The sequence below is a fragment of the Punica granatum genome, chromosome 8 (genome assembly GCF_007655135.1).
Source record: "Punica granatum isolate Tunisia-2019 chromosome 8, ASM765513v2, whole genome shotgun sequence".
In the NCBI taxonomy this organism is placed as follows: Eukaryota; Viridiplantae; Streptophyta; class Magnoliopsida; order Myrtales; family Lythraceae; genus Punica; species Punica granatum.
The window spans coordinates 4,295,418-4,415,679 of NC_045134.1; the positions used below are offsets into that span (position 1 = coordinate 4,295,418).

Below are 120,262 nucleotides of genomic sequence, written 5' to 3' on the forward strand. Positions count from 1 at the left end.
TCGGATCGGATCGGTCAGCCTATCCGAAGGAGGGAACCGCCCGGAGAGGCGTTGGGCTGGACTGGAGCAACTCGGGCCGAATAAAGGCTTGGGCCGCGAAAGGCGTTGGGCTGTGGATGACGGGCTGGGCTGGCTGGGCTGGACCTGCAATGGGAACGCAATGGGCCGAAGCCCGTTAGTGACAGATTCGTCGGACGATAACACGGGCGGCGCCGAGCGGCTGAGGGCGGCGGTTCTGGCCGTTGGGCGCCGCAACGACGGCGCGAAGAGGAGCGGGTGAGTGTTCTGAGCGCCGCCCTGGGGACGCCGGTTCCGATCTGGGCTTCACCGGTGGCCGGAACGGTCGGAATTGCGGAGATTTCACGGTTTTCCGGCGCGGTTCCAATCGGGCTCCGATTTGCAAAATTCTCCCAATCCGAGAGGAATTTCGCGATTTTTTTTCCTTGGGTTCCGTTGTCTCCCCGCCGAATTAGGTTTTCCCCCCTTTAATTGCCATTTTCGATCGAGATTTCAGCCGATTTGGGGAGGAAATCGCGGAATCCGCGATTTCCTATTCTGGGCGGCCGGCCAGATCGCGGGCAGCCGGTTGCCGCTGCCCGGCCTGCCCGGACTGCCCAGAACAGAATTTTTTTTTTTTTTTTAAATTAGGGCCGGCGGGTCACGGGCAGCCAGTCAACGCTGCCCGGCCTTGCCCGGCCCTGCCCGAGATTTTTTCTTTCCTTTCCTTCTTATTTTTTTTTTTAATTATATATATATATTTTATTATTATTATTAATTAATTAATTAATTTTAATTAAATAGAAAAATAGAAAAATGACAATTTTACCCCCCCTGGAGCCGATGGACCGAAATTGGGTGCTGACAGCTTGCCCCTCTTTGGTTGCGTGCTCGGATAGAGGATGCAGCCAAAGACTATGAGAAGCACCTCGTTTGATCCTAGCAATCGTCTGGTCTGTTGCAAAATAGTAAAAACCATAAATTAGTAAATGTAGACGCATACTTGAAGGACATTAAATGCGGACACGAAGTCTGAAAAGCAGTATATGCGGACACGAAATACGGAAAGCAGTAAATGAGGACACAAAGTCCAAAAAAGCAGTAAATGAGGACACGTAGTGTGGAATGCAGTAGACACGGACACGAAGTCCGGAACGCAATGAATGTGGACACAAAGCCCATAAAGCAGTAAATGAGGACACGAAGTCCGGAATGTAGTAGACACAGACACGAAATCCGGAATGCAATGAATGTGGACACGAAATCCAAAATGCAGTAAGAGGCGGACACGCGAAGTCCGAAAAGCGGTAAAGATGGACACGAAGTCCTGGACGCGAAGTCCGAAAAGCAGTAAATGTGGACACGAAGTCCTGGACATGGAGTCCGAAAAACAGTAAATGTGGACACGGAGTCCGAAAAGCAGTAAATGTGGACACGAAGTCCTGGACGCTAGGTCCGAAAAGCAGTAAATGTGGACACGAAGTCCTGGACGCGAAATCCGAAAAGCGGTAAAGGTGGACACGAAGTCCTGGACGCGAAGTCCGAAAAGCGGTAAAGATGGACACGAAGTCCTGGACGCGAAGTCCGAAAAGCAGTAAATGTGGACACGAAGTCCTGGACGCGAAGTCCGAAAAGCGTTAAAGATGGACACGAAGTCCTGGACGCGAAGTCCAAAAAGCAGTAAATGTGGACACGAAGTCCTGGACGCGAAGTCCGAAGAGCGATAAAGATGGACACGAAGTCCGAGAAGCGTTAAAGATGGACACGAAGTCCGGAAAACAGTAAATAAGGACACGAAGTCCAAAGAACGGTGAATGCTAGAGTAAGAATCACTGTTATGAGGTAGTGTAGGGCTATCTGTTCGGTGTTAAGCCGGTATTGTGCTGAAATAACGCAGTGATAACTGCGCCCTGTCGCTGGTCGTACGCCCATGGGTTTGTCTGGCGGAGTTGACGTGTGCTCCTTTTTGGGTCCTTCATTCGAATAGGGACCGCGGCTTGTCGAACGAGACAGACATACGCCCGCTCGGGGGACACCTCCCAGGATCTGTACACTCAGACCTGTATGCAGGAAAACGATAACCAACGATCGTTGTCAGTCGGGCAAAACTTGCTGAAATTGCGATATGTAAAGAAATCTATGTAATGATATTCCGGGAATTTAGATTCAGTGGCCGTTTGAGGGGTGACCGTGTCCCCGAGTATGACATGTATTTGACTTGAAGGAATGGTCTTTGCAAGACGGGCATGACCCGCAGAGTTTTTGCATGAAGGTAAAAGGAAGGATTTTTAGGAATCCTCTAAGTCAAGGATACGACGACTCGAACTCATTTCGAGGCATGTCTTGAACCCGTAGAGTCGAAGAGAGTTTGCTTGCGCTGAAAACCGCTAAACCACTACTGTCATAGCTCCACACGAGGTGTCGCAGCTCTTTCGTGGTTGAACCGACAATTTTCCCTAATTTTTGCCCAGGCCGCAAAACGCGCAACGACCTGACGGGGTATTTTATTTTGACTTTTCTCTCATGAATGCTCTCCTTTTGCTACGACTGCCCAAGATAGGGTCCGATCGCACCTCTCGGTTCCTTTAACTTTTGCCTAGATCGCCCTTTGTGGGTTTTCAGCCTAGCAAGGATATAACTCATGCTCTCCTTTTGCCACGGCTCCCCTTTGCGGGATTTTAAGTCGTGCCCCTCATTCCCTAATTTTTGCCTAGGCTGCCTCGAGGAGGTTTTCAACCTAGCGGGAAAATTATTCTTTTTCTCTCAGAGATGTTCTTATATGGAAGGATTGGATGGAGATGGCATAAATGCTGATAACAGAAGATGCGCTGAAGTAAAACGGGCGCGAAGCCTGAAGAATACGGAAGAAGGCAAGTGTTGGAAGTGTGAGTTGTAGCTGCGGGGACATGCAATGGCTGTAGAATGACGAAGCACCCAATCAGGGATAGTACTTCTTGAGGGCATCGGCATTGACTGGGAGCGCATTTTCGGTTCCGTCCATGTCGCTTAAAATGATTGCCCCTCCGGAGAAGACTTCCTTGACGACAAAAGGCCCGTCGTACTTGTATGCGAACTTGCCCCGAGAATCAGGTGTAATATGTAAGACTTTCCGCAGAACGAGGTCACCGGGTTTGAACTCGCGGTGGCGGACTCTCGCATTGAAAGCTCGGGCCATTCTCTGTTGGTAGCATTGGCCGTGACAGAGTGCTGTTAGCCGCCTCTCATCAATGAGATTGAGCTGCTCACAACGTTGCTTCGCCCATTCTGCTTCTTCAAGTTCGGTTTCGGCGAGGACCCTCATGGAAGGAATCTCCACTTCGATCGGGAGGACGGCCTCCATCCCGTAGACCAAAGAATACGGGGTTGCCCCGGTTGAAGAGCGGATAGATGTTCGGTACGCCAAGAGCGCGAAAGGAAGCATCTCGTGCCAATCTTTGTAAGTCACCGTCATTTTCTCGATGATCTTCTTAATATTTTTGTTTGCAGCCTCCACTGCACCGTTCATTTGGGGACGGTATGGAGTGGAGTTGCGGTGATGCACTTTGAATCGCTTACAAAGCTCGTCAATGACCCTGTTGTTCAGGTTCTTGGCATTGTCGGTGATGATCGTCTCGGGAACACCGTATCGGGCGATGATGTCACGCTTGAGAAAACGTGCCACGGCATTTGCTGTGACTGAAGCAAGCGTTACGGCCTCGATCCACTTGGTAAAATAGTCTATCGCCACCAAAATGAATTGGTGTCCGTTGGATGCTTTGGGGTTGATAGGACCGATCACGTCGATACCCCAGATTGAAAAGGGCCATGGGGCTGCCATCGGGCGCAACTCGTTAGGCGGTGCTTTGATCTGGTCGGCATACACTTGGCACAAGTGGCAATGCTTGACGTGCTTGAAGCAATCGGCTTCCATGGTGGACCAAAAGTAACCTAAACACATGAGTTTCTTGGCAAGCATAAGCCCGCTCATGTGGGGTCCGCAGCTCCCTTCGTGTATTTCTCCCATGAGAGGTTGTGCCTCGACTTCGTCAACACACCGGAGTAGTGTGGCGTCGAAAGAACGGCGATAGAGAGTTTCTCCACTCAGGAAATAATGTGCTGCGAGTCGCCGAAGTGTTTTTCGATCACGACGGTTAGCGAATGTAGGGTATTGACCGGTTTGCAAGAAATGCTTAATGTCTTCGTACCATGGCTGCTCATCGGTCGCCTCGATTGCGTCGCAGTGAGCAGGGCCTTTGGCGATCTCAATCTCGAGTGGTTCAATGAGGTTTTCTTTCGTGATGCTCACCATGGATGCGAGCGTCGCGAGTGCATCTGCAAATTGATTCTTGTGGCGCGGCGTGTACGTGAATGAGACTTTCTCGAAGTTCTCCGCTAACTCCTCAAGATACTCGTGATATGGCACTAATTTCTCGTCCTTCGTCTTCCATTGCCCCAGAGTCTGGAAGATTGTAAGCATAGAATCTCCGAATACTTCCAATTCCTTCACCTTGAAATCGATCGCCGCTTGCAGGCCAAGGATGCATGCCTCGTATTCGGCCACGTTGTTAGTGCAAGGAAAATCGACTTTTGCTGCAATCGGATAATAACGTCCGTCAGGGGATATCAGCACTGCGCCGATACCAGAACCGGTGGAATTCACTGCGCCGTCGAAATACATCTTCCATGCGAATTTGTTCTCCTCACTATCCACCTGGAGAATCCCTTCGTCCGGAAAATTAGAGTTGATTGGCGTATCGTCTTCGATTGGGAACTCCGCTAAGTGATCTGCAATTGCCTGCCCCTTAACCGATGTACGGGGCACATATTCAATGTCGTATTCTGTCAGCTGACATCGCCACTTTGAAATGTTCTTCATGGAAGATGGACTATCGAGCAAGTACTTCAGGGGATCCGCCTTTGACAATAAGCGGATAGTGTGATAGAGCGTGTATTGTCGAAGTCTCTGCATGACCCACACTAGCGCGCAACATATCTTCTCAATCTCCGGGTAGTTAGACTCCCCTTCGGTAAACTTCTTGCTCAAATAATAAATGGCGTGTTCTGTGCGCGTGGACTCGTCTTCTTGCCCTAACATGCATCCTAGGGATTGCCGGCGCACTGTCAAGTAAAGGATCAACGGACGATCTGATGTCGGCGGAACTAGCACTGGTGGCTGAGCCAAATATGCCTTGATAGTATCGAAGGCCTTCTGACATTCCTCATCCCACTCAATTGTCGCATTTTTACGAAGCAGACGAAAGAGTGGTTGACATTTGTCTGTCAGGTTTGCGATAAATCTTGCAATGTAATTCAGCCGTCCCAAGAAACCTCGTACTTCGCGGGCCGTCGATGGCGGACGTAGCTCCCTGATTGCCTTTACCTTGTCCGGGTCAACCTCAATGCCTCGCTCACTGACCACAAATCCTAACAGTTTCCCTGACTTAGCGCCGAATGTGCACTTCGCCGGGTTGAGTCTGAGCTTGTACCTCTTGAGGCGGTCAAAAAGGCGTTTTAAATTAACCAGGTGGTCCTCTCCTTCTTTGGATTTGGCAATCATGTCGTCAACGTAGACCTCGATTTCTTTGTGCATCATGTCGTGGAATAGCGTGACCATCGCCCTTTGATATGTTGCCCCGGCGTTTTTGAGGCCGAAGGGCATGACTCGGTAACAGAAAGTGCCCCACATTGTGATGAACGTCGTCTTGATCTTGTCCTCTTCGGCCATCCGAATCTGGTTATACCCGGAGAAGCCATCCATGAAGGAAAACAACGTGTGGCGTGCTGTGTTGTCGACTAAGACGTCAATGTGAGGTAGGGGGAAGTTATCTTTGGGGCTGGCTTTGTTGAGGTCTCGGTAGTCGACGCAGACTCTAACTCTTCCATCCTTTTTCTCCACGGGCACAATATTCGCTACCCACTCAGAATAATTGCAAACTTCCAGAAACCCTGCATTGATCTGTTTAATGATCTCCTCTTTGATGCGAAGGAGAAGGCCGACACGTTGCCGCCGTAAGTGCTGTCGCTTGGGTGGAAACCTCTCTGTATCAAGCGGTAGGGAGTGCTTGACTATCGACAGATCTAAGCCCGGCATGTCGGCGTAGGACCAAGCAAAGACCTCTTGGTAGTCGGTTAAAAATTCTATCATCCTGGCTCGTTGTGTAGGGTCGAGACCCGTCCCGATCTTTAAGATGCGAGGTTCTTCTTCGGTACCCACATTGATCTCCTCTGTCGGCTCTACGGAAGTGAGTTGGCGGTTCTCAAGGCGGCACAAACTCTCTTCTATCTCGGGCACTCGACCATCCTCGTCGAGCCCTTCCCCGAAGTATATGGGTCGGGACTCTTCAAGGAGTTCTTCGGATGGGTTCGAATCGACACGTCGAAGACTCAGATTCGAGTGGAGCCTGGCGATTTAAATAAATTGTCTTAGAAAATTTAAAGTGCTGCAAATAAATGAGAGAGAAAGAAAGAAGACAAGAGAATTCTGAAAAATGCATGTAGGGATTTTATTAATGATGAGGGCGGAATGCCATAACAAGAATCCCTCTTCCGTCGCGTGGCTTATGGCTATGCCGACACGCGGGGAATATCAAAACATAGATGGCCTTACACATCGGCGATTACAGCCGAGTAACGCGGGACTGAGGTCCAGTTGTTGAGTTCCTCATTTTCCTGCGCGAGGCGGATGTAAGCCCCTGGAGTTGTCTCCTCGGTGACGGCGCATATGTTTGGCAGGTCAACAGGCTCGTTGTCTGCATCCGAGTGGGGACCGTCAAGAGTACCTCCGACGATGTGTGGAGGCCCAGGAAAGAAGTAGGAGAGCGGCTGAACCGGGATGCCCCTGTTGATCTTCCCATAGCGTGCAGCGAGGCGGTGAAGGTGCTTGCCCCTGCGAGCCTCAATAATCTCGTGACAAGAAGGGCGAAAACCGAGTCCCCTCCTGTTCTTGTACTCTTCGATCTCGATGGGGCGGTTGATCCCCTGCCCATGTGCTCCGAGTCCGGTGCCGGGGATGTAATTGTGGCGCAGCAAAACCTTCCCCACCATGTGGTCAGCGCGGGTTGGACCGACCTCTCCGTAGTCTCGAATGACGGAGATTGTTTCAAATGAATGGAAGGGGAGGTTTTGATCGTCCCCGATACTGATGTAGGGGACAGCTGTCTCCTTGTAAATGGCGTAGTCCTCCTCACCCTTGACCGTGATAAGTCGATCTTCTGCGATGAATTTGATCCTTTGGTGTAGGGACGAAGGAACGGCGCCAGCTGCATGGATCCACGGTCTCCCGAGCAACAAGCTGAAAGCATTCGGAATGTCTAGGACTTGGAACGTAACAGCGAATGAACAGGGACCCACCTCGATCACCAGGTCGATCTCTCCATTTACTTCCCTTCGCGAGCCATCGAAGGCTCGAACTGCAGTCTTGCTCGGACGGATGCGGTTAAAGTCCACGTTCATCTGCTTCAGCGTGGAAACCGGGCAAACATTGAGTGCCGAGCCATTATCGATCATGACCCGACCGATGATAAAGTTATTGCACTTGCAGACAATGTGTAGTGCCCGCGAATGTGCCCACCCTTCTGAGGGAAGTTCATCATCCGAGAATGAAATGTTATTGGAGAAGATCGAACTGATAGTCTCCTCAATCCGCTCCGGAGCCGTCTCTTTGGGGATCTGCGCTGCTGTCAGGACCCTTAGAAGCGCTTCACGATGTGGCTCTGAACCCAAGAGGAGGGCGAGTAGCGAAATATGGGCCGGAGACTTGGCCATTTGCTCTACCACCTTATACTCGCTCGCCTTAATTATCTTCATGAAGGCCTCAGCTTCTTCTTCGGTCACCTTCTTCTGGGGAATGGACGAGGCTTCCGGGGTGACTTCGGGCATTGCCAGGGCTTTCTCTTTGTTTGCGACCTTCGGATTCTCATAGACTCGACCCGAGCGCGTCACGCCCATGACGCTAAATTGACTCTCGAGGTTCCCAACACTTCCTTCGTAGGTCCACGGGACCCTGCTGTCTTGATATGGCTCACGTGCCGGGATTTCTTGCTAGTTCCACGGGGCGCAACGGAAGCGAAAAAGGAACAGAAATTCAAAATTTCCTACCCGTGAAACTAATTCCAAGACCTACTAGAAGAATAAGAGTAAATAAAAACGTACCTGGAATATTTAAAGTTGTCGACCGAGCGTCCCACGCGTGACGCCTCTACTGGAATACACACCGACTTTGTCGACGAGTCTTCGAGATCGGCGGTGCTAGCGACCAACACTCGAAAGAAACACTGGTGCGACTCTCGAAATTTATTAGACTTAATTGGACCTAATGAGTTGAACAATTCAACTCAATTATGCCCATTTATATACATACATGTATATCTTATATATTTGTGTATGTAAACGTACACAAACACATGCATACATATATATCTCATCTATATATATATATATATATATATTCTGTACCCTTTATATAACAAACAGGAAGGGAAGAAAATTCAAATCCCACCGATGTGGGATTAGAATTACATGGGCTCCCTACATGACATGTGTCTAGGTAAATGGTATCATTTAATTAGCCCATGTGTATGTATAAATGTAGACATATGTATGGCCGATGTGTCTAGGTAAATGGCATCATTTAATTAGCCTATGTGTATGTATAAATGTAGACATATGTATGGCCCATGTGTCACCGTATTAATCGTGCATCAATTTGGTCCATTTAATCTAATAAATCGAGTCTAATTAATCGACAAATTTAATCTCATTAAATATCCGATTAATTAGTCGCACCATAAATCATCTAATCTTTATTAGATGATTTTATTGTTTCAAAATATCTCGTCAATTTAGTCGTAGTGTGTGACCCTGTAGGTTCCCAATTACGTTGACAGTAATATCAAAATCTCTATTTCAATATTACAAACAGTGAGTGGCATCTAGCAATGCATCACTGTTACTCAAGTAATCGGAAAGTCAATTTCTCGACAAACCTTGTGACCTCCGTTACCGTGTAATATAATCCCTTTGTCCTCTATATCTCTATTGAGCCCAAGGCATGGTCGATGACATCCTTGTATGGCTCAATATCTCTTTTTCTTGGTTTACCGGGTAAGTCTATCAGAACAAATGAGCTCGATATCATTATATCGACTCATTTGGGTATGCATACACTTTTAGACTTAACCACCAAGTGGCCGTGAGATATCGCTCCCGTTTCGTAGGAGGGACAAATCCTATCTTGATCACTCACATTCCTCTCCATGCTCTGTGGTATACCCAATAACTGTCTTTATAACCATCCTGTTACAGTGGCGTTTGACAGTATCAAAGTATATGACATTACATGTAGGAATCTATGGTGACCTCAAGTCAAAGGACCATTACACTATAGTCACTTTGAGATATGCTAATGACAGTCACGTAACAACCCATGTAGCAATCTCATGGTGGATCAGTCCTATACACGTTACTCTTAATGTATACATGTGGTGTGATTTGATATCTCCATATCCATGACCTATGAGATTTGATCATCAATCAACACTTACACTAATCTAACCGTATTATCGTTGTCCTAATTAACGATAATACTTTGACTATGGACATTTAGGAATAATGTTCAGTAATTATAGGATCTCACAATCAAGTCACACTTGATGCCTATTGAACCTACTATTCCAAGGACATTATTGTGTAAAATCATATTTAGCGCAATTTACACAATAACAGATATGCCTCGTAATATAATGAAATACATGTCATATTACAGAACTGATGATAGATTGCATCTAGGGCATACACCAATTCCCAACAATCTCCCACTTGCACTAGAGCCAATCTGGCATCTGTCTAATGCCAATAGATCTAGTGTGAGCCTCGTGCTTGCGCTGCACAAGAGGCTTCGTAAGTGGATCTGCGAGATTCTCATCTGTTGGTATTCTGCATATCTTCACATCTCCTCTGTCGATGATCTCGCGAATGAGATGGAAGCGCCTGAGTATATGTTTGGATCGTTGGTGAGACCTGGGTTCCTTAGCTTGCGCAATGGCTCCATTGTTGTCACAATAGAGATCCACTGGGTCTACGATGCTAGGAACCACAGCAAGTTCTTTTATGAACTTCTTAATCCAAACGGCCTCTTTTGCAGCGTTAGAGGCAGCAATATACTCGGCCTCTGTGGTAGAGTCGGCTACTGTCTCCTGTTTGGAACTCTTCCAACTCACAGCACCTCCATTCAGGCAGAACACATACCCTGACTGCGATCTACTGTCGTCCTTATCGGTCTGGAAGCTAGCATCGGTGTAACCTCTTACAACGAGCTCTTCTTCGCCTCCATATACCAAAAACATCTCCTTAGTCCTTCGTAAGTACTTAAGGATGTTCTTTACTGCAATCCAGTGTCTTTCACCTGGATCTGATTGGTATCGACTCGTCATACTCAAAGCATACGAGACATCTGATCGAGTGCATAACATAGCATACATGATGGATCCAATAGCTGACGCATATGGAATCCTATTCATGCGGTCCCTCTCCTCTCGAGTAGAAGGACACTGAGCCTTCGAAAGGCTTATGCCATGTAACATAGGCAGCGACCCTTTCTTAGAATCCTGCATGCTAAATCGCCGAAGCACTTTATCTATGTATGCACTCTGACTTAAGCCAAGCAGTCTCCTGGATCTATCTCTATAGATCCTGATACCTAGCACGTAGGTAGCTTCGCCTAAGTCCTTCATAGAGAAACACCTTCCCAACCAAGTCTTCACAGACTGTAAGGAAGGAATGTCATTCCCGATCAGAAGTATGTCATCTACATATAACACCAGGAAGATTACTATGCTCCCACTAACCTTCTTGTAAACACAGGGTTCATCTTCATTCTTGATGAAGCCAAACTCTTTGATTGCATCATCAAAACGAAGATTCCAGCTCCTAGAAGCTTGCTTCAGTCCATAAATAGACCGTTGTAGCTTACAAACCTTTCCGGCACAATGTGGATCGACAAAACCCTCAGGTTGTGTCATAAACACATCCTCGAGGAGCTTCCCGTTCAGGAAAGCAGTTTTGACATCCATTTGCCTGATCTCATAATCATAATAAGCTGCAATTGCAAGTAAGATCCTGATGGATTTAAGCATAGCTACCGGGGAAAAGGTTTCGTCATAGTCAACACCATGAACTTGTCTGAAACCTTTTGCCACAAGTCGGCCCTTAAAGGTAATCACATTACCGTCCATGTCAGTCTTCTTCTTGAAGACCCACTTACACCCAATGGGTTTTGCCCCTTCAGGTGGATCAACCAAAGTCCATACTTGGTTAGTGTACATGGACTCCATCTCAGATCTCATGGCCTCCAGCCATTTCTCAGAGTCTGGGCCTATTACGGCTTCCACATAGGTTGTAGGCTCATCATTATCTATGAGCAATACGTCATTGTCTTGAGTCACGAGAAATCCATATCTCTCGGGCTCATGACGTATCCTACTAGACCTACGAGGCTCCTGTGTCACCTGTGTAGAAGATTGTGCCACAACAACTTGTGATACTTGTTCTGCAACATTGCCCGTCGATTGGTCAATGTCATTTTGTGGTAGAACTTCCCCAAGTTCTAATTTCCTCCCACTAGTTCCTTTGAAGAGAAACTCTTTCTCAAGGAATACCGCAGTTCGAGCGACAAACACTTTGCCCTCGATGGGATTATAGAAATAGTATCCTCGAGTTTCCTTAGGATACCCCACGAAGTAACATTTGTCCGATTTAGGGCCAAGCTTATCCGAAGACAATCTCTTCACATAAGCTTCGCAACCCCATATCTTTAGAAAAGACATCTTGGGACGTTTCCCATACCACATCTCATATGGTGTCCTTTCAACTGATTTCGACGGAGCATTGTTTAATATGAGAGCAGCTGTCTGTAGAGCATATCCCCAGAAGGAGTCAGGTAAGTTTGCATGACTCATCAAAGATCGAACCATATCTAATAAAGTTCGATTCCTCCTCTCAGCTACACCATTCCATTGTGGTGTTCCAGGTGGAGTCAGTTGAGATAAAATCCCACACTGTTTAAGATAGTCAGCGAACTCATAGCTCAAATATTCACCTCCTCGATCTGATCGAAGAACTTTAATGCTCTTACCCAACTGATTCTCCACTTCATTCTTAAATTCTTTGAACTTTTCAAAGAATTCAGATTTGTGTTTCATCAAAAACACATATCCAAATCTACTGAAATCATCAGTAAATGTAATAAAGTAGAGATACCCACCTCTAGCAAGCTTGTTCACTGGTCCACATACATCGGTATGTATGAGAGCCAAAAGATCACTAGCTCGCTCACCTTTTCCGATAAAAGGGGCCTTAGTCATTTTCCCCATTAAGCAAGGATCGCATGTCTCGATCGATTCTAAATCAAACGAGTCCAGTAATCCATCCTTATGGAGTCTAGAGATGCGATTCTCGCTAATATGGCCTAAACGACAATGCCAGAGGTAAGTCGGGTTCGAATCATTAGATTTGAGCCGTTTGGTTTCCACATTATAAATAGGCGTATCTAGATCAAGAACATACAGACCATTACTTAAATGTGCACTGCCATAATATACATCATTCATGTACATAGAACAACACTTGTTCTTTATAGTGAAACAAAATCCCTTCTTGTCCAAACAAGAAACATATATTATGTTTCTACTAATAGCAGGTACATAATAACAGTCGTTAAGATCTAATACAAGCCCAGTAGGCAAAACTAGGTGATAAGTCCCTACAGTTAATGTAGCAACTCTTGCTCCATTTCCAACTCGTAGGTCCACCTCGCCCTTTGTCAACGATCTACTGTCCTTTAGGTCCTGCATATTTCCACAAATATGAGCACCACATCCGGTATCTAATACCCAAGATGTAGAAGTAGTAGATACATTAATCTCTATAACATGGATACCTGAAGTGGAAGTCTCACTTCCCTTCTTCTTCTTCAACTCTTCCAGGTATATCTTACAATTCCGCTTCCAATGTCCAGTGTTGCCACAATGGAAGCAGTAATCATTCTTCGCCACCTTGGCTTTAGGCTTCAACGCACCCAAGTCAAAATTAGATGCACCTTTAGCCTTCTTGCCTTTACTCTTGCTCTTGCCCTTTCTTTTGGTCCCTTGGACCATTAGAACGAACGTCCCCTTGCTGATATCATGCTCAGCTGTTCTCAACATGCTAAGCAGTTCAGGCAATGGTTTATTGTAGTCATTCATATTATAGCTCATAATGAACTGACTATAACTGCTGGGCAGCGACTGTAGGACTAAATCTGTGGCCAACTCTTGACCAAGAGGAAATCCCAGTCTTCCCAGAGTCTCAACGTACCCAATCATCTTGAGTACATGAAGACCCACCGGGCTACCCTCAATCAACCTTGCCTGAAAAAGTGCTTTAGAGATCTCGAATCTCTCATGTCGGGCCTGCTCTTGATAGAGCTGCTTGAGATGCACGATCATATCGTACGCCTTCATGTTCTCGTGTTGCTTCTGAAGCTCCGAGTCCATGGTGACTAACATGAGACATCCGACGTTTACGGCATCATCATGATGCTTACTATAAGCATCTTTCTCAGCTTGGGGGGCATCGTCAGGCGGTGGCGCAAGAAGAGGTTGCTCTAAGACATATAGCTTCTTTTCTTGGGTGAGAACAATTCTCAAGTTTCGATACCAACCAAGGAAATTATTCCCTGACAGTTTGTCCTTATCAAGGACGGATCGCAAACAGAAAGTACTAGAAGTGCTCCCTGCCATGGTAACTACCATAGAAATATACAAAATAAGTATTATGACACAACAATATTTAATGAGGACTTTATAAATATTGCTCCCACTATTTATATCAAATCAATGACCCTCAACATTGATTCAGAGAATATCATTCTCATAGTAGCTCAAGATCCATATCTCACCAAGCTCTGAGTCAGCGAGGGCTGATTCACCCAGAACTGGCTATTTAGGTAAGGAACTCACTTTCCCAATTGCATCACATGCAACTCTTGATTAGTTGGGTGAATAACTCCTTATTCAAATCTATCTTATAGATCGATGCCCAACTACATGCCTCTGAACTCCTAATCCTATTAGGCTTGCTCAGTTAAGTCCGACCCACTGGTAAACACAACGTCTTACTAGGATAGATAAGGGCATCCTGCGAAGGCAAGGTCTACACACTCATCGATCTTGGTCTTGACGAGCGTTACACGGTGGAAGGATATGGACTTAATATTTTGAGGGATTTGATTAACATTTAATCGATCTCACTATACACTATTATGTAACTATTACATAATAGTCCACACGTATAACTATTATACTAACACAACTAGGACATTGTCCATGTCTAATAGTCATGCACCGCAAATATCAAACATAATCACACGAGTACCAAGCATAAAATCATATTTTATGCTATTATCTACTCAGATTCTAACTAGCTAGGCTTTGATACCAATTGCTAGTTCCACGGGGCGCAACGGAAGCGAAAACTGAACAGAAATTCAAAATTTCCTACCCGTGAAACTAATTCCAAGACCTACTAGAAGAATAAGAGTAAATAAAAACGTACCTTGAATATTTAAAGTTGTCGACCGAGCGTCCCACGCGTGACGCCTCTACTGGAATCCACACCGACTTTGTCGACGAGTCTTCGAGATCGGCGGTGCTAGCGACCAACACTCGAAAGAAACACTGGTGCGACTCTCGAAATTTATTAGACTTAATTGGACCTAATGAGTTGAACAATTCAACTCAATTATGCCCATTTATATACATACATGTATATCTTATATATTTGTGTATGTAAACGTACACAAACACATGCATACATATATATCTCATCTATATATATATATATATATATATATATTTTGTACCCTTTATATAACAAACAGGAAGGGAAGAAAATTCAAATCCCACCGATGTGGGATTAGAATTACATGGGCTCCCTACATGACATGTGTCTAGGTAAATGGCATCATTTAATTAGCCCATGTGTATGTATAAATGTAGACATATGTATGGCCCATGTGTCTAGGTAAATGGCATCATTTAATTAGCCTATGTGTATGTATAAATGTAGACATATGTATAGCCCATGTGTCACCGTATTAATCGTGCATCAATTTGGTCCATTTAATCTAATAAATCGAGTCTAATTAATCGACAAATTTAATCTCATTAAATATCCAATTAATTAGTCGCACCATAAATCATCTAATCTTTATTAGATGATTTTATTGTTTCAAAATATCTCGTCAATTTAGTCGTAGTGTGTGACCCTGTAGGTTCCCAATTACGTTGACAGTAATATCAAAATCTCTATTTCAATATTACAAACAGTGAGTGGCATCTAGCAATGCATCACTGTTACTCAAGTAATCGGAAAGTCAATTTCTCGACGAACCTTGTGACCTCCGTTACCGTGTAATATAATCCCTTTGTCCTCTATATCTCTATTGAGCCCAAGGCATGGTCGATGACATCCTTGTATGGCTCAATATCTCTTTTTCTTGGTTTACCGGGTAAGTCTATCAGAACAAATGAGCTCGATATCATTATATCGACTCATTTGGGTATGCATACACTTTTAGACTTAACCACCAAGTGGCCGTGAGATATCGCTCCCGTTTCGTAGGAGGGACAAATCCTATTTTGATCACTCACATTCCTCTCCATGCTCTGTGGTATACCCAATAACTGTCTTTATAACCATCCTGTTACAGTGGCGTTTGACAGTATCAAAGTATATGACATTACATGTAGGAATCTATGGTGACCTCAAGTCAAAGGACCATTACACTATAGTCACTTTGAGATATGCTAATGACAGTCACGTAACAACCCATGTAGCAATCTCATGGCGGATCAGTCCTATACACATTACTCTTAATGTATACATGTGGTGTGATTTGATATCTCCATATCCATGACCTATGAGATTTGATCATCAATCAACACTTACACTAATCTAACCGTATTATCGTTGTCCTAATTAACGATAATACTTTGACTATGGACATTTAGGAATAATGTTCAGTAATTATAGGATCTCACAATCAAGTCACACTTGATGCCTATTGAACCTACTATTCCAAGGACATTATTGTGTAAAATCATATTTAGCGCAATTTACACAATAACAGATATGCCTCGTAATATAATGAAATACATGTCATATTACAGAACTGATGATAGATTGCATCTAGGGCATACACCAATTCCCAACATTTCTATCACGAATGGGGCGGGCGTGGCATCAAACCCTGCGTACCCTACACCAGCTTCTGCAGGAACATATTCGATCACAAACGAGGCCGGTGCCTCCTGTCCGATCTCGTACTCTCCCATAGCGCAAACACCGATCATGTTAACGCTGGGTCCCGAGCTCGACCCATGATCGGGAAGAGGATTTGATTGCACGTTTGGGGGTTTGACGACGTTGAACGTGAGTTGCTTGTCATCAATCAACTGTTGGATCCTCTCCCGTAGTTTCCAACAATTGTCAGTGGTGTGACCGGGTGCGCCCTGATGGTACTCGCAGCGCCGACTCTGATCTTGAATTGTTGGGTCAAAATCAGGGTTAGGTGCTATCGATCGGATCTTGTTACCCGCGAGGAGTTGCCGGTATATGTAGGAGAGCGGAGCCGGCAGAGGCGTGAACTGTTTACGCTGCCGATTTTGCGTTGCGACACCTTGCTGACCTTGTGGGGCTGGGGCCTGTTGTGTTGGCTGAGGAGTTCTCGAAGCCGGAGGCCTGTATTGCGGGGCCTGAGGAGGAGCAGAAGCATGATTATGGGCGTATTGCTGCGGGACCGGCAATGGAAAGGAAGCCGGTGGGGCGGAATAGTAAACTTGCTGCGCTGGGGGTTGTGGTTGATAATGTATCGAAGGTGGAGCATATGCTTGAGCGGCTGGTGGTGCGGGCGTGTAGCTTATAGAATATTGCTGGGGGGTCTGGCGCCCTGAGTTGACAGCATTGACGGACGTGTCTTTCCCTCTCCTGCTTCCCGCTGTCCCAGTGGCGGCCCTCTTCGAGGACTCTCCTTCCTTTTTCTCGACCGGACCTTCTATCTTGCCGAGCTTGATGCCGATGTCGAGCTTCTTTCCGGCGTCGATAAGGTTAGAGAATGAAGACGTGTGGGCCAACAAGTGCAAGTAGTATGCCCCTTTAAGAGTGGAGTGGAATAATTGGATCTGTTGTGCCTCACTGATCGGAGGGACGTGCTTCGCCGCTCTAGCTCGCCACTTCACTGCATAGGCCTCGAAGCCCTGGTCCTCGGTCATCTCCATCGTGCTGAGCTCCAGCAGAGTCGGGGGCGTCTCCGCACAGTACCTGTACTGGTCGATGAATTTGTTTGAGAGGTCTGCCCACGTGGGGATATCTGCAGCTTTCAGTGACATGTACCAATCCAGAGCCGCTCTTGCCAAACTATCCTGGAATGTATGGATGACAAACTCTTCATAGTCCCAGTACTGCAGCATTTTTCCCCGGTAGTGACGGAGATGGTGACGAGGGTCGGTCGTGCCGTAGTACCTCTGGAATTCAGGCACCTTAATCTTTGGGGGTAGCTGCATGCTTGGGAAAAGACTCCAATCGCCGTCGCCGGCATCGAGGCGGGAGCCGCCTGATTGTAGGGCTCGGATATTCTCTTCCAACTTCTTCAATCTCTGCTCCTGTTCAGTCTCCATTTCCGGGAGAAAATTTGTGGGTGGAGCTCTAGGGGCCGCGTGGTTCGGCGTGCCCGGTTCAGAGTAGGCTATATTTAGGGGAGGTGGAGCTTGGTAAGAAAGGCCGATATGGGGTTGTGGAGCTTGGTACGGGGGAGGTTCGGCAGTGTGAGCAGGAGCCTGGGCAGTTGTAGGCAGGAATATGATCGGCGGTGGGACAGCGGAAGTCGGAGCTGGGACCGACGCAGAGACCGGACCCGGGACTGATGTGGAGATCGGTGGAGGTACTAGCATAGGCAGTTCCAACATTGTCGCTGAAGCCGGTGGTGCTGGAAAATTGTTAACCGGATGGGCTGCCGGCACATTCACTATCATTGGGGCAGACGTATCTCCATTATCAGGGATCAAGGTCGGCTGGGCCCATGGGCTTGGATCGACCGCTGGCCCGTACCCAGGAGGTGGGGTGAAGCTCGAAGAAGCACGATTTGGGCCTTTGAGTAGGGCCATGAGCTCGGCCATATTGGTGGCCATGGTGGCAGCCAGTTGATTGACCGTGCTCTCAAGTATTGCAATACGTGCACGATCATCAGCTGCGGAAGATGGCTGTCCTCCTGAATATGCCGGGTGTGGGCCCGAAGATACAGGTGGTGGAAGATGAGTCGGGGAAGCTCCCCGATGTGCTGGTGGCACGCCTATAGGAGACACGTGTGGTGGTGGCGCATGCATAGTCGGCGCTTGAGAATGAATTGGAGTGATAGGCGTATCTTCCTCAAAGACAGCTAATTGATTTTCTTCTGCCATTCTTTGCTGGAAACGAGTAGGATATCGATGAGGTGCCGCCAGTTGTTAACACCTAGATTCCATAAGTGCGTGAGTAAAGATTCTCTTTAAAAAGAATAAGGTATTGAATAAAAGAGGTGATGCATGAAATGCATGAAATTTGAAAACTAATGCTGCCATTTTTATTGACTCCGAACGATCCAAAAATACAATGCAAATTTTTAAAAGAAATAGTCCTAAATCGATCTTTCACCACGCCCGGGAACCAAGTAACCATCGCTGTGGAAAGCCCTAGTTCGAGGGTCTAGCGGGGGTGTCTATCCTAGGGTGTATATGGACCCCCACGGGCCCTTTTCCTAGACCTCTCCAAAGCGGCGTTTACTCGTGTCAATTCCTGATCGCACCTCTGTAGCTCGGCACGGGTCTGGGCGAGTTTTCTCTGTAGTTGGCGCTGATCAACAAGCTGCTCATCCTTCTCTGCGACTTCTCGACGAAGATGATCTCTTTCAGCTCTGAGATGAGTGAGTTCGGTTTGGATGGACATATTTGGAGTGGGAATTGCGCCGGGTGACCTGCCATCTTCGACTCGCGGAGAGTTGACGAGATCCTCGTGTGCTGTTGGACCCCATCGGTAGAAGCGAATGATGTATTCTTCTGTAGCCTGGAAATCCCGCTCATTAAGGGTCGGATGCTCGGGGAAGTATGGACGCTCGGTAATCACAGTTCGCCACGCATCCAGGACCTGTTCAATGTTACTTTGGCGATCTGCGGGTGTCTGATCCTCCCGCCAAGTATGTTCAAATCTAGTTCGCGCCGTATCCTCGGGGACCGTCTGTAAGCCACCGAGCTGCCTCACTACTCGCGCCGGAAAATAAGTGGTGGACCCCGCATGACTCATGAGTGGGACTCCATAAAAATCAGGACACCTAAGGGCCATAGGTCCGAGTGGCATCCACGCGGCACGCCACTTGAAGCCCCTAGGTGCTATTTCACGAAAAATTTTGATCCACTCAGAGACCTTGCGTTCTTCCACACGCAGGAGGGGTAGCAATCGAGAAATAATTGACTCCGAACCATTAAAATACATAATCGAGCGCAACAGACGCAGAGGGTTTGCGTGACTCTGAAGCCAAATTTGTAAAAGTATAGGGGATCCTCTTATCCTTCGGTCGCATGTTCTCAAGACGCGGTCGAGGGACCGGATGGTCTCAGCCACGAGGGCTACCTCATAACCACGCCCTCCGACCACTTGGAGGACAACAATGGCCAAGGCAGCATCGATGAGACTATGCGAGCGAGGGAATAAGAGGGTTCCAAAGATTAGCAATAGAACAGCATGACATAAATCCTTTCGAAGAAAATCCCCCCGGACCCTATGCGCTCGTGACTTAATAAAAAATAGGAGTTTCTCGATTGCAATCTCCGTGCTTCCGGAGTATGCGAGTTCAGCATTCAAACGAGTCGTGGGAACCCCGAGTAGGCGTGAAACTAGGGTTGGTCGGGTGGTGTGGAAGTTGGGCTCTACGATGCCGTGGACAACTGCGGTTCGACCGATGAGTGTCCGGTACTCCTCAATGGTTGGCGTGAGCTCGGTACCCTGTATGTCGAAGACGGCACGACTTGGATTCCAGAATGCGATGGCGGCTTCGAGGAAATTCCAATCAACTTGCCGAGTAGCCAGCAAAGGGATATCCCCTATGAACGCAGAGATGTAACGGTGGTCGACTGGGCGTAATGCTCCCCATATACGAGTAATCTCCTCGAGCGGTGGTGTGACTCTGTCGAGGCGCGGGCAGGAGACCGAGCGTGACATCCCTTACCAAGATGAAAGGAAGATCGATTTAAGACTAGTCAATACAAATGACACCCTAATTTTGAAATTGGATGATGCATGTATGCATAAAATAAAAAATGCCCACGGCTTAATGAATATTATACATCGCACATCTCTCTCAAGAACAGAAAAAAAAATTCAAATTGGCGCGCAGGCCGACTCAAGGACTATTGTTGAAGCCGGGTTGGAGGATGGCGTGGAGCTCCTGCAGAATGCATGGTTTTGGCACTACAGGGACCGTGCTACATAAGGATGTGGGCCCCCGATTCAAGGGTGTCAATTCCTTGAAATCGAGCGGGGATCTTTGGGGGCCTAATCGACGGTCCAACCGTGCGACGTACCCTTACTCGGAACCCCTATCTAACCTGTGTTTCTTAAAATCGGTCGTGGGACGCGACCCGTAGGTACCTAGAAGCTAGTATGATTATGCAATGCGTGTGCGGGAAATAAAAAATGCATAAAGTAGATAAGCGAAAAATTACAGAAAGCGATAAATAAACAAGCAAACAAAGCAAACGGAAACGAGCCCGAACCCTCTAAGTGGTCCCCAGTGGAGTCGCCAAGCTGTGCGCACCCGAATTTCGTCTCGTCGGGGCACGCATGCGCGCGCCTAAATGCAACGCGGCTTGGGAGTATCCACCTTCCCGGGGACGCGCAACGGACGCACGTGAGAAGGAGTCGCCACTTGCCATTTTACGACCCGAAGGTCGAGGGCTGGCAAGTTACCCGGGTCTAGGGGTACGGGGTACACCTAATTGCTAAGGCATATGGTCTGTGAAACCCGAGGTTCCGAATTCGGGGGTTCTGTTACATGCGAGCCTATATCTCGCATGCCCTATCGGTACTCTAACTTGTCTAGGCTTGCCATTTTTATTTAATTACCGCTTAATTAAGTTCCGCTCATCTTACGCGTTTTGACACCGTAAATTCGAAGAAACACTCCGACCGTCTGCTCTTCGACCGGGATTTTTACATTAATAAACATACAACATAAATCCTCACATTGTTCTCTCAAATAAATAAAATACAAATTATAACAATTGGATCCCGGTCGGTTCGCATTTCGGTTATTATCCCACTCATGCTCACCGTGTAGTTTGAAAAGACTGAAATTGAAATTAAAGTGCGCTCTCGGTGTATAAGGGCATTGGGCCCCATGATCGTCGGTTATGGGCGTTGGACCCAATGTGAATCGAGTCCTAAAGGATCGGGCTCGATCCGCAATACAATCAAGTGCAAAAGATGTAACAAGCAAGTTCAAATAAACAATCAATGGGGTTTTATTATCACCAAATTTACGTGGATTAATTGATTATTAACCGAGGAATCTTGGCATACAAATCCTACCCTAAAACAAGTAAAAGGCAAGACGGGAATGGCATGTAGCATTCAGCATCATTTACCGGACCTGACAGACTGTGTGTGTCCGTGATCAAGTCTCGAATGTGTGGGTTGATTTTAAAATGTTATGTATCGTGACACTTTGATTATGATAGGTTATTATAGAATGTGGATTTTGACACGAGAATCCTACAGCCTAGTGCCTAGCCCGCTATCCCCATTCTGTTTTCTATTAGGCCGAATATGCGATTAAGTCAAATGTTGGTATCTTAAACCGTTATTCCCGATCTAACTACCCAAGATCATGCATAGATAACAATAAATTGTAAATACGCCTTTTTTGCCTTTGTATAGAAAATTTATTTTTGAAAGAGAGAGAATACGCAATGCGGGCCACCTCGGCCTGTGACCGGCGCTGACTGATTCCCTGATTCTTCTAGGGTTATGCGAGAACCCCAAAAAGTCAAAGAAACAGTCAATCTATCCGGAAGTGATCTAAAAAGAACTTCCACACCCCGACTTGAATTACCTAAAATTAGGAGGCCTCGAGTCAAAATATGCAAGTTCTTCCCAGACGTCCATGTCACGTCGGATCACGAGTCTCAGATTTTAGTATGAAATTTGCGAATTTTGAAAAGAAGGCGTCAACACGTATTTGCAATTTATCGACGCGTATTCCCGATTAATTACCAATTCATGCAAAATTATTAAGGTCGAGTGAATTAATTAGTCAAATGAACGTCCCGTTTACCCGATTGGTGAAATCATTAAGTTTAATTAAAATCTGCTGAATGCTTTATTTTATTTTTTTGGGTTTCGAGCCGTCGAAACGATCAATAATAGATCGCTCGATAAACTCTAATTTCCAGTCATCTCGAAAAATTTACATAAGGATCGAACAACATAATGTAGAATAATAAAGACTGATGAAGTAACGGAAAAATGTCTCAAGGACTAAACTGAAACAAATCAAAAAATTTGGAGAATGATTTTTCTAAATTCTATAAAATTTGGAGAATGTTCAGGAAAGTATAAAATGGGCTAGGGTTTATTTAAAATTAATTTTTGTGAAATTCAGGGCTGGTTTTAAAATGAATAAATGTTGCAGGGACTAAATTGAAACAAATTGAAAAGTTTACTGGAGCGATTTTAAATTCTAAAAAAAAAATCAGGGAACGTTCTGGAAAGAATGAAATAGCCCGGGACGCGTTTGAAAAGAATTTTGGAGCTCTGGACTGATTTTTTAAAAGGGATATATGTCACAGGGACTGAATTGAAACAAATGGAAAAATTTTTCTGAGGTGGTTTAAAATCCTGAGAAAATTTGGAGGGTGTGCTAGAAATAAAGAAATAGCCCAGAGTATGTTTTAAATGAATTTTGAAATTTAGGGCTGATTTTAAAAAATAATAAATGCTCCAGGGACTGAATTGAAACAAATGTAAAAGTTTGCTGGAGCAGTATTTGATTCTAAAACAAATTATGGACGTGATGGAAATATCGAAAATGTCATGGAACTGGTTTAAAATTGATTTGGGAATTTGGGCAGGATTGAAAATAAAAAGAAAATTCGTTGCAGGACTAGAATGGAACAAATCAGAAAATTAGAATAATCGGATTTGGCATAATTTTGATAATCTATGCAACCAACAAGCAATTATTTCATGTCATCATCATTCAAGCAGGCATGATATTTAATATAAAGCCCTAAACATGCCGTTAAGTTGAGATTTTTACCTAATCCGAAAGTTTGGGGACGTTTCTGTAATATAAGAAAACTGCCGGACGGACGGGTCGGGTCGGATCGGATCGGATCGGTCAGCCTATCCGAAGGAGGGAACCGCCCGGAGAGGCTTTGGGCTGGACTGGAGCAACTCGGGCCGAATAAAGGCTTGGGCCGCGAAAGGCGTTGGGCTGTGGATGACGGGCTGGGCTGGCTGGGCTGGACCTGCAATGGGAACGCAATGGGCCGAAGCCCGTTAGTGACAGATTCGTCGGACGATAACACGGGCGGCGCCGAGCGGCTGAGGGCGGCGGTTCTGGCCGTTGGGCGCCGCAACGACGGCGCGAAGAGGAGCGGGTGAGTGTTCTGAGCGCCGCCCTGGGGACGCCGATTCCGATCTGAACTTCACCGGTGGCCGGAACGGTCGGAATTGCGGAGATTTCACGGTTTTCCGGCGCGGTTCCAATCGGGCTCCGATTTGCAAAATTCTCCCAATCCGAGAGGAATTTCGCGATTTTTTTTCCTTGGGTTCCGTTGTCTCCCCGCCGAATTAGGTTTTCCCCCCTTTAATTGCCATTTTCGGTCGAGATTTCAGCCGATTTGGGGAGGAAATCGCGGAATCCGCGATTTCCTATTCTGGGCGGCCGGCCAGATCGCGGGCAGCCGGTTGCCGCTGCCCGGCCTGCCCGGACTGCCCAGAACAGAATTTTTTTTTTTTTTTTAAATTAGGGCCGGCGGGTCACGGGCAGCCAGTCAACGCTGCCCGGCCTTGCCCGGCCCTGCCCGAGATTTTTTCTTTCCTTTCCTTCTTCTTTTTTTTTATAATTATATATATATATATATATTTTATTATTATTAATTAATTAATTAATTTTAATTAAATAGAAAAATAGAAAAATGACAATTTTACCCCCCTGGAGCCGATGGACCGAAATTGGGTGCTGACATTCTGTAGCATCCAAAATTTTTTTTTCTGGCGTTGAGCTCACTAGCTAATATACGCACACATTCCTTCAACTGGGTGAATCGCTAGTTAAACTACGATCACATCCAAGGATGAGATGAACAGAAGATTGAAAAATTTAGGTTGAGATTAATGCAATGATGACTTATAGTATGCATCTGCATCTCTCTCCTGATCACATCCAAGGAGTACCTGAAGGTCTGCCTGACAACCCAGCCACATCTCCACATGGAAGCCATATTATGATAGAATCCTTCTAGTCTTTGCAGACCTGTTGCTTAAGCTTATCATGCTCAGACTATTTCTAGCCAGTTATATATTGGGAGGATCCCGACAAATGTTGGACCTGAATATAGTATTAGATAGAAAATTGCATCAAATTTGCAAAAACCAAAAGAAGGATGAAGCAAAAAAATTCCTCTATCTGAACATGCCTGATTATGTACCAAAGCTTTGATAAAAAGCATGAATTCCGCCTTTTCTGTGAACTTCGTCGAACACATTGTAGCCTCTAATGCAGAGGTTGAGAATGCTGATTTCTTACGGTGTAACGGCAGCTATGCTGTTGAGCCCCAACCTGCAATGTATAATTGATCAGTCTATCATAGAAATGAGATCAGCCTAGAGAAGCGAATGTCCTTGTGGCTTCTTGGAAATTATAGTTCCACCTAAATTTTTCCGAATCCCTATACAAATATTATCCCTAATACAAGACAGTGATTTTGATGAAAACCAAATTAATGTTCAAGTGTATTGAAAAAGTCTCGGCCAGTTTCAATCATGTGCAATAACTGTGCCATTCCATCAAACATGCAGTATTCACAACGATAATCGAAAATTTTCAAACACATTATCCAAAAAGAATAAAGGCTAGGTTTGAAAACAAGCCATTAGAAAAAAAAAATTGTAAATTCAAAAAGAAGAAGAAAGAATCACCTGACCGGGGGTGTGTGGACGCAAAGCAATAAAATATCAAGGCTGGAGCAAATTCTAAATTCATCTTGTGAGGATCGGCAAAGGAGGGAAGTACAGGCAAGATTAGGCCTGGGGCGTTCGACTGTTGATGGGATCAGAAGGTACTGTATTGAGAAGAAGAGCATGAGTTTATTATGGAGGCACCATTGGCATCCTACCCGTAGAAAGGAACAACCAATACTTTATGGATGTGCCAGAGACGATAGAGTAAACAGATTTTTCTGTGAGAGTACATCTAGTGGCCCATCAGAGAGTCAAATTGGTGAATTTTGAGAGAAAAACAGTTATATTTTCACTGAGAATGCATGGTTGGACTGGGATCTCTAAAATGACAAGCGGTTAGAGAATATATATGAAATTTCAAAAAATCACAGGGGCATTTTAGGAAGTGAAATGTGGAGAAACGAAAACTGACCTCCTTACTTTTATATATTGTATAGATGTATAGATTTACTTGAAATATAAATAATTTACATGAAAATTTTCAAATTACGTAACATTCGGCTAATGATTGCAATGTGAATGTTTATAGGATTTTCTTAGGAGATGTCCGGAGACTCTTTATGTTTGTTTTACTGAAAAAAGAAAAGGAAAATTGGATAGCTACGTTGTAATATTTACAATCACATATATCGTTAAATCAAATTTCTTATAAATTAAAATACGTGAGGCGGAAGTCTATTCCGACTTTATTATGGAGTAGTTGCGTATATATAATAGGTTTGTACATATATATCCCTTCCCATATCCCCCGTATAGGTATAGTTCTCCAATTTCATAAAGGTCAGGAGTACTGGGGAGAAAGAGACGAAGGTATGGCTTCCGAGGAATTCTCCACGGGACCTCATGCGCTCTGTTTGCCCATGCCAGCTCAGAGCCACATTGGTGCCATGCTAAAGCTCGCGAAGCTCCTCCACCACCGAGGCCTCTACATCACTTTCGTCAACACGGAGTTCAACCACAGGCGCTTGCTCGAGGTCAGGGGTCCCGGGTTTCTGAACAATCTCCCTGCCAGCTTCCGGTTTGTGACGATACCCGACGGGCTCCCACCGTCACAGGCCAATGCCACCCAAGATGTTGTCTCCCTGTGTCAGGCCGTCAGGGTCCTCATGGGTGCTCCATTCTGTGAACTAGTCGGAGATCTCAACAAAAGGGCAGATACCACTTCGGGCTTTCCACCGGTCTCTATTATCGTGGCGGACGGTTTCATGACATTCACCTCTTATCCGGCTAGTGAGAAGTTCGGTATCCCCGTGGTGAACTTGTGGACTATTTCAGCCTGTGCCCTGATGGGCTTCATGCATTTTCCTCAGCTCAAGGAAAAGGGTTTAACGCCATCGAACGGTAAGCCATGTTAACATTCATTTTTGTTATTCCTTTTTTTGGGTGAACATTTTTTTCTTCTTCTTTTTCTTTTTTTGGTAAACCATTTTTATTTTTCTTTAATAAGAAATCTACAAACAACTTATATCTTTTTTTACTAAAATTAATTAATTGTATGTGTAGTTAATTCCTCTGCGAATATTTACGCACACGTAATTAATAAATAAATAAATATATACATGTAAATAGCATTATATATTCGTCATGTAAAGGCTTTTAAAAAAGGTGTTTGATGAATTCTATTTAATTTTCTAACACGAATTACGTGGATCAACCTTTAATTGGAGAAAATTAGGTATGGACAAATTATAGGTGCATCTAGTAACGTGACTTGGTTCAAGTATATCAACTTATGTTCTCTTCAAGAAAGGCCTCAAATTGCTAATAGATCTCCTTTGTAATTCAAAAAAAAAATCTCAATTTCAAATTTTATGAATGAAAAATATTAGCGATTGAAAGAGTATTATCTCTTAAAGGGCTGACCATGCTTCAACCTAGATTAGTCAGAGCTCTCATTAGATTTGCAGATATCAAATGGTGTACCTGAAAAAAAAAAAAAAAAGAAGAAGATGCATCTAAACTAAGTTTTCTCGGTAAGATTTAGGTTTCTTATTCCCACTGAATTGACTAAGCGGCAATGGCGGCTGCTGGATCGATAATCTACATCTCATGAAATTATCTTTGACCAGCCAAGGGAGGAGTCTTCCCAACCTAGCTAGCATATGGAACGAAAAAAGAGAAATAAATTGATACGAAAAATCTCGCTTATAAGAATCAAATGTGAAATGTGAAATACTTCTTCATTGCATTCTTGAATCGCATTGAGTGCGGACACTGCAGTGGATCCGTGTTTTTTTTCCTTATAATTACAACCAGATCCATAAATATAAAATCAAACGAGCTGTATCTTTATAATTAGAAGTGATTTTGATTGCTTTTACCCCTTTTTTTCTCATACGGTCTTATGCGAAATTGAGTGGGATCGTACCTATCCACGGCCTTCATCATTGTACTTATGTTATGTTTGATAGCACAAATTAAGCACTGAAATTAATTTTTCAGCCCTTAATGGAGTTAAGCTTGTTTGATAACGCAACATAAAAATAGACTTAACTTAATGATTCAGTCAAAAAAGTACTAAATTATCAAGTAATCAAAAAACTACTTAATCATTCAGCTCTATGTTTACTTATTCGCCCAGCAGAGGTGACTTTTGACTTATTTGTAGTGATACCCCTGAACTTTTTTTATTTTGCAATCTGGTCCATTTCTCAAATTTCGCCAAAACGTTAGAGAGAGAGAAAGAGAAGGAGAGGAAGGCCGACTAGTGAAGGAGGGCGGTGATGGCCCCGACCTGGCCACCACCGCCCCCTTCCCCTGCAAATCACAATCTGCTTTTCTCTTCTTCTTCTTTTCTTTTTTTTTTTTTTAAATTTTCGTTTTTTATTATATTCATAAATAATAAAATAAAATAATCCTAAAGATTGGTTCAAAAGTGAAAAGAAAGAAAGTAGTGGGTTCGCATGTGAGTATTACACTAAAAGCTTTAGATTTTCAACAAATAACTTAATCAATTAAGTATCTATTTGATTAAATACTTCAAATTTCATCACTTAATTTTCAACACTTTTAAGTCCAAACAAATACAATCTTAATTTACCAATTATGATTACACCCAAAAAAAAAACAAATTTTAATTTAAACAATCTTGGCCATCCTTTACGATATAGGTTTTAAACCCTTCTCTCTTTCTCTCTCTCTTTTTTCTTTTTTCTTTTTTTGCTGAGTTGGTTTTAACCCCTTCATTCCAAGCATAACATCTCACAAAGTTATAATTAAAATTTGCCTCATTTTGTATTTGAAAATATAATGTTCTGAAAAATTACACCGTATATATATTTGTTAAATAATAATGTTTGATGATAGATGAAAACTGTTTCGCAGACAATTTAAGAACAACAATTGATTGGATTCCTTGCATGAAGAACATGAGGCTGCGAGATATGCCCATATTCCCTGGAGCCACGGATCGAGATGATGTCATTTTCGATTTCGTGAAGGATGTAGCTGTAAGATTTGATAAGGCTGCTGCAACGATCATCCATACGTTTGAAGCACTTGAGCCAGATGTTTTGAATGCTCTCTCGTCTATGTCCTCCAGGCCTACTTATGCAATTGGTCCATTTCAGTTACTCATCGATCGAATTCCTAGAAAGGAGAACCATCTTAAGCACATTGGGAGCAACCTATGGAAAGAAGATATGGAGTGTCTTCAGTGGCTCAATTCACAGAAACCCGAATCAGTGGTCTACATTAATTTTGGAAGCGTAGCGTTTTTGACATCTCAACAGCTGATTGAGTTTGCCATGGGGATTGCTAACAGCGGACATCCTTTCCTATGGATAATTAGGCCGGATCTAGTGAACGGGGACTCAGCAATACTACCTCCAGATTTCAATGAAGAAACAAGGACAAGAGCCTTTATTACTGCATGGTGTCCACAAGAAGAAGTACTCAATCACCCTTCGGTGGGAGGGTTTTTGACTCACTGCGGGTGGAACTCAATGATCGAGAGCATGTCTGCCGGAGTCCCGATGTTGTGCTGGCCCTACTTCGGCGACCAACAAACAAACTGTAAGTACGCTTGTAAAGACTGGGAGGTTGGACTAGAGATCGACAGCAATGTGAAGCAAGAAGAAGTGGAGAGGCTCATGAAGGAATTGATGGAAGGAGAGAAGGGAAAGAGAATGAAGAAAAGGGCCAAGGACTGGAAGCGACTAGCATTCGAAGCAACGAGCGAACACGGTTCATCGTCTACAAATTTGGACAAACTAGTACGTGAGATTATAGCTAAATAGATCATAATCATCTTATGTTATCAATCGAAAATGAATATCTCTGCCCTCCAAAACATTCACAATATTAATAATATCTTACGACTTCGTTTTCTTTTTCTTCATGTCATATATTACTCCTATGCGCGTCCTGGGCTCACAACGATGTAGTTATCTTGTTGATAAGCATTTGTGACGTGGATGGATCAAATTGAAATTGAGATTCTGAGAGTATATTAAAAAAAAAATTTAAACAGGTCCCTACTTGGACCGTTGGGACCAGGGAGAGTGGACTTGCAGGTGTTGTCCTTTTTTTCTAATTTGGTAATTATTTCTGTTGATTTTGTCTTTCTGTATATAGGAAAGTTGTTGGGATGGTGAACTGACTTTTGTCTTTGTTCTTGTGCGGAAGCTGTTCTCGGTCACATGTGATCCAATCCCTGGAAATTAACGACAGATTCCGTCCATCCATCCATCAATCATCAATCATCAGACAAGCCACATTTAAACAGGTCCCTCCTTGGGCCGTGGGGACAGTGGACAAAATTTTCCCACTTGCAGGGGTTGTCTTGTTTTATAACTATTTATGTTGGTTTTGTCCTTTTGTATATTGGAAGTTTAGCAGTGATGGTGATCTGACTTTTTCCCTTTTGTTCTTGTGTGGAAGCCGTTCTCGGCCGGTCACATGGGATGACGCACAGACACAAATGTCACGTAAAACTTACAAATCCCATATTGATAAAATTGAAAAGATTGGACTCAACGTAATTGGTGATTTGATACCTCTTAAATAAAATTATGGATTTGAATGATGTAAATGAAGAAAATTTATGATTAGAAAAATTTTATTATTCGAATTAGTCAATTATGCGCTTAAATATGGACTAGTCGAATCTCATTAGATTTCCCAATGCCAAGTGACGCACACTAATAATAGATAAGATATGCCATTTACACTCTGCTTTGAGATGCACAAGAAAGAACAATTTTCTTTTGGAATGAGCGCGAGGGCATTGAACAAGCTTTATGACTACGGTAGAAAATTAAATAAACACTTAACCAGATCGCTCGTGCATTTTCTATATGAGAATCTACAATTGCTTCAATAAGCTTTATTTAGCTCGGGCCAGCACACGACAATAAAGTTTCGTCTCGAATTTTCACAGGATTGATTTATAATGCTTCAAAGAAAGAGCAAATGCTATTTCTGCCTACAAATTGTGTCAAAATCATGTGACCTTTGCCTTCCTCATACACACACACACACACAAAAAGATATATACGCTACACGTATACCCAAGGTACGTGCGGTATTATTTAATAAATAATATACTAATATTTTTATTAATTTATTTAGTTAATAGATAATTTTAATAAATATAACCATGGTCCAATTTTTAGCTCTGAAACGCACTAATCATCGATATCAATATAAAATACCTATAATGAGCGGCTTCCTTTAATAAAAATAAAATAAAAATGATGTAACTAATTGGAAAAAATAATAATGATTTTGAAGTAAAATGAGCGAGGTGAGGGGTAGAAAGAAGAAAAAAGGGTTGTAAGGTGAATATGCAAAGATGAGCATTATTTTTTAGTATGGTCAATTCAATGGTTGTTATTAATTTAAATATAAACATCAAGGCTATATCAGAAAGTTAAAATTACAATTTTTTTTCAATTACAAGAAAGACTCATAGACTTAGTAATAATGAAATAAAATCTTAATATTAATAGCTATATAAGAAGGTGCAGGATATTTGCATCATAAAAATGATTTGCAACCTCTAAATTAACAAACTATTCTACTTCTCAAATTTAAGTAGTATAGATACGTACACTCTAGTTTACATAGTGATCTCCAATTTCTTAGAGCGAGGAATAAGAGACGGAAAAGAAAACTAGGAAAGTGCCTCTTTTATGTAAGCAGTTCCTATTCCCTAGTGCCTCTCATATATGAGCAGCCGACAAAATCGCAACCTTCGTCCCCAAGAAAATTTAGGAGGCCGCAAATTAGACCAACACATACATTGAGAGACAACGTTCCAATCATCCATGTCCGATACATTATAATTTCTTTTAAATTTTCTTTTAACATTTGAAGGGAAGTTAGACGTGCCACCTTGATATATATTATACTAGCGATAAATCACGTGCATCCACGGGAAAACTGAAAATATTGACAATTTAACATCATTATTAAATAATTTTAAAATAACATAGATCATATTTTATAAGTATATTTGCAGTAAGTCTAATTAATTAGTTAATTTTAGTAAAATGTATTATGTCCAGTTTGACAATTTAATAACCTTGTTAAAATATATTATATAATATATGACGTACTCATTTACCGGTTTGACAATGACTTCACGTTGATCTATTTTATAGCTATCATAGAAAACTCTAATTGATGTTGGCTAACTTACAATCTATCAGTAATGCTCCCAATTTAAATAATTTTTCACCTACATAAAAAAATTGAATTTCATTGAGCTAATTTTCACCGTCTTATTAGCTTTAGAATTGAGATTAGACCCGTCTTATACTTGCTTCATAGTTTTGTTTTACTTGGATTTAATATGATTATTTTAAAACACTTGAAAATTTTGACAATTCAATATCCATATGGGAAAAAAAGAAAAACACATGCCTTTATTCATATCTGAATTTTCTCACGATGAACTATATTTTCAGTCCAAGCATAACAATTTATGCTAGTTGAATTTAGTGAAATATGTCATGTTCAACTTGTCGAGTTTTCTCTTGTAAAATACATGATATATTCTTTGATCGGTCCTTACTATAGCGTTGTATTGACGCATCTTATCTATAATATTATTGGCTTATTCAAGGTCTATATGTAACAATCCCTATTTAGATACTATACAAACCGTCATTTAAGATTGAATTAAGGACTCAAAAATCATATTGTATTTTTTTTCTTAGTTAAGTAAAATGTATCTCGTAATTAAGTTAATGTAAAAAGTTAATTCAAGTTTTTTGTTTTATTTGAAAAAATTAAAAAAAATGTGAATGTATATACTACCATCACCATCATCATCATTATCATTATTCTCATTTTTATAATGATAATACTATGATAATTATAATTATCATAGTATATTATTATTATTATTATTATTATTATTTATTTCATAGCTAAATAAACGTATATTTATGATATTAATTTACAATTTATATTATTTATATTATTATATTAATTTATAATTTATATCAAATTTATTTTATTATATTATTTTATATTTTTATTAATTACTTCATGATTAAGTAATGTATTTTTACATATATAAAATAGATTTCATAAAAAAATAGAAGAGAAAATTGAGAGTATAAAAAATGAACATACTCTCCACAAGAACTTCTAACATGTTTCCGCTTTATATGTATACTAGGTTGTTGAATCCATGTGATACACGGATTTTGCTAAAAAAATTACAATAAGAAATTAACTATGAAAATAATAATTGATATGGATTAGAGAATTTGAATATTGTAATTTTATATTACAATGATAAATATTTAATTCGAGAATTATAACTAAACAGTCGTGTACATATTTATTGTTTCAATTATCAGTGAAACTTTTAATAAAATAATTTTAAAACATTCTTTTAAGTCAAAATCCTCAATTTTATTGGAATAGAATTTAAACTTTTGAACTTCTTATGTATTAAGTGTTCAAATTTGAATAAATTTAATTGATTGTAATAATTCATTTAATGAATCTTTAATTTCTCTTTTCTCTTATATTATCATTGCTCATAATAATATATATTAACATATGAATTAGTAACACATTTACTATCTTGTCCCTATTTATTAATGTGGAGTCAAGTTTATATGTTATATAGATAGATAGATGTATGTATATATAATATACATTAATGGGATAATGACAAATTAATTAAAATAAAATGCTTAATTATTAAGATCTAATACTTAATTATAGATTCACCGTTCTATCCCCACAATATTGCAAGATTTACGCTTATGATTCTATTTGTTCTTCCGTTCTCAAGTTTATATATATATATATATATATATATATATATATATAGATAATAGATATGTTAGTCTTATTTAATGTTGTCTCGGCCAAGACAGAGTAGGCAGTCAAAGACGTGAAGCCCAAGGTGGCATATCCATATGATATATATTATATACATATGCATATATAAGTGACATCTGATATGTACATGTACATTAATTTTTATAAGATCTCACCAATTCCTTACGATTGAGGAGTGGAGAGATCTTAGCAAAGCGAAACCAAAGAGATCAGAGAGAAGAAGATGGCTTCCGACGCATCATCCTCCATGAAACCGCACGCGGTCTGCTTGCCCTTCTCGACTCAGAGCCACATCAGTGCAATGGTGAATCTCGCGAAGCTCCTCCACCATAGATGCCTCTACATCACTTTCATCAACACAGAGTTCAACTACAGGCGCCTCCTCGAGGCCGGAGACCTGAGGTTTCTTGACAATCTCCCTGCTGGCTTCCAGTTTATGGCGATACCGGACGGGCTTCCACCGGCGCAGTCAAACGCCACCCAGGATATTGCCTCACTGTGCCAATCTGCCAGGCTCTTTATGGGAGCTCCATTCTGCGAACTAATTGGAAAACTGAACGAGAGGGCGGAATCGGTTTCGGGCTTTCCTCCAGTCTCTTGCATCATGGCGGACAGTGTCATGGCATACTCCGCGGATCCTGCTAGTGAGGAGTACAGGATTCCCGTCGTGCGCTTGTACACTATTGCAGCCTGTGCCCTGGTGAAGCTCATGCATCTTCCGAAGCTCAAGGAAAAAAGTTCAACGCCACCAAATGGGACGCCATGTTAATTAATCAGAAGACTTCCATTTCTTAAAAGCATAATTTCCGCAAAATTATAATTTTTTTCAATAAGCTCAGTAGGCTCCAACTAGTACAGGTTCCTAGGTCATCCCACTAAGAGAAAGCAATTTCTCATTTGTGCATTTTTTTTATTTATTCAGAAGTTTCAAACCCGAAATCCTACTTAGATGTAGAATCACCCGAACTAACACAACTTGGTACTGGACCCGTTCTTTTTGTTTATGGAATAAAGATGGATTTTACAGGTCAATGATTGCAATGATTTATAGTTTCATTTTTATTTAATACTAAAATGTGTATTCGGATGTGCATGACTTCCAACTCAATTAGAAATTTAGGATTGATATTTTTTTATGTGGGCTTTTTCGTTTTATTTGTGATGGGCTTGTTATCAAGTCGCCCGTTAGAGAATTAAGGGCCTCCAGGCCAGTTTATGCGGTCGGTCCATTTCAAGTACTTATCAATCGAAATCTAGAAGATGTGAACCATCTGAAGTACATGGGAAGCACACCTATGGAAGGAAGACATGGAGTGTCTTCAGTGGCTCCACTCACAGAAATCCGAATCGGTGCTCTATATAAATTTCGGAAGCATAGCATTTTTGACATCCCAACAGCTGGTTGAGTTTGCTGTGGGGATTGCAAACAGCAAACATCCATTCCTATGGATAGTTAGTACCGATCTAGTGAATGGGAATGCGGCAATATTACCTCCGGAGTTTAATAAAGAAACCGAGGGGAGAGCCTTTATAACCGCATGGTGCCCTCAACAGGAAGTACTCAACCACCATTCGGTCAAAGGATTTCTGACTCACTGTGGATGGAATTCGACAATTGAGAGCCTGTCTGCTGGAGTGCCAATGCTATGTTGGCCCTACTACCAGGGACCAAGAAACGATTTGCAAGTGTGTTTGCGAGGAGTGGGAGGTTGGACGAGAGATCGGCAATGATGTGAGCGAGACGAAGTAGATAGACTTGTGAAGGGGTCAATGGAAGGAGAGAAGGGAAAGCAAATGAAGAAGGCGGCCATGGAGTGGAAGAGACTAGCATTCGAGGCAACTGATGAATGTGGTTCGTCGTCCATGAATTTAGACAAACTAGTACGTGAGATTACATCTAACTAGGTCATCATGTATATTATTTATTTTTATTTAAAAAGAAAATATGTATATTATTGTCATTGCACGTTGAAAATATACATATTATTGTTATTATTTATTTTTAAAATACATCAACTAATCTAGTTCAACCAACTTTTTTGCATTATTTATAAGTTGTGAGAGGACATAGAAATTATAAGAGAAATATAAGGGCATTTGGGGTATTGGAATGTGAAGAAGTAAGACATGAGTTTTACAATTTTTTTATTTAGATAGATATTTTATTTTTAAAAAATAAAAAATTATTTTACCAAAGAAATTATATTTTTTTATAATGAAATATTTAATGGGAGTTCGAGTTTTGTGAATAAAAAAAAATTATATTGAGAGAGTTTTTACCCTTTAGTAGGCGGATTCGGTTCAACTTAATTAGTCGGGATCTAATTAGACTTTCGGATACTATAATTCACATTGAAAAAATTACCAAAAAAAAGAATTGACAATAAGTAAATTAATTCCCAAAATACATGCTTTAACACCTTTCGTTTTTTGCTATATATTGAAAAGAGAGTAAATTATAATTTTTTTCTTGAAATTGATCCCCTTTTTTAATCAGTTCTTGAAATTAACCCCATATATAAGTTGCCAGCCAAGTCCTTATGTAATTCTCTTGAGAAAACATAGGTAAGTTTGAAAATTTAAAAGAAAAATGGCCAGTTGGCTCGCACGCCTAAAACCTTTCCACTCCACATGTTTGAGACTTTTTAATATGGTTTAGGTTGGCTGTAAGCACCCGTGTGGAGTCAAATTCGAATACATAAGAGAAGCATCATTTTTTTACGGTGTTGATCTTACTATCTAGAATTTCAATGGATTTTAACTAATATAGTTTGAGCCAAATCGGGATCTCTACCGATAAGACTCTCCCGGCCATAATCAGCTATCAGGGCAGACATTTAATAAAGGACATTTGGCACGTGCAGACTACGTGTAAGAATTTCATGATGTCTAAGTAAGGCAGGGGTTGAGACCTTAACGCTCCGTTTAGATTCAAAGAATCCTGATTTTAACTTTAACTTTAACTTTAACTCAACACACTACACAACAAAAATACACATTTCCCAATTTAAAAATTTTAACTTTAACTTTAACTCAACACACTACACAACAAAAACACACATTTCCCAAGTCAAATTTATAATCATATCTCATTTGTCATTTTTCACAATCAAAATCAAAATCAAAGTAACTTTAACTCTGAATCCAAACAGCCCCAAGTCTTTGAATATTCCTACGTCAAAAGAAATTCTATGATGGCTAAAATACAATAAGTAATAATAATAATAATAATATATCTATCCTTGTAATCCAAGGAATTCCTAGATATTGGGGCCCAAGATTTTTATTTTTGGTTGAAAGTTCCCGAGTGGAATGTGAGAAATTTCAAGCCCCTTGTATGCAGGACCACAACTGCGACCCCGACCAGTGTATTCATCAATAAAAAAATTTTGATTGACTGTTCTCAGACTTATGACAATGATACTGAATTATCCTTATTACTAGCAAAAAGAAGATCGTGATATATTTTGAAGAATGTTTCTACTTGGCTAGGAATTCTTTTTTTTTTTTCTCATTCAAGTGCTCTGACTTTTTGTTCTGCGCGCTGCTATGGTTTTTTTTTTTGGCATCATTCGTTGTTTTTTTTTAACTAAATCTTGTTTTAACGACAACATTTATTGCAATATGTCTTCAGAAATCTATGCATTATTACATAAATCTATTTTAGATTTTTGTCATGCACGCATTCTCAGATTTCTACGGCAAGGAGAATTGATCCACATGTTTTTTTTTTCTTTTATTCGTTGGATTGATCCATATATTTCTATTCGACTGAACAAATTTTAGGATTTTCAAGATATCTATGGGGCTTCTAGCTGGGTTTGGCCCGAAGCGCCATCCGCTAAGAATCGTCGATTCTATTGCTAAATTGGAGATCCTATATCAAAGCTTTTTCTCTTTTATAGCAACTTCTTTCCATTATATAAATTTTTTATCAATATTCCGAAAATATTTGAACAGAGAGCCCAAGTAAAATTGCTATTTTATTGATTGAATCAAGTCTAAGCCATGAGCACTCTTCGTCGGATTTATTGATGCGAGGCTTATCATGGTTAACTTGGCGAAAATTGATCAAGAGAAGCCGATCCTAAGGGGAAGGCCCGAACACAACCTGAACCAACCCGTAAGGCCCATTAATGGTGGTTGATTTGATGAGAATGAGAAGTAGAATATTCATTAATGAAGTAGTTGGATTTTGTGATTTTATTACTCTAATGGCTTGTTTGGTTTACAAATGTAATTTTTAAAATCACAACTTTAACATAATTCTACCTACAACAAAATAAAATAACTCATACAAAATTAAAGAGTGAGTCTCATTTATATCACTTTTTTTTTCATAACAAAACAAAATTACTCATACAAAGTCAAAAGGGTGTGCCCCATTTATATCACTCTTTTTTTAAATCAAAATCTGATTTTAAAATTTTACTTTGAAATTAAACGCTGCATTAACGTCTTTTAGGCGGGCAAATTCGAAAGCTATCCTTAGCTTTTACAAAGGAGCAAAGATTGAAAAGTGAATGCATAATACCTTCATTTTCAAATAATTAGTTGTTTTTTTATAATTTATTTGAATTATAAATAATTATTTGAAAATTTTAAAAGTACGTAACATTCAGCTGATGATTGCAAATTGAATTTAAATAGAATTTTCTTAGGGGATGTCCGGAGACTGTTTACGTTTGTTTTACTGGAAACAAAAAAGGAAAAGAGAAGAAATCAGGAAAATGTGTCTTTAATTTATGCAGCTCACCGATTGGAAGATTTTACAATGAACGTCCTCAAACAATTGACTGCCAAACCTTCTGCCAAACATTTCAAACTTCACGTACAAATGGCAGAAACATGTGGCCTACAAATTTTCATTCTCAAATACAACTCATAACAATAATAGTAGGCAAATTCTAAAATGCAACCAATGAACATGGTGGCACCATGCCATCACTTTTAATCAATAATTTAATGCCACATAATCATTCTTTCACTTATAATAGTAAGTCACAAAAAGGCAAAATAATTTTCTTTGAATATTTTATACCATATGATACAATTGCTTACTATGCACTTTTAGTAATGCACTTTATTAGTTTTAATATTACTAACAATTTGAGTAAATTACTTAAACATCGTGTAATTACCAAAGTTTCAAGTAAATTACTAATTGGTTGCGTAAATTACTAATACTTTGAGTAAATCACTTACATATCCAGTAAATTATACGCAATATCAGTAATGCACTTGGATTACTTTTACTACTTAAATATTGAGTAAAATACTTATATATCGAACGAATTACTTGTACTTTTAGTAATTTACTTGTAGTTCTAGTAATTTACTTGAATTTGTTTATATTACTGAGACGTTAAGTAAATTACTAGTAATTTGAATAAATTATAAATTGCTAATTTTATATATACTCCGTGCATGTTATCAAAGTGGCTCATCATCATTGGAGACAAGGAAGCAACTCACTACCACCATTAATGCAGATGAAGGGGATGGTCGTTTGACCGTCCTTTTTTTTTCTCTTTTTATTTTTTTTTATTTTTGACAACACCATATATTTCAAAAATAATCAGCGACATTTCTCATTTCACAAACTAGACACACACCACCTTTCCTATTATTGACGTGACACCAAGAGAATACTTATTTTGTCACGTGGATCACATATCACGAAATTACATAAACCGACATGTTATTTGATTTCTTTAATCAAATCCAATCTGAAATATAATCAATATTATTACTTTTAATTTCCATTTAACTCTTATTTGTTATAACTTTCAAAATGCTTATTTAAATTTTTACTTGCTAGTTTTCCATTCTCTTATAATTAAGATAAATTATTATGTAATTTTTATACTTTTTCATAATCAGAATTAAAAATTCAAATAAAAGTAATCCTTAAAAATAATAATAATAAAGGTTCGGCATGGAGACAAAATGGGAAAGCAGAAAGGAAGTGAGGGGTGGGCCCACCAACTCTCCTAATGAGACTGCCTTTCCCAGAAACCTGAAAATTTCAAAAAATATATATATATATTTCAATGGTGGAGATCTTTTATTAAGAAAACAAAGCCGCCCAAGGCGGCGCGGCTAGTCGGAGGATAGTCCAAAGACGTGGTGCCCAAGGTGATATATACACGCGTCCACACGCGCGCACACTCATATATATAATGATCTATCTAAGACTCCAATTCCTTAGGAAAATCAAAGAGATCAGAGAGAGGCGAACATGGTTCCCGACGATACATTCTCCATGAAACCTCACGCAATCTGTTTGCCCTTCCCAGCTCAGAGCCACATTGGCGCAATGCTCAATCTCGCGAAGCTCCTTCATCACCGGGGCCTCTGCATCACCTTTGTCAATACAGAGTTCAACCACAGGCGCCTGCTCGAAGCTGGAGGCCCGAGTTTTCTGGACGATCTCCCAGTCGGATTCCAGTTTGTGGCGATACCCGACGGGCTTCCTCCATCACAGGCCAATGCCACCCAGAATCTTGCTTCCCTGTGCGAGTCAGCTTGGCACCTCATGGGAGCTCCGATCTGCACTCTCATCGGCGATCTGAACGGGAGGGAGGATTCTGTTTCGGGCTTCCCACCGGTCTCCTGCATTGTGGCCGACGCTACCATGACGCTCTCCGCTGATATTGCTAGTGAGAAGTACGGGATCCCCCTCGTGAACTTGTACACTATTTCGGCCTGTGCCATGTTGGCATTCCGGTATCTTCCTAAGCTCAAGGAGAAAGGTTTGATGCCACCAAATGGTAAGCCATATGTTAATCAGAAAACTTCCATTTCTTAGAAGCACATTGCATGCTCCAAAGACACTTTTCTAATCGTGAGCCTTATTTGTTATGTACAATCAATTAAACAACACGTGTTTTCTGGGTAAAACTTCCACTTATACACCCAAAAAAAAAACTTCCACTTATACTTTTCGAAAGGAACAAAAATACATTTTTTTATAATTATAGTAGATATTACTTTCGTAATTTTGGGATCAAACATTAAAAGTTATTCCCCTTTCAATAAATATACTTTTGAGAGTTCGATCTTACGTTCTCCCCCTTATAAAGTTAGAGCTATTTATCACTCAACTAATACTTTGTTGTTAACGGGATAAAAATATTTTAAAAAAGATATTACACCTCCATAGCTAAAGAAGGAAAGGACATAAGGAATAATACAGTGGCATAGGAGCCGAGTATGAGTCATGAAATTCGAGTTCAATTCGTGTTAGTGGGACTTCTACGCGTATACCGTTTATTTGGCTTTCGCTTTCTTTTTTGGGTTACATATTTATCTTTGGCTTTCATTATTTATAATTATTAAGTTCTTGAAATTGTATCACCACATAGTATGAGAGATGCGTGTTGTAATTGTCATCACACTCCCTCTGAATCGGCCACGCAGCAGTGGCCCCTGAATAAAATATCTTAAGATAATCTTTTGAAAATGAAGCGACGCTTCTTTCTCGATTTCTCCGATGCCCTCATTATAAAAAAAAGATAATTAATATTAAAAATCACACTAATGAGAATTAGAAACAGTATATTCTTTTTTTCGGGTTGCATTTTAATATTTAGAAGAGTAACGGATTTTGATTAATTCAACTGGAATTGGATTAACATCTTAAAAGAATAAAACGCTCCAAATTATAAAATTTTTTCAATTACAAGACTCGAAACTTTGAGCGATTAAATTTATTCAGATCAGTAAAAACATTAATTTTGATTCTAGTTTCAAATTGAGGATGAACAACGCTTCAGTAGATTCGGTCTCTGTTTATGGATTAGGGGGCTTTCTCATGTCAATAAATGGAATTATTTGTTCCTTTTTTTTTACATAGAGAGATTTATAATAATATAATAAAAAGTAAAATTTCTAATAATTAATAAAGAGGCATGGTTCATTCCAATAAGTATCGAACTTAGAAATTCTTAATTATCAAATGAAAATATATAACGTCTTTGATTATTTATTTATTTATTACTAAATTAATCTTAGGGGTTTTCTTATCATGTGGCGCATTACAGATTAATGGTTTATGTGAAATTGATGTGTGGGACCGAATCATGGTCCAATTTCTACTGTTTCAAGCAGAACATATGTGCATTCATTAACATAAATATAAAGTTCTAAACAATTCAACAAATTTGTTAATTAATATCGTCTAACTGTATATGAAAACCGTTTTGCAGTCTGTTTAGACACAAAAATTGATTGGATCCCAGGCATGATGAACATGAGGATACGTGACATGCCAACTATGGACGGAACCATGGATCCCGATGACATCATATTAAATTTCAGTGCCGCAATACAAGCAAGATTTGATAAGGGTATTGCAACGATCATTCACACTGTCGAACCACTAGAAGTAGATGTTTTGAATGCTCTCTCGTCTATGGCCGCCATCCCTGTTTATGCAGTCGGTCCATTTCAGCTACTTATCGATCGAAATCTGGAAAACGAGAATCGTCTGAAGCACATTGGAAGCAACCTATGGAAAGAAGATACGGACTGTCTTCAGTGGCTCGACTCACAGAAGCCCGAATCGGTGCTCTATATAAATTTTGGAAGCATAGCATTTTTGACATCTCAACAGCTAATTGAGTTTGCTATGGGGATTGCTAATAGTAGTCATCCATTCCTATGGATAATAAGACCCGATCTAGTGAAGGGGGACGCGGCAATACTTCCTCTAGAATTTAATGAAACAACGAAGGGGAGAGCCTTCATTTCAGAATGGTGCCCGCAAGAGGAAGTACTCAATCACCCTTCGGTCGGAGGGTTCCTGACTCACTGCGGATGGAACTCAACGCTTGAGACCTTAACTGCTGGTGTCCCGATGTTGTGTTGGCCCTTTATGGGAGACCAACGAACGATCTGCAAGTACACATGCTCGGATTGGGAGGTTGGACTAGAGATCGGAAGCGATGTGAAGCGAGACGAAGTGGAGAGGGTGGTGAAGGAATTGATGGAAAGAGAGAAGGGAAAGCAAATGAAGAGAAGGGCAATGGAGTGGAAGCAAATAGTATTCGAGGCAACGAGCGAACATGGTTCGTCGTCTATAAATTTGGACAAAATAGTGTCTAAGATTATCTCTAATAAGTAGATTATTATTAAGCATCTTAACAATGTAAGCGACCGAAATTCAACATTTTTGTTCTTCGCGTCATTTAAAGAATAAAATATCTGTCTACTTTCTTCTTTGATAAATGTCATCGGACGGGATTAATGATTTATAATTAAAACCCACAAGAGAAGCCCATTCCACTAGTACTAATGCTATCTTGTAGCACGAACTTTAATAAATCGTAACATGTAATGACGAATTGTTTTTGTTAATAACGAACACACACGCTGGAACCACATATATATGCGAATCAAATTGGGCACAACACCTAGATAATCAATCTATTTTATAAAAAATTCTCACGATTCATCTGAGTCACCAAGACATAAATATCGTGTAACAAACTAATTGAGTATTAGACATTAATTATCACAAATTTTGTTATGATTAAATTGATAGTGCAATAAATGAGACGATACAGTCATGTTTATCCTGAACATCGAACAAAAGATTCCGGATTCAATGATAATCAATTCTATCCCCCATTTGTAAGCGGGCCAGTGAATCTTTTATAGACATGGCAAAGTTAAGAGGAAGAAATTGCCTCGTATAGACACACACGAGAAAGCCCGCACAGCAACCATTTTGAAATGATTGCATCGTACGAATCTTAATAAATTACTCCATTTTTATCAATTTGACTTCGTTCAAGCGTTTCGATAATTATTTTTCTTAAGTAGGGTCTTAATAAGTTCGAATTTTATAAATGAAAAAAACTCATGTTGGATAACTTTATCCATTAATAATAATTTATTAGCAACTAATTAATCAATTTTAATTGCTCAAAAAGTCATTTTTAACAATCATACATATATTTAGTTGTCATTCACTTTAATTATTTAGTTGTGGAAACTAATGTGCAACTAAATAGTTGCTAAAAAGTTACTTTAATAAACTCTTTAGTAACTACAATTTCCGTTGTTAAAGAACAAAATATAGTTGTTAAAGTTTATACCAACTAAAATAATTTAGTTGCATTTCAGCTGTTACAGCTTACTAACTAAATGAGTTGACAACTAAATATATGTATGGTCGAAATATATTTTAGTTATTAAATGCGATTTTTTAGCAACTAAAATTAATCACTTAGTTGCTAGTAAACTACTTTATTATAGTTATTCCTCGACTATATGCTCAAATGGGTATGGTCGAGGTCCATTAGATTTATAGATATAAGGGCGTACATTGAAAGTCACTTCATTCCATAATTTGAACTTTCATACGTCTCAAATTTTCTTTTTTTATATCCAAGCTATTACTAGTTTAGACTTTTTTGTAATAAAAAAATTTGAAAATAATCTTCTTCTTCTTTTTTTTGAGAAGTTGTAAAATATATTATAAGAGTAAAGTCACATAAATATAATATATATATATATATCGAAAATTTTTCAGTCACGTGGCTAATCCTCCAATCCTATTTTGTCTTTTCTAAATGTGTAGTAATCCAATTCATTTATGTCATATTTCGTAAAATAAACTCTTCAAACAGTTAACTACATGTGCATATTGTCGGCTATATCATGTCGTTTTGTTTGCAAAGCAGTCGACAACACGTACATACAGTAAACTATTTAAAGAGTTTATGAATCGAAGCACAACGACACAAATGAACTGAAGTACGACATGCTCGTAAAAAAATAAAATATAGCTAAAAGTCTAGCCACATTACTAAAAAATTTTCGATATATATATATAATGAAAGGACCAAACTCAAAGCTTCTTTTATGAGGATGAATTAGTACGTTTTCGATTGTCATGCCCTGTTTGGTTTCAAAGTAAGATTTTAAACTCTTACTTTAACTTAATTCTACCCACAATAAAATAAAATAACTCATATAAAGTTAAAGGGTGTGCCCCATTTATACCACTCTTTTTCAAAATAAAAATCAAATAACTTATACAAAGTCAAATGGTGGGTCCCATACATAACCATTTATACCTTTTTTTTCAAAATCAAAATCTGATTTTAAAATGTTACTTACAAATCAAACGCAGCATCAACATCTGATGGCTTCCCACCAACTCCGAGAAAAAAAAAACTCTAGCGGCCACTAAGGGAGCGTTTGGTTTCAGAGTTAAAGTAACTTTGATTTTGATTTTGATTTTGATTGTGGAAAATGACAAATGAGATTGTATTATAAATTTGACTTAGGAAACGTGTGTTTTTGTTGTGTAGTGGGTAGAGTTAAAATCAAAATCATGATTCTAAAATCATTTCCACAAACCAAACAAGCCAGAAACACTTTTAAATTATTAGGTGATGACGTTTTAAATAAGAATTTGATATTACTTTTAAATCAAGTGCTTATTCTAATTATTTATCTTTTTCAGTGTATTCGTGATTAATACAAGTAGCTTACCAAAAAATGATTGATATAAGTATTTTTATTTCTACTTTCAATTTAAGTATGTAGTAGTGTTATCAGAACCGGACTGGACATTGAACCGATCGACACTTGGATTCAAGATTTTTTGGGTCAAATCTGGATTTGATGGGTGGAACTACAGGTTCAATTAAATTATAAATAATTGTGCTAAACTAATTTAATAAGTATTTATGATAGCAAATTAATATATTAAGTGATGGTTAATGAGAAATAAATCAAGTTTACATAGAAATAAATAAAAATCTACATTTATGACACAAAGGAAGTGATAGTGGAGTGGTTAGCAAGCGTTTCTTTCATTGGGTGTCATTGATCAAAAGTTCCATCCTCCCCAAGTCAAATTCATTTTCACTTATTTCATTAAAAAAAGAAAAAAATTAGAAGTAACCGGCCAGTTCATTGCCAGTTCGCTGTAAATTTACCGCAAAATCGGCCAATTCTATGGGTTCACGAGTTCAATTATGCATATACGGTCCAATCTGGTCCAATTCTGATAACAGTTGTATTTAGTATTTAAATTGAAGTGTTTAGTACTTTATACATTTCATCATTAATAATAAAATTATTAAACATTCAAATTGAAATATTGAATGCTTGTACTAAGAGTATTAAATATGTCACTGTGAGTCTTTGACATTATGTCCTATTAAAATAATTCCCAATACATTTTCATTCATATAATGTCATTCACATTATCCTTTAGAGCACTCAGAATTTCTATTTCTATTCATTTGCTCGACATATAGTTTAAAGTTTGCGCATATAATCTTAGTATGCGTTGGACTCATATAATCCTTTCTTGGCGGCGGCAATCAAAGACGTGATGCCCAAGGTTACGTGTGTGTGTATATATATCCCTAATAACATATACTTTCTCCAATTTCATAGAGACGATTAGGCCCAATTTATTGCACGAATTTATTTTCATACATAACTATATCATTTCTGATGATAATTATTCACACTTTAAAATATCAACTTTCTAATTAATAATAGTAACAATCTCCAATTATCAATTTTAATTTTCAAATAATAATCTTCAATATTTTTTTATTAAAAATTAGAATAAGTTAACTATTAGCATAATGATTTGTAACTAATCATCTCAATAAATAAGCATTATATATTTAAGTTATTTATTAATACATATTTCACATATATTAAGTTTAATAATTAGAATAAAAATTTTATTTCATTTTTTATTTAGAATTTGTCTATGACATTCTTATCTTTAAGTTTTTTTATTTTACTTATAAATTTAGGTTCATATATAGCTCTATGTCACAATTTTTATTTTATAGGACCCTTTTTAAAGAAATTCTATATACAATCAATTAATTGTTTGGAGTGTTTGTATCATTTACGTTTTATATGTTCATTCTTGACACATTTATGTATCATTTCATATATCAATTATTTAAATCTTCGCTAAGCATGTTTGTTGCTTAAAATAATAAGATATATTTAATAACTAATGTCAAGTTTCATACATTAATCAATTAGTAAAATTAGACTAATTTTAAATTGTTCAATAAATATTATAACGTCTCCATAAGTCTTGCATTGTATATTCACTTAATTTTTCATATATTAGACAAATTTTTATAGATATCCACATACAAAGTTGATGGCACATTTTTTAAATTTAAACTTTTATAACATCCTTATTTTATATATGTAATTTTTATTTGTATATCTTTCCATAAGTTTATGTATTGTAATAATATCTATCTAATAATAGAAATTAAATTACCATTCAATCAAACACTTATTTGTTAGTATAATTATATATAAGTGGAATTTTTTAAATATAATTTTTTTCGAAGTACATGATAACCTTTGTTATATTTTTTTTTTGAAATTGATTTTTTTTTCTAATAGGCCGAAAAAATGTTGAATTTTTATAAACGGGTTTCAGTACATGATTCAATCAATTCTTTGAATCTTCATAATAAATTATTTTAACATATTTGTTCCATTAAGACGGGTCATTTATTACTGTCGGAGTAAATTATATATATATATATATATATATATATGCAGATATTCAATTATAAAGTCATGCTTCCACTTGACAATGGTAGTATTACTTTAAAGGGAAAAAAACGAATTTCTAGCACTAATATTCTTGAAATTGGGTCACTATCTCGAGTGTACTATAGTATGAGAGGTTTTAATTTTATCAGTAGAAAACCAATGAATGGTCCAGGCGTCAATGGCGGCTGGGCAGCAATGGCGACTTGACCAACGTAAAATATCTTAATATGAGGCATAGACAAACACATAAAAATAAAGAGATGCGAAAATTATCAGTTATAAGAATCAAACACACAGAACCTTTTGATTCCAATTCTGTAATTCAGAGTTAGTATCACCATACTACAATCAGTTATGTGTCTAATCTTTGAATTATGCACATGATAATATTCTATGGAAAACAATACACAGAATATTGGCACATTGATATTAACGCGCATCTACACTGTTGCAAATACATATTTGATGATTCGGTCAACGGAAGATGGTTACTATATATTTCGCAGACTATCTAGAAACAACAATTGATTGAGCCCGGGCATGAAGAACATGACACTGCGAGACATGCCATGGTTCCCCGGAGTAACCGATCCAGACCATGTCATATTCAATTACATGGTGGACACAGCAGCAAGGTTTGATAAGGCTGCTGCAATGGTCATTCACCCTTTTGAAGCACTTGAGCCAGATGTTTTGAATGCTATGTCGTCACATATTATATTATCGACGTTGTAATATGAGTGAATCCTATTAGATTCGTGATTCCCGCTTAAAAGATTTATATTCAAAATCATAGGATATGCTCTATGTTATTGTCTTCCTAATATAATATAGTATATTATATGAGTTTTAATTTAGCACGTCATTTTATATTCGTGCAAATTAGGCACATGTTACTTATTTGCGCCATGTGTGCTCCATTCACTTGTGTTACTTCTGCCAAAGAAGCGTGCCACATCACAAAACTGTCAATTGTAAACAAAAATATATCGGTTTGTCAAATTTGATACAAGAATGAAAAATTATGATTTTTCAAATAGATTTTAAAAATTTGTGTCAAATTTTATAAAATGTAAAGGTTGGAGCTTACGATGTATTTTTTCTTTTCCCATAAACGCAGTCGAAAAGCTTAGGTGGGCATGCCAACTCTAAACTAATGTTCAAGCCTATGTATGTTTCCTAATAATATATAAGCTGTCCAGGAAAAAAAAAGTATATAAAACTGTCGACTTTGACCGGCAGAGGTTTTATTTTTCCATTAAAAAGAAAAAACAAAAAAAAATCATATAAGAAAGTCAATTCAATCAACTCATTCTCTAATGAGCACTTACATTTTAACATTAGAGGCCCATTTATTTTTAGGATTACAATCACAAAAATTTTAATTTAACCTACTACACAATAAAAATACACATTTCTCAAGTCAACTTTAACTTTAACTCCACACACTATACAACATTTGTCCTTTTGCACAATCAAAATCAAAGTTACTTTAACTCTGAAATCAAACGCCTCATAAAGATCCGTCATAAGTGACTATAAAATCAATTACCTTCATAATAGAATGCGTAACAATTGTACTAGTTTTACCGTTATCAACCGAATCCCTTAATGAGTGATCCTACCGCTTGGAACATTTTAAATTAGGCTTGTTAGATTGTAGGTTTCACTGGCATAATCTTATCATGACCCCAAGATCATTGCCTTAGTTTAAGGGCTTCGACGTAATCCAATAAGATAGACACAGCATATGATGAAAATAAATACATCGTAATTATTATGCATGTAGAAAAAATATATAGAACAAATAAAATCCAACTAAATCAATATGTAATTGGCTTTTGGGCACCATTCTAACATCATGTGGGTACAGCAGCCGAGTCGTCCCTCCCGTCCACCGCGCCTAGTTTCGCATCCTATGTATACACTACCTCCTGCCACCACCTTGGTGACTACGCCATTTTGTTAGGCCTTGGTCCGTAGATAAGTTCGTTTCAATATACTAAGATGTTCATTTCATTTTTTTTCCTTTGTTTGTTAGTTTTTACGTACTTTGCCCATTTTCGAATTGTCTGCAAAGAGATGACAGACGAAGAGATGACAGACAACAGATATAGATCTGAATTAGATCAATCGTTAATCATCATCCTCATCGTCATCTTCTTCTTATTCTTGTTCTTCTGCTTCCGCGTGATCTATGGAGAGGAGTCGGATCATATCAAATCCAATTAATTTCTAGGGATGGCTCTTTTTTTCATTTCGATTTTTGGTCACCTCAATTCATCTTACTTTATTGGGTTTAAGAAGTGTTTGATGAATTCATTTCTATGATTGAAAATGTGATTTTTTTCCAGCAAGTTGATAGGTACTTATAAAAATTATATCTACTTATTTTCTATTTTAAGTTTAATTTTAATTTCAATAATTGCATATTGTATTACTTCCAAACCCTTTTGCTTATTTTAAAATCAGCACTTACTTTTTAGTCATTATACTTCAACAATTTTTATTTTAGCAGCAGCACTCCTAAATCAAGTCTTAGATAGATATTGGACGTGACATATCCGTATTTGCAGAATTATTTTTCCATTTACTTTATTTTTTATATTTTGAAGGAATAATCGAAGGCCACATGCTTATACCATTGTTTATTGCTCTGTTTAATTATCTTTTGCAATGAATCCTTTTTCTTTAATTTATATATATAACAGGAAATGGTTGGCAGTCAATTTCTAGGGAACAAGGATTGCGATTGGTGAGTTGCATCATACAGATCTTTTCCTGATTTCCTTTATTTATTTATTTTGTTAAAAAAAAACAAAATATCTTTCAACGAACATCGTCGTAATAGCCTGTCATATATATAAGGATGACATTTTCATATCTCGATTCGGATTGGATTAGCCCGAATAATAGTACTCGTGGGGGAATAATTTCTTACTTTCCATTTCCGGTTGGCTTCGAGATGACGCAACCAAAGAGACGACATTTCAATTGTTCAAACATTTCCAGAATTGCTAATAAGTTCCACGTAACGGAAAGGTCAGGTTTCTATAAAGGGAGAAGTGCTAAGTATGGGATGTTCAGTTCAGCAACGAATCGATCCGTAGAGGGAGGATGGAATCGAACTGACCTGAAAAGCTCCGGAAAATCCTAGGATACGCATGGGTCGATCAATCCCTTGTTGGAATGGTGACGAAAACCTGAAGGAAATTTTTTTTATTTATTAATGTTGAGAGAGATTGCCCCACACGAAAAAATTAAAGAGAAATTCACGGTTTTATAAGAAATTGGGTGCCCAATCTACTGGCTCATGCTTTTGGGTTGAAGATATGCCCAATAACTTATAGGCTCAGTGGAATTTTACATAGTATCAGAGCGGGTTAGACTTTCCCGAGTCTGTGTGGAGACTCACACCATGCCAAGCCCACACCATGCCAAGCCCGAGTGTGGAACTCGCAGCTAGTGAAGTCCGAGTCCGGAAGTGGAAGCCCGGCTCGTAGTTGGTTTGACCCCCCGCCCAAGTGTGGAAGAAGAAGCCATCTTGAGGTAGTTAAGGTCCAAGTCTGGAAGAGATGAGAGCTTGGCTCGAGATAAGTTGTTGAGGGTGAGTATTTAAGTGTTCACGTGACACGTATAGGTAAATGGTGAGAAGGAGCATACGGTACCACGTGAGGATGGGAATTGAGATTCTTTTTGTTATGAGATGTAGCACTTTGTATGTATATAGCGTTGAATTTTCAGTGGAAAGTGGAACCGAAGCCCGGAAATTTTTTTAGACTACTTGAGCCATTGAGTACGGGGTACGGTGATCTACCGGCATGTCTAGAAAGTAATTCTCGTGGCCCCGTTTTGCAATTAGTCGAGAATTAGAACTCGGGCAACTGAAAGATAATCTGTCGTTCACAAGTCAGTCTACACTTGTATTACCATCGTTGACTAGTCAGTCTACACTTCTATTACCTGTTCAATGGGGGTGTCGTATTAAAACCTATGAGTTCTTCATCATAAGCCATTCAATATCTCCCAAAATGCATTCATCCCAGTTGGCTAGCCTCCCGTTTCCTTCCATTCTTGTGGTGTGGCCAACAATTTTTAATCCCAGGCATTTTCTCAATTCCGGTGAAAGAAATTAAACTAGCTATATCCAAAAAGGATGTAATGCAGTGACGTATACTCTCGTCTGGTAACTAAGAGATTCTGGATTCGATATTCACTAGAATTACCTATGCCCTTTTATTAACTAATAAGATTTTTATTTCATTGTATTAGACGCATAAGTCTCCTTTGTAACCGAAGGGAAAAAAAAAAAGCCATGTGTAACCAGAGAAATAGTATCATATCAAAGGAATATTTCCTTTATAGTAACTAAGCCCGAGTAAAAATAAATCACAATCAAAAGGATTTGCATTGTTAATTATTTGTATAATTTTTATTCTATATATAAATATATCAAAAATTTTTGATTTATTTTTAGGGTTAGGCCCCACATTTCACCCCCAAAAAAATTTATTGATTTTTCATTGTTAATTGTAAGCTTTAAGTTGAATATAAAAATTATTAGATGAAACAAGGACCGCTCTTCATTCGACGTTCATCAGTGTGTTTTCATTCCTCCTTAGTTCTTAATGGACCAATGGCCTCCAGCTTTAATTGTAAATCGTAAAAAAAAAAATGATAAGCATATTGGTAAAGCATACTAGCCATATATATAAGCAAATAATTATACACACGCACTCTAGTTGTTGCTATCCAACTGCTACAGGGTGTGGACGAGATAGCTTCTAATGAATTCTCCATGATACCTCCTGCGGTCTGTTTGGCCGTCCCGGCCCAGAGCCACATCGGTGCAATGCTCAAACTCGTGACACTCCTCCACCACAGAGGCCTCTGCATCACTTTCGTCAATACGGAGTTCAACCACAGGCGCATGCTCAATGCTGAAGGCCCGAGGTTTCTAGGCGATCTCCCTGCCGGATTCCAGTTTGTGGCAATACCAGCTGGGCTCCGACCATCACAGGCCAACGCCACGCAGGATGTAGTCTCCCTGTGCGAGTCCGCCAGGTCCTTCATGGGAGCTCCATTCTGCATGCGCGCTTGTCAGAGACTTGAACGAGAGGTTGGGTTTTAATTCAGGCTTTCCACCAGTCTATTGCATCGTGGCCGATGGTTTCATGACATTCTCCACCTATCCGGCTAGTAAAAAGTTCGGGATCCCTGTCGTGAACTTGTGGACTATTGAAGCCTGTGCCCTGATATGGGGATCATGCATTATCCTAAGCTCAAGGAAAAAGGTTTAACGCCACTGAAGGTTTTACGCATGCTCGGATTGAGAGGTTGGACTAGAGATCGGAAGCGAGACGAAGTGGAGAGGCTAGTGAAGGAATTGATGGAAGGAGAGAAGGGAAAGCGAATGAAGAAAAGGCAATGGAGTGGAAGCAAATAGTATTCGAGGCAAGGAGCGAACTTGGTTCGTCGTCTATAAATTTGGACAAAATAATGTCTAAGATTATCTCTAAGTAGATTATTATCTAATAATGTTAGCAATCGAAATTCAACATGTTTGTTTGTCACGGCATTTAAAGAATAATAACAACAAAATCTATCTACTTCTACGAGGGTATCAGCTGGCCGGTTACATTCACACGAATACCTTGGGACGGCAGTGATTTCGTTATATTCGCGACAAGTTGGGCATTTGGGAACATACATGCACCAAATTGAGATTGAGATAAGAAAATGAAAATGACATATATATATATATATATATATATATAGCTTGTATGCTTGCTTACTTGGAGCCGAGCACAACTGCAAAGTTTCATCCCAAATTTTAAGTTCCGTTACAATTCCGTCTCAATGAGACAAAATAGAGACGGAAAAATCCATCTCAATATATAGAGATGGAATTGTCCACCTCAATTAATTTGCAACACTAAAATTACTTACAATGCAAAATCCCTCTCTATGGGTGGAATGGCGACGGAATAGATTTGGATTTTGCCGTCCCTTTTTGGCAGATTTCTTGTATGCTTGCTTACTTGGAGCCGCACACGGCTGCAAAGTTTCAACTCGAATTTTCACGGGATTAATGATTTGCAATTAAAGCCTAGAAACGAAATCGAATCCATAATTAGTGCTATAACTCGTAGCTAGCGCGAACTTTAATACGTCGTAACATGTAGTAATGACAAATTGTTTTTATTGATTATCTATTCGAACTGATTTAATCATTTTTCTAATTTGTGCTCAATCTAGTCACCCCACTGCGTGTATTGCGTCGATTTGGCTCCCCTACTCGTCCTTTATATATAGATATAGATGTGCCTTCTCGTCATTATCCCACTCCAATTCAAATTAATTTGTTTTTCTGTTTCTAGATGTTGATTCGCTGCTGGATTGGGAATGCCGAGTGGCAGTCGGTACGAAGTCCTCTTCTTATTCGATGTTACTTTTTGGTAAAAATGGTCGTGTCATGTGTACCTAATCGGTGTATGGATTGAATAGAATATGCAAATTGGACGAGGAAAAAAGAGAATAAAAAGAAGGGAGGGCGGAATGGAAATTTTCCCTGTCGGGCAGCGTAGGTATCCAAATGTGCGGTCTATAGCACACAAATTTGGCATGACTCCTAGATAATCAATATATATTATGAGAAATTCTCATAATTCGATCTAACTCACCAGAGACAATCATAAATTGTTCTACCTCATATTGACGTGATGAGAAAAAACCGATAAGATTTCTTCAATGAATAATAATTATGATAATTATTCGAGTGATCGTTGAAAGTTAATCCCACACGAAAAAAATGTAATAGAAAAGCATGGGCCGGTATTGAGAGTTAATCACATAAGAAAAAATGGATAGAAAAGCATGAGTTTATAAGAGATTAGGTACCATAACCTACCAACTTAAGCTTTTGAGTTGGAGAATGGTTCAATCGCTTATATGCTCATGAATATTTTACATGATCAGAGCGACTTATGCTTTCGCGTGCACGTGTGGATTCACATCACGCCAAGTGATATGTCTCTTCATCGATGGACAACCGAAGAGCGCCCATGTTCGGCCCGAGTGTAAAACTCATGGTCTCTTTAAATTCGAGTGCAGAGAGAAGCTCGCCTCACTTTAGTTCAGCCAAGTGTGGCCCCATTGTCAATTGTTCCCCTCCTCTCACCCGAGGTGCTAGAAGAAGTCTACTCATGGTTATAAGTTCCGAGCACGAAAGTCCAACCTTGGCTCACAGTCAGTTCTTAAGGATGAGTGTTCAAGTTCATGTGGCATGTGTAAATGTGCCAAAGCCATACTTTGCCACGTGATGATAGGTGATGAGAGTTAATTCCACACAAAAAAATGGAAAAGAAAAGAATGAGCGGGTGGTGAGAGTTAATCTCACACGGAAAAATGGAATAAAAAAGCATTGGTTTATAAGAGATTGGGTACCACAACTTACCAATTCGAGCTTTTGGTTGGAGATGGCACAATCACTTATAAATCCAATGAATATTTTATAGTATTAGTACAAATTCATCTATTTCGATGTGAATCCTAATATTCGGAAGCATAATTAAGCCACGATTATGTTAGGAATTGGTGTATGCCCTATAGGGTATCTATCATCAATTCGGTAATATGACATGTATTTCATTATATTACGAGGTTTTTCTGTTATTGTGTAGATTGCGCTAAATATGATTTTACACAATAATGTCATTGGAATAGTAGTTCAATAGGCATCAAGTGTGACTTGATTGTGAGATCCTATAATTACCGAACATTATTCCTAAATGTCCCTAGTCAAAGTATTATCGTTAATTAGGACAACGATAATACGGTTAAACTAGTGTGGGTGTTGATTGATGACCAAGTCTCACAGATTATGGATATGGAGATATCAAGTCACACCACATGTATACATTAAGAGTAATGTGTATTGGACTGACTCGTCATGAGATTGCTACATGGGTTGTTACGTGACTGTCATTAGCATATCTCAAAGTGACTATAGTGTAATGGTCTTTTGACTTGAGGTCACCATGGATTCCTACATGTAATGTCATATACTTTGATACTGTCAAACGCCACCGTAACAGGCTGGTTATAAAGACAGTTATTGGGTATATCACAGAGTATGGAGAGGAATGTGAGTGACCAAGATAGGATTTGTCCCTCCTACGAAACGGGAGCGATATCTCACGGTCACTTGGTGGTTAAGTTTAAAAGTGTATGCATACCCAAATGAGTCGATATAACGATATCAAACTCATTTGTTCTAATAGACTTACCCGGTAATCCAAGAAAGAGAGATATTGAGCCATACAAGGATGTCATCGACCATGCCTTGGGCTCAATAGAGATATAGAGGACAAGGGATTATATTACACGGTAACGTAGGTCACAAGATTCATCAAGAAATTGACTTTCCGATTACTTGAGTAACAATGATGCATTGCTAGATGCCGCTCACTGTTTATAATATTGAAATAGAGATTTCGATATTACTGTCAACGTAATTGGGAACCTACAGGATCACACATGACGACTAAATCGACGGGATATTTTGAAACAAACAAAATCGTCTAATAAAGATTAGATGATTTATGGTGCGATCGATTAATTAAATATTTAATAAGATTAAATTTATTAATTAATTAATTAGATTCGATTTATTAGATTAAATGAACCTAATTGATGCATGATCAATATGGTGACACATGGCTTTTATGTGAATAGACATGTGTATGGACACATGTAATGTGGAAACCCAATTTGGGTTAGTCCCACATCGGCCAGGGACTTTAATTGTCCCCCCATATTGCTTATAAAAAGGGGGGCAATGTGCATAGACATATATATTTAGATCAGCAGAGACATATATATATGTGTGCTGCATATATTTGCTAATATACATATATATACACGTAATGTATGCATGTGTGTGCATATAAGTATATATATATATATATATAATTTGAGTTGAATTGTTCAACTTCATTAGTCTGAATATTTCGAGTGTCGCATTGGTGTTTCTTTCGAGTGTTGGCCGATAGCGCCGCTGATCTCGAAGATTCGTCGACAAAGTAGGTGTGGATACCGGTAGAGGCGTCACGCGTGGGACACTCGGTCAACAATATTAAATATTCCAGGTACGCTTTTATTTACTCTTATTCTTCTAGTAGGTCTTGGGATTAGTTTCACTTATTCTTCTAATAGGTCTTGGAATTAGTTTCACGGGTAGAAAATTTTGAATTTCTGTTCCTTTTCGCTTTCGTTGGTCCCGTGAAACTAGCAGATTAATCCAGTCGAGCCGGGTCGATTCACTAAAGGGTAAAAATTTCCAGTATAGATTTTATGTATTCACAAATTCATATGTTTCCTGTAATCTAATTACCGCTTCCTCACGTCACGTGGTGAAATAGGATCATTAAGAATTTCATAACTCACCAAGACATTAATGTCACGTAACAAACTGATGATTAAGTATTGGACAATAATAATTAACTCACCAAGACATTAATGTCACGTAACAAACTAAAGATTAAGTATTGGACAATAATCACGGCTTCTTCATGACTAGATTGATAAATAGTGCCAGAAATGGGATTCAGCACATCCACGTTTATCTTCAAGATCGAACCAAGAGATTTTGGATTAGATGTTCATCAATTTTATCCCCCTATCCTTGACCGGGCCAATGAACTTATTTCGTAACTCCAAATAAAGAAGGAAAAAATTAATAGACACGGTAAAGCTTAAGAGGAATAATTACCCCAATATATACAAGATAGTTTATAGTGCACTACTTTATAAAGATTTTGCCGTACAATCAAAATAAATTAGCTCGAGACAGAAGGCACTTGAAAATAAAGGTTTCCTATATTCAATTCTGGTCAATGGGAATATCTAAGTGCCTTTTTTATAATTGGAGAATATGTACTTCAATTGAAATAAACTATTCCCGATCATAAATACCCATTGATTTAATACAATGAAGTAAAAATTTTAATAACTAATAAATAGGTATGAGTAATTTCACCATGAGTATCGAAATTGAAATATCTTGATTATCAGAAAAATAATAATAATAATAATAATAATAATAATAATAATAAGAAGAAGAAGAAGAAAACTCGCAATCTTTGTCCCCAAGAAAGCCGGGGCGGCTGCCAAAAATTTTATTAGGTAAGAGTTGAGATTTATGCCATATAATATACTACGTGACTTCTCAGTCAGTCTCCTGGAACGTGATCCTTAGAGCACTCATAGAGTCATAGCATCAATTTATCATTTTTAATGATATTTAATTAATTTTTATGTATTGTTGGGAAAAAAAATATTTATGTATGGATGTTATTTCTCGATATTTGTTGGTCTAATTTGATACTTTTCTCGGCGGCGGCAGGGAAGGCAGTCAAAGACGTGGAGCCCAAGGTGACATATAAACGCTCATATATATATATATATATATATATATATATATATAATAATGCGAAACCTAATATCCAGAAATTGAATTGAATCCCGATTAATTCAGTTAAGTCGGATCGATTCATTAAAAGATAAAACTCTCCTAGAGAAAATTTTTTTTGCATTCACACGAACCCGAACCCATATACCTATATATTTTAACATATCACATGCATATATATATATATATGATATCTGGGATGTACATATATCCCTAACGACATTATACTTTCTCCAATTTCTTAGTGTTACTGAGGAGAGGAGAGACATCACAAAATCGAAACCAAAGATATCAGGACAGACGACCAAGAATGGCTTCCAATAGGTCCTCCATGAAACATCATGTGGTCTGTTTGCCCATCCCGACTCAAAGCCACATCAGTGCGATGCTCAAACTTGCGAAGCTCCTCCATCATAGAGGCCTCTGCATCACCTTCGTCAACACGGAATTCAACCACAGGCGCATGCTCGACGCCGAAGGCCCGATGTTTCTGAGCGATCTCCCGTTCGGATTACAGTTTGTGGCGATACCTGACGGGCTGCCACCATCACAGGCCAATGCCACCCAAGATATTGTCTCCCTGTGTGAGTCCACCAGGTTCCTCATGGGAGCTCCATTCTGCACTCTCATCGGAGATCTGAACGAGATGGCGGGTTCTGGTTCGGGCTTAATCCCACCAGTCTCTTGCATCATGGCAGACGGTTTCATGACATTCTGCGCCTATCCGGCCAGTGAGACGTTCGGGATCCCCGTCGTGAACTTGTGGACTATTGCGGCCTGTGCCCTGATGGGGCTCATGCATTATCCTAAGCTCAAGGAAAAAGGTTTAACGCCACCAAAGGGTAAGCCATGATTTCTCAAAACATCTTCCATTTCTAAGCTTCTTTTTTTTTTTTTGAAAACAACGTATTTAAGGAAAATACCGATTATTTTTTCTATATGCAATGTATAAACGCAATATGTATATATATATATATACACACATTATATATTATACTATTTATATATAAAGCCAAAGGAGAGTTCCATAGCGCTTGGTGTGTCAACTAATTAAAGACCAAGTATACCTACCTTTCCTTTTCAACTAATAATGACCGCAAAAGTGTTTGCATTCCAAATCAAATATCGATAGATTTTCGTCCTAAAAGAATCTTATGGACCAAAGTAGTGAATGATAAACTTATTATATTGATCAATTTATTTTCATTCCCGTTTTAACACTCTAGTGATCATAATACAAAAAATTCATGAAATTGCGAATTTATTTCACTAAAAGAATACAATACTTGTAAAAAACGAAGAGGATATCTTTTTCATATATAGGTTGTAATAATCTATTTAAACAAATTTTAAAACTAGAATGGTCAAATGACTTCATATAATATTTTGCTAAAAAAATTTATCATAATATTATCCAAGGGCAATCCAATAAATATTCTATATTATGATACTCTTTTTAGGTTTTCATTCAATTTTATAGTCAATTCTTATTTTTTCTCTATTTCTAAGAAAAATATATTTAACTAATCTAGTTTCTTTTTATTTTAAAATATATAATATAATCCACATATTTGATTATTTGAGTTAGAGAAATTTATGTAAAATTTAGGTAAAAATAATAAGTTACAAAAATTAAGAAAATTTTTATGATTTGAGGTTAATGTGATCCAAACAAAATTTGAAGTATAATTTTTTTTTTATAAAATTACCCTGTAGCAACGCACGTCATTTTTCTAGTATGGGTAAAAATACAGCTCCATATCTAAGAAGGCAAAGACTTGATCATTATAGGTTTTAATCAATATATTATGTGAGTGCAATATTAAATGTCCCCTAATTAAGCGAATACATATATCTATATATATATATGAATGCAATTTAAATCAAATGAATTCCTAGCGAGGATATTCTTGAGATTGTGTCACTATCATATGTGTATCATATAAGACAAACCAAATATACATGTAGTACGTGAGATTTTAAGTTTATCAATAAAAGAATCAGGTGAATAAAAAGATGATGTAACGTAATGGTGCACGCCTTCATCTGTTGATCTAGAGATCGTATGTTCGGTAGTTAGTGGGATTATCCATGCCCATTTAGCAAGCGGTAATGGTGACTTTTTGATCAAAACGTTAAACATCTTAAGATAATTATCCTTAAAAAAGAGACGTGCTTTTTTTTTCTCTCTCTCTCTCTTTGTTTATAAGGAATCTCTTAAGATTTTTTTTTTTGCCAGAAATCTAGTTAGATATATCAAGGCATAAGAGAACATGAATAAAAGGATGCAAAAATTTTCGCTCATGAGAATCAAATGCGATACCTCTCCTTCCAATCATAAGTAATACCACATATATTAGTTTTTTCTCCCATGCATTGTACGGATTCATTTTATATATCTCTATTGATCATTTGTTACTTATAAAAACAATAACTTTCATTCAATATCATTTTCAAATTTCAAATAATAATCTTCAATAATTTTTTATTAGAAATTTCAATAAGTTAAATAGTTCAATACAAATTCGCAACTAATTATTTTATTTAATATGCATCTTATCTTAGCTTAATTATAGTACGGATTTTAATCTAAATTTCATTTCAAAATTACAATATAAACTAGTTTTGATCTTAAAGAAATGGTGCTCATGACATCCTTATAGTGGTGTATTAAAAAAAATTTCTTGGGAAAAATATACATTTAATCCTTTAGTTTTGGACGTTTTCTATTTTCGTCTTTTTTTAATTTTTTTATCGTTTAGATTCTATACCTTTGAATACGTTTCTGTTTCAGTCCTTTTCTTTTAACTTAATTCATTTTTATCCAACACCTTTGATTACTTTTCTATTTTCGTCCTTTTATCAGATTGTTTACGAGAAAATATTTTAACTTTGGTCCTCAACCTTTTAAAGTCATTTTTTTATCTTAATTCTTTTATTTTTTTCAATTTTACTTAGTATTAAACGTTTTGTTTCTTATACTCTACCCCTCGAATTCTCATAAATGCCCACACTACATTTTTTAAATTTAAAAAGATTATTAGTTTAATTCCAAAAATAAAAAAATGTCAAAATAATAAAAGAAAAATCATGAACCTACTCGAGAGAATAAGCAGAGGCGGGCGTTTAGGTCGTATGCAATCTTTCTGGGGGCAATGGAAATTTGCATCGGGAGAAACGATACTCAAATTTGTGAGTAAAGAAATGGAAAAGTACTAGAAAAATAAAGGTGATTGTGATTCGATAGCCGTGAACTACACCTATAACTATGAGGTTGGTAGTGACACACTAAGCAAGGACATGGTACACCTTGATGCAGGAAATAATGTTGCAAAGTATAATCGTATAGGCCTAAGGTGACTTCCCTGAGAGTGGTGGTTCCTGACTTCATCCCCTACTAGCTACTGCCACCTCTGTCCTTCTCAATTTACCATCTTCCTTCTCAAAATATATTTTGATAAATTTTGTTTTATTTTTGGAATTAAAATAACAATTTTTTTTTAAATTTCAAAAATGTCATGTGGGCATTTTATGGAAATTTGAGGAGTAGAAGTATAAGAAACAAAATTTTTAATACTAAGAAAAAATTGAACCAAAAAAAAAAGCATTAGGATAAAAGAATAACTTTAAAAAGTTGAGGATCAAATTTAAAATCTACTCTAATAAAACATATAATAAAATGACGAAAATAGAGACCAAGAAAAAGAAAAAGGACTAAAACATAAAAGTATTCAAAGGTATAAGATATTAATGATAAAAATTAGGAAAGGGACTAAAATAGAAAAACATCCATACCTAGAGGACCAAATGTATAGTTTTTCCTTTTTTCTTTTTATATAACCATAAGTTGATATAATAAGTTTCTTGTAAAATTCTTTTTTGGAAATTTTATATATTATCAATTTATTTTTTATGGAGTTTTTATCTTTAATTTGAGATGGATATGTTTGTTTTAACTCATTTATGTTTCATTTCTTATAGCAATTTATTCAAATTTTTGAAAAATATAAATGCTTCGATTAATAGTTTCAATTAGTGTGTAAATTAGATGGATGTTTGATTAAAAATATTCAGACAAAACATGATTACACATATTTAGAATATAAAATTTTATGACATTCGCATTTGAAACATTTATTAAATTTTACATTTTAAATTACCAAGTTCATAGATTGTAATAAACTTAATCTTATCATCGTCCAAGTAAATATTTATTTGTTACAATAATAATATATGCATATATTATTTTTTAAAAAAAATATTTATTAGGGGCATTAATTATTATATGTGTAATTAGTTATATTTATACATGGATTGACTATTTTAGACTTATTTAATAAACTCCTATTTAATGCTAAATTTAGTCTACTTCTCATGCGTTCCACAGACCTTTTTTACTTTTGATTAAAAGGATATGGCATTTTCCAATTAGTATTTCATTATATTTAAATTATATTGTCTTTCATAATTTTGAAATTTTAATATTATTAGTTTTATATGTTTTTAATTCATATAATTGTTTTATATGTACAAAGTAAAAACATCATTCTAATAAAATCGAATATCCAATATTTTATTCATAAACTGCATTACTTCCTCCTTTTGCCTTTTTAATGATTTCTTGGACAACTGAAAAATGCGTCCTTCATATTGTGTGGTTTATGCATGATTTCTTAACTGATTGGTCTTCTTATTAGATGGCCCATCAACGATTAAAAGGCTTACGCCAAATTGAGTATATCTCTTGGCCCAATTTCTACGGCCTTCGTCATTCTAATTATTTATTTATTTTTTACAAGTTAGTTAGGTTTTTTTTTTGGTAGATAGCTTAATTAGGTTCCAAACAGCTGATGCGTGCACAAACACACACAGAATACATACATACACACACACACATATATATATATATATGTATATATATAATAATAATTTAATCAGCTCGGCCAAGCACACAAAGCATAACTTCGACAAAAATTTATCTATGTGTCCCATCTTTGAATACGTACATGTTAATGTTCTATGGGAAACAATACCCTGAATATTGATAAATTAATAAAACGCATCTAATGTTGTAAACAATTTAAAACATTTGTTAATACGCTGAAAACTGTTTGGCAGACTATTTAGAAACAACAATTGAATGGATCCCTGGCATGAAGAACATGAAACTGCGTGACATGCCAAGGTTCCCCGGAGCCACGGATCCAGATGATGTCGTGTTCAATTTCATGGTGGACGCAGCTGCAAGGTATAACAAGGCTGATGCGACCATCATTCACACTTTTGAAGCACTTGAGCCGGATGTTTTGAACGCTATGTCGTCTATGGCATCCGGGCCTGTTTATGCAGTCGGTCCATTTCATTTTCTTATCGATCGAATTCTAGAAAATGAGAAACAGATGAGGCATATTGGATGCAGCCTATGGAAAGAAGATGTGGAGTGTCTTAGGTGGCTCGACTCACAGAAACCCGAATCGGTGCTATACATTAATTTCGGAAGCGTAGCATTTTTGACATCTCAACAGCTAATTGAGTTCGCCATGGGGATTGCCAACAGCAAACATCCATTCCTATGGATAATTAGGGCCGACCTAGTGAACGGGGACTCGGCAATATTACCTCCGGAGTTTAATGAAAAAACAAAGGGGAGAGCCTTCATTGTTGCATGGTGCCCACAAGAGAAAGTACTCAACCATCCTTCAGTCAGAGGGTTCCTGACTCACTGTGGATGGAACTCGGTGACCGAGAGCATGTCTGCTGGAGTCCCGATGTTGTGTTGGCCTTATTTCAGCGACCAACAAACGAACTGCAAGTATGCTTGCAAGGACTGGGAGGTAGGACTAGAGATCGAGAGCGATGTAAAGCGAGACGAAGTGGAGAGGCTCGTGAAGGAATTAATGGAAGGGGAGAAGGGAAAGCATATGAAGAAGAGAGCCATGGAATGGAAGCGACTAGCATATGAGGCAACAAGCCAACATGGTTCATCGTCCATGAATTTAGAGAAACTAGTACGTCATATTATATCCAAATAGCTAGGTTATCACATATTATATTATCCACTTTGTAATACGAGTGAAACCTATTAGGTTCATTATTCCCACTTAAAAGATTTATATTCGAAATCATAGGATATGCTCTATGTTATTGTCTTTCTAATATATTATAGTATATTGTATGAGTTAAATTTTGCACGTCATTTTATTTTCTTGAAAACTCACATGTTTTACTTATTTGTGCCACGTGTGTTCTATCGACACATGTTACTTATTTGGTCCATAGATAAGTTCGTTTCAATAGATAAAGATGTTCATTTCAGTCTTTCTCTTTGTTTGTTAGTTTTCACATACTTTGCCCGTTTTCGATTTGTTTGCAAAGAAAGAGATGAGAGACAATAGATACAGATCTGAATGAGACCAATCATTAATCATCATCATCATCTTCTTCTTCTTCTTGTTCTTCTGCGGCCGTATGATCGTTGGGGAGAAGTCGGATCAGTATCAAATTAATCCAATTAAATTCTAGGCATGGCTCCTTCTTTTTCCCCCCTGCATTTCGATTTCCGGTCACCTCAAACCCTCGGTGACCAAATTTAGATAGATATATTCGCATTTGCAGAATTATTTTTCCATTTATTATATATTTTTTTATATGGTGAAGGAATAATCGAAGGCTACGGGTTTATTTATGCCATTATTTGTTGCTCAGTTTAGTTATCTCTTGCGACATATCCTTTTTCTTTAATTTGTATATATAATATAGGATAACTTGCACTGGTAGTCCAAAAAGTTTCATTAATATTTCAAGTTGGTCCAAAATGTTTTTTTGGTAACTTGTTGGTACAAAAAGTTTCAAAACCGTTTCAATGTAGTACATTTCGTCAATTACCTGTGACGCCGTTAACATTTTGGTGACGTGGCGGGTCTTATGTGTCACTTTTGGTACAATGAACCAATCATAGTGCGTCACGTCATTTAAGAAAAAATAAAATTTGAAAAGTCCAATAAAAATACAAAAAATAGTACAAATTTAGAAAAAAAATTAAAAAAAATTAAAAAATATTTTATTATTTTTAAAAGTTTTAAAAATAATTTTAAAATTTTTTAAAAATATTTTTAAATTTAATATTAAATTATTTTAAATTAAAAATTAAAAATAATAAAAATAATTTTAAATTTTAAATTCAAATTTTAAATTAAAAGTATAAAATTATATTTAAAAGTTTTTAAAATTTAAAATTATTTTTAAAATTATTTTTAGAATTATTTTAAAAGTTTTTTTTTAAAAAATTATTTTATTTTTTTAGAAAGTTTTTAAATTTAAAAATAACATTTTATTAATTTTATAAATTTTTTATTTTTTTGTATTTTTTTTTGTATTTTATTGGGTTTTTTCAAATTTGATTTCATCTTAAATGACATGGCGCACTATGATTGGTTCCACGTAACAAAAGTGACACATAAGACGCGTCACGTCAATAAAATGTTAACAGCGTTAGGGACAATTGACGGAATGTACTACATTGAAACGGTTTTGAAACTTTTTGTACCGACAAGTTACCAAAATAACATTTTGGACCAACTTGAAACATTCATGAAATATTTTGGACCACCGGTGCAAGAAATGGTTGGCGGTCAATTTCTAGGGAACAAGGATTGCAATAGGCGAGTTGCATCATACATATTAATTTTTTCCTGATTTTCTTTTTTTTTTGGTTAAGAAAACAAAGTATCTTCTTTTAATGAGAATTAAAAACAGTACATCATTTTTCGGTACACTCTAGTATTTGAAAGTCCAACGGGTTTCGACTAATTTAATTAGAGTCGAGTTGACCTCTTAAAGAGATAAAGTGCTCCAAATCACAAATTTTCTTGATTCACAAAACTCAAAATATCAAAACCCTTAAACCGACTCATATTGGTAAAAACATTAATTTTGATTCTGGTTTCAAATCGAGGGTGAGCAACACTTCAATAGATCTCGATTCCCCTTTATGGATTGGGGGGATAATTTTTCGGATATCTTACCTTGCCACATGGTATGAAAAAGTATCAATTAAATTGTATTAAACTAAATAATAAATGTTAATCTCTCGATTAATTGTAGTAAGTTTTCTTAATTAAAGTAATTTTATTGATTTTTCATCACCACATCATTATGAGATATAATCATTTAAATTTTTTTTGGATTAGCGGGCTTTCTCGAATCAATAAATGCATTTATTTATGGCCTTTTTTAGTTTATTTTACTATTTATTTATTTGTGACTGAAATTAATCTTAGGGGGCTTCTTATCATGTGGCGCATTACAGATTAAATGGCTTATGGGAAATTGATGAGTGGGACCGTATCATGGTCCAATTTCTACTGTTTCAAACGGAATATATGTATATTTACATTCATTAACAAAAATATAATGTTATAAATAATTCAACATATTTGTTAAATAATATCATCTAACCGCACATGAAAATTGTTTTGCAGACTGTTTAGACATGACAGTTGATTGGATCCCGGGTATGAAGAACATGAGGGTACGTGACATGCCAACTTTGGGCGGAACCATGGATGCAGACGATGTCATATAAAATTTTAGTGCTAGTATACTAGCAAGACTTGATAAGGGCATTGCAACGATCATTCACACTATCGAAGCACTCAAAGCACGTGTTTTGAATGCTCTGTCGTCTATGGCCTCCATCCCTATTTATGTAGTCGGTCCATTTCAGCTACTTATTGATCGAAAATTCACGTGGTCTGTTTGCCCATCCCAACTCAGAGCCACATCGGTGCGATGCTCAAACTCGTGACGCTCCTCCACCACCAAGCCCTCTGCATCACCTTCGTCAACACGGAGTTCAACCACAAGCGCATGCTCGACGCCGAAGGCCCGATGTTTCTGAGCGATCTCCCTGTTGGATTACAATTTGTGGCGATACCCAACCTGCTTCCACTGTTAGAGGCAACGCTACGCGAGATAATGTCTCCCTGTGCTAGTTCACCAGGGTTCCTCATGGGAGCTCCATTCTGCACTCTCGTCGGAGATCTGAAAGAGATGGCGGGTTCTGGTTCGGGCTTAATCCCACCAGTCTCTTGCCTCATGGTGGACGGTTTCATGACATTCTGGCCTATCCGGCCAGTGAGAAGTTCGGGATCCCCGTCGTGAACTTGTGGACTATTGCGGTCTGTGCCCTGATGGGGCTCATGCATTATCCTAAGCTCAAGGAAAAAGGTTTAACGCCACCAAAGGGTAAGCCATGTTAATCAGAAAACTTTCAATGTCAGAACATTTTCCTAAGCACACATTTTTGCAAAGCACACGGAAAGAAAAATTTTCAATTATATTTTTTATATGCAATAATATCTTTTTTAGGTAAAATTCTAGTTATATTTTTCAACATGAATTGATTCAAGTGTTTCAGTGTTTATTCTCTTAAAGTAAGATTTCGAATTTAAATCTTATAAATAGATCCAAATTATGAAAGTTTATGACTTCGTGGATCTATTGAACTTCCGAATATCAGACTTCACGCCAAAATGAAGTACTGCTCCGTATCTAAGGAAGGCGAAGACTTACCATTGGTTGTAGCTTTCAACCAATAATTGGAACGGTACCCTTAAATAAGCCCAATGCTAATACGTATACGTATATATATATATATATATATATATATATAAGTTTTTGGCCCAATTTATTGGACGAATTCATTTTCATACATAATTATATCATTTTTTATGATAATTATTCACACTTTAAAACATCAATTTTCTTATTAATAATAGTAACAATCTCCAATTATTAATTTTAATTTTCAAATAATAATCTTTAATTTTTTGGTTAAAAACTAGAATAACTTAACTATTATAATAACGATTTTCAACTAATCATCTCAATAGATAAGCACTGTATATTTAAATTATTTATTAATGCAAATTTATCACACGTGTTAAGTTTAATAATTACAATAAAAATTCATTTCCTTTTTTATTTAGAATTTGTCTGTGACATTCTTAACTTTTAAGTATTTTTATTTTATATATGAACTTAGGTTCAAATACAGCTCTATGTCACAATTTTTTTCTTTTATTGGACCATTTTTTCTAAGAAATTCTATATACAATCAATTAATTGTTTGAAGTGCTTATATCATTTACGTTGTATATGTTCATTCTTGACACATTTATGTAAAATTTCTTATAACAATTATTTACATTTTCGCTAAGCATGTTTGCTACTTAAAACGATAATATGTATTTAATAATGGGAAAATGATAGTAATGGTCTCATATATTTTTCATTTTTTAATATTAAGTCCTAAAATTTTAACTTTGAAAAATTAAATTTTAAAACGTTTGTAATTGATGTAACGTTGAGAAAAAATTAAAGGAGGGAAGAAAAGAAAAAGTTGGGTGGCTGCAGGGGCTTGGAGCCCCGTCCGCGACCCCCACCCCTGGGTGAGGTCGCCGGAGAACTCGGGAGGCGACGGCCACCTTATCCTCGGAGGGGGGGCCACCGATAACCCCTTACCCTGAGAGATTCCAGGGATCTGTCAAAAAAAAAGGATCTCGATCTGGAGCTAGTGAGGGAGGAAAGGGCGATGTATCATGCAACGGTGCATCGCCATGCTCATCAGCTGGTGCGATTGCTGCGATTCGTGAATGATCGAGCAGTCCTTTCGCTTCGTTATTTGCGAGATCTGGTCTGAAGTGGAGAAAAGAATCATGGAAGAGGCTCCGATCTGGTTTCTGATATTTTTCCCCTGTTCTGGCGTGCGGCTTCTGCCATGGAAGCCATTTGGGTCTTCCGTCTTTGCCAGGAATCAAACGACTTTCCGTCTTTGCCATTTTTTTTTTCCTTGTAATTTTGTCTTTATTTGACTCCAAGAATGGATTGGATTGAAAAGACTTTCCTGTTCATCATCATGTTCTCCTTCTTCTTCCTCTTCAAATGCAGAGGCATGAGGCAGAGAGTATCAAGCTGGAAAATGGGGAATCCCAGGTTGGGTTGATAAGGGAGGTCACGTGAGCAAAAATGGGCTAGATATCACGGATTTCACGGCGTTTAATTCGAGTCAGCCTTCCATCACTGTCAGTTGCAGAAAGGACTAATGTTGCCTCAATTATAAACGTTTTAGGACTTAATTTTTCAAGATTAAACTTCTATGATTCAATGTCAAAAAATAATAAATATATAGAATCACTACTGTCATTTTCCCATTTAATAACTAATGTCAAGTTTCATACATTAATCAATTAGTAAAATCAGACTAATTATAAATTGTTCAATAAATATTACGTGATTAACGTCTCCATTAGTGTTGCATTGTATATTTGCTTAATTTTTCATATATTAGACAATTTTTTATAGATATCCGCGCACAAAGTTGATGGCACATTTTTTAAAATTTAAAATTTTATGACATCCTTATTTTATATGTGTAATTTTTATTTTTATATATTTCCATAAGTTTATGTATTGTAATAAATTATTACAATACATAAACTGTATTATTACTAATAATATCTATCTAATAATAGAAATTAAATTAATATTCAATCAAACACTTATTTGTTAGCATAATTATATATAACTGGATTTTAAAAATATAGATTTTTTTTCAAAGTACGCGATAACCTTTGTTATCCTTGTTTTCTTTTTTTGAAGTTGATTTATTTCTAATAGGCCAAAAAAATGTTAGATTTTTATAAACAGGCTTCACATGATTAAATTAATTCTTTGAATATTCGTAATAAGTTATTTTAACATATTTGTTCCATTGAGACGGGTCATTTATTACTATCGGAGTCAATTATATATATATATATATATGTGTGAATGTATATACAAGCATATATTTAATTATAAAGTCATGCTTCTACTTGATAATGGTAGTATGACGTTAACAAAAAAAAAATGAATTTCTAGCTCTAATATTCTTGAAATTATGTCACTATCTTGATCGTACTATAGTTTGAATTTTGTCAATTGAAAACCAATGAATGGTCCAGGCGTCAATGGCGGCTGGGCGGCAATGGCGACTTGACCAACCTAAAATATCTTAGGGAAATAGGGCAAACAATCTCATTTGATTTAAGTTTGAAACAAATTGAATTCGGTAAATTTTTTAAGGATAAATAACACCATGTGATTCATTTCGTAAGACATAATAGAGCTCATCGTTACTTTTGTCATCAAGTTGGTTCTCAAACTTTTCTTTTTACCATTATTACTCTCAAACTTTCAATTTTTTTCAATTTGATCTTAAAATTAGAAAAAAAAAAAAAAAAAGAGGGAAGGGATCGGGCCAGGGCCGTTGGTCAGCAACCCCGACCCCACCACCAAGGTCGCATGCACCCACAAAGGATGCCGGTGACCATGAAGGTGGGGTCGGGACTGCAGATTGGCGGCTTCGCCCCTGAATTGATCGAGATCTCGAACTCAAGATTTCTATCAATTCGGGGCTAGGCCCACCAATCAGAGACCCCGACCCCACCCTCGAGGTTTCCAAGGTGTCGGCAACCTTGGTGGTGAGGTCGAGGTTGCCAACCAGCGGTCCAAGCCCCTTTCCCCTTATTTTTGAATTTTAGGACCAAAGTGTAAAAAAGTTGAAAGTTTACGAATAATAATGGCAAAAAGAAAATTTTGAGGACCAAAAGTGATGAAAAAATTAATTGTGAGGTACATTATGTCTCACGATGTGAATCACATAATATTATTTGTTTTTCGAAAAATCACAATGAAAGTGTTTGTACTTTTCCTAATATCTTAATATGAGGCATACGCATACACATAAAAATAAATAGATGCAAAAAGTACCAGCAATACCTCTTAATTCCAATTCTATAATCCAGAGTTAGTATCACTGCACTACACTCAGTTTTCTTCCCAGTTTCTTATAGGAGCGGAAAAAAAAAGGTCGGTTTTCTTCTTAATGGATGAAAGGGCTTCTTCTCATGGTCCAATTTCTATGGATTCATCATTTTATCTATCTTTTTTTTTTTACAAGAAAATTAGATTGGCCCATTTCACAAGCATAATATCTGGACAAATTTATTCATGTGCCTAAGCATTGAATTATGTACATAATAATGTTCTATGGAAAACTATATACAGAATGTTGGTAAATTGATATTAACGCACATATATAATGTTCCAAATACATATTTGATGATTCATATAACGGAAGAAGGCTACTATATATTTCGCAGACAATCTAGAAACAACAATTGATTGGATCCCGGGCATGAAGAACATGACACTGCGAGACATGCCAAGTTCCCCGGAGCAACCGATCCAGACGATGTCATATTCAATTACATGGTGGATGCAGCCGCAAGGTTTGATAAGGCTGCTGCAACGGTCATTCACACTTTTGAAGAACTTGAGCCAGATGTTTTGAATGCTATGTCGTCTGTGGCATCCCGACCTATTTATGCGGTCGGTCCATTTCAGCTACTAATTGATTGAGTTCTAGAAAATGAGAATCATCTGAAGCACATTGGATGCAACCTATGAAAACAAGATATGGAGTGTCTGCGGTGGCTCGACTCACAGAAACCCGACTTAGTGCTCTACATTGATTTCGGAAGCGTAGCATTTTTGACAACACAACAGCTAATTGAGTTCGCCATGGGAATTGCCAACAGTAAATATTCATTCCTATGGATAATTAGGCCGATCTAGTGAATGCGGACTCGACAATATTACCTCCAGGGTCCAACGAGGAAACAAAGGGGAGAGCATTCATAAGTGCATGGTGTCCACAAGAGGAAGTACTCAACCACGATTCGGTTGGAGGTTTTCTAACTCACTGCGGATGGTACTCGGTGACTGAGAGCATGTCTGCTGGAGTCCCGATGTTGTTCTGGCCTTATTTCAGCGACCAACAAACAAACCGCAAGTATGCTTGCAAGGACTGGGAGGTGGGAGTAGAGATCGGGAGTGATGTGAAGCGAGACGAAGTGGAGAGGCTCATGAAGGAACTGATGGAAGGGGAGAAGGGAAAGCATATAAAGAAGAGGGCCGGGGAGTGGAAGCGACTAGCATATGAGGCAACAAGCCGACATGGTTCGTTGTCTATGAATTTAGAGAAACTAGTATGTGACATTATATCTAAATAGCTAGGTTATCACATATAATATTATCGACGTTGTAATATGAGTGAATCCTATTAGCGTGATTCCCGCTTAAAAGATTTATACTCAAAATCATAGGATATGCTCTATGTTATTGTCTTTCTAATATAACATAGCATATTACATGAGTTTGAATTTCACACGACATTTTATTTTCGTGCAAATTCAACACATTTTACTTATTTGTGCCACGTGTGCTCCATCCACACATGTTACGTCTGCATAGAAGCGTGCCACATCACAAAACTGTCAATTGTGGACAACAATAGAATGGCGTGTTAAATTTGACGCAAAAATGAAAAATTACGATTTTTTAAATAAATTTAAAAATTTTGTATCCAATTTGATAAAATGTAAAGGTTGGGCCTTATGATGTATTTTTTCTTTCTCAAATATAAATGCAGTCGAAAAGCTTAGGTGGGCATGCCAACTCTAAACTAATGTTGAAATCTCTGTATGTCGCCTAATAACATACAAACTGTCCAGCCAAGGAAACAAAAATCATAATAAAGCTGTAGGCCTTGACCGGCAAAATTTTTATTTTCCCATTCAAAAGAAAAAAAAACAAAAAATTCAGTTCAATCATCTCATTCTCTAATGAGCACTTGCATTTTTACATTAATGATCCCTCATAAATAACTATAAAATCAATGACCCTCCATAATAGGATGCAAATGTACAAGTTTTACCGGTATCAACCGAATCCCCGAATGACTGATCCTAAGGCTTGGAACGTTTTATTCTAGGCTTATTAGATTGTAGGATTCACTAGCATTATCTCATCATGACCCCAAGATCATTGCCTTAGTTTACAGGCTTCGACGTAATCCAATAAAATAGACACGGCATATGATGAAAATAAATACAACGTAATTATTATGCGTGAATAAAAATTAAATAGATTAAATTAAATCCAACTAAATCAATATGAGGGCCTAGTCGTCCCTCGCGTCCACACCGCGCCTGGTTTCACAACCTACACTGCCTCCTCTGCCATCGCCTTGGCGACTAGGCCGTTTTGTAGAGGCCTTGGTCCATAGATAAGTTCGTTTCAATATACTAATATGTTCATTTCATTTTTTTTTCTTTGTTTGTTAGTTTTTACGTACTTTGCCCATTTTCGATTTGTTTACGAAGAGATGGCAGACAATAGATATAGATCTGAATTACAACTATCGTTAATCATCTTCATCATCTTCTTCTTCTTATTCTTGTTCTTCTGCTTCCGCATGATCTTTGGGGAGGAGCCGGATCAATATCAAATCCATTTAAATTCTAGGCATGCCTCTTTTTTCATTTCAATTTCTGGTCACGTCAATAAGTCGGTGGCCATAAGTGATTACTTTATTAAGTTTTAAGCAGAAGCAGTGTTTAGTAAATTCTTTCAAAATCATGATTTGGCTAATTTCTGTTGTTGAAAACGTAATATTCTCCAGCATATTAGTAGGTGTTTTAAAAAATTATTTCTATTTATTCTCTATTTTAAATTTAATTTTAATTTCAATGATTTTAAATTGTTACCTTACAAATACTTTTACTTATTTTTAAATCAGAACTTACTTTTCAGTCATTATTCTTCAAACAATTTTTATTTTAGCAGCAGCAACCCCAAACCAAGCTTTAGATAGATATTGGACGTGCTGTATTCGTATATGCAGGATTATTTTTTCATTTACTTTATTTTTTATATTTTGAAGTAATAATCGAAGGCCACATGCTTCTGCCATTATTTGTTGCTCTGTTTAATTATCTCTTGCAATGTATCCTTTTCTTTAATTTATATATATCAGGAAATGGTTGGCAGTCAATTTCTAGGGAACAAGGGTTGCGATTGCTGAGTTGCATTATATAGATTTTTTTTCCCTTATTTTCTTTATTTTTTGGTTTAAAAGAAAGAAAAATAAAATATCTTTAGACGAACATCCTCATAATATCTCTGACATATGGTAATTTTGTATATAACACGTGCATGTTGTCAAAGTGGCTCATCACCATCCTAGATAAGGAACTCACCACCACTATTAACTCGCCAGCACTACTAATGCGGATGAAGGTGGAAGGTTGTTTGACCACTTTTTTTATTCAAAAGTACTTTTTTTTTTAAGGAAAAGATGAGTAACTAGACAAGGTTGCCTTTTATTTTTTATTAAAATATTTCAATGGTGGAGATTTTTTATTATAAATCTAACGGCTTCTATTTTTGCATGCGCTATGCCTCATTTTTAAAATAATTGCACCGTAAACCTTCTCATCATAATAAGAAAGGAAACTGGAGTTTCGTACTAAAATTTGATAAAATTTTAAATGATTGTAACTTACAAAATTTGATAGTAAAAGTCAGAGAAAATTACTAAACGAGTTAGTTTATACGCTTGGATACTTGTCCATTTTAAGAGGTGAATTTGAATTTTGTGAATGAAAAAATTCATATTTGAGAGAACTTTATTGACAAACCTCACTCCAATTGAATTAATCAAAATCCGTTAAATTTTTAGATACCACGGCCGACATTGAAAAAAAAAAGAAGACGACCAAATCGCCCAAGGCGGCGCGGGCAAGTTGGAGGGTAGTCCAAAGACGTGGAGCCCAAGGTGACATATAAACATCCACACACACACTCATATATATATGAATCTCTCTGACTCCAATTCCTTAGGAAAATCAAAGAGATCAGAGAGAGGCAAACATGGCTCCCCATACATCCTCCATGAAACTTCACGCCGTCTGTATGCCCTTCCCAGCTCAGAGCCACATCGGTGCGATGCTCAATCTCACGAAGCTCCTTCACCACCGGGGCCTCTGCATCACCTTCGTCAATACAGAGTTCAACCACAGACGCCTGTTCGAAGCTGGAGGCCCGAGTTTTCTGGACGATCTCCCAACCGGATTCCAGTTTGTGGCGATACCTGACGGGCTTCCACCATCACAGACCAATGCCACCCAGAATCTTGCTTCCCTGTGCGAGTCAGCTTGGCACCTCATGGGAGCTTCATTCTGCGCGCTCATCGGAGATCTAAACGAGAGAGCAGATTCTGTTTTGGGCTTCCCACCAGTCTCCTGCATCGTGGCGGACGGTACCATGACATTCTCCGTCGATACCGCGAGTGAGAAGTACGGGATCCCCGTCGTGAACTTGTACACTATTCCGGCCTCTGCCACGATTGCAGGCTGGTATTTTCCTAAGCTCAAGGAGAAAGGTTTGATGCCACCAAATGGTAAGCCATATGTTAATCAGAGAACTTCCATTTCGTAGAAGCACATTGCATGTTCCAAAGACATTTTTCTAAGCATAGTTTTGCCCACAAGCCTTATTTCTTACGTACAGTCAAATAAACAACATACGTGTTTTTCTTTTTTGGGTAAAACTTTTTATACAACCAAAAAAAAATTCGACTTTCAATCTTGACTTCGGCACTCGGACAAACCATATGATGCGGGTTTAATTGTCATCACACTCCCACTGAATCGGCCACGCGGCGATGGCCGCCGGATAAAATATCTTAAGATAATTTTTTGAAAACGAAGCACGCTTCTTTTCGGTTTTTTAAGGGAATATAGGGGATTAATAAGATAAGGGATAATTGCGTCGTATAATCTAACGTTTAAAGGAATTTTTAGTTCTAGCCCAAACTTGATTTTTAACCTGAGATATCCCAACGTTGATGTGTTGGTTTCACATCTAACCCGACGCTAACTTCCCGTCCAAAATTGACGGAATTGCACACGTGTCACGTTAATTTTGTAACGTTGTGCAATTCCGTACCACGTGTGCAATTCCGTCAATTTTGGACGGGAAGTTAGCGTCGGGCTAGATGTGAAACCAATACGTCAACGTTGGGATATCTCAGGTTAAAAATTAAGTTTGGGTTAGAACTAACAATTCATTCGAACGTTAGATTATATGGCGCAATTAATCCGTAAGATAATAAGGAGAGAGAACTAAATGAAGGGTAAAATGCACTTTGCCCCCCGACCTACGCTGGGAGTTTGGGTTTACACCCCGACCTTCAAATTTTTGCAGAATACCTCCTGACCTTACCGGAAAATAAGCAAGATGCCCCCTCAATCAATTTTCGATTAAAATTTCGGCAAAAAAAGGGTAAAATTGTCTCCCTAAAATAATAAATTGGAAAAAGAAAAAAGAAAAAAGAAAAAAGAAAGCAGCTCAGCAATTGGAATTAGGGCATCATCTCCTCCAACCTCCCGCGCCTTCTCCAACCTAGCGTCGATTCCTCCACCTCGCACCTGCACCATCTCCGGCGGCGGCGACCCATCCTTCTCGTCAACGAGCAAAGAAGATTGTAGAGTCGACCGTCTCCACGAACCCATCCCATGCGACCCATCTCCCAGCGGCGATAGTCTCCTCTCCCCGACGCAGTCTCCTACCAAGCTTCAGTGCAGTAATAATCTCATTAGGCAATACTGTTTAATCTCAACGAGTTCAGCATGTTTCTTTCATATAATTTGCACTCAGTGTCATAACTCATAAATGATGAAAATCTCGTAGCTGATACAATTTCATCAACTCCATGGTTGCTCATTAAGAACTCAAAATTCGGGGTTCCTCCTTATACATAACCTATTGCTTAAGCAAGACAAAATAGTACAGCAGTTGAGCTCATAGGCAACCAAGGCGACTAATCTTAACTAATCATTCATAATCTAATAATTCACAGAATGAGTGCAGTAACAAACCCAGAAACACCAGTGACAATGGTAGGGTCACTCATCCCCAACTCAAGATGCAGTTGCTGCAGGATAGGCATCATCTCCAACCTGGCAAAATTCATCAATATGGAGCCCCAGTTTTTGCGCTTCAGGCAAAGTACTCATTGCAAGTAGATTATAGCCTCCAACTCCTGCTCATTCCATTCATTTACTTGCAGGTCCCTTCGCAATAACTCATGTGAGTTTCTCAGAAGGAGCAAATTTAACTCCTACTCATTCCATTCATTTACTTGCGGGTCCCTTCGCAATAACTCATGTGAGTTCCTCAGAAGGAGCAAATTTCTCCATTTTTTTGATCCAAGTCATGTTCTTCAGTTCGGTAAATTTTTCTTCTGCAGATAAAGTGTAAATTTTCAGCCCCAAATAAACAACTGAGACTGAACGGAATAACTTGCAGAGCTACCTTCACAGTTAGTTTAACGCAGAAAGAAACTACCAAAATCGCAGGATCAACACCTACCCATCAAGCAAGATAATTGTAACAGCAATTTGACATTGAATTGCATAACGATTACATCAAATTGCAGATTGAAGGGGAGGGGGTGCAGGGGGAATAGGATAAATTCAGCAAAGAAATGGGCCAATTAAGGTAGACACCCACCGAAGTTTGGCCGTGCAGGGAGATGGGTCGTCCTGGCTGCTAGGGGAGCTCGCGGGGAGATGGGTCGCACGGGATGGGTTCGTGGAGACAGTCGACTCTGCAGTCTTCCTTTTCTCGTCGACGAGAAGGATGGCTCGCTACCGCCGGAGATGGTGCAGGCGCGGGTTGGAGGAATGGACGCTGGGTTAGAGAAAGCGTGGGTTGGAGGAATCGACGCTGGGTTGGAGAAGGCGCGGGGGGTTGGAGGAGATGATGCCCTAATTCCAATCGCTGAGCTGCTTTCTTTTTTCTTTTTTCTTTTTCCAATTTATTATTTTAGGGAGACAATTTTACCCTTTTTTTGCCGGAATTTTAATCGAAAATTGATTGGGGGGGCATCTTGCTTATTTTCCGGTAAGGTCAGGAGGTATTTTGTAAAAATTTGAAGGTCGGGGTGTAAACCCAAACTCTCATCGTAGGTCGGGGGGCAAAGTGCATTTTTCTCACATAAATATCAAAAGTTGCGCCAATGAGAATTAAAAATCATACATTTCTTTTCGTAGTGTATGTTGATATTCGGATGTCCAATAGTCTCAACTAATTCAATTAGAGTCGGATTGGCCTTCTAAGGGAATAAAGCATTTCAAATTATAAATTTTCTTTATTCATAAGACTCAAAATATTCATATCGGTAAAAACATTAATTTTGATTCTAGTTTCAAATCGAGAGTGAGCAGCATTTCTTTTTGCTGGATTGGGTGAGCAGCACTTCAGTAGACTCGATTCCTCTTTATGGATTAGGGGTTTTCTCATGTCATTAAATGCAATTATCCACTTTTATTTATTTATTCGGATATAAAAAAAAAGTCATGGACCCAATATAATGAAATAAAAATTCTAAATATTTAATAAACGGATACAGATAGTTCCACTGAATATCGAATTTGAGATATGTGTGATCACCGGGTGAAAGGTGCGTCACTACGCTATATTTCTCTAGATTATTTATTTATTTATTTGTTACTAAAATTAATCGTGGGGGGCTTCTTATCATGTGGCGCATTACAGATGGCTTATGAGAAATTGATGAGTGGGACCGTATCATGGCCCAATTTCTACTGTTTCAAACAGAATATATGTGCATCCGTTAACATAAATATAAAGTTCTAAACAATTCAACATATTTGTTAAATAATATCGTCTAACCGCAGATGAAAACTGTTTTGCAGACTGTTTAGACACAACAATTGATTGGATCCCGGGCATGAAGAACATGAGAGTACGTGACATGCCAACTTTGGGTGGAACCATGGATCCAAACGATGTCATATTAAATTTCTGTGCTGAAGTACTACCAAGATTTGGTAGTACTTCAGCACAGAATCGGCTGTGGCAATCAACCGGTTGAGGAGGGGAAGGCTCGATCTAAAGCGCCCTGCCATTGCCATGTCCTTCAGCTGCAAAAACTGACAACAAACCCTAATTTGACTGAGCTCGTTCACTTCTGAAGAGAGCGGAGGAGGAGATGAGAGAAGAGAAGCGACGATGACTAGTATGACAAGAAGATGGGTGAACGGGGCGACCCGTTTTCTATGTACGGGGTAACCCAGACCCGGTTTTCAGGAAAGAAACTTCCTTCGTTTGCATTAGTCCTCCAACGTTGTATTATTCAGTTTCGCCATCCTAAATGTCTATTTGGATTCAAAATCATCCTCGGCATCGGGTAAAAAATATATCCACCTCTAGCCCTCATGTTGAGTTAACTAGGAAATCCGTCCCTGACTTAGTCGAGTTACATCAAGTCCACCATTGAGAAGAATTTTATATCATTTTGGTCCTTTGTAATATCAATTTGGTCCTTTAAAACATCAACCTGTTAACGCCGTTAGAATTCCTTTAAGGATGTGTCCGTGCTAATGTCTTAATTATCAAAAAGGTCCCTAGGCTCCAACCCTCTCTTTGTAACATCAAAAAGATCCCTTACCCTCTCCATTATTTACTCGAAATGGCAGTCGAAGGGTTCTTTTCAAGCCGTTCGTTCTTTTCACTTATACCTCCGATCAGGGATTTACTTATTTCTATGTAAAGCTAATATAATAAATTATAATTCACAAACGAGAATTGAGTCAAAAGTAAAGAAACATCATCGAAGACTTTGTTTAAAATTTTAGTTTTTATCGAAAATAGGAATAAAAATAATTTTATTCAAAAAAATCCATAAAATTCCAGAACGTAGGTAATTGAATTGCGAGTTCAGAGGTGCAAATTTTTTCGAAATCTGACGTCGGAGCACGGAGAACGAGCCTCCCAAAGAGGCAGACCACTCAACCGAACCTGCCGAACAGAGTCAACGGGCCAACTTTGGGACTTTGCTTCTCACTTCTCAGACCTCGGATTCCTGAGTTATCAGTGGCTACAGAAAACTTGCATATCAGGCTACAATTTGGAAGATAAAACTGAGATAAACAACAAAGAATAGGGTTTGAGAAGTTAGCTTGAAAATCGATTTTTATCACAAATTGTAGAAACTTCAGAGGGCTATAATTCTCAAACAGTACAATGAAACAAGAAGCCGTAAAATGTTGTAGCTTCCTTACACGAAGAAGAATCTGATCATATAGATTTTCCAGAGCAAAAGTGGCTATAATAAAGTTGGCCATTAACGACCGCTCAAACTTTCTCTCTCTATAACACAATGAAAACGAAGAGAGATTGGAGCTTGACCTCAGCAAGCCTTACCTATTGAGTATAAGGACGCCCTAAATGTCTTGGAATCAGTCACGGCTCAGGGTGAGCTCCCCTGTCCAGTTCGTTCGAGGAAGTTTTCGACGCGTTTTCTACCACTAGATCTTCTAAATGCAAGAGAGACAAACCCGATTGATGTAACTTGTTAACTTGTTACCGAATTAATGTTACAAAGTACCACATTGATGTAATAAAGAACACGATTGATGTAACTTGTTAACTTGGGGACCAAAATGATAAGGATGGACTTGATGTATTTCGACTAAGTCCGGGACAAATTTGCTACTCAACTCATCCTTATGTTTGTATTAATTTTACCTGACACCGAGAGTGATTGCAACCGAAAAGCTACCTCTAGGAAGAGTATTAAAGACAAGTTGGAATTGCGGATTGATTGCGTACTAATTCATGATCATTGTACATATGATGAACCCGAAAAAGTTAACTCTACCTGTAATTTGAACCCTCATAAAAATGCATACTTAAGTCTGGTCCTTTTGCCTTTTCCATTGAACAGTGTAATCCCTATAAAATTTATCCCTTTTTTTTTTCCCTTTTAGAAATTTATACGACCTCAACCTCTTCTAGTTACAAAGGAAGATCTTTTCCATTGAACAGTGTAATTCACACTCTCGAAGCACTCGAAGCAGATGTTTTGAATGCTCTCTCATCTATGATCTCCATCCCTGTTTATGCAATCGGTCCATTTCAGCTACTTATCGATCGAAATCTAGAAAACGAGAATCGTCTAAAGCACATTGGAAGCAACCTATGGAAAGAAGATATGGACTGCCTTCAGTGGCTCGACTCACAGAAGCCCGGATCAGTGCTCTATATAAATTTCGGAAGCATAGCATTTTTGACATCTCAACAGCTGATTGAGTTTGCTATGGGAATTGCTAATAGTAATCATCCATTCCTATGGATATTAAGACCCGATCTAGTGGAGGGGGACCGGGCAATACTACCTCCAGAATTTAATGAAACAACGAAGGGGAGAGCCCTCATTTCAGAATGGTGCCCGCAAGAGGAAGTACTCAATCACCCTTCGGTCGGAGGGTTCCTGACTCACTGCGGATGGAACTCAACGCTTGAGACCTTAACTGCTGGTGTCCCGATGTTGTGTTGGCCCTTTATGGGAGACCAACGAACGATCTGCAAGTACACATGCTCGGATTGGGAGGTTGGACTAGAGATCGGAAGCAATGTGAAGCGAGACGAAGTGAAGAGGCTAGTGAAGGAATTGATGGAAGGAGAGAAGGGAAAGCAAATGAAGAAAAGGGCAATGGAGTGGAAGCAAATAGTATTCGAGGCAACGAGCGAACATGGTTCATCATCTATAAATTTGGACAAACTAGTGTCTAAGATTATCTCTAATAAGTAGATCATTACTAAGCATCTTAACAATGTAAGCGACCGAAATTCAACATTTTTGTTCTTCGCGTAATTTAAAGGATAAAATATCTGTCTACTTTCTTCTTTGATAAATGTCATAGTACTCCTGTGATATACGACTATTTTTCTGGTACACCAAAAGAATCAGGTTAAAAATTGTAGGACAAGGGTGCATATCTAGTCGAAGGTAATTGTCCTGGCACAATATGTATATTTTCCTAGCTATGGAGGATCAACGAGGCCGGTACATTCATGAACACCTTCGGACGGCACTGATTTAATCATATATATTCACGACAAGCTGGGCATTTGGGACATAGGTGCACCAAATTGAAAATGAGATAAGCACTTCGTATGGAAAATGAAAATGACTACAGTTTCATCCCGAATTTTAACGAGATTAATGATTTATAATTAAAACCTATAAGAGAAGCCCAATCCACTAGTAATAATGCTATCTTGTAGCACGAACTTTGATAAATCGAAACATGTAATGACGAATTGTTTTTGTTAATAACGAACACACACGCTGGAACCACATATATATATATATGCAACACAAATTGGGCACGAAGCCTAGATAATCAATCTATTTTATAAGAAATTCTCATGATTCATCTAAGTCATCAAGACATAAATATCGTGTAACAAACTAATTAAGTATTGGACATTAATTATCACAAATTTTGTTATGATTAAATTGATAGTGCAATAAATGGGACGATACAGTCATGTCATGTTTATCCTGAACATCGAACAAAGAGATTCCGAGTTGAATGATAGTCAATTCTATCCCCTATTCGTAAGCGGGCCCATGAACCCTTTATGGACATGGGAAAGTTTAAGAGGAAGCATTACCTCGTATATACACAGATGAGAAAGCCCACGGCAACCATTTTGAAATGATTGCATGGTACGATCATAATAAATTACTTCATTTTTATCAATATTATTTAATTCATCGATAATTATTTCTCTTAAATAGGATTTTAAATTCGAGTTTTATAAATGGAGAAAGCTCACGTTAAGGAAACTTTATCCGTTAGTGAGCATAAATAATTATTCCTCAACTATACGCTCAAATCGGTATCGTCAAGGTCTATTAAATTTCTAAATATAAGGGTGCACATTGAAAGTTACTTCATTCTATAATCTGAACTTTCATACCTCTCAATTTTTCTTTTTTCTATATCCTAGCTATTAATGAGTTAGACTTTTTTTATAATTGAAAAAAATTATAAAAAACTTTTTTTCTTTGAGAAGTTGTAAAAAATTATAAGAATAAAGTCAGAGAATAAGTACGTTTTCGATTGTCATAAGTAAGTTTTCGATTGTCAATCGCTGACGGCTTCCCACCAGGTCCGACAGAAACAAAACCCTGGCGGCCCCTAAAAGATTTATTAGGTGAAAACGTTTTGGATGAGAATTTAATATTTAGTACTTTTGTGATTGATATTTTATTTCAACCATTTATCTTTTTCAGTGTAATCGGAATCAATATAAGCACTTTCACGTTTACTTTCAGTTTAAGTATTTAATGCTTAAATTTAAGTGTTTAGTATTTTATACATTTCGTCGTAAATAATGAATAATAAAATTATTAAATATTCAAATTAACATTAAATGATTGAATTAAAAGTATTAAATATGTCATCATGAATCCATGCGGGTACATCGGGTTCCTCATGGGAGCTCCATTACTCTAGTGAGATATATGTGGGATGTTTAGCTCAGCAACGGAATCGATCCATAGAGGGGGATGGAATCGGACTGACCTGAAAAGCTCCGGAAAATCCTAAGACATCTGTTCAGTGGCATAGAAACGTATGGATCGATCAATCCCTTGTTGGAATGGTGACGAAAACAGATCTTGTTTTGTTGCTTATTATTTATCGGATCTGATCAACCAATGGCTCCATGCAGGGAAGCAATGCGCATATGCAGGGAAGAACGGTTTCTTGTTTCATCTGATTTTGTTTTTAATCTACCATGCATTTTCTCAATTCCGGTGAAAGAAATTAAATTGGCTATATTAAAAGAGGATGTAATGCAGTAACGTATGCCCTCACCTGATAATTAAGATATCCTAGATTCGATATTTAATGGGATTATCTATGTCATTTTATTAGTTATTAAGATTTATATTTTGTTGTACTAGGCACAGGGACCTTCCTTGTAATTGAAGGGAAAAAAAAATTAAACTATTCATGTCTAACCAGAAAAAAGAATATAATATCAAAGGAATATTTCCTTTATAGTAACTAAGACCGAGTGAAAACAAATCAAAATCATAAGGATTTGCATTGGTAATTATTTGTATAATTTTTATTCTATATATATATATATATCTCAAAATTTTGATTTATTTTTAGGGCTTAGGCCCCATATTTCACCCTCAAAAAACTAATTTATTTTTCATTGTTAATTGTAAGCTTTAAGTTGAATATAAAAATTATTAGATGAAACAAGAGACCGTTCTTCATTTGACATTGAAACAAGAGACCATTCATCATTCGACGTTCATTAGTGTGTTTTCATATCTCCTTATTTCCTAATGGACCAATGGCCTCCAACTTTATTGTAAATCGTAAATATATATATATGATAAGCATATTGGCAAAGCATATTAGCCATATATATAAGCAAATAATTATACACACGCACTCCAATTGTTGCATCATGGCGGATGGTTTCATGACATTCTCTGCCTATCTGGCTAGTGAGAAGTTTGGGATCCCCGTCATGACCTTGTGGACTATATTGCGGCCTATGCCCTGGTACGGGGATCATGCATTATCCTAAGCTCAAGGAAAAAGGTTTAACGCCACCAAAGGGTAAGCCATGTTAGAAAATTACCTTCATTTCTTAAAAACACATGCTTTACATAAAAATATTTTTCTGAGTCATTTTTTGCCCACAACATATATTTAAGAAAAATCTACCAGTTATATTTTCAGTATGCAGTGTATAAACAATATATATGGGTATATATACAGCTCCTTATCTAGAAGGCAAAGACTTGATCATTGTAGGTCTTAACCAATATATATGGTGCGGGTACATTTAATTAAATAAGTCCTAAGCTAATACATACACATATCTATATATATATATATCCATGATATATTCATTCATATATTTACATTTAAATAAATATAAATTTTCTACATAGAAAAGAATAAATATGAATTCCTAGCTAGGATATTATTGACATCGGGTACTCACCATCACGTGTGTATTATATGTGGTATGTGAGGCTTTACTTATCAATAGAAAATCAGAGAATCAAAACGTACGTTTAAGATAATCATCCGGGGAAAAGAGACATGCTTTGTTTTTTCTTTTTCTTTTTATTTCTCTTTTATTTTTATAGGGAATCCGTAACGTTATTAAGGGAAATGAGAACATAAATAAATGGATTCAAAAAATTTCAAAGCATGGTACCTCTTATTCCGATCATACGTATTACTACACTAAACACAGCTTTCTTTTTAGTCGATTAAAGGGGGCTTTCTCTCTTTTTCTTCTTTTCAAGATTTAGAGCTACTAAATGGGTGCTTTATATTGTATGGGATGAGCATTGTCCTGCATGATCATGATGACTACAATCTTATTAGAATGGACTGGATTGGGCTTTTCTTACAGATTAGTCTTGCGGCCCATTGGAAATCACAGGGCTCATGGCCCAATTTCTACGGCCTTCATCATTTCATGTTTTTATTTTTTTGAGGTTTTGCACAAATTTATATATGTATCTCTTCTTCGAATGAGTATACATGGCGATGAACTATGAATCCAATATACAGAATATTGGTAAATTAATGGTGCATATATAATGCTGTAATCAATTCAACATACTTTTTTGTTTAATTATTGTTTAATAACATATGAAAACTGTTTTGGAGATCATTTGGAAACAACCGTTGATTGGATCCCTGGCATGAGGAACATGAAAATGCGTGACATGCCGAGATTCCCCGGAGCCACGGATCCAGACGATGTGATATTCAATTTATTGGTGGAGCTACAAGGTTTGATAAAGCTTCTGCGACGATCATACACACTTTTGAAGCACTTGAACGGGATGTTCTGAGCGCTATGTCATCCATGGCGTCCAAGCCTGTTCATGTGGTCGGTCCATTCCAGCTACTTATCGATAGAATTCCGGAAAATGAGAATCAGCTAAAGCACATTGGGTACAACTTATGGAAAAAAAAAAAAAGATATGAAGTGTTTTCGGTGTGGCTAGACTCTCAGATTCCCGAATCAGTGCTCCACATTACTTTGAGAAGCGTTGCATTTTTCACATCTCAACAGCTGATTGAGTTCGGCATGGAGATTGATAACAGCAAATATCCACTCCTATGGATAATTAGGCCCGACCTAGTGAATGGGGACTCGGGAATATTACCTTCGGTGTTCAATGAAGAAACAAAGGGGAGAGCCTTCATCATTGCACGGTGCCTGCAAGAGGAAGTACTCGACCACCCTTCAGAATGAGGGTTCCTGACTCATTGCGGATGGAACTCGATGACCGAGAGCATGTCTACCGGAGTCCCGATGTTGTGCTGGCCCTATTTCAGCGACCAACAAACGAACTGCAAGTATGTTTGCAAGGACTGGGAGATAGGACTAGAAATCGGGAGCGATGCGAAGTGAGATGAGGTAGAGATGCTCGTGAAGGAATTGATGAAAGGGGAGAAGGGAAAGCAAATGAAGGAACGGGCCATGGAGTGGAAGCGACTAGAGTCCGAGGCAACATACCAACATGGTTCGTCGTCCATGAATTAGACAAACTAATAAGTCAGATTACTCCGAAATAGTTATCCTCTAATATTATCGATGTCGTAAACTTGTAATTCGACCAAAACCTATTAGATTTATGCTTCTTTTTTTCAGTTATAAGGAAGGTCTTTTAACCTAATACAATGATATAAAAATCTTAATAGCTAATAAAAAGGTACGGATACTTCCACTGAATATTGAATCCGAAACATTTTTATTATCAATAAGCGAATGTGTGCGTCATTGCGTAACACACTCTTTTTGATATTAGGTGAAATGCTTCTTGCTTAATAGATTCATGCTCGAAATCATAGGATGTGCTCTCTAGTCTATGCTATTGTCTTCTAGTACAATATCATAAGTCGTATATGTATAGGCTACATATACATAGGAGGGGTGGACGATTTAACCACTTGAATGCCATTCTTTCGATTGCTTTCTCCCCGTGAAAGACATTAAATTGGATCACCTGCAGGCTGCAGCCATTGCTAACACGCACGGCAGCTTATCTTTAACTCAGCTCGTCACATGAATTGAGCACCTCGATCTAAATTTCTCTTGAAAACTCGTTTTGATTTTTCGGATCTTCGGCAAGATCATATATGACCTTAGTGGTCCCAGGAATTGAGTCAGGGGAATGCGAAGATATTCATCAATATTATAAATCGAAATCTAAGGTGGGGCAAGCATTTATTGATTGATCTTATCTACTTGATAATCTTCTGATCGGCTACATTGCATGCTACGCGTTGCTATTTCGTGAATAAAACTGCAGTGCAATTTCTCGGCAAAATCTTGAAGAGGGACATTTGTCATGATACTATAACCTACTTGTGAAAATGAAAATCATTAATTATTAAGCGGTATGCGGTATACTAAAATAAAATAAAATGGTTTTTTGGAGGGAAAAATTATAATTTTTGAATTTGTTATATTCTTTCGGGTAATAGTTTAATATGATTCTTTTTAGACATCATACTTCTTGTTGACGATTATTGAGTAAAGGGAAACCGCATGAAAAATCAATTGCCTTCATAAATTCTCCGATATAACAATTTTTAAAATTTTAGTATGAAAAATCCTAACGTTTACTTTTATTTCTTTAATCTATCAATCCGTTAATTGGATCATCAAAATTGCTGATGTGGCAGTTACCTATGCTGATGTGGTGGACGGTTGCGTAGGTGAATGGCATGTCACAAATTTTTTAACCTAAAAATTCGCATAGTTTTCTTTTTCACCCTCATCTGTCAAAACATCAATAATTTTTCCATCATCTACTAAAATATCAATAACTTTAAGAAATCGCATATACCAAAATATGACTTCTTTGAATTATTATAAGTTTAAATTAGAGACTTATATATATGTATGCTAATTTGAATGTTAAAAGAATTTTTAACAGAAAAGAAGTGTAGAACGGTTACAAGTTTGTCATTAATCAAAAGAATATTCATATCTATTATCACATTAAGTAATATAGTAATTTAGACATATTCTACTGCAAAAACAATAACCATGTCAAAATAACCATTTCATCATAACTTGTGCACACCAACAACTATAAAATTTTAGCATAGTTGAACTTTTTGGACACTAAGACTGATTACTTTTGGATAATTCAACTTATTTTAGCATGGTTCGTGGAGATATAGATTTCTGTGATCGATTGTTATTAGATTTCGATAATGTAAATAAGGTGAAAATGCTGAAATTAGAAATTCATCATATCTGCATATCAAAATTTAAGACCTAAACTACAAATACAAGATTGAAAAATACTAAAATTCTAAAAATGTTTATATGCAAGAAAAAAAAATTGAAGAACTCACATATAAAAATATAACAGTGGACGTACATAAAATTAAATCAGGTGCATGCGAGATAATAATAATCGGTTTCAGATATCTATATATATATTTTAAAAATAAAAAAAATTCATTTTTCTAAAAAATTTCAAAATCCGAGAAAAGAACGGCACGTTCCACAAATCTATATTTACTTATTTTAAAAATTAAAAAATAAAAGATAAAAAATAAAGTAAACTTAGAATATTGATAAAATAATGAACAATTCACAAATCTATATCTATATATTTCTAAAAATTTAAAACTTTATTATTTAGAAAAAGTTTCAAAAGATCTAGAAATTTTCATTTAAAAATAAAGCATTTTATGACCATCTGACCCGATGCACCTTTATCCTGCTTTTATATATCTATATATAGGAACTTAGATATATTATATTGCAAAGACAATAACCATGATAAAATAATCATTCCAATAAAACTTATGTGTTAAACCATGCTAAAATTTTATAGATGTTGGTGTGCACAAGCTCTGTTGAAATTGTTATTTTGGCATAATTATTGTATTTGCAGTATAATATATATGAGTTCCTATATTACTAAATGCCATAACATATATGAATATTCTTTCGATTTGCAAATGACAAACTTGTAGCTGTTCTAATACTTCTTTTCTGTTAAAAGTTCTTTTAACCTTTAAATCTACATACGTATATAAAAGTCCATAATTCAAACTTATAATCATTCAAAGAAGTCATATTTTTTGTAGATGTAATTTTTAAAAGAAGTCATATTTTGGTAAATGAGGAAACATAAGCAAATTATGTGATTTTTTAAAGTTGATGATATTTTGGTAGATAAAGGAAAAATTATTGATATTTTAGTAGATTGGGGAGAATAAAGCAAACCAAGTGTTTTTTAGGTTAAAAAGTTAGTGACAAGCCATCCACGTAGACAACCGTCTGCCACATCAACGTTGTTAATGCACGTCAGCAGTTTTGAGGGCCAATTAACGGATTGAAAAATCATGAAAATGGATATAAACGTTGTGATTTTTCAAACTATAATTTAAAAAATGAATAGATCAGGAAATTTCATGAAAATAATGATTTTTTAGACTATTTCCTCTTGAATAAATAATAAGCATTTCTCATTATATAGATGCGGTCTAAAAGTTTAGGTGGGCATGCCAACCCCTAAATTATTTTTCAAACATGTGTATATGTTTCAAACCTCTCTCTCTCTCTCTCTATATATATAAATATATATATATATATGTTCCCTCAATAATAATATAAAAAGTATCCTGCCAATATATACATATATGTATCGTCAGTTTCTCCAGTAAATTAATAAGCAATTACACAACTTACTTATACTCAATTCTATTGAAGTATTAAATTTAATATCGACGGTTTCAAATTGTTACTATTTGAACAAGTTAATTTATTGTGAAATCAATACTTATTTTTTAAAAATTATTTTTTAATAATTATATTTCAACACTTCTATGTCTGTAATAAACACTCTCAAATCAAAATTTTAAATAGGTCACAATTGTTAAATACGAGACGAGAAAAATCGTCAAGATAATCCTCTAAACTGGCATATAATAATTTGAAATTCAGATTCGATTCAACTTTTTTTTTTTATCGGGGTCAATTCATCTTAGATGCTAGGGCTTGGTTTAACCATCGTAATCACCCAATTGTCCTCACAAGATTTGATGGAAGAATACCTTTAAAAAGTAGAAAAACAAAAGTGGATTATGATGATAAGAAGGAAGGAAAGAGAAGTCCCCCATAAATTCACAGAAGTGAGCCCCACACACCCAACCCCAACACCCATCACTTCTCCTCTCAAGAATCAAAACAAAGGCTAGGCCTCTTCATTTCCATCCTTCACAGTTCCAGAACACTTCCTTCTTCTTCCTTTTCTTCTTTCCCTTTCCCAGCCATAACAATCAACCAAACGCGCCCTGCCCCAAAAGTGCTTCTGGAAAACTGCTTTTCTACATTCCGGAGAAAGCCGAATAGCATATACGTGATGCTGCAGCTGCTCTTCACCCTAGCGTTCTCGGCGGTCCCGTTGACCCTGTACGTGCCGCCGGTCAGGAACCTGAACCTGTTCATGGGGGCGATGGAGGACCTCGCCCAGGAGTCGCGTGTGTACAGCCGCCGCGTAGTCCCGCGCGTCCGCCGCGCTTGGCTCCGCGTCCTGGACTGCCTCCTCTGCTACCACCTTGACGACTAGGCCGGTTTTGTTAGGCCGTGGTGGTCCGTAGATAAGTTCGTTTCGATCTGTAAATATGTTCGTTTCGTTGTTTGTTAGTTTTTACTATGCAGGTTTTCGAATTGTTCGCAAAGAGATGAGAGACAATAGATATAGTTCTGAATTAGATCAATCGTTAATCCTCAACAGTATCATTATCATCTTCTTCTTCTTATTCTTGTTCTCATTTGACCGTATGATCTTCGGGGAGGAGTCGGAGTAATACCGGATACAATTAAATTCTAGCACGGCTCGTTATTTCATTTCAATTTCCGGTCGTTTTCGGACCGGCGGTGGCCAATTGGATAGATATTTGACGTGCCATATTCGTATTTCCAGAATTATTTTTCTATTTTTAAATTTTTTTTATATTTTGAAGGACAATCGAAGGCCACGTGTTCCTGTCATTATTTGTTCTGTTTAATTATTTATTTTTCTTCAATTTATATATCAGGAAATGGTTGGAAGTCAATTTCTAGGGAACAAGGATTGCGATTGGTGAGTTGCACAATATCGATATTTTCCTGGTTTTCTTTTCTTTCTTCTTCTTTTTTTTTTTTTTTTTGTATTTTCGATAAAGCAACATTAAGAATCTTCAAACAAACATCCTCGTACATAATAGCTCGTGTTATCTGCGTAAGAATATATAGTTCCGTACCTCGACTCAAGTCTAGCTATCCGGAAGATTAGTAATCGTGGGAATACTTTTCTCACTTTCCATGCGCTTCCGCTGAAAATTCAATATGAAATATTTCATGCATTAAAAAACATTTCCTGATGGAGATAATAAATTCCATGTAACGGAAAATGTTGCTATAAAAAGAAAACCGCTAAATATGGGATGTTCAACTCAGCAACGGGGTCTATCCGTTAGGGAGGACGGAGTTGAACCGACCCGGAAAGCTCCGGAAAATCCTAGGATATCTGTTCAGCGGGATAGAAACGTATGGATCGATCAATCCCTCGTTGGAATGGTGACGAAAACCAGAAACAGATTTTGTTTTGTTGCTTATTAATTATCGGGATGCTCTGATCAACCAACCAATGGCTCCACTGTGAAGTAATGCACGTATGGACAGAGCCTTTTCCTGTGTTTCCAGCCAATGTTTGACAGCTACAAGACAGGTTTCTTCTGGTTCAAACCTGAATTAACGTGAGGACCGTGATCAGTCGAGATTGAATTTTTTAGGCACTTCGTGTCGCCATTTGCTGGCAAGATCATATCCACATCGGATGTGTATCGTGTCGTAACCGTATGGGCCGACACAAGGCAGGTCTACGATTATGTTTAGGATAAGTGCATTAAGTTGTTGTTGAGTTCCCTTATCAATTAGAAAATATATTCAAACTCATCCAACGTGAATTGGTTCAAATAGTTCGGCGCTTATTTCACTTAAATAAGGTGTCGAGTTCGAGTCCTTGTTTATGCAGAAAATCCACCTTGAGAAAAACTTTATCCCTTAGTGGACCGACCCAACTCGACTGAATTAGTCGGGAACCAATTAGACTTTTCGGATACTAGCGTTTACACCGAATATATATATATGCAAACCCAGCAAAAAAAAAAAACAAAAGAAAGTATATTCAAGTTTTTGGTTGCTGGTAGGAGATGATGTAGCATGTTGTGTGTATCAGTGGATAGTATTTGGCTTTTCAGAGAAAAGTGGACCTGAAGCCCGAAAGTTGCTCTGGAAAACTTGACCTAAATGGAAACGGGTACGACGATGTCGCTGTACCTCTAGGAAGCAACTATTGTGGCCCTGTTATACAATCGGTCAAAAGATTGTAAGACTATACGATTGGCTCACTTACACCTTGACAAATATTGCACAAAAACTAATACATGTTTTACAGGAATTCGTTACCCGTACTCCTGTATAAGTTGCAGTATAGGAGTTCTTACCCGACATATCTTCAAATAATATCTCAAGGATATTCAAAACCCGAGCTCCTTATCCATTTCCGTCTACTCCTCTAATTGATATCAATATAGCCAGGCCCTACCAAGAGATCCTCGGGCTAACGGCAGTTGAATTTAAATTTTGGTGGGCCAAATTGAAACAACAAGAGAACTTCAAGGGCCAAACTGAAGTTCACCGCGACTTCTCTTATGGACAGAAATGTTCTTTCCAGAAGAACGCAAGAAGGGCCCATTTTTCCCTGCTCTCACTTCCTCCACCGGTTTCCTCTTTTCATGGCTATGGCGTTCAGTCTGTCCCCGGGCCTTCTCACCAAGCAATCAAACCACCTTCCTCCGAAGATTATTTCATCGGCAGACACCGAAAATCGGAGAAAAGTTGTAAACAAATCTCAAGTTCAAGTGAAGAAAAGATGCCTGAGATGCAATACCCTTTATATCGACCATGAAAATTCCCCTACTGCCTGCTCTTTCCATGGCCACACAACTGGTACTTCGCCTGCCTCTGTCTTTTTTCTGGTTTCGGTTGATTCAAACCAATTACGAAAATCACAATTTGGAGATTTTCCTGTATAAAAGTCGAGTTAATTCGGAACTTTCTATTATTATCTTTTGATGAACACAATTCCTCTGCCACCGTAGATTGCTGGTTGAGTCTAGCATCGAAGAGCGCGTAAAACACTATATAGTTGATCGAGCTCCAGGAGGCGGACACTTCGATTGATATTTTGAAAATATACTAATGTCGAAGACTCAATCCTAACCCGGTGTTATCCGGTTCTAAAGGTTGATAGTGATTTTCAGGGGAGAAGGGATTGTTTGCATTGGCTCCACCTCACCAGGGGATCGATGGGGAGTGGAGTGACCGATCGGGCGTAATAGTCTATCGGTGGAACGATGAGAACAACAGACCAAACACGGGAAGAGCAAACTGGAAGAAGAGGTGGAGTTGCTGCCAAGAGCACGATGAGGATGCTCCTCCTTGCCAGAAAGGTTGGCATGTTTCCTACGACGACGGCTTCACCTTGTACTAGAGCACGTGTTAATGATCATTTGGGAAAGGTGTAATCATATACTGAATTTTAAACCGGGATGTGACTTTGCATCGATCATAGAAGTCGGCGACGTGAATAGAGAGATATATCGACCGTCTGGTGAGTCAAAATAGGGAGAGCGTGATATGTATAATTAGGGATGATGTTTAGGAAGACGAGAAGAGCTAAATATATTGGAAATTCAGATCTTTCAGTGATACATCTGTAAATCGCCGTGCTCAAACTTGTGGTAGAGTTCACGGTTGCAACATTGTGCAGTAGACTGTAATTTACGGCGAACCAAGATTAGAAGGCAAGTTCTTGTTTAGAACCGAGAACTCAACCCGCTTGGTGCCGCAAAACTACTAACAAATGGAACCGCAAACTACACCGATCCTGAAAGATCACCACACCAATCTGCATTCCTTTTCACTCGGTGCCACTAATAATATAAACTGTGCAGTAGCAGCAATAATACGAGAGGATCTCTGCCGGGCAATGCGAACAAGTCTAAAGTACCGATTCTCATTGAAGTCTTTGGCCGATGGAGCAGCTGATGGTTCTAACATAGAAGTCGAATTCCGGAAAAATGAGACAGAAGGGTCAATGTCTGCCAAATCGATTTATTGGTAGATCAAAATTGACCATTGAACTGTGCTTATTATGAAACGCAGGCAGGAGGAATATGTCAATCAACCGTTATCACAATCATGGGAGTCAATTAAAATGCCATAGGTTGTGCCATCAATTCCTTACAATTTGTCTACAGCAAATCTATCGGTGGGGAGAACGGAAAACAATCCAACCCTATCACAGAAACACATTTACTTGCTTTAACTTTTAGGCACAATATGTACGGGCTTATCGCGTCTTACGCTTTATAAGCTCATCAAGACCCTCACAATTATTTTCCGACATGGGTTGAGTCTTGGCATCTATCATCAGCCCCTCTGCCGGACTAACAAGGGTCTTGAGTTCGACCCTTCACGAGAACACCAACTGATGAGGTCGACTCATTGTGAGCAAAGATAGAAGAGTCTCGGTCGAACTTTTCGATGCTGAAGAAGGAAGGGAAAAGGATTTCCTGAACTTGCACGTCAATTAGAACTGGTGGCTTTGGACGAAAGCATGAAGTATGGCTCAACCATCTCTAGAGAGAGAGAGAGAGAAAGGGAAAGAAAAGAAAAAGGAAACTACACGAAATTAGTATCCAAGTGGGTGATCCTAAAGCACATATACATTGTTTCATCAGGGCTCTCTCTCTTTTACTTTGCTTCTCCAACCAGGCCGCACGACCCGAGATAAGCACCCGTTTCCACCGATGGTCTTTCCGTCTTAGGCCATATATATATTCACGCGATACACAAAGATAATCTTGGCTAGACTATATCATGAATAAAGCGAAAAAATCATTTATTTTTAATAATGTGACTGATTCAGTCCGATACACAAATGTATAGTTTGATGGATCTCTCCCGTCAAAAATGTGCAAAGCTGTCCCCGCATTCCATGTAGGGTCCACAAGTTTTCCGGTTCCTCGTGCTCCTAACGCCTCCCCTTGTATAAAAGCATTCCCTCTCAACACCATGAATTACAGAGCACCTAATCCCCCATCCTTACAGAACTCTTCTTTCCCAGGCGGAGGCTTCTTTCTTGCAGCAAGCAATGGCTCCGGCAAGAAGCGCTCTCATGGTTCTGGCAATGTTCATCATGATCGTGGCAGTATTCTCTTGGACAGCGTCGGCTCAGCTGGCCCCGCAACCGGCTCCCGATATGGCCACTGGAGCTGGCTATTCAACCCGAATTCTTCCTGCTGCTGCACTCTGGTCCTTCCTGTTGTTATCCACTCTCGCCCTTCTCGATCTCAAGTACTAGATACCATGCATGGGATCCATCGCTCGCCGGTGATATTTTCCATTATTGTTCACGTACATCTGTATTTATATATGTGCACTCTATTCGAATACACACGTATCCATGTCATGTATAAGCTTGTGGATGGCTTGTCATATATCACATTATAGTTTGTTATATAAGAGAAGGGAATACATAGATAAAAGGTTTTTCCCTTTTCCTTGCCTTTCATATTGACATTCTTACAAAAAATACATATTCGTTAAGAAAATATACTCGTCCATTCTATATGTATGTTCAGCCTTCTATTCTCTCTTTAGGAATGTAAAAACTTCACATTGTAAAGTTCTATACGTAAGAGGCCAGCAAACCCAGGGCGAAGACGTTGGTCGAGATTGCCCTGAGCAAGGGCAGGCGAGCATGCCCACTGAGGGCCTTAACAGGCCAGCTCTGGTCCTGTCCCCACCACCCGACTTGACCTTGGAAAGCTTTATGTCGGGCTATGCCCAAGCTTGCAGTTTTATTAAGGTAGCTGGAGCCGAGTATCTTCAAAAAAGAAGAATTTCATATAATAATTCTACAGCATCTTTGAACCTTAATCGTATACTGAAATGAACAAACCCGTCATTGCTTTGAACAAAACTCCAAACACTATCAAATCGAGCTCAGATGCAGATTTATAAAGTTATCGCACCATTTAGCTTATAACCTCACCCCAGGAGGGACCACGGGACGGGTGCTTATAGACACACACACACACACACAAAAAAGGCAGAAACCACCCTTTGAGCAGCCCCATATATTTGAGTTTCCCTCGTTTTCATTCCCCAAGAAAATGAAATACAACGAGAACTTCTTTCGAGATGGGCAAGATCTCAAAATAAAAGGCAGATATCAAAAAAGGGGGTAAAGAATAAGAAAAGATCGAAGATCCCTACTCCTCATCGCTCGAAGGATCGCTATGATCAAGACCAAGCTGGTGCAGCAACAAGGCCATCTCCACTCGCGACAAATCTGACAGATCATTGCTGTCAAACCCAAAATCCACAGGGTCTATCAGATAATTAAGGTCGTAGTAGTCCATGTCATCTTCATCATCGTATTCCCCACCTCCTATCAGGTCATCGAGGCTCCACAGCTGCTCGAAGGCATCAAACATTGAGCTCATGTTCACACGATTGCGTCTGCGTGGAGGTGGTGGCCTGTGGTGGATCCATGTGTAGGATCCAGGCTTTACGGTGTGCTGGGAAACACAAAAAGAGCACAAAGGGGGGGGAAAAAAAAGTTATTGTCACGCACATTTACCATTATATATGTGAAGAAAACTCGTGATCATCGCTTCCTTACATAAAAGTTATTGTGAATGGAGAAGGTGATGCTTTATATGGACAATGGACAGAGTAAAATGAGATAGATCGCATCCCATTGCATTGGTATTATTTTTTATATTAGCTTACTGGAGGTTAATATTGGTTCTATCATTCTCCTCAGGGTAAATGCTGAACCGTGGTCAAAGAGACCCTAAAACTATGTCATCTAGAGCCATGTTAGAATGTCACTCCCCGATCAAAAACCGTCTCTAGAGCGAGCACATATATCCTTAAGCTCTCTTTTCTTTCCATAAAAGGAAAGCTACCAAGGTCCAGCCTTTTTTGACAAGTACTAATAAGCTCCAGCTTATTTGCATTGATATCCATACTGATGGTAAGCTCTCACTAACTGAAACATCAAGTTCACACACATTTACCATACTATATCTAACCAGAGCTTTAAATGATGACCTGTAGGTTATCCTCATAATGTAATAGGAACCCGTATTACCTTGTAGAAACAACTGCTGCCGAATGGACAGTTTCCATTCCCAAAATTGAAGTGCTTACAATCAATTAACCTGCAAATTAAGCACAAGCCAGTAAATTTGAAGAAGAGCAAGAGAGTCCAAATGGTAAACAAACACCAGCTTCCACATACCAAAAAAAAGAGAAGAAGAAGAGAGAGAGAGAGAGAGAGACTGGCAGTGTAAACAAGAGAAGTTTCAAGGTTCTTGATACAAGTATTCTTAATAAATAGCCATTAGTAATTACAAATTATTAACGAGGCTCACACTATTCATACACAGATATGAGAATAAATAAAGTCCTGTTTAGGTTTATAAGGAACTAATTGGCTAAAGAATCAACTAAAGCTATATAAGTATAAGATGGCTTACTTTAATCTCGCCTTGTAGTTGCTGATAATTCTCTCCTTTTCTTCTTTCGTGGTGTACCAAATGTCACTAGGAACAACAAAATACGAAAGCTTGCGACATATTGGACAAGACCTGGATGCACTATTTACATCCATTCCAGATGCTGGAGAGCTTCTGCGCCAATTCCTAATGCACGTTATACAGAATGGATGGTCGCATTCTGATAATATGCCAAACTTTCTTTCAGCAGGAGGCTTCGAAAGAATGCGGTCAAAGCAAATACTGCATTCTATTTCTTCACTAAGTTTCATTGCCTCAAGCTGCTTTTGCTTTTCCTCACAGGCCTTGGCATGTTCGTCTCTTTCCTGAGGACTAGAAGGATGAAGGCAGTGCTTTCCGCAAGTAGAACATAAATCTCCATGGATATAAGGGCAATTTTCTCCATTAGGACAATTTCCCTCAGCCGCAAGAGAACAAATAGAACAATTTCCTGGCCTTTCAGCCTTAGTATCTGCAAGGTCACCACCATCAATGTAATCACAGCGTTCAGAACCCAATGGTCTTTTCGAAGCTGAAACCTGTGCAGAGCTCAAATTGAGCCTACCCAATGCACTTTTAGTGGATAATGGCTGGGGGACGGAACCCGAAACCTTAGTCTGCAGAGCAGCTGATGAGGATGATGCACCATGCCACAGTCGACAAGGGACAGACGTCTTCTTAGAGGACGAATCCCCTAGAACACAGTAGTTTACATTGACCCCACCAGACGTATTCTTAGAAAATAAGTCATGGGAAGGAGCAGCATCTGCATCCTTAGACTGGAAAGAAGCTGATGAAGATGATGCAGGATGCCACGATCCAGTAGATTTCACATGTTCAAATCTGCATCGACTTCCATAAGTACATGTCCCTTTCTGATAGTAACTGCATACCTGTGATACAAATTGACAATAAGACAAAGAGCTACCAGACCAGGCAAAAATGTTTCGGCTAGGGAGAGGGAAATTACATTGCGAGATGGAGCTTTCCTCTCATGTAAAAAGTCACAATTCTCCCCTTTGTAACAACTTCCGTTAGCATAGTACTTACATCGGATTCTGTGCGCAAGTTAACATCATCGTCAATAAGAGAAAACATCCCACAAAACCAAATCAAAATTCAGGCGATAAATCAATAGCGATCCAAATTCAAACCAAAACAGCTGAAATGCTTCAGGAACAGCTACGAGCTACAACATCTGCTCAATACCATGCCCGTGTTAATTGGTAAAAAAAATCAACACCACAGCTGTTCTAGAATCAATTACGAAAAGACGAAACAACATCCAATCCAAGCGTTCATGAGCAGAAATTCACGGACTAAAACTTCCGCCAGCACCAGAAATCATCTTCCACAATCGACACAATCCTCAAATACCAATACTTTCGTCGGATCAAACACACAACCGACGAGCAAAACTCGAACAGAAAAGCTCTAATGGCCGGAGCGACCAATAACCCAAAAAAAAAAAAAAGAGCATTCCTAACACAATCAGAACGATCCTGCGACGGTACCCAGCCCGAAAGCAATTGAAAATGCAGGTAGCGAAGTAAACGAGCAGAGGAATCGGCGACGGAGGGAATTGACCTCTTGGACATGGACATAGAGGCTGGACGACGGTGGATCCAACGGCGATCCTGGTCAGGGAATCGGCCTCGCGATCAGTCCGGATGATCCCAAACCCTAGATATCTCCACCTTCTTCTGCTGCTGTTTATGGGAAATGGCAGAATTTTGGAAGACCGCGAGATAAATGTGTGAAAGAGAGAGAGAGGGGAAAGCATCGAAAGTCCAGCGGGTTTCAAAATTAAGACTTTCCTTTTTTAAATTTTAATTAATTAATTAATTGATCGAAACTTTTTCATTTTTATTATTTATTTATTTATTTATTATGGTGTGACTGTTTATTTGGAGGGTGGTTAAACGGCTGTCGTTTCGGCTGTGGCCAGAATAATCCGACCCGATCTCGGCCGCAGTGATTTGGATTTGGGCCTGTTGGGCCGCAATCGCACGTGCAACTAACACCAAAAAAGGGAAATTATTTTACTTCGGAATTTTTTTTCTAATTTTCTAAAAAGATATTAAGATATCTATCTATATATATTAGTAAAAATCAATGTTCTAGTAGATATTTATTTAATAATTAGATCATTGAGATTCACTTCATATAATTTTCTTAATTTTTTTTTAACTTTTATATACTTTCATTTATCACTTATTACAATATCGAATACCAACTCCCCATATCACACAACTGTTGTAACTTGAAAGGCAAGTGGCAAAAATTAGGTAATGATTTCTTCCGTTATTTCATTCATTCATTCACCTATCATTTGGTGAAATTTGGGAGTTGATTGGAGTAGGAATTCTTTTCTTTCTATTTTTGGGTGAAATTTTTTTTTTTAAATATATATTTGCATTACATGGAGATCATGAGCAGTTATTGTGATTGCAGGATTAATAGCTGCCAATATTTTGTGAGAAGTAGGAGGAGTTTTTATTTTTTTGTTCTTTTAGTATCGACCAAATTCTTAAGGGAGCTAATAATTTTTGTTCTACAATAAAGTTGAGTTTAGGGATTCTTTTTGTAGTTATAACATGAGGAATATTCTTATACTCGTAGGAACGTAGGAAATGACTCTATATCGTATATGATAGTAAATTCAATTCACGTGGCAATGAAACGTTAATGGTACAATAAAAGTTCTTTCGACATAGAACAACGGAATCCTAATATGGATGATACATCATATATTTCAAGGATTGAAATTACAAGGGCTTTTCACTTTAAAAAAAAAAAACAGCTCGAGAAAATTATCAATTACAATAACTTGATTAATTGATTCAATAAGGTAATAATAATTATTGTGTTATAGAATCTAACGAACGCCATGGTCAGACTTCTCATATACCTATATTGGATGGAAAATAATAATAATAATAATAATAATAATAAGTAGGTAGAGGAATTTTCTTTTCTTTTTCCCCTTCTTTTTGCCTCGCTAAATATATTTTTGGAATTAGTTAGCTTTGATTTTGAGGGAAAAATATAATTTATCGTGAACCTCCTGCATAAATGATTTTGCCTTGGGCTTGAATTATTTTAACGTGACGTTTCAAAATATATATCATTTCTAATTTTGTATATCTATTATTGATGGACTTTTATAATTCAAAAAAATGCATTTAAAAAATATTCAAATAATTGATATAAATATTTTGTATTTCTGGAGCATATTTTAAATATAGTAATTGATGATTGATCAATCATTAGAAAGCGTTGAAATGATTCCAAAAAATACATGGAAAATCTTGAACTGACTTCAAACGTGAAGTTTTCAAGATAAAGCTCAACGAGAAATTTATGTGCCAATACTACAATCGATTTCCCATTGAGAAATTGCTTTTTATTTTAAGTGCATAGATATAGATATAGAAATAGATTATCATTTCAAAATTCTGAAGCCTTCGACAAAGAGTGCGATGAAGGCATCCATTTTCGCCTTCAGTAAGGACACCCCGACTTCAATCCCGCCCTCTACATCCCTGCTCTCGTGGAGCGAGATCGCACCCGTCCAGTCGGTCGACACCTCCTCTATCTTCCTTGGCCTGCCCCACCCGAAGTCCCTGTCATAGAAGTCCACCTTAGGTGACCCGACAACCACGACGTGTACATCCGACTCCAACATCGCTCGCCAATCCAAGATCCACTCCTCGGCGCTCTCAAGCATTGACCGGTCAAGCCTCTTGATCGCGCTCCCAAGGGCAGTTGCCGCATGAAAGATCCCGGCCTCTCCCACCAGGTCGCTGCAGGCGGCCTCTGCCCTCCCAAACCCGACGCAGTTCCCGAAGTAGGATTCGGGGACCGGGTAGCCCAGCCGGGAAATGCCGCCAGCAATGTACCCGAAATAACTCGTCCTGACAGCGAGAGAATCTATATCCATCGTCCTCCCGTTCTTGCCTAAGCCAGAGAGCTGGAAGTGAGTCTTGACGCGGACCACCCAAAGGAAAGTGCATGTGAGGACGTAAGGGGATAAGTGGACGGGCAACGGGAGGCCATTGGCCTCGCAGTGGCCCATGATCCACGACCTGACCAGCTCCATATGGGATGGGACCACCACAAAGGTCGAGCGGACCATGTCACACTGGCCGTCATCGGGCACAACCGGGCACATTACGGTCCCTCTTATCAAAGGAGAATAAGGGAGCTGTTGCTGCTGCTTCCACCACTCGTTGAGGAATCTCTGCTCCAATGTGGGCATATCCCTAATGATTGCTCGGTCGAACCGCGGTGGATCGATCAGTGGAGTGGGAGCGGGACATTCTGCATTTCCTGCACCGATACATGTCACGGCAATTAACAGAAAGCTCCATTTTAATTTATTTAATGATTCTTATTTTTTATGAATAATTTATATTATGGTGATTCATTGAATAAAGCTATCCTTTTGTCTTCATCGTTTTTCATTGAGTTTGAGAAGAGTATAGTGCACTAGGATGTTTTCATTCATTTACCCAAAAAAAATTTAAGGTTAGAGTTTTACCAATAAAATTTTTCAGGTCTCTTTATGTTTCATTTCTCTTTCAGTTTATTAGATTCAAAATGAGTTTTAAAACAGCAATTTGCTTTATATGGATGACAAATGAAACACGAAATTGATGGGTTATTTTATAAGAAAGAGAAGAGAGTTTAGTGCAACAATGGGCTTGTTTGAATTGTGGATATAATTTTAGAATCACAATTCTATCTTAACTCTACCCACTACAAAACAAAATAATTCATACAAAGTCAAATAGTGGACCCCATTTATACCACTTTTTTCCACAACAAAACAACATAACTCACATAAAGTCAAAGGGTGGGCCCCATTTATTTTACTCAAAATCAAAATCAAAATCTGATTTTAAAATCCTACTATGAAACCAAACGCAACCTAATAATTCTTAATTTAAAATCAAAATATCTCCGAGAGATATTGAATCGGATACAATCACATATCCCGATGGGCGATGTTTTCCTTTTCCCTGCAGTTGCACCTATCAAGCTCATGATTCTTCTTGTAAAAAGAGTATTGGCACAATTGATCCTTAGAGAGAAAGATATCTGCATAATTTTGTGGTCTAAATGTAAAATATCCCAGTCCCACTAGCAATTTGTGCTTTAAAAAACATGCAACATTGCAAGTATACTTTACGTTTCCAATTATTAAAGTGGTCAGGTCATTTACTAACTTTGTTTATTCACCTTTTCGGTATGAATTTCGGTATTCGAAAGCCCAATTGTGCACCAACTAATTTAGTCAAGCCGATCAAATTTATTAATTTTATTTATTCACTTTATTGTTGTGTTATATTCTAAGCAAAAAAAATTATCATGTCATATGAATTATTGCATGATGATATGATTATAAAATTTAAACGTGCCCATCTTTTACAAACTTTATTTATTCACTTTATTATTATGTTATATTCAGAGCAAAAACATTATTATGCCATATGAATTATTGCATGATGATATGATTATAAAATTTAAACGTGCCCATCGTGGATTTACTAACTTCATTTATTCACTTTATTATTATGTTATATTCTGAGCAAAAAAATTATTATGTCATATGAATTATTGCATGATGATATGATTATAAAATTTATCACACACAATCAAAAAGGGTTTAGCATAGTAATGCACGTTCTTCCATATTAATTTGAAAGTCAAAGATTTAATATCTAATGAGATTATCCGTACCTTTTTATTAATTAATTAAAATTTCTTTTTCATTTTACTGGTGTTGAACCTCTTTTTGTAATGAAAAAAAAAAATCGTACCAAAGAGACACACCAATTAAAGCATGCGTGCAACGCGCGGTCCAAGCCTTGAGGAAATTATTGAACGTCCTCTCATCGGCCGCCACGTGGTGGTATGTGATCCCGACCGAGAAGCCCGACCCTGGAAACACAGTGATCTGAATGGCCATCAGGGCCACCGCATGGCCTTCTTCGGGGGAAAGCGCGGGCACGAGGGGATGGAATCTGTGGGCAGCTCTCTGACTCTGCAGGCCCCGGCTTCCGTCGTCGTGGCATAGGTCGTGGAAGTCGTCGTCGGACTCTGCAATGGTGAGGCTGACACCCGCCAAGCGTGGGGTGCACAGAATAGCGGGGTGGCGGGCGGGGGCTGTGTGGAGGTGGCCGGCGAGGGGGAAGAAGAGGCGGAGGGCGAGGGAGAGGGAGGACTTGAGGAGGGGAAGGGCGGCGGAGGCGAAGTGGGAGGCTGGGTGGGGGTAGTCGTAGAAGAAGAGTTGCTGGCTCGGGTGGAAGAAGAGCCAGGGGAGGTCCAGGAAGGTCAGCGGCAACCTCGTCGGGGCCGCCGACGGAAGTGGGAGCACGTGGCTGCGCTCGAGGACCGTCACCCCGGCCATCGCGACCCCGACAGCAGCTGGATGGAAAGGCCTGAGAGAGAAACAGGGCGTTGTTTGAGAGCTGGTGGCGCCTCTGATGAGAGAGGGAGACAAACGCTCAGATAAAGTAGTCCACACTCGTACACTGTCAACAGGTTCGAGAAGTCGTTTGCGCTGTTGCCATTCTATCCCCCCCTCTTTTCTCCTTTTAATTGTTCATTGAAAACTTCTTCTTTTTTTATTGCCGCCGTGATATTTGAAAGCACAACACACCATCTCATCTAATTCGATTTTTCTACCATTTGTGGGAGAGTGGAAGTAAAATTGTATACTCTCCCTATTGTTATTTATTTTGATGAATTTATTATTTGGGTGAAACTCAGGGTCTATGTTCAGTGAATTTATTATATATATATATATATATATATTATATTTTACTCAATTTTGATAAATAAAAAATAAAAAATAAAGAATTTTTATACATATCTATATAAATATCCATTTTATTCTCTTAAGTAATTTAAAATTGAAACATATACATAATTGTCTAAAAACATAAATACCTATTATTTTCTTTTTCATATTCGAACACTCTCATGTCTTCCTCGTCCCTCGTCCTAATGATGCGAATGCATAAATCCATCAATAGTCTGGATCATGTACAATCTCGTAGCCATTGATTTTGTGTTTTTATTTCGTTAATCTTTGTCGTTCTTCTGCTACACCTTGTAGCTAAAAAATGAAGATGCTAACGATCAAACAACATTTTTACAGTTCAGTTAGTCGATTACAAACACATTAAAGTTCTATATATATATATATATATATATATGTAATTCAATTATTTCTGAACCTTGCATATCGTTACAAATTTACGAGTATTGTTGATTTTTGCTTTTAAATTTGGGAACGCATGGGTGGGTATGTCTCGGCCAAGAAAGAGACCTAATCCTACTGAAGTAAGCAACATTAATTTTTATAATGGGGGCAGATGGAGAGAAAGTGACAAAACAAAGAGAGAATAATTCTCGAGAGGAAAGGAAGTTGCCGGAGAAAGATATTGCGGGTGTAGGCCATGTTGATTTTATATATTTTTCATATACTGAATTATATAGAAAATTTATGCTTGAGCTGAATACAATATATATTATATTAATTAACATTATAACTACTAGAAGCTTGTCGGCAGTACCTAAGGAAGTTATTTTGAATAAATAATATTTTTAACAACTTATGGAAGTTAATGCATTTAACTATGATATATAAAATTTATTTTACTATCATCGATAATAAAGGAAAAAGAATGTATAATATTTTTAATAAGTGTTATTATTTAATTAAAATATAATAAATATTAGAGAATAATAAAAAAAATTAATTGAAAAAAAAAAGAATAAAAATTGGCAGAAACCACTTTAACCAAGAAGAGAGAGAATGTGAGAAAGGAGAAAAAAAAAGGGATGTGAGATAGTGAAACTGTGTTAGTGGGTAATTATTTTTTATAATTTATAATTATATTTCCTTAGTCTAATGGTTATAATAATAAATTTAAACATATACAGTAAGGTAATTTCGGAAAGAAAAAGTTAAACATACTATATTTCCTTTTCACACACACACATATATATATATGAGTAGCACACACATATTTATATATATATTAACATGATTATATTGCAATCCTTGAATTGAGTAAGTCACGTAATACCATATTTTTAATCAACATAGTGGGGACTAATTTGGTCAAATCAAAGTGAAGTCTCTGTTGTGAACACCAATTTGATCTCGTGTTATATAATTATCAAGAATTTTGCGGGCAGTGGACTTCCCAAGACCCTTTATAATCATTCGTCAACTGTCCGTATTCTTCAGTTCTTCTATAATCAAGACTTCTTATGATTTATAAAACATATGTGTATTAGGCAATTGTTGCGTTTGATTTTAAAGTTGAGTTGAGTTGAGTTTTGATTTTAATTAGATTACAATGATTGTATTATTGAATTATGGAAAATAGTGTTAAAAAGTAATGAATAGTTGAGATAAAGTAATGATTGTGTTGTTGAATTGTGAAAAAAAAAGTTAATGAATAGTTGAGAAAATAAAATTAAATTAAATGGTTAAAAAATTAAAAAAATTAAAAAGTAATAATTATATTATTGAATTGAAGATAATCGGAGTTAAGTGAAATAGAGTTAAAAAAAAATTGTAACCAAACAAGCTAAGCTTTTCAGATCTTCCCCGTCCCCCAATTTTATTTTATTTTTTATACTATGATATCCGAAAGTTCAACGAATCCTAATTAATCATGTTCAAATTGAATCGGTTCACTAAAGCGGTAAAACTCTGTCGGCGTGGGTTTTCTGCGTTCCCCATTTTCAATAAAGACAACGTGCTCCCTAAGGGGCCCTCTATGATAAGAAAGGAAACGAAGCAATCTAAACAGGCAATCAGTTCTCTTCATAGCTATAAGAGCTCATGGCGTTGATCTGTGTGGTGCCATAAATATGTTCGATTACGTATCCGATCCGGGCCAGCTATCCTCTTCACGGCTGGTACAACAGGCGGCTCGGATTTGGAGATCGTCTTTCTTACATAAATTCTATATATTTTAATTCTATCAATTACTAATCTCGGATAATTATCGACCCTGGAGTAGTTCTAATATATTTTATTTGACAAACTCAAGAACCCGATGTAATTTTCTGGACAGGTTTAAAAACCAACACCACATTTATTTTAAACAGTTAATTTCAGTGGTCCCATATAATGAATTAATAACAAAGTCCCATATTTTGTTCCTAATTAAAAAATCTAAACCAATGTTTCAATTATTGCAAAAAAAAAATCCGATTCCAAAATTTTGCTAATGTAACACTGTATTAATCATGCGATCATTTTTACAACTTCCTCGAAATTGTAAGAATACTGGACATTGTAAAATTTTAGAAGTGAGAAGATTTTGAAATTTTTTTATAAGTTTGGACAGCACAATTTCACTGCCTGCACTAAATTGATCGATTGCATACCAAAATACTCACTACTCAGATATGTGGAAGAAGAGGATAATTCTTGGACCAATTATGGAATTTTCAGTCTATTGTCCAAGTACAAAACATTGGCTTATGTTGTACAAGAGTTTTAGATTTTGTACAAAAACTTTTTGTAAAACTATGCAGAAAATGTTTTTGTACTCTTATATACAAGAGTAAATGGTTTGTATTTGGTGATGGCTGAATTTTCAATTGACTGAACCAAATATTGTCCGAAAGAAGTATCTAAAAAGTAATAAACCTTGACAGAGACCTCCACATGAGTCGAGATGGTCAGAGGTGACTTTATTCATATAAATTGAGGGTGACATATTTGGATTAAGAATAGTAAGTAATATATACGTGAGAGTCTCATTTTAGCGAAGTTTTGAAATTATAAGTCTATTTTCGTAACAATTATATATTAGGATAGTTCTTAAATTCCTTGAAAATGTAGGGGCCCTTTTTTGCAAAGATCCCTAATAAGAATAATATATTATTATTTTTCGATATATGTCCTAATATTTGAAATCTCAATGAGTCCCGACTAATACAGTTCGAGCGAAGTCAGCCTATTAAGGGAATAAAACTCTCACAACATGGATTTTCTTCATTCACAATATTCAAATCTGATGCACTCATTAAGTAATAGCTGAACCATTTGAATTAATCCATATTTATATTTATATTATTATTGTTGTTGTTATTGTTATTATTATTGTTCACACTGCTTGCTGAGAAAAGGACATTATATTGCTTCTGAGGTCTGCAGCATATTAGCTGGGGTGTCCCTACACCTTTTCCTTTCTCTTTGGCTTGCAATAATTTCAGTGCTACACTGATTGAATCAAAAGGACAAAAGTATTCGTGCCAAATATCTTCTAGGTCCTCCAGCCAAATTTTTATGTCTGGTCGAATATGAGCGTCGCCCTGATTGTAGGACCCACACGCCACTTACGGGGGGTTATTCAAGATTATGATTTGATGTTCGTCTAGGTCACCCGATAGCGATGCCATACACCGATTCTCCTCTTTCTTATTCTCTTCTATCGTATTAGATATGGGAGTTCATGTAAGCCCTAGATAGACATTTGATGAGAGTTGTTCCGTAATATATATTTTTTCGATTATAAGTGAGGCTCAAGTCCAAGTATAATGAAATATAAATCATAAAAACTAATAAAAAGGTACGAGTAGTCTCACTAAGTATCGATCATATAACATTTAAGTTAACAGGCGAAGGCGTATGCCACTACGCCACACCCTCTTTATTGTATCATTAGCTATTACATCGGCCAGTGCCATATTAGGTAATGAAAACATTCGAGTTGAAAGGTGGTTTTTCACATTGATTATGGTGCATTTATTGTATCTTAAATTAATTTTACTATATACTAGTTTTCAATTATTTGCACTGCACAAGTTTATTTATATATGATAATTTTTCACAATTTTTAATTATGAAATTATTTCTTCTAAATGGTAACAACTTTCACGAATTAATTTCTATTTTTGAAGAATAATTTTCAATATGTTAAACTTTAGACTAATTTTAAACGGTTTAGTCATAATTTTGGGACTGGCTCTCATATTTAATACTTAATTTACTTTATAAATATTTATTTAACCATTCGTATATTATTCGAGTTGTTATATATATTTGTTTCAATTATAGAAATCTAATTTTGTAGTTTTTTTTTTGTGTGTACCCTGATTTTCGGAAGCCCAATAGGCCCCCGACTAATTCAGTCGAGCCGGATCAGTCCACTAAGGGAATAAAACTCTCACAGCTTGAATTTTCTTCATTTACAATACTCAAACTATAGTGTTTTCTAATTGTATGTTCTCATCTAAAAGACCTTTTCAGTTTTCATCTCATTTAAAATACTTAATTTAAATCTTTTGACAACTTTTTAACAAAAAATAAATAACTTTTAGTAATTTATATTTCAATTCTATATGTGGAATTGTATAGATGATAAGATAATTTTGTTGTATGATATACTTATTTTATTTATGTAAATTAATATATTAGGGGGTGAGAGAGAGAGAGATTATCTAGAGAGAACATTGTAATTGGGGTTTCGGGAAAACACTTTGTACTCTACGGTTTCATCAACCATAGTAAAAGAAGAACCGGCAAAGTCTCATTTGCTAGTGGATGTACGGCTGGCACATTGCCGGCCCGAACCACGTTCACGAGTGTACAAGTTTCTCTTCCTTTATCTCATTTCAATTGTTTTCTCGAGATTATCGTGAGTTAGATCCCTTTCGATCCATACAAATTGATCTCAACAAATGAAAGATCCCAACAACCTAGAGGTCACGGGTTCAATACCTAGTGGGACTATTTGTGCCAATTTATTAGTTATTTAGTATTTCTCTTTCATTGTATTAGGTCTTGTGCCTCTTTTGTAATCGGAAAAAAAAACGCTTATAATTTTTGTTAATTATTACTAAACTAAAGCGATAAAATAAATCGAGATTTGTGGAGATATTCTAATGACTGATAATAGCAATAATTAATGCATATGATCGAGACTGGTTCATAATTACTAGCAAGACCCGCTCAAACAAATCGGAATTAGCCATAAATATCTTCCCCGTGCTAATGCACAATTCCAAAAATGAAACTGTCCTTGCATGGTTATGCTTAAAAAATGGGGAGAAAGCTAAATTTAGGAACTAAATTAACTGTCACTTACTAAAATAATTCCTTAAGCTCTCCCTATAAATTTCCCTCCCTCTACCACCCTAATCCTTCAGGCAGCAAATTCCGAAGAAGCGAGTTCGATCGAATTTCGTATTCTTCGTGAAACACCTCACTCCGAGTTTGTAAGTCATTACTCACGTCTTTGCAACAATGGAGATGAAGAAGATCGCCTGCGCCATCCTCTTTGCTGCCGCATCTGTAAGCGCCGTGATGGCAGATGGTCCCTCAGCTGCCCCTGCCCCATCCCCAAGCGATGCCAACGCCGCCTTCCCGGCAGTCGGGTCCTTGATCGGTGCCTCAATTGTGTCCCTCGTGGCCTATTACTTGCAGTAGAGGAAACACAACATTGAATTGAAGTATCATCGTGTACATGTATTGACGATCAAAAGGAAGACATGATGACATAAGAGGAGAGGAATAAGATTGTTGCTCCAAATATATTTGAATATTCTCTTTGTTTTGAGTCTTATTACTCTGACTTTCTCCTTTTATTTTTCATTATATTATTTTGATTTAATAGTCGTGTTTGACAAAAAAAAATCATATTATTAGGTAGAATAAAAAAGAATTTTTACATATCGTACGCTCTAAAATCATATAAAAATTTTGACAATCACGACTAAGCGTAATAAATATTAATATTTGGAAGTTACTATTATTAATTATCTACTATTTTGAGAATTCGAGTAGAGTTATGTAAATGCCATCGATCATTATCGTATCCTTACAATATGCATATGCTCATAACCTCTCGATTCGTTCATTTTAATGATCGTATTCAAATATCGACAAATATCGTCTACCTACCCTAGCTGTTTTACGTACCGCATCATTCATCACAATAATTCATAATACCTTTTTACCCTGAAAAATACATTTTTATAAATGCATCAAATGCTAAATATTTTGAACGTTGTTGATAATGGTCCTTCCTAGTCCCATTGGTCCCATTGGAGACCTAAAAAATTCATTACTGTTCCAACTACTAAAGGTCGTACGTGGAACCGATCTCTAAGTACCAAAAGGACATGCTTTTGAAGGCAAATTTTTGAGTTCAGCGACAGAACATTTAACTGTATAAAATATTTTCGTACTTTGATAATAACGCTTCGTACAAAAATAACAATCAATTGCACGTACAAATCATTCGACTGATATTTTTATACAAAACGTCATATTCTCATTGTACGAAATGTTATTTTTCAAGTACGAAAATATTTCGTATGGTTAAATATTCAGTCACTGAACTCAATAATTTTCCCTTTTTGAAACGATATCTACCAAAATACAGCAAGAACTATGATGCGGTCCTCCCCCTTTACCATTTCTTTTCTGGCCCGTGGAGCCGGCCGGAAGGTGGTCCAAGATTTAGTGATGAATATTAAGTGATATAGATACGTGAGGTGTGGAAGCCTCTCTTTGATCTGTATCGCATTAATGCCGTGCCAATATTGGCAGATCTTTGAATCTCAAAGTAAGTCAGAATAAATTGAGCTTTTGCCCGAATTAAACTTCTTTTTAAACCTATTTTACCGTAATAGTCTTTTCGTCTGAAACCCTTTTGAAAAGTACTCTCTTCCTCGAATGAATAATTTACAAATTCACCACTATACAAATTCTTAATTGGATTTCTCATCACCGAATAAATAGCAAAGTGGAATTTATTTGATTTTATCATATCGATAAGCATATTGGAGATATATCAGTAAACAGTTTAAGTACTATTGAGAATTTTAGTAGATAAATTAAATATTTTAAAAATCATGTACAACCCTAGAAATAGCACAATAAGAAAAGTAGTTTTAATCTGTTATCTGTTTTCTATTATGTATTTATCTATTACATATATAAAAGTGTGAAGCTCAATATTGTATTTCTCGATTTTTCATGATTCTCATTTTACCCTTCAATGTATGTAGACAATTATTATTATTCATATTTTGTCCATTCGATGTATCTAGTTATCCCAAAAACTTTATCAATTCTTTCAATATATTTAGACATATTTTTCATTAATATTTCAATTATGATAAAATACGACCCTTTGTAATAGTGTCCATTAGGAAAAGTTATATATTATAATAATTTAGAAATATGATGTATATAGGTCTTGTTATCGTGTTATGATTTGCCAACATACTTTATACATCAACTAAAATTAATCTTCTATTATTATTATTATTATTACCACCGCCACCACTAATTGTTGTTGTTGCTGCTGCTACTATCACTATCATAAAAGTAAGGAGCCAGATTAAGTGTTTCTCGATTTTTCTTAATTCAATTTCACCTTGTCGATGAATCTAGGCATATTTTAATTTATATTATATCGATTCGATGAATCTAGTGCTTTGTAAGTATTTGATGTATCTAGACAAAATTTAATTCTTTCATGTATCTTGTTACATAGAGTCACGCTTCTTCACATCTAGAGTGACTAAATATACTCTTTTATACATTAAGATGCGTACTTTCGTTTTATCTATGCATATTGACTAAAGGATACATGCATGGCTTTTCACTTCATCTAATCTATTATTTTTTGGTATGATATAATTATCTTCTTATGACGCATTTTCACTCATTTAATTAAAGAACTTGAAATGTTTTTTTATTCTTATTCGGGTCAAGTGTGTCAACAATCATGAACCTTACTTAGTTTTTCAAATCTAGCATTTTTTCACAGAAATATACTGATAACTATTTTAGTTTTAAATCTAACGTTCATCAATTTTTACATGACATAGCAATCAGTTAGTAATATGACACAAGAAAAATATTAAAAATAAAATAATAAATTGCATAAAATTTTAAAATAAAAAATCATAAAATTTAGGAAAAATTAAAAATTAGATAATTAAATTAAAATAAAATTAGTATTAAGAATTAGATAATTAAATTAAAAATAAAATTAGTGTAATTCTAAATTAATTTCAAAGAGTTAGGAAATTCCAAAATAATGTTTGAACATAAAATAGATTCAAAATGCACAAAAAAAGAGAAAGAAATTCAAAATTTACACCAATAAAAAAAATGTGAAATAGCTTGAGGTATTTTTGCACTTGGAGATGTCAATTGTGTCATTTCATAAATTCCTACGTTTTATCTCTAATTTATCTTTTCCCCTCTAACACCTCTTCAAGACTTTCACTTCCCGCCAATTCCCTACTCTTTTTCCATTCCCATTTATGGTCGGCAATGGTGATCGTTCTCTATCTATACATGCATCCTTTCCCACAATTATATCACCTAGCCCTATATTTCCCCATTCCTTCTCCTGCACCTTCTCTGTCTCTCTTCTTTTCATCCCTAAACCAGACAAACTTCCTAGTTTGCACAAATTACTCCAATGAATGGTGCATGAGTATGGCTCCAAACTGTGGTGAATCAATCTTTGATTAATCAACAGATTATAGAAAATAAGAGACTTTTCTTTTTTTGAATCAACAAGCCATAAATAGAAAGCACTGAGGAAGAACAAGAGAGAGAGGAACAAAGAGGCGATAAAGGTAACTTTGAGAGTGGGAGCCAGAGCGAAGACTAAGTCATATGACATTTGGAGATGTGAAAATCGACATATAGGAGTCTTCCTTCTTCTTTTAATAAGAAACTCAAACCATCTTTATAGTTAAACTCATTATTTCTAGAGTTAAAAGGAAGAAAACTCAGTTTGTGGTCCGTTAATGGCAACTTAGTATAAAGATGTTCATTTTACGAAAGTCTTATATGTTTAGACTCTTATGATCACAAGAAAGACGTAAGAATATACGGAACTCATCTTCTTTGAACAGTTCAAGAGGTATGATGATCTGAATCTTCTACGATTATGGTAAGTAACGAATTTCTACCTGCATTTTTATCTGATTCCTTCACCTTGTGAAATCCTGTTAATTTTTAAAACAAAAGTTCGTTTTGTAAGCAGATATACCAAGATTCAATGGTTTGTACATAGAGAAGCAACATTAATTTTTTGGCCAAGTGAAGAGTTCGGAATATCGCCGCTATTACGTATAACCACTTGAAGAGACACGTGACATCCTATTAATACCTTTTGAATCAAATTTTTATCCTCCCATTACTAGAGATTGAGACATCTCTTACTAATGGATATTTTCACCTAATTTTATTAACTCTCAAGCAATATGTGTTAATTAATGTTTTCTAGGAAAACTATTTGCGAGTAGTATTTAAGCAATTTAACTTGCATTAATAGCATTGATTTAGAATTTACAAAAATAAAAATTTCAAATTATGACGTAACATGTTCCATTATCTCTCATTACCCAAAAATATGCCCTATTTCAGAGTAGATGTTAATCAAAGTTGCATTTTTGGCTCTATGAATGAACTATAATTATTTTGTTCTTTTTTTATGCCAATAAATTTTTTCATATGTTTTACGGTATACAATCTTTTCATATTTTTTACTTTACTCTTTGATTTACGTCTCTTTTGCTGGTTGATAAGCTATGCCGCTGCCCATCTCAAAATAAGCGAAAGAATCAATTATATATATATATATATATATATATATATGTAAGTACTACGTAGATTGTATATGCCTCTTCCATTTTATACCAACAACAATGAAGTGTCCAAGTTATACCTTGTTTACATTCCATTATTTTGGTGAGACATCAAATATTATTCATTTAAAGCTTTATTAGTGACGCTATGTCATTTTAACTTGATAATTCTTTCGACATCTTGCATGTACAAACTAATTAGTATCATTTGCACTAGGGATGACCATGATTTGAAAATTAGATATCTTAATCTATATATAATACTGAAAGTCGGGGCGACGCATCGAGAAACTCCACGTAGGACATAGAGGATTTCTTCTTGCATGACCCTTCATGTTACCACCAATAGTAATGTCACAAGTGGCACAATATTGTGATAACGTTTCACTTCCGTAACCGAAATAACCAACAATGGAAGATCGAAGACTAACTTATAATGAGTTTATTTCATTGTCACGTTGAATCTTCCATAAACCATTTCCATGAAAGGGCTATGGAATAATGCGAAGTGTTGTCGTTTTGCCTTAAAAAGAAATTCACCGATTTGTAAAAAAACCATTAGGGAACTTTAAAGAAGAACTTGTGAGATTTTAGATTAAATTCTAACAAGTAAAAATTTCATATATCCTGGCGAGTACTATTAGTTCGAAGTAATTTTACTGAATCTTTTTTTCTAGTCCAATACTTTCTTCAGTTTGTTGCATTCAAAAATTCATTATGTTCCCAGCATGCATTTGGGACTATTATAATAGTCAGAAACATGCTTTGATGAATGATATGGATAAAACACTTAAGGATACCAACATTCATATGGATGCAATATCTCTCTTCACATTTTACTTGAGATGGTTCTTAGAACTGATGTGTTTAGTTTTAGAGTTAAATAGAGTTGAGTTTTGATTTTAATTGAGTTGTAATGATTATGTTGTTGAATTATGAAAAAAAGTGAGAAAAAGTAATGAATAGTTAAAAAAATTAATGATTGTATAGTTAAATTGTAGAAAAGGTAATAATAGTTGAGAGAATTTAGTATTAAAAATTGAATTAAATGGTTAAAAAATTGAAAAAAAAGAAAAAAAAAGTAATAATTGTGTTATTTATTTTTATTGTGTAGTGAGTAGAATTAAAGTTAAAGTTAAAATTTTAAAAACATGATTGTGAAACCAAACGGATAAGAAATCACTTGCTTATAACATTTTGGTTGAGACGCTTCTCAGAAACTAGAGTCACTTGCTTCACATTTGTTTCACCTTTTTTTAAAATTTGTTCAAGTCGATAGTAGAAGCCATTCTCCATATTGGAATCGCACCATAATTTTAACATTCAAGTGAAAGAAATTTTTTTACGATTATTTTGCATTGATGTTGAAATCTTCAAACTAAAGTTGAGTCTTTTGTAAAAAGAGTTGCTCTTTAGTATACACAAGCTCTTTAATTAAATTTATAATAAATTAAGATAATAAAAATGTTTCTCCTTCACTCTTAATATTTCTTACATAAGTAAGCATATACACATTATTTATAAGTATTATCCATTCGATATTAATCAGCTATATTTCAAATTTGCATATTTAAATAATATTAAAAGAGGAAAATGGTTGGGCCAAATAATTCTAACCCTCGCATATGTACTGGCCCATCGTGTAATTATAATAACTCTCTACGAAATTGTAACTCTTACTAAGGGAAGGATTCTAATCTTGTGCCAACTCTAGGTTAGTGTTATTCATTTCTCTCTACTGATTTGCAAGCATTGTGATTGCTCTCTATGAGCAACTTGTTTCGACATTATTCAACTCCTTGGCCACATCAATTATGTTGAATTGACTGTGTTTTTTTCTTACGAGTGTTGATGTGATCTTGGAGATGTTTGTCACGTTAATTATATATATTGTAAGCATAATTAAGGCGCATAATTTTTAAATCATCATCAAACCTAGCGCAAACAATACTATAGTACGATAAGTTCTGAGAATAATCAAAATATTTTCTGATAATATTTTTCCTTGCATAGTTTTTTACTTGATTTTTTAAGTATTTAATTATTTATGTAAAATTATAGGTAGTGCTTAATAATTTCCAATTGTCAATCTTCCACTGTATTTATTTGACAGTATCACTTTGACTACCAACTCCCTATATCTTTTGTCTCACAAAATTTTAACCAACCTTTCAAATATATTTAGCAATTTCATCCATAAAATTTTAAATATTGATCATGAAAAATGTATTTGAGGATATGTTTTATGGGAAATCTATTAATAATTCATTCACAATCTATATAATAAGTAATTCAAAATACTTTCACGAGAGCTTTCCCTTCGTTCGTGGAGAAGCTGCCACGTAAGTCTTTTCGCCCGACGATGAGCTACCACATAATCTATTTATCATATTAAATTTATCTCCTCTACTATTAAGTCATCTTTGACACTTGGATTCCTCCCGGTACTCTTTCATTTATTCTTCCACAATTAATTTAACTTACACATAATTATGGCATTGTCCCGTGTGTGGCCACACCACCATCATTTCTAGATTAACTTATACATAATTATGTTGAGTTTCTTATTATATAGAAAGACACTCACACAACTTGCAGACTGCATTACTAAAATATATAAATGCAATTGTCCGTACAATGCACGGGCAAGAAGGATAGAAATAATTAAATGATAGTTTTTCTCTCTTGTTCAAAGGGGTTTTAAATAAATAACTTATAGGGACTAGAAGGATAATAAAGAGAGTAGTACAAATCTATTATGAGAAATAAATTCAGAGGAAATTTATTGTGAGAAATAGTTTCAGAAAGAAGACTATTTTAGGCAAAAGCTCGAATAAATTTACTGTATCTGCATAACCAGGGCTAATTCATGTAACATCCGATCCACCCGTAAGGTGAAAACGTAGGAGGTGTTCTAATTGGATCAAAAAAATCGGGTTTAATAGTTAATTAGTTGTTATTATTGTAATCCTGTTATGGATACTCAAATAAAATTTTCTTTCATCTTTTTATCAACTCTGCAAGCCGATTGATCCTTTTTCTTTTGTATCATGAAAAATTAATCGGGGCAAGGGGTTAATTGGAGCGGGGCAGAATTTCTGTTTTCCCTGCAGGATCCCTTGAATTTTCCTCAATTACGTTATTTGGCTGGAGAAACCTCTAGAGTGAAATGCTTGATGGGTTTCCCAAAGTAATTTTTTTTTTTTGGGTGTGTATGCTGATATTCAAAAGCTAATTAGGTCCCGACTAGTTCGAAGGATTATGGGAAAGAGAATAACAAATATACATGTGATATTTTGGAAAAGAATTTTTACCTCATATATCTCATGATTTAACCATTTTTTCAAATATATCATTTTTTTGTCAGATATATCATTTGGTTTACATTTTTGTTCCAAATATATTTCGGCGTTATCTTGTCCGTTAATAAAACGTTAATAAGCTCCAAATCTATTCTATGATTTTAATTTTTTTTCAAATTTATCCCATGATTTTAATTTTTTTTCAAATCTATCATGGATAAAATGACTATAGTGACAAGATCGAAAATGTTGATAGAGATATAACAGCGGGATAAATTTTGAAGAAAAATGTAAATTATAAGATATATTTGACAAAAAAATATAAAATAAATTTGAAAAATGATTAAATCATGTGATATATATAAGGTAAAAATTCCTTTTGGAATTCTTCAATAGATCCCACCTAAGGATTATTAAAATAATAAAAGAAATTGCAATTAATCCTTGACTGTCAGTCTAAAAGACAAAAAGATAGTAAAAGCTCTCGATTAGTGACGTATTAGGCACTCTTTTAAAGGTGATTGTGTCTAGCCAAACCTTCTAAAAGTCTCTGCACCATTGCCTCCTCCATCACTGTACGGTCATTTTAGGAGTTTTATCCAATGATTGGAGTTGTTTCCCTTTTGACGATAAAGCTTATTCTCCATCGTTTCACTAGCTGACCTTGAAACTTATTATTTTGAGGTCTTATCGAACTTTTAATTAATCCAGATGCCTGGGATCCTATAGATGAAGACATGATTTCTCTGGATACTATTGAATTTCATTAGGTACAACTTTCGGTTAAGGTAAGTAAAACTAAAATATTCATTTTTTTAGGTAACAATCGCTCATTCTTTCATTATCAAAGAGAGACATTAATGATCAACAAAATATTGATTGAGTGATAAGCAACTTCAAATCTCATAAGGAGGAGAACATAAATTCGAGTCTAGAGAAACGCAGAAAGGAAATAACCTTTAATACTCGATCCCGAGAATTACAAGAATAATTTCTCCCATAATTTTTCCCATCAATAAAAAGAGATACATTAATGTATAATTACAATCCTTTTAGTTTTAGCATTCTAGTTCATATTAGGAGGATTTTGATAAATGGTCAATTTTTCCCATCATTTTTAATACTAGGGGAGACCCCGCATTCTGCCACGGGTTGAATTTTTTTTTTCAATTTTTTGATTCATCGTATAGTTTGTGTAATAATCAATATATTATATAACTGAAACTAATAATAAATCTACTTATTTGTAAAAATTATGAACACTCTATTAATAGTAAACAATATATATTTTTTAAAGATGGTATCATGTTGTCATATATGATATTTTTGTTTTATTTCTGGAGTATGTTTTGAATATGTTAAATGGGTTGATTCTTGAATGTAAAGTTTATATTTTTCTCTTAAAAAGATAGGTACAAATAAGATTTAAAAATAATATTAAGTAAATGAAGACTTGGACTTTAAGAAAATGAAAATGTTTGCATTTTATAAATTTATGAAAATAAATTAACAACAAAATTAATTTTCATCATGTCTTCCCATATGGATAAAGGGAGAAAAAGTATTACCTGTAATTCAAAAAGTATGCGTCTAATTAGTAAAATTTATTAAGAAAGATGCAATATAGAAAAATAAAGTTTGTGCCTGTGAATGAATATTTATATTAAAAAAGTATAGGAAGTCTTCATAAAAAGGTAAAATGGATAGAGATAATAGAGCAAAATACTTGGTGTCAAATCTTATAGTGATTAAAAAAAAGAGAAAAAACTTGTACGGCATATGAGCAAAAACATGACATTCTATTTTTAAGCAAAAAATTGTCAACCATAATAATGGTTCATTTGACCCAGTGAATCATTTAAGTTACACAACTACCTTATCGGGCCAAAATTAAAAATATTGGGAAAAAAGGAAAATAAAAAATAAAAAAAAAGAGGGAAAAGATTTCGCACTCACAAATAAAAATTTGAAAAAGAATATTGCATAAATTGTAGTACCTCCAGTACAAAATTTCTTCTAATTTTTATAAATAAAAGTTTGGGTAAAAGTATTTTTTAGAAATAATTCGATTATAACGATCAAATCATTTGATATAATGCATTGACCGCATTACGTGGTTTCTCATTTAGATCATATTTGAAAACACTAAAAATGAGTAATTTTTCAATTAACGATTGGATCATTTAATATAACGCATCGACTGAATTGCGTGGAACCTTATTGGGGTCGGATATGAAAACGCTAAAAAGGCATAATGCGTCGATATTAAGATCGGATCTTTTGATATAATGCGTGATCAGATTGTGCGGTACTTTATTCGGTCGGATTTGAAAACGTTAAAATGGAGGGGAAATTTTAAAAAATCAAAATTACAAAAAAAAAAAGAAAGGGGTTTATGATAGATCATTCAGCATAACATATCGATGGGATTATGTGGTATCTTATTCGGTTTAGAGTTGAAAACACTAAAAAGACGTAACGTTTCGTCCTAAAGATCAGACCATTTGATATAACACGTTGACCGAGAATTATGTATAACTTTATTGGTGTTGGAAATAAAATTACTAAAAAGGCGTAACACATTGATTTTCTAATCAAATCTTTTGACATAACGCATCGATCGAATTACATTGCACACATTTTTCAGATCAAATTTGAAAACGCAATAGAAAAGCGGCGAAATTCTACGAATTTCCTCCAATCTAAGAATACTGGAATTAAACGGTACCCAAGGGAAAAGCCACCGCAGCAGGAGTGTTCGACCATCTCAACCTATCCTCGTGAATAAAATGGTTCTCCATGCACTGTACTCACCTCAAACCACATCTCCATCCGCAGTACCTATCGGTTCATTTCTTCCCTCATCACTCATATTTAGTTGGAAGTGATACAATATCGAGCTAGCAACCGCCCTCTCCTGGTGGAGAAGGCGGCCGGTCAAAGCCAAACCCCATCCTACTGGGGCTTGGCAGCTATTTGATCACTTCCTCGTTGAATACCCACAAAGTCACACTACTTTAATTAATTTAATCTACGACATATTTATGAATTAGTCTTATTTGGTGGCAGCTTTTCTTTTGGTGTCAGTGGTGTTCTTAGATAGCAGAAGCAACTCGTCCAAGGAAGAGAGCACGGCGATCGCTCCATCAACCGGCACTTTGATGACTAGATCGACAGCACTGATTGCA

The 120,262-nt window shown here is 37.1% G+C and overlaps 12 protein-coding genes and 2 pseudogenes across 13 annotated transcripts; 12 read left to right on the plus strand and 2 right to left on the minus strand.

The window, feature by feature from the left end:
• Nucleotides 1-26,045: 26,045 nt before the first annotated feature.
• Nucleotides 26,046-30,140, plus strand: LOC116187329 (7-deoxyloganetin glucosyltransferase-like). Its single transcript, XM_031515985.1, has 3 exons — nucleotides 26,046-26,625; nucleotides 28,609-29,498; nucleotides 29,911-30,140. The coding sequence occupies exons 1-3, from the start codon at nucleotides 26,097-26,099 to the stop codon at nucleotides 29,947-29,949; spliced, it is 1,458 nt and encodes a 485-aa protein (XP_031371845.1). The 5' UTR covers nucleotides 26,046-26,096; the 3' UTR covers nucleotides 29,950-30,140.
• A 3,530-nt stretch (nucleotides 30,141-33,670) lies between these two features.
• LOC116187873 lies at nucleotides 33,671-35,496 on the plus strand (annotated as a pseudogene).
• A 4,202-nt stretch (nucleotides 35,497-39,698) lies between these two features.
• LOC116189605 (7-deoxyloganetin glucosyltransferase-like) lies at nucleotides 39,699-42,822 on the plus strand. The gene is made up of 2 exons (XM_031519325.1): nucleotides 39,699-40,364; nucleotides 41,802-42,822. Exons 1-2 carry the CDS (start codon nucleotides 39,833-39,835, stop codon nucleotides 42,716-42,718), a joined length of 1,449 nt encoding a protein of 482 aa, XP_031375185.1. The 5' UTR covers nucleotides 39,699-39,832; the 3' UTR covers nucleotides 42,719-42,822.
• A 4,881-nt stretch (nucleotides 42,823-47,703) lies between these two features.
• LOC116187874 (UDP-glycosyltransferase 85A2-like) lies at nucleotides 47,704-52,609 on the plus strand. The gene is made up of 3 exons (XM_031516871.1): nucleotides 47,704-47,853; nucleotides 51,929-52,227; nucleotides 52,408-52,609. Exons 1-3 carry the CDS (start codon nucleotides 47,704-47,706, stop codon nucleotides 52,607-52,609), a joined length of 651 nt encoding a protein of 216 aa, XP_031372731.1.
• A 3,557-nt stretch (nucleotides 52,610-56,166) lies between these two features.
• On the plus strand, nucleotides 56,167-63,818 carry LOC116187195 (7-deoxyloganetin glucosyltransferase-like). Its single transcript, XM_031515829.1, has 4 exons — nucleotides 56,167-56,312; nucleotides 57,569-57,597; nucleotides 57,880-58,476; nucleotides 62,753-63,818. The coding sequence occupies exons 3-4, from the start codon at nucleotides 57,945-57,947 to the stop codon at nucleotides 63,664-63,666; spliced, it is 1,446 nt and encodes a 481-aa protein (XP_031371689.1). The 5' UTR covers nucleotides 56,167-56,312; nucleotides 57,569-57,597; nucleotides 57,880-57,944; the 3' UTR covers nucleotides 63,667-63,818.
• Nucleotides 63,819-66,154: 2,336 nt separating this feature from the next.
• On the plus strand, nucleotides 66,155-67,628 carry LOC116187184 (7-deoxyloganetin glucosyltransferase-like). Its single transcript, XM_031515813.1, has one exon. It carries the CDS (start codon nucleotides 66,425-66,427, stop codon nucleotides 66,794-66,796), a length of 372 nt encoding a protein of 123 aa, XP_031371673.1. The 5' UTR covers nucleotides 66,155-66,424; the 3' UTR covers nucleotides 66,797-67,628.
• Nucleotides 67,629-70,874: 3,246 nt separating this feature from the next.
• LOC116187875 lies at nucleotides 70,875-71,760 on the plus strand (annotated as a pseudogene).
• A 2,666-nt stretch (nucleotides 71,761-74,426) lies between these two features.
• Nucleotides 74,427-78,942, plus strand: LOC116187321 (7-deoxyloganetin glucosyltransferase-like). Its single transcript, XM_031515977.1, has 2 exons — nucleotides 74,427-74,981; nucleotides 78,304-78,942. Exons 1-2 carry the CDS (start codon nucleotides 74,453-74,455, stop codon nucleotides 78,480-78,482), a joined length of 708 nt encoding a protein of 235 aa, XP_031371837.1. The 5' UTR covers nucleotides 74,427-74,452; the 3' UTR covers nucleotides 78,483-78,942.
• Nucleotides 78,943-80,492: 1,550 nt separating this feature from the next.
• On the plus strand, nucleotides 80,493-81,203 carry LOC116187876 (UDP-glycosyltransferase 85A8-like). The gene has a single exon (XM_031516872.1). It carries the CDS (start codon nucleotides 80,493-80,495, stop codon nucleotides 81,201-81,203), a length of 711 nt encoding a protein of 236 aa, XP_031372732.1.
• Nucleotides 81,204-83,893: 2,690 nt separating this feature from the next.
• On the plus strand, nucleotides 83,894-85,714 carry LOC116187877 (7-deoxyloganetin glucosyltransferase-like). Its single transcript, XM_031516873.1, has 2 exons — nucleotides 83,894-83,991; nucleotides 85,246-85,714. The coding sequence occupies exons 1-2, from the start codon at nucleotides 83,894-83,896 to the stop codon at nucleotides 85,712-85,714; spliced, it is 567 nt and encodes a 188-aa protein (XP_031372733.1).
• A 3,903-nt stretch (nucleotides 85,715-89,617) lies between these two features.
• LOC116187135 lies at nucleotides 89,618-90,322 on the plus strand. The gene has a single exon (XM_031515736.1). It carries the CDS (start codon nucleotides 89,853-89,855, stop codon nucleotides 90,057-90,059), a length of 207 nt encoding a protein of 68 aa, XP_031371596.1. The 5' UTR covers nucleotides 89,618-89,852; the 3' UTR covers nucleotides 90,060-90,322.
• A 1,895-nt stretch (nucleotides 90,323-92,217) lies between these two features.
• On the plus strand, nucleotides 92,218-93,249 carry LOC116187254. The gene is made up of 2 exons (XM_031515911.1): nucleotides 92,218-92,485; nucleotides 92,800-93,249. Exons 1-2 carry the CDS (start codon nucleotides 92,272-92,274, stop codon nucleotides 93,027-93,029), a joined length of 444 nt encoding a protein of 147 aa, XP_031371771.1. The 5' UTR covers nucleotides 92,218-92,271; the 3' UTR covers nucleotides 93,030-93,249.
• A 2,181-nt stretch (nucleotides 93,250-95,430) lies between these two features.
• On the minus strand, nucleotides 95,431-98,900 carry LOC116188230 (E3 ubiquitin-protein ligase makorin-like). 2 transcript variants are annotated; one of them, XM_031517443.1, is made up of 6 exons: nucleotides 98,698-98,900; nucleotides 98,081-98,168; nucleotides 97,676-98,003; nucleotides 97,093-97,582; nucleotides 96,705-96,774; nucleotides 95,431-96,126 (listed from the first exon to the last, which is right to left on the minus strand). In XM_031517443.1, the coding sequence occupies exons 1-6, from the start codon at nucleotides 98,712-98,714 to the stop codon at nucleotides 95,818-95,820; spliced, it is 1,302 nt and encodes a 433-aa protein (XP_031373303.1). In that variant the 5' UTR covers nucleotides 98,715-98,900; the 3' UTR covers nucleotides 95,431-95,817. The 2 variants fall into 2 exon arrangements, with proteins under 2 accessions (XP_031373303.1, XP_031373302.1); XM_031517442.1 differs by having other exon boundaries at nucleotides 97,093-98,003.
• A 1,508-nt stretch (nucleotides 98,901-100,408) lies between these two features.
• Nucleotides 100,409-103,699, minus strand: LOC116189458 (anthocyanidin 3-O-glucoside 6''-O-acyltransferase-like). The gene is made up of 2 exons (XM_031519128.1): nucleotides 102,949-103,699; nucleotides 100,409-101,442 (listed from the first exon to the last, which is right to left on the minus strand). Exons 1-2 carry the CDS (start codon nucleotides 103,523-103,525, stop codon nucleotides 100,556-100,558), a joined length of 1,464 nt encoding a protein of 487 aa, XP_031374988.1. The 5' UTR covers nucleotides 103,526-103,699; the 3' UTR covers nucleotides 100,409-100,555.
• Nucleotides 103,700-120,262: the final 16,563 nt, after the last annotated feature.

Excerpts from the sequence above, each read along its gene's own strand:
- LOC116187329 (XM_031515985.1), top strand. The coding sequence starts at position 26,097 with ATGGCTTCCGAGGAATTCTCCACGGGACCTCATGCGCTCTGTTTGCCC. Across the intron at positions 26,626-28,608 it reads GGGTTTAACGCCATCGAACG|ACAATTTAAGAACAACAATT; the intron begins GTAAGCCATGTT and ends ACTGTTTCGCAG. Across the intron at positions 29,499-29,910 it reads CTACAAATTTGGACAAACTA|CTGTTCTCGGTCACATGTGA; the intron begins GTACGTGAGATT and ends CTTGTGCGGAAG.
- LOC116189605 (XM_031519325.1), top strand. The coding sequence starts at position 39,833 with ATGGTTCCCGACGATACATTCTCCATGAAACCTCACGCAATCTGTTTG. Across the intron at positions 40,365-41,801 it reads AGGTTTGATGCCACCAAATG|TCTGTTTAGACACAAAAATT; the intron begins GTAAGCCATATG and ends ACCGTTTTGCAG.
- LOC116187874 (XM_031516871.1), top strand. The coding sequence starts at position 47,704 with ATGAAGAACATGACACTGCGAGACATGCCATGGTTCCCCGGAGTAACC. Across the intron at positions 47,854-51,928 it reads TTGAAGCACTTGAGCCAGAT|GGTGTGGACGAGATAGCTTC; the intron begins GTTTTGAATGCT and ends CAACTGCTACAG. Across the intron at positions 52,228-52,407 it reads TCCCTGTGCGAGTCCGCCAG|CCTGTGCCCTGATATGGGGA; the intron begins GTCCTTCATGGG and ends GGACTATTGAAG.
- LOC116187195 (XM_031515829.1), top strand. The coding sequence starts at position 57,945 with ATGGCTTCCAATAGGTCCTCCATGAAACATCATGTGGTCTGTTTGCCC. Across the intron at positions 58,477-62,752 it reads AGGTTTAACGCCACCAAAGG|ACTATTTAGAAACAACAATT; the intron begins GTAAGCCATGAT and ends ACTGTTTGGCAG.
- LOC116187184 (XM_031515813.1), top strand. The coding sequence starts at position 66,425 with ATGCTCAAACTCGTGACGCTCCTCCACCACCAAGCCCTCTGCATCACC.
- LOC116187321 (XM_031515977.1), top strand. The coding sequence starts at position 74,453 with ATGGCTCCCCATACATCCTCCATGAAACTTCACGCCGTCTGTATGCCC. Across the intron at positions 74,982-78,303 it reads AGGTTTGATGCCACCAAATG|ACTGTTTAGACACAACAATT; the intron begins GTAAGCCATATG and ends ACTGTTTTGCAG.
- LOC116187876 (XM_031516872.1), top strand. The coding sequence starts at position 80,493 with ATGATCTCCATCCCTGTTTATGCAATCGGTCCATTTCAGCTACTTATC.
- LOC116187877 (XM_031516873.1), top strand. The coding sequence starts at position 83,894 with ATGGCGGATGGTTTCATGACATTCTCTGCCTATCTGGCTAGTGAGAAG. Across the intron at positions 83,992-85,245 it reads ATATTGCGGCCTATGCCCTG|GTTTGATAAAGCTTCTGCGA; the intron begins GTACGGGGATCA and ends TGGAGCTACAAG.
- LOC116187135 (XM_031515736.1), top strand. The coding sequence starts at position 89,853 with ATGCTGCAGCTGCTCTTCACCCTAGCGTTCTCGGCGGTCCCGTTGACC.
- LOC116187254 (XM_031515911.1), top strand. The coding sequence starts at position 92,272 with ATGGCTATGGCGTTCAGTCTGTCCCCGGGCCTTCTCACCAAGCAATCA. Across the intron at positions 92,486-92,799 it reads TTTCCATGGCCACACAACTG|GGGAGAAGGGATTGTTTGCA; the intron begins GTACTTCGCCTG and ends AGTGATTTTCAG.
- LOC116188230 (XM_031517442.1), bottom strand. Across the intron at positions 96,775-97,092 it reads AACTACAAGGCGAGATTAAA|GTTAATTGATTGTAAGCACT; the intron begins GTAAGCCATCTT and ends CTTAATTTGCAG. Across the intron at positions 96,127-96,704 it reads GCAGCAGTTGTTTCTACAAG|CACACCGTAAAGCCTGGATC; the intron begins GTAATACGGGTT and ends TGTGTTTCCCAG.
- LOC116189458 (XM_031519128.1), bottom strand. The coding sequence starts at position 103,525 with ATGGCCGGGGTGACGGTCCTCGAGCGCAGCCACGTGCTCCCACTTCCG. Across the intron at positions 101,443-102,948 it reads TTGCACGCATGCTTTAATTG|GAAATGCAGAATGTCCCGCT; the intron begins GTGTGTCTCTTT and ends GTATCGGTGCAG.